Source organism: Theobroma cacao, chromosome 9, assembly GCF_053813885.1.
Source record: "Theobroma cacao isolate CCN51 chromosome 9, ASM5381388v1, whole genome shotgun sequence".
Classification (NCBI taxonomy): Eukaryota; Viridiplantae; Streptophyta; class Magnoliopsida; order Malvales; family Malvaceae; genus Theobroma; species Theobroma cacao.
Genome location: NC_142647.1, coordinates 31740792 through 31884970, shown reverse-complemented (window position 1 = coordinate 31884970; position 144179 = coordinate 31740792). Strand labels below are relative to the sequence as shown.

The following is a 144179-nucleotide window of genomic DNA, read 5'->3' as shown; positions in this document are numbered from 1 at the left end:
GATAAGCATTCAAGTTGTTCAAATTGGATTGTCCTTTGTGGAGATAGGCATTCAAGTTGTTTAAATTGGAATGCATGTTTTATTTGATTAATTAAATTGTGTACAAAAATAACAGTTTTAACATGTTTATCTTAATTTAGACAAAAAAACATGTTATGTCTTAGTTTAGACAAGAAATCATGTTTGGTCTTAATTTAGACAGGAAAATATATTTGTCTTAATTTAAGACAAGAAAAATATTTTGTCTTAATCTAGACAAAACATATTTGTCTCAATTTAAACAAGATAAAATATTTTTGTCTTAGTTAAAGATAAGAGTTGCCTTAAATTAAGATAATGCTAGAAGAATTCTTGTAAAAGAATCTAGACATCTATGTTGATAAAAGGAGACTCCATGTGTGACGATCACTCTTTTATTTATTATTAATTCTTTTAAATTAAGATGAATAATAATAAAATAAGAGTTATTATTCAACAAGGAATTTTATTTTATCAAGAACTCTAAATGATAATTAAAGAATTAAATTATTTATTCTTTAATTCTAATTTTGATAATTATAAAGCATGTTTGAAGCTTCCATAACTCTAAATGGACGATCAAGATTGATTCAAAGGTATTTGATATTGATTAAACCTGAGGCAAGAGTTTTAATAAAAAGAGAAGAGATTGGAAAAAAAAACGTACGTACTTTTCTTGAAAAAGTTTCAGCCTTCACTTCTCTCCTCCTCCTAACTTTGCCGTATCTCTTTTCCTCTCTCCCATTCTTGGTTGAATTTTTCAAAAGAAAAATAGCCATTAATTTTTAGAAAGAAAAGAGAGACAAAATTTATTACCGTCTTATAGTTTAGCATTCCACACCTTGTCCACTCAAGGTTCAAGTTGAAAGCATTCTTAAAGAGTAAGTGGTAAACTTGTTTGGTCAAGAAATCAATCGTTGGTGTAGTAGTGTCCAAAAATAAGAATCTTAAAAAAAGTACGTTTTTTTTCTTACTTAATAGATTCTTATTTTTAGGATGTGATTGTGTTACTTGCAATAAAAATGATATGTATTTCCGCTTGTGTAATTGGATTTCTTGCTTTCTTTCATAAAAGAAAATTTTTGAAATCCATGTTTTACACAATCACATCAATTCACTTGGATCCAACCCCAAAACCATTGATCATGAACGTCGGTTGAATCCAATCATGAAACAAGTGGTCAAAAAAGAGATTATCAAGTGGTTAGATGCTGGTATTGTATATCCTATCTTAGATAGTATATGAGTAAGTCTAGTCCAATGTGTGCCAAAGATAGGAAGTATGATTGTAGTTTCCAATGCCAACAATGAACTCAATCTTACTAGAACTGTGACTATATAGAGTTTGTATAGACTATCGAAAGCTCAACAAAGCTACTCGAAAGGATCACTTTCTTTTTTCATTTATTGATCAGATGCTTGACTGTAACACTCGACCCTAAATTATCTGTGATATATCATTCACATGCTTTGGATAGCATGTTTGTATATTGAATTGCCCCGGAAAACAAGTTAAATGACTGTATTGCCCCTAATAGTATGATTCAGTTAAATAAGTCTTGAACTAGTTTAAATAGAGAATCGATGATGAATTTGAGAAAACTAAAACCCATGGGTTGATTTAAAATGAGGATTCAGAGTTTGAGGTTCGATATGGAGTTAATCCGGACTTTAAGTATTCTAGGGGCAAAATGGTAATTTGCCACCTGAAGACGAATATGGAAATTTTTAATCCTGTTTAATTAAGATTGATTATATTAAACTTATTGGAGTTTAATTTGAGGGTTTGGCAGTGAAAAAGTTTAATTTCGGTGATTTCTGGAGTGTAGGGGCAAAATCGTAATTTTTCCACCCACGGACAAAATTTGAGATTTTGAGAGAATTTAGATCACATTTGACAAAATGGAGAATGATATAAGTATAAGGGATGAAAAATATGTCTATGGGCAATTTTTCAATTTTTGGGACAAAAATGTAATTTTTGACTTTTACAGGGGCAAAAGTGTAAATTTCAAAAATTACTCCACCAAGACTTTGGATAAGTCTGAGAATTTTATCTTAGCTATGGAGATGTGGGACAAGTGTATGGTGAAAATTTAGAAATAAATGGATAGCTAGAATTTAAGGAATTAATAAAACAAAAAAAATAAATAAAATAATATTATATTATTTTAGCCTTTAAAAATGTCAAAATTCCAGAATTCTCATCTTCTTCAGCTGTCCAAACCAGAAGAGAAAAAGAGGGAAAAGAAATAAGAACCCTAGCTGAAAAATTTTGGGGAAAATCAAGAGAAATCAAGAAATCAAGCATTAAAAAGGTAAATTTCATTGATTTTCCTTGTGATTTTCACTACCCATGTATCTTTTTCTCATTTCCATGCAAAATTAGAAAGTAGATATGGACACCCATGCTGGCCAAACCTCCATGGATGAGTTTTGAACTTGAGTTTTGGTTGATTTTAATTGAATTAAGTGATTTTAGTTAGGTTATATTGAAATATAGCAAAAATAAGCTAGAGAAATAATTTTCTCCCATTGAAACCCATTATGCCAAATTTTCTAGGAGAATATTGGCTGCTGATCTTGATGTTTATTTGAAGAATTATGATGAATTATGAGCCTAGAAAAATAATAGGAATTTTCGAAGCAAAAGTATGAATTTTTACCCATTAGGGGTATTTTTGTAATTTGCTATCGGGACTGATAATTTGCATCACACTGAGAAACATTAAGTCAATTTGGGTGCAGTTGAGGTATAGAAATTGAAAAAAATTAATTTGGAGTTTAAACGGACGCGTATATCGATTTATCGGGTAAAAGATCAAAATAGGCTAACACCGCGTTTAGGCAAAATTTAGACATTTTGTACTTCATATCATGCATTAGTAGTATAAATTAGTTATTTTGGTTTAGTACTAAAGTAGTAAACCTCTTAATTGTACAATTTGTCAAGGTAGCGAATCCTTTGGCAAGGGCAAAGAAATCGCACTCGAAGAGTAATAGTTGGAGTACCCGAATTTAGTTTTCGAAAACTGTGAGTAAACTTATTATCGTCTTAATTATCTAGAGTAGTTTTACACAACTGTGTGATTTTATGAAAAATAGGTTTAAATGGTAAATTGCTATGTTTTAAGAGAAATTGTGATTTTATAAAATGATTTTATAAATTTTCTGGAAAATCGAATACTGGTTTTGAAAATAGAGTAATTGGAGACTGCCTGCTTGTATTATAAATTTATGGTTTTAAATTGAATGGCTTATGACAATAAATGAGCATGAATGGCTAAACTGATTTTGGTGTTATAATTATTTGTACTATGTATTTAGCCTTGAGAGGCTAGGTTGTGATAAATTGCCATGTCATGCAAAAAAAGATTTTATAAATCAGGTGGTAGATAAAAGATTAGCTACTACAGTGGTGGGGGGTTCCGTGGGCCAGCCTATTAGAGGGGCACGGTAAACTCTTTTATATTCTCACCTCGATCGTTGAGGTGCGTAGGGTATCTCCTGAGGTGAACTTTTTGAGTGCACTTCACGTGGACCACCGCATGAGAGTGAGACTCAGCCAACGCCAAGGAACGGCTATGTTTCAAAATAAAAATATGATTTATGTGAAATATGAATTTTTAGCAGCCTTGGCGGGCTCGGTTGGATACCCTTGGTCCAAGTGTCACCGAGTACAGGATTTGGCATGAGCCAAGTTTTGAGTAATTCACGAGCCATGTTGATTATTTGGTTGAAATGAATATTCGTGATGTGAAAAATTTACTGAAGTTAATTATTTTTAATTGTCTCCATTTACTCGCCTTTAGATAGTTTAGATGGTGTCTGTTTACTCACTAAGATTTTATAATCTCACCACCCTTAATTCCTCACATTTCAGGTTCGGGATAGCCGATAGATAGTCGATTGCATCAAGGACTTCAGTTAGCCTTGCATTGACAAAATTATAGGTTCACAGACTCGCATCTTATTGGTTAGTTGGGGGCCCACGTGTCATTGTAAAAGTAATTTTATACTTTAGTTATTTGATTTAAAATATGTATGAACATATTTAGCTTTTACACCATGTTTTTGGCGGGTTTTGGTATTTTCAAAGAAAAATGATGAAAATGCCCTTGTGAGTCAGAAAATAATATTTTATTGATTTGATTTGGAAATGAATTATGATTTCTTGAAATGCAAGATTTAATAATTGTCGCTCACCGGGGATATGCGAAAGCTGATGCTAAGCCTTGCGGGGTTCCGATTGGCATTCGGGGTAATGAGTGCCTATCGAGACGTCGCGGCGGTTGTCACGGGCCCGATGGGAGTTCCAGGTCATGACAATTGAAGTGGTATCAAAGCATGGTTTAAAGATCAAAGATTTTGATTTTAGAGCTTTAGATTTTAAAGTTTTTGGTTTTAAAGTTGTTTTAAGAAATCTACACTGACAGTGCGTGGCCCGAGTTAAGTTAAGTTAGGTTTGATAGAATAGAATACGTGCATCTGCATATAGAATTTGGAGTTGTTTAGACTCGTTTTGTTTCTTCTTATAGATCTTATGGGAGCTATAGGAATTCCTATTCCCAGTAATTCACTTCCTTGTTAATGTCATGCAAAGGTCATAAGTAGGGCCGTTGTTCGGGTTTAAGATGCCACCCGTACCACGAGCCAGTGTTGGAGAGATCTTAAAACGAATGCTCCTAATGAAAGATTAATGAAATGATATATCCCTCCGATTATGGATGGAGAAATTTGGAGTTGGACAAATAGGCCGAGATAATTTACTCATTTGGTAGAGCGTATAAATTAAGTATTGAGGTAAGAGTAAATTCATACATATGTGCATCAAGATAAGAACACTATGTTAATTGAGCGTGCTATACCCATATAAAAGTGGTGTTGATTTCAATTAAATGATTGTGAGATTTTAAAAATTGATTAGATCTATTATAGTTCATGGATATAAGCACGTGAACTAACTCGAGAGTGAGTATTAATGATTACTATAATTGATGCGTGGTCATGAAGTAAGAAGTTAGTAAACAAATTTGCTCTAAGGATGAGCTTGAACTTTGTTATGCATAGTAAGGAGAAGCCAAGGGATTAAAGGACTAGATGTGGAATTGGCAGCTTGAGGTTAAATGACTTGGAAATGTCGAATCTAATCTAAGTGCCATATGAAGTTCTATAATTGAGATTGATATACGAATTACTTGAAAGATCAATTTAAAAGTTTATTCGGTTCAAAGTGTGGCCTATAATACAAATGATCAGTCTTAAAGGTGATCTCCCCAGAGCAAGGAATTTAGAAAATGTTGATGTTTGGATATACTTTAAGAGAGAGAACTTCTGCATCCTAAGTTTAGGATAACTTTGATCTTATGATTGCAAAGGCAAGGTGTAATAACTAAGTAAATTATTCACTTAATAAATGTGATTGATTATTGATGAATAAAGTCAAGATCTTGATGTTTAGTGGTATACAATCTGATAATTATGTATTTAAGGGTTATTTGGAGACAATTTCTTTATCAAATTTGCACTAAATGCTATGGTAAAGGCATATCAATGTTAATATGAAAATGTATCCAGGAATGATCTTAACATATCACCAAAGGAGAATTAAACATGTTGAAGTTAATGTTCTAATAGTGTGCATATGATAGAAAGCTAGTTTGTAAGTTGTAGTTTTCATGAAATATATAAGGATTATCAATATATGGACATACACTTGGAGTTGTAATTTACAAGTTTGGAGTATTTAAGATATGATTAAATGGAATTAGCATTAGTTAAGGTACGTGAATCTTCTAATTAAATTTTGTGGAGTATGCATGATAGTAGAATGGAGGAACAGAGTGCCGTGATACTATATGGTGAAGTTACTATACAATATGAAAAGAGTATTCTAAAGTGGGATTTATTGACTGATGATAAGTGATGTGCAATCTGAGATACATGTAGCTATGAATAAATTTGGAGATCTTTGCTTAAGCAAACTCGTACTAAATGTTATGGTAAAGATATATGAATGCTAGTGGCAAAATAAATACATTAAATCAATGTTCTGATCGCGTACTTGTGATAGAAAGTTATTATTGCTAATTGTGGTATAGACTCAGAGGGAAGCCACACGATTGTGAATAATTGAGGTAGTAGCTTTAAAGGTAGAAGAGTTGCTGGGATAAAGTGAAATCAAACAGTTGCAACGCCACAGTACTGACTATCAAACGCTTTCGCATTAAGAACCCCTAATGGCTAGCAAGCATGAGCAAATTGAGAGTGGCATGAAGATGAAACTTACGACTTAAGGAATGGTCATTGGTTTTCATGCTAAGCTTTGTTGTTTGGAATCTTAAGTGCATTGGGGAGGTATTAAGATAAAGATGATGAGTGAAATTGTAAAGTTTCTTTATTGCCTTGTATATTGGCAAGTAAGAGAAAGAAAAGTTAGAGAGTTTTTGAGATGGTTACATAAAACAAAATTAACTTGGGGAGTGTTAAGATGAATAATATGATGACTGAAGTCAAATCTTAAGAAATAAGGAAGATAAGAGATTAAGTCTTGTTAAAGACTAATGAGGAAGCGAGCGAAAGGTTAGATGAATGTATGAGATACTGATAAGAGATGTCAATACCAAGTGAGGAAAAATGTAAATAAAGATTTCAATAATGATATAGCAAATGAGTTGATATAGAATATTGTTATGAGAATATACTGATCTTGTCTTAACTTTGTTGAAAGGAAAGGATTAGTAACAACACAAGTAAACTAAGTGACATGCTAGAAACTCTTGGAGATAAATTGAAATATGAGTAGTTGGGTATACCTTTATGGAAATGATATACTTGGAGTATGAAAGAGCAAATAAGTGATTAGGTGTTTCAAGAATATTTAAATACCTTTGAGGAAGAATTATACATTATACGAGATGAGTATAAGATGTGTGATTTTGAAACTTGCTGAGGAGTCAAATAGCTAAGTCACGAGTTAAGTAATCATCTGTTGTGAGACATAAGTTTAAGATAGATATTCCCAAGGAAATACTTAAGAGAAGTTTTGCTCTGGATCTCATTAAAGCAAGCACTAAGTTATGTGATTATAAAAAGGAAGCTGTAAGCTGAAAGTGATATTCATATTAATATTGAAAAATACTTGAGGAGAATCTAGTTTCAAGTTTTACAATTTTAGGTACAATTTGTAAATTGGTTAAGGAAGTATGATGTTATATTTATATGAAAGAGTAGAACAAAGGATGATAGAAGTTAACCTTGAAAATGAAGTTAGATAATGAAATTTTCCTAATACATTATGGAAATTGGAATTCGAAAATGCTTAAGGTATACATGATTCAAATGAGTTTGAGTCTTAAGTGACAAATCAATATCGTAATGCAAGAAAGATACAAGGTAATGTAGAAGTATGACGGATAATCAAGGAAAAATGATGACTTTTAAGAATTGTGGTATTGCATATGATGCAATGATCAAGTCAAGATAAATTTTTGAAGCACTAATGGGATTATCAGGCATATACACATGTGTAGGGATTGATATTATGATCAGCTCAAGTGAAAAATGGTTCTTGGTGGTTCAAGATTTAAACTTAAGATATGATGAAAAGATAATACCCCCATTAGTTCTTTGAGATTGATAAATGAAATTTTGATGTCAAAATTTTTATTTTAAGGGGGGTAGTGCTGTAACACCCGACCCTAAATTATCTGTGATATATCATTCACATGCTTTGGATAGCATGTTTGTATATTGAATTGCCCCAGAAAACAAGTTAAATGACTATATTGCCCCTAATGGTACGGTTCAGTTAAATAAGTCTTGAACTAGTTTAAACAGAGAATCAATGATGAATTTGAGAAAACTAAAACCCATGGGTTGATTTAAAATGAGGATTCAGAGTTTGAGGTTCGATATGGAGTTAATCCGGACTTTAAGTATTCTAGGGGCAAAATGGTAATTTACCACCTGAGGACGAATATGAAAATTTTTAATCTTGTTTAATTAAGATTGATTATATTAAACTTATTGGAGTTTAATTTGAGGGTTTGGCAGTGAAAAAGTTTAATTCCGGTGATTTCTGGAGTGTAAGGGCAAAATCGTAATTTTTCCACCCACGGACAAAATTTGAGATTTTGAGAGAATTTAGATCACATTTGATAAATTGGAGAATGGTATGAGTATAAGGGATGAAAAATATGTCTATGGGCAACTTTTCAATTTTTGGGGCAAAAATGTAATTTTTGACTTTTACGGGGGTAAAAGTGTAAATTTCAAAAATTACTCCACCAAGACTTTGGATAAGTCTGAGAATTTTATCGAAGCTATGGATATGTGGGACAAGTGTATGGTGAAAATTTGAAAATAAATGGATGGCTAGAATTTAAGGAATTAATAAAACAAAAAAAATGAATAAAATAATATTATATTTTTTTAGCCTTTAAAAATGTCAAAATTCCAGAATTCTCATCTTCTTCAGCTGTCCAAACCAGGAGAGAATAAGGGGGAAAAGAAATAAGAACCCTAGCTGAAAAATTTTGGGGAAAATCAAGAGAAATCAAGAAATCAAGCATTAAAAAGGTAAATTTCATTGATTTTCCTTGTGATTTTCACTACCCATGCATTTTTTTCTCATTTCCATGCAAAATTAGAAAGTGGGTATGGACACCCATGCTGGCCAAACCTCCATGGATGAGTTTTGAACTTGAGTTTTGGTTGATTTTAATTGAATTAAGTGATTTTAGTTAGGTTATATTGAAATATAGCAAAAATAAGCTGGAGAAATAATTTTCTCCCATTGAAACCCATTATGCCGAATTTTTTAGGAGAATATTGGCTGCTGATCTTGATTTTTATTTGAAGAATTATGATGAATAATGATGAATTATGAGCCTAGAAAAATAATAGGAATTTTCGGAGCAAAAATACGAATTTTTACCCACTAGGGGTATTTTCGTAATTTGTTATCAGGACTGATAATTTGCACCACATTGAGGAACATTAAGTCAATTTGGGTGCAGTTGAGGTATAAAAATTGTAAAAAATTAATTTGGAGTTTAAACAGACGTGTATATCGATTTATCGGGTAAAAGATCGAAATAGGCTAACACCGCATTTAGGCAAAATTTAGACATTTTGCACTTCATATCATGCATTAGTAGTATAAATTAGTTTATTTTGGTTTAGTACTAAAGTAGTAAACCTCTTAATTGTACAATTTCTCAAGGTAGCGAATCCTCTGGCAAGGGCAAAAAAATCACACCCGAAGAGTGATAGTTGGAGTACCCAAATTTAGTTTTTGAAAACTGTGAGTAAACTTATTATCGTCTTAATTATCTAGAGTAGTTTTATACAACTGTGTGATTTTATGAAAAATGGGTTTAAATGGTAAATTGCTATGTTTTAAGAGAAATTGTGATTTTATAAAATGATTTTATAAATTTTCTGAAAAATCGAATACTGGTTTTGAAAATAGAGTAATTGGAGACTGCCTGCTTGTATTGTAAATTTATGGTTTTAAATTGAATGGCTTATGACAATAAATGAGCATGAATGGCTAAACTGATTTTGGTGTTATAATTATTTGTACTATGTATTTAGCCTTGAGAGGCTAGGTTGTGATAAATTGTCATGTCATGCAGAAAAAGATTTTATAAATCAGGTGGTAGATAAAAGATTAGCTACTGCAGTGGTGGGGGGTTCCGTGGGCCAGCGTATTAGAGGGGCACGGTAAACTCCTTTATATTCTCACCTCGGTCGTAGAGGCGCGTAGGGCATCTCTTGAGGTGGGCTTTTTGAGTGCACTTCACGTGGACCACCGCATGAGAGTGAGACTCAACCAACGCTAAGGAACGGCTATGTTTCAAAATAAAAATATGATTTATGCGAAATATGAATTTTTAACAACCTTAGTGGGCTCGGTTGGATACCCCTAGTCAAGGTGTCATCGAGTACAGGATTTGGCATGAGCCAAGTTTTGAGTAATTCACAAACCATATTGATTATTTGGTTGAAATGAATATTCGTGATGTGAAAAATTTGCTGAAGTTAATTATTTTTAATTGTCTCCATTTACTTGCCTTTAGATAGTTTAGATGGTCTCATTGAGATTTTATAATCTCACCACCCTTAATTCCTCACATTTCAGGTTTGGGATAGCCGATAGATAGTCGATTGCATCAAGGACTTCAGTTAGCCTTGCATTGACAAAATTATAAGTTCACAGACTCGCATCTTATTGGTTAGTTGGGGGCTCACGTGTCATTGTAAAAGTAATTTTATACTTTAGTTATTTGATTTAAAATATGTATGAACATATTTAGCTTTTACACCATGTTTTTGGCGGGTTTTGGTATTTTCAAAAAAAATGACGAAAATGCCCTTGTGAGCCAGAAAATAATATTTTATTGATTTGATTTGGAAATGAATTATGATTTCTTGAAATGCAAGATTTAATAACTGTCGCTCACCGAGGATATGCGAAAGCTTATGCTAAGCCTTGCGGGGTTCCGATTGGCATTCGGGGTAATGAGTGCCTATCGGGACGTCGCGGCGGTTGTCACAGGCCCGATGGGAGTTTCGGGTCGTGACATTGACAGACTTGCTGGTAAGGATTTCTATTGCTTTTTATATGGTTATTCTGGGTACAACCAAATTGCTGTTGCACCAGAAGATTAAGAGAAAACCACCTTCACGTGTCTTTATGGGACTTTTGCTTTTCAAAGAATGTCATTTAGATTTTGTAATACTCCAACTACTTTTAAGAGATACATGATGGTTATTTTCACTAATATGGTTGAGTAGTATTTGGAGGTATTTATGGATGATTTTTCAATTTTTGGAGATTCTTTTGATGATTGCTTACATAATCTTGCCAGAGTGCTTAAAAGATGTGAAGAAACGAACGTAGTGCTGAATTGGGAAAAATGTCACTTGATGGTGTAAGAAGGTATATTCTTTGACATAAAGTTTCTAGCAAAGGTTTAAAAATAGCTAAGGCAAAGATTGAGACATTTGACAAACTCCCACCACCAACATCAGTGAAAGGTACTCGAAGTTTTCTTGATCATGTTGGTTTTTATAGGCACTTCATCAAAGATTTTTCTAAAAACTCTAAGCCACTGTGCAACCTTTTGGAGAAAGACACACTTTTCCACTTTGATGATGCATGCCTGAAGGCATTTATAGTGTTGAAAAATAGATTAGTTTCTACACCTATTATCACAATCTCGGATTAAAGCCTTACATTTGAGCTTATGTGTGATGCAAGTGATTATGCGGTTGACACAGTCCTAGGCCAACGAAAAAGAGAAAATACTTCATCTTATTTATTATGCCAACAAAACATTGACTGATGCCCAGATGAACTACAACACCATTGAAAAGTAGATACTTAGTATAGTGTTTGCAATTGATAAATTTCGCTCCTACCTTGTTCGAACTAAAGTCATTATTTATACTGCTCATTTTGCAATCAAATATTTAATTGAAAAGAAAGATGCCAAACCAAGATTGATGAAGTGGATGCTTTTGCTACAATAATTTGACTTAGAAATTCAAGACAGAAAAGATATAGAAAATCAAATGGTAGACCATCTATCAAGGTTTGAGAATGGGACACAAGCTAGTAATTCAACTATGATTAATGAGAATTTTCCAAATGAGCTGTTGTTTCATCTGAACAAGCAAAAAAAATTACCATAATATGTTGATTTTGTGAACTACATTGTAAGTAATCTTTTTCCTCCCAATTTGAACTCTCAATAGAAGAAAAAATTCTTGCATGATGTCAAATATTAAGTTTAGGATGAGCCTTTCTTAATTAAGTAATATGGGGATCAAATTCTTAGAAAGTGTGTTTTAGAGGATGAAGTTGAGAATATACTTCACCATTGTTACTCTTTGGATTATGGAGGTTAAAGAACTGCTGCAAAGGTTCTTCAATCAGGTTTTTATTGGCCTACCCTTTTTTAAAATGCTCATTATTTTGTTGAAAGCCGTGATAGATGTCAAAGAGTTGGCAGTATCTCACGAAAACACGAGATGTCTCTCAATAACATTCTCGAGGTGGAGATTTTTTATTTTTAGGGAATTGACTTCATGGGTCCATTTATACCTTCATACAATAATCTATATATCTTGGTTGCTGTTAATTATGTGTCTAAATGGGTTGAAGTTGCAGCATTCCCAAATAATAACTCTAAGGTGGTGTTGATATTCTTTAAAAAGAATATCTTCACTCGTTTTTGCACCACTAGAGCTATTATAAATGATGAAGGTTCTTACTTTTGCAGCAAGTATTTTGAGGCACTCCTTGCTAAATACAAAGTTAAACATAAGATTGCCATAGCATACCATCAATAAACTAGTGGCCAAGCTGAAGTTTCAAATAGAGAAATTATGAGAATTTTAGAGAAAATCGTATGTTCATCTAGAAAAGATTAGTCCAAGAGATTGGATGATGCATTGTGGGCATATATAACTGCCTACAAAACTTCGTTTGGGATGTCTCCATTTAGTTTGGTTTTTGACAAAGCTTGCCATATTCCGGTTGAACTTGAGCATAATGCATATTAGGCCATCAAGAAATTGAATTTTGATCTCCAAGTAGCTAGTGAGAAACGTCTCTTGCAACTCAATGAGATGGATGAGTTTCATCTTCAAACTTATGAGAATACAAGTATCTATAAAAGGAAGACAAAGAGAAGGTATGACAAAAAGATTATCAAGCGTCATTTTGAACCAAGCCAACATATTCTCCTTTATAACTCTCAATTGAGATTATTTCCTAGTAATCTCAAGTATAAATTTGTCAGGTCCTTTCGTCGTCACGAAAGTATTCCTCATGGAGTAGTGGAATTATCAGAAGGAAGCTAGAATAGGACATTCAAAATGAATGGTTAACGTCTTAAGCACTATTAAGGAGACGAAATCGAATGCTATAAATCCTCAATCACTTTGATCGAAGCCAATTCAACTTTAAAAAGGTCACGGCAACAATTATAAATCAAAAGTTTCTTGAGAGGTAACCCAAACTTTCTACACTTAATTTTCTTATTCAATTTATTCTTCTTTATTATTTATTTATTTTATTTTTTAATTAAATTTTTTTATTTACAAGTACTATTTAAAAAATAGAATGTTCAGTGTCATGACATTAAGGGCTCAACAGAAATTCCCGCAAACAAAATGTTCAGCACTGTGGAGCCCAAGGGCCAATGTCTTGGCGTTGAAGTCCTAACCGTAACTCCTCCCAAATAGAAAATTAGTCATTGCGACACCCAAGGAGCAGTGTTGCGATGCCATTTCACCCAAAACAACCCTATAAAAACCTTTCTTTTATCTCAAGCAGCCCTAATTCCAAATTCTCTTCAATTTTCTCTCCTACTCTCCCATAAACGCTCTCCTTCTCTAGAACTCTCACGCCCACTCAAATTCCTCAACTTTTTCCTTCCAAACTCATCAAAACTTCATTCAATCTCCATTAAACCTTCAACAAACAAGTTTGTCACAAATTTCTTCAAGTAAGTTCTCTCTTTTGAAAGATTTTAAACAATATTGAAGAATTTGTGCTTGGTTCTTGATTTTAACGGTTTGTTGATTAGTTTTGATGAACATTCATGCTAGTTAAGATACTTGTGCTTAATAATATTGGGTTTTTTGGAATTTTTGAGAATTGTGATTTACGTGACTTAATTTTGGATTGAATTGTGGTTTGATTAGTAATAGATTAATTGAGTTGTTGATTGAATAGTATTATTGTTGCAATTGATCAAAAAAAATTGAGAGGTTTAAATTCGTAATTGTGATAACTGTAGTGGAGTAATTTTGGGAATTAGGTAGTTGCTGTAAATTTTGCTTTGTTGTGCTTTAATTTGGTTGTTGTTGAAATTATTGTAGAAAATTTGATAATGGCACCAAAGAGAGCAAGAAGTAGTTCGAGTGGCTCATTTGATAGATGTAAGTTTGTGTTTATGGATGCTGTGGCTAGACACAATAACTTCCTCGTCAACAAAGTTCTAATTCAAGAAAAGGGTTTTGATGACGCTCTAACATGCTACCTAGGAATACAAGCTCATATTGGCAAAAGGCAATGGTAGAAATTCTATGCCGAACTAGAGGCAACAGCCATTTTAGTGGTAAGAAAATTCTACACTAATGCTTTTGAACATATTGACAATTTAGCCTTTGTGTGAGGTAAGCAAGTACCCTTTCATAGCCACCCTATCAATGATTTCTACGAGACTTCTAACATCAAGGATGAAGGTTACAAGCAATATATGAGAAAGCAACAAGATTGGAATGAGATAATCCTAGTTCTTTGGGAGGAAAGTGCTCAATGGAAGATGTCGAAGGATGAACCAGTATCCTTCAAAGCTAGTGTTATGAAAAGGGATATAAATGAGTGGCTGTGTCACGGATCCCACATCAATAAGAGATGGGGTGGGTTTTGGGTATATAAACATGGGTCTTCCACCATTTATCAAGCATGTTTTTTGAGTTAGGAACTTGGGCCTGTGATTTATAAGCTAATTAAACTTTATTTTCAAAGTTTAAAGCTGCACAAGGTTAGGCTTAAGTTCTAGTCCGTGACATTTGGTATAAGAAAGAAACCAAATCTTCATTGATGTGGAGCCCTTATGTAAAGCCCGACCTTATAAAATACTATTTATGACATACATGTGATGATAGCATGATTGCATGCTAGGAGAGTCCCGAAAAATTTACAAAAGTCGGTATTGTACCTAGAGGTACAACAAAGTTGATTTAATCCTCGAACTAGATAAAATAGGAACTTTAAGGTGAGATTAAGAGCGTCACAGTCCAAGGATGACTCAAAATTGTAATTCGGAGTTTGAGGATCAATTTGGAGTCAAATCAGAATTTTCACTATTTAGGGGCAAAATAGTCATTTGCCACCTAGAGACAAAATGAAAATTTTAGAAAAGATTTATTTGGCCCCATTTGACTTATTGGAGTATAATTTGACTTATTGGAGTATGATTTGAGGTTTAGAAGTGAAAAATTTTAATTTCGGTATAATTTGGAGTATATGGGCAAAATGGTAATTTTACCCCCCATGGGCAAAATTGTAATTTTCCACCACCAGGATATTTTTCCAGCACATGGTCTTCCTTTATCCTCATTTTTGACCTTTGACTAATCATGTGGTAGAGATAAAATGTTTAAATTTTTAAAATTTTAAAAATAGACCAATAAGAAAATGTCATGTGTCAAGCTTAGGATACTTTAATATTTAACTTAAAAATCAGCATAAATCAGCCCATTATTCTCCAAATATTCGGCCAAGCAAGGAAGAGAGGGAAAGAAAGGAAGAACAAACCCTAGGTGAGGAATTTCAAGAGAAAAAGTGTGAAAAATCAAGGAAAACAAGTGAAAAAGGTAGGATTTTTCAACTTAAGCTTGAAATCTATTTTCCTTAAGCATTTCTCCTTATTTTCCATGCTTAAATTACCTGTTTTTATGATGAATTGTTGGCTGATCAAAATGGGTTAGGAGAGAGAAAGTTGTTAGATTAATTTGATTTTAAGTTATGTTAGTGTTTTTAGTTAGTTTAGCATATATAGAAACAAAACAACAAGAAAAGAATTTATTTTCTCCCACAACCATTAATGGCTGAATTTACCATGTATGAGTGAGGATGAGTTTGATTTTTATTCTAAGAGAATTGGTTAAGAAATGATGAATTATGAGCCTAGAAAAATAATGAGAATTTTCGAAGCAAAAATACGAATTTTTACCCACTAGGGGTATTTTTGTAATTTACTGTCGAGACTGATAATTTGCACCACACTGAGGGACATTAAGTCAATTTGGGTGAAATTGAGGTATAGAAACTGAAAAAAATTAATTTGGGATTAAATTGGACGCGTTAGTAATTTAATCGAGTGATAAGACGAATTAGGCCAATACCGAGTTTAGATAGTTACCAATGCATTTTTGCATTCCATATTATGCATTAATAGTCTAAATTAGTTTAATTTCAATTTAGTACCAATGTAGTGAATTTCTCAATTTTGTACTGTGTCAAGGTGGTGAGTCCTCCGATAAAGGCAAGGAAATTGCATCCGAGGACCAGTAGACAGAGTGCGTCGAAAGTCTGCATTCTAGACATTGTGAGTAAACTTACTGTCATTTTAATTATCTAGGGTAGTTTTTAGGGATTTCATGAATTCTATGGAAAAAGGAATTTAAAAAGGTAAATTTTCATGTTTTATGAATAAATGTGTTTCAATGAAATTAAATTATAAATTGTTTTGAAATTAATAATGATTTTGAAAAATAGAGTACTCGGAGACTATTAATTGTGGCAATTTGATTTTTTAAATTGATTGGCTTATGATAAATCGGGCATGATTGGCTAGTTGGCAATTGTATTGAAATACGAATTGTTTGGTTGTCTTGAAAGATTGCGAATTACAAAATTGCCATCTCATGTTATTGAGTTTTATTGTATGGTGGATTATATATTAATTAATCACTGCAGTAGGGGGTTTGAAATACCCCATACTTTGATATGGTGATAAATAAAGTTGATCGAATGCAAATTGAGGTCAATTAAAATGTTTAGAAGTGATAAAAGACGAAAGGAGTAGTTTAGGATAAAATATTTCGCAAGTGAGAAAATAATAATAAAATAATAATAATTTTATCGGAGGAGAATTTGTGAGATAAAAGGCGATTTGGAAGTCAAGTGAGGCATAATAAGGTATTTTGGGTACCAAGGAGACAAGATAAAAATTTTAGAATAAAATAATATTTTATTAATAAAATAATATTAAAATATTAATATTTAGCGGGATGTCGAAGTCAATCAAGAAGAAAGATCATATGGTTGATCCAAGTGGGGGAGAAGATGACAAGCCCGACTCTATAAAAATAATTTTCATGACATACATGTGATGGATAGCATGTTTGCATGCTAAGAGAGTCTCGAAAAATTTACAAAAGTCGGTATTGTACCTAGAGGTACAATAAAGTTGATTTAAGCCTCGACTAGATCAAATAGAGAATTTACGATGAAATTAAGAATTTTAAAGTCTCAGAATGGTTTAATATGGTGATTCGGAGTTCGAGGATCAATTTGGAGTCAAACCGAAATTTTCGCTATCTAGGGGCAAAATGGTCATTTGCCACTTGGGGACAAAATGAGAATTTTAGAAAAGATTTTTTTGGCCCCATTTGACTTATTGGAGTATAATTTGACTCATTGGAGTAAGATTTGAGGTTTAAAAGTGAAAAATTTTAATTACGGTATAATTTGGAGTAAAAGGGTAAAATGGTAATTTTACCACCCCAGGGGCAAAATTGTAATTTTCCACCACCAGGACATTTTCCAGCACATGGTCTTCATTTATCCTCATTTTGACCATTGACTAATTGTGTGGTGGAGATAAAAAGGATTAAAATTTTAAAATTTTAAAAACTAGCCAATGACATGATGCCATGTGTCATACCTTTATTAATTTATTATTTTCCTTTTTAAAAGGCATAAAATCAGCCCATCTTCCACCCCATGGCCGGCCAAACCAGCAAGAAGAGAGAGAAAACAAAAACAAAACCCTAGAGAGAGAAAATCAAAGAAAAAGTGTGAGTTTTCAAGGAAATTAAGTGAAAAAGGTGAGATTTTTTCTATTAAGCTTGAGTTTCCTTATTCCCAAGCATTTCTCTTTATTTTCCATGATTAAATTACATGTTTTCATGATGAATTCAATTCTGAAAAAATGGGTTAGGAGAGAGAAAGTTGTTGGATTTATTTGATTTTAATTTATGTTAGTGTTTTTAGTTAGTTTAGCATATTTAGAAACAAAACAACAAGAAAAGAATTTATTTTCTCCCCCAACCATTAATGGCTGAATTTACCATGTAGTGAGTGAGGATGAGTTTGATTTTATTCTAGGAGAATTGGTTAAGGAATAATGAATTATGAGCCTAGAAAAATAATGGGAATTTTCGGAGCAAAAATACGAATTTTTACCCACTAGGGGTATTTTCGTAATTTGTTGTTGGGACTGATAATTTGCATCACACTGAGGGACATTAAGTTAATTTGGGTGCAATTGAGGTATAGAAACTGAAAAGAATTAAATTGGAGTTTAAACGAACCCGTTAGGAATTTAATCGAGTGATAAGACGAATTAGGCTAATACCGGATTTAGATAGTTACCAGTGCATTTTTGCATTCCATATCATGCATTGGTAGTCCAAATTAGTTTAATTTTGATTTAGTACCAACTTAGTGAAATTCTCGATTTTGTACTGTGTCAAGGTGGTGAGTCCTCCAATAAAGGCAAGAAAATTGCATCCGAGGACCAGTAGACAGAGTGCTTCGAAAGTCTGCATTCTAGACATTGTGAGTAAACTTATTATCGTCTTAATTATCTAGAGTAGTTTTATACAACTATGTGATTTTATGAAAAATGGGTTTAAATGGTAAATTGTTATGTTTTAAGGGAAATTGTGATTTTATAAAATGATTTTATAAATTTTCTGAAAAATCGAATATTGGTTTTGAAAATAGAGTAATTGGAGACTGCTAGTTTGTGTTGCAAATTTATGGTTCTGAATTGAATGGCTTATGACAATAAATGAGCATGAATGGCTAAACTGATTTTGGTGTTATAATTATTTATACTGTGTATTCAGCCTTGAGAGGCTAGGTTGTGATAAATTGCCATGACATGCTAGAATGAATTTTATTGATTGGTGGATTATATATTAATTATTTACTGCAGAGGGGGTTCCGTGGATCAGCCTATTAGAGGGGCACGGTAAACTCCATTATATTATTACCTCGAACGGAGAGGCGCGTAGGGTATCTCCTGGGGTATAGCTTAGGGTTCACTTCACGCCAAACCACCACGTGAAGGGGAACTCAGCCAACGCCAAGGAACGGTTGTATTTTTTTCAAACAAAAATATATTTTAAGTGTACACAAAATTTTAACAGCCTTGGCGGACTCGGTTAGATGCCCTGCGCAAGGTATCACCGAGTATGAGTTTTGGCACGAGCCAAAGTTTTAAGAATTTCATAAGCCAAGTTGATTACTCGATTTTTATGGATTGATTTTATTTGGTTGAAATGAGTTGAATAGTAATGAAATTACAGTATGATGATTTATTTTAATTGTCTCCATTTACTCGACTTTAGATAGTTTAGATGGTATCTGTTTACTCACTGGGATTTTATAATCTCACCACCCTCATTTCCTCATATTTCAGGCTCAGGGAATTTCGTAGTTAGCTGACTTGAACAAGGACCTTCATTTGGACTCGAATCGGTAAAAGCTGTAGGTTTCCAGCTTCCGATGCATTTTGGATAGATATGGGCCCACGTGTCACTGTAAAAGAAATTTTATGCTTTGGTTATTTGCTTTATAGTATATATGAATATAATTATCTTTTATGCTATAAGAATTATGTACCGATAGTTTTATGAAAATTATTTTACAAGAAAATAGTTTATTTTATTGAATACTTTTATCATATTCAAATGGTCAAATTTTCACTTCAAATGAACGTTTTAGATACTTAATTTTTTTTTAATCATTAAATATATATTTTCAGCTTACCTACTACATTTTTAGCAAGTTTCGAGGTTTTCAATAAAAATGACGAAAATGCCCCTGTGAGCAAAAAAAAATGTTATGTTATGATTTGGAAATGATTTGTAATCCTTCGTATTTTGATTATTTGATAACTATTGCTCACCAGGGAAGTGCAAAAGCTGATACGAGAGCCTTGCGAGGTTTCGATCGACATTCAGGGTGAAGAATGTTTGTCGAGGCTTCGCGGCGGTTGTCACGGGCTCGATGGGGAGTTTCGGGTCGTGACAGGGTTTCTATGGACCAGCCTTTAGAGGGGTATAGTAAACCCCATTATATTCTTACCTCGAATGGAGAGGCGCGTAAGGTATCTCCTAGGGTAAAGTTTAGAGTTCACTTCACTCTAAACCACCACGTGAGGGGGAACTCAGCCAACGCCAAGGAACGGCTATGTTTTCAAAACAAAAACATGATTTATGTGAAATGTGAATTTTAATAGCCTTGGCGGTCTCGGTAAGATGCCTAGGCCAAGGTGTCCCTGAGAATGGATTTATGGCACAAGTCTAGTTTTTATGAAATTCATAAGCCTCTTTACATATTTTAAATGAAATGTATTCTAATGCTGTGACCCAGTTTACGATGATTTATTTTATTGTCTCCATGTACTCAACTCTAGATATTTATGATGATGTATGTTTAATCATTGGGATTTTATAATCTCACCACCCTCCTTTCCACCCATTTCAGGTTCAGTATAGGCTATAGATAGCTGATCTCATCGAGGACTACCGTTGGATCTGCATTTTCCAAACCGTAAGTTCATAGTCCTCTTTACTTTTGTTTATTCGGGGGCCCTCTTGTTATTGTAAATTAAATTAAATATTTTGGCTTACTATATTTCAGTATGTATAAATTTATTTAGCTTTTACGCTATAAAAATTATTCACGTATAACTCTATAAATATTGTTTTATAAGAAAATAGAATATTTTACTTAATATTTCTTTTATTTTCTTATTATATTCAAATAACCGTAATTTCGTTTTAAATGAAGATTTTAGACTTTTAAACTGATTTTGAATATGAATTATGTGTTTTGTACTTGTATATTACGTTTTAGCCAGTTTCGAAATTTTTGAGAAAAAAATTACTAAAATACCCCTGTGAGACGAAAATTAATATTTTATTTGTTTTTAGTTGAAAACAGTTTAAAATCTTTTAGAACACGATATTTGACAATGGTTGCTCACAAGGGAAATGAGAAACTGATAGTAAAGCCTTACGAGATTTCGGGTTGACATTTCGGGCAATGAGTATCTACCGGGATACCGCAGCGGTTGTCACGGGCTCGAGGGGAGTATCGAGTCATGACACCTTATGAGAGATATAAGGGTCAAGATAGACTTGAACTAATGCAAGAGTCCCTCTCTTCTGCAAGTAAAGAGCCAGTGCAACAGAAGTGTTGCATAATTGGGTGGGATAGAATATCACGAATCCCACATTAGTAAGAGATGAGGTGGGTTTTAAGTATATAAACATGGGTTTTTCACCACTTATCAAGCATGTCATTTGGGTTGGGAACGTGGGCTCATAATTTATAGGCTTACTTAAGCTCTATTTTCAGAGTTCAAGGTCGTACAAGGTTAGGCTTAAGTTTCGGCCCATGACAAGCCGCACTTTATAACGACAAAGATGATTTCATCCACACACATCAGTGATATTACAAAGGAGCAGACAATCCTTATCTATGCCATTGTTACTGGTAAATCAATCAACATTGGCCAGCAAATCTTTAATGTCATACTGCACAGTTCAAGTATAGAACGAGATGGTATATGGTTCCCTTCTTTGATAATTGCTTTGTGTGGGAGAGCTGGTGTACATTGGGACCAGAGTGTAGAATTGTTGCATCCAAAAGCTCCCATTGATGTAAGTATTATTCTTAGATTTTCTAACCCCTCTGCTAGTGGTGGAAGTTCTTCCTTTACACCATGACCTAGAGCTACTCGGTCTCAAGTCCAGAATTTGACATTGCCTCAAGCCCAGAACGTTTCGAGCTCCAAAACATGCAATAAATGTCATATCAAGTGGAGTGCAATCAAACGATGGAGCAAATGTTCCGTGCTTGTGCCAACTACATAGGGATGTACATGGCCAACTTTCGTACTCTACCAGATCCTCTCTTAAGCCTAGATGACAATAAGGAAGAGGAGTAGAGTCTCTCCACAATCTTACTAATGAGGTATTCTTTTACCTTTTTCTTTTAGGTAAAATACCCTCACCCCCTATGTTTTAATCGAAATTATACGGAGGTCTATTAGTTTTCAAAATAGATACTCCTCCCTAAAAAATATTTTTCACTGGACACCTAGGTCCAGCCGTTAGTCAACTGTTAGTGTCACCGTCAATTTGATAACTTGGCAAGGGTAAAAAGATAATTTTACCCTTGATTAATTTTTAAAATTACTATTATACAATTTTATTAATTTTTTATTAATTAAAAAAACTTTTTAGTTTAGGAGCACCAAACGGGCTCTCTAAGGGAGCATCAGTGCTCCCATCCCTTAGGGAGCACCCCTCACTAGCTGGTGCTCCCTTTTTTTTAATTTTTTAAAAATATATAATAATAATAATAATTTTTAAATTAATAAAAAAAGACATTTTAGTCTTTTCATAATCTCTGTTAATGGTGCTTGCATTTTTCAAACGAAGTGTCCATTTCAAAAACTAATAGACCTGCTTGAAATTTTCACCAAAACTTAAAGGTGTGGGGGTATTTTACCCTTTTTTTTTTCTAACTTTCAACATTGAGAACAATGTAAAATTTAAGTTTGGGGGAAAGCTTGAATTTTTTTTTTTAGAACCTATAGTTTCATTTTTATTGACTTATGTTTTCATTTATTTATTTGCATTTATTTTTTTAGGTTTTAAGTTATTTAGTTGTTTATCATTTACTTTTCTTTATAGTTTGGTTTAAGAATTTTAAGTTAGAGTTGGTTATGCTAATTTTTTAATGATTTTCCTATCCAATGATGAGAACTTAGTTATCTTTTTGTCTTTTGCTTTTGGTAAATATGGATATTGTTTGAGTTTGAGTGAATTCTTATATTAAGTATCATTGTTAGAATGAGATTTTCATTAATTAAGCACTTTATCTTTTTCTTAGAATTGTTGTGCATATTTAAAGACGATTTATATTTATGTGAATTTTGATTATTTCATGAATTTTAGAATTTGTTTGATTCTCTCTTGAGGCAAAATCTTAGGCAATACTTAGTTAAGGAAATGAATTAGGCCATCTTTGGACCATTTGAGCCTTTCAAGCCTACCTTGATATATTTTTATCTTTAGTATACCCCTTTGAGCTTAATATTACCTTTTGTTTATTTTGTTAAACACATATATTTATATAGCCTAGCCTATAATAAGTTTCCAATTTTGCATCCTTCATTCCTAAGTATGTTAAAAATTTTAGGAAATGTATTGAGCTAAATGTTAAATAAAAAAGAAAGTAAAGTTGATGAAAAAATTCAATTGTGCTTAGCATTCAGCCCACTTTCTATATTAAAAAGAAATAAGTTTGGAGGTATAGAATTGCGATTGAAAAAAAAAAGAAGAAGAAAAGAAAAAGAATAAAGTGTTGGACAAAAGAAAAGTTTGAAGTCAAAAAGAAAAGTGTTACTTGGAGTACGATTTGAGTTCTACACAGGTGCTAGAATAATTATATGCTTAAGATGATTTAAGCTTTATAAAAATATCCTTTATCCTACTTTGACCTTAACCATTCATTGCAAGCTAAATAAAGTCCTAAGGATCCTTGATTAAGTGTTAGTCTACATTAGTGGAGAGAGAGAGAGAGAGATGAAAAGCAAACCTATGGGATTCCTTTATTAATTTGAATTTTGCATAAGTATAAACTTATCTTAATTGCATGATATTCTTTGTAAAAGATTACACACACACACAAATCCGATTGAGAATGAGCTTGCATTTGAATTGAATCATGAATTTGAATGGTATCTCTATTTTACCTTAAGTTGAGATTTCGGGATAACTTTTGAGGAAATTATGGGATATCATTGATTTGGTGAAACTTATCTCTAATTAGTTGTTCTATTTAGTTGTTTTTTTTATTTAAATTGTTTTTTATCATTTATGTGTTTTCTTGTGTTTAAAGTTGCTTTTATGTTTTTGTTCGAGTACCAACAAAATGTTAAGTTTGGAGGTGTGATAACCCTATGTTATAGAGTTATTTTGTCACATTTTAAGTATTAAATTGGTTAAATTCTTGATATTTAGTTTAGGAATTAGGTATTTTTATTTATTTGTCTTAATTTAGTAAATCATGTCGGGTTGATTTAATTTAAGTTATTTTATTTTAGTTTGATGATAATTTGCTTTTAGTTTAGTTATTATTGAGTTAGTTGCTTTTGTAGGTGTACAAAGGAAAAGGGCTTCAATTGTTAAAGAATAATGCATAAAAGGTCCATGCTTCTTCTACACATATTCTAATATTTTGAGCATAACTCTCATTCTAGAAGTTCAATTGATGTGATTCTTAAGCCAATGAAAGCTAAGAGACAAAGCTACAACTTTCATGCTTACCATTTTATCCAATTCAGCTTGGAAGAAAGAGAAAATTGCATCACAATTTGGATTGTAAGAGGGAAAATAAGACAAGATAGAACCTTGGGCACTGCAGCCATGGATGCATGGGCGTCGTGACGCCGCGAAGAAAGGTGCACGGCAAAAACAGAGAGCAAAATTTGGAAATGTAATTCGAGTAGGATTTTGAGCCCTATTTAAAGACCCTGTCAAAGCACTTGAAAGCAACAATTAAGATAAGTTTTCTCTAAAGAAAAAGAGTCGTCAAGTAAGCAAAACAAGAGGAAAAACTCTTGAAGATTGAAGATCAAAGACTTGACAAATCTTAGTTTCTTTTCTTCTTTAGTTCTCTTTATATTTTCTTTGTTTTGTGTTGATGATTAAACTTTTTTGGATGATGTTTCTAATAATTATGAGAAACTAAATTTCTTATCTAGAATTACAATTGAATCCAACATGTAGTTTGAATTTTCAATAGCCTTTTTTGCTTATGATTGATGGTGTTTAAGTTGTTTATTTTAAGCATCTGATTACCTAATCACCAATTAGATAGATAAGGTAATCTAAACGGAACTAGAATAGAGAATTTAGTGTAAGCCTTGAATGAAATTGCATATGTTCAATATCAATTGCATGATATGATTGATTCGATTCACGTATAAGGTAAGAATACATTTACATGTTATATGTAGCTAATTTAGAGTCTAAACTTAATGAGTCTTTCTTAATTGCAATTTGTATAAGAATATAGTAAAATAGTTAAGAGATATATTTTTATAAGAACATCAGAAGAGACTTCTAAATACATTAGAATTATAAGCTAACAACTTAGATGTTTAGTTAGTAAAGAGAAAGTAGAAGAGATTCAAATGAAGTGTTGAAGAGATATTGTGGTTTTAGACTTTTGTTTGATTGAGTTTATCTAATTAATTTGTAATTCTTGTTATTAATTTTAGTTGTTTTAGTTTTCAGTAGTTTTAAAAAAAAAGTTAATTATTTGGATAAGATTGAATTGTTTTAATTTTAGAACTTAGCAAAATTTTAGTGCAATTTCTCATAAAAACAATACTCTACTTTTCATTATATTACTTGTTAACGATACGTGCATTTACGTGATAAATTCGACATCTACCATTAATTGTCCCAAATTAATGTCTCATTTGAAAATTAAAAAAAAAATCATTCTTATTTTTCTTATTATCCTTAATTATAACACAACAATTTCTTCTCTTTTCTTATTTTCAAAAGTAATTTGTAAATAAAAATTCATAATAAATGAAAGTCGACATTCTTCAAATATATGTAACAATAACAAGATAAAGCATTCTTCAAGCCCTCTAATAAAAAAAAATTTTAAAAAGAGAATAAAAAGAACAAAGTTCAAGAGAAAAGTAACTACTGAAAGTTTAAAATTGAAGGCCATGCTCCCTAGCAGAATCAGCAAGGGCTTCTATGCGTCCATGATATGGATATCCACCTCTGTCAAAGGCCACCTTTGTGATCCCTTGTTCCAAACAGGATTTTGCAATGCATTCACCAATCTTCTTTGCCACTTCCTGATGCCAGAAGATCAGAAAAATTGCACAATTTTATCAAAAAAGAGGCAAAAAAAGAATAACAGAGAGGAAGCAGAACAAGTTATGAAAGAGGCACCAAGACCTAAGCAGAAGTTGGAGATGGAAATGGGCAACTAACAGTTCAAGGTCCACACAGAAACAGAATGAAGGCTCTGGCAAAAGTAAATTCAACCATGGACACGAATGACAACGAGGAAAATCAAAAGCCAACGATCAGCATAGGTTGCCTACAAATCTCAACTATGGGCACCAAGAACAATAAAAGGAAAATTGAAAAACCAACTACTAGCATACGTTGCCTACAAATTTCATATTTATATAATCAGGCGGAAAAGGAGAAACACACACACACACACACACATACAGGCTTACACAACCAAGTGAGATTCACAAGTCGCTGGAGAGGTAATTTTAGGAGAAAACGAAAAATTAAGCCTAATTCACAACAACAACCGAAAGGACAAAATGTTTAGAGAGAGTTCCGAGGCTTGAGTACTACATCCCTTTTCCATTCCTCTTCCATGTGGGACACTACTAGCCAAGACAGCATCTATGTATTTCTTTCAACCAAGAGAAAATACAGAAAAACACACCCACAAAACCTGTATAACAGCTCAAAAAAGCAATTGGATACTTCAATTAAAAGAAGAACAAGGCCAATGAAAAACACTTTAGTTATCATTCGGAATCAGACCAATGAACTAAAGTCAAGTAGGAAAAAATGGATTTGATTCAGCTGACAGTTAATTTGTATTCACAACTCACAATGGTGGGACCAGATGAGTAGTCGAACTCCTCGCAAATTGGTTTCTGCATTGTTGAAGCAGAAGCAAGTGTGTGCATCTTTGAGTCATCAATGACTTGGACATAGAGATGCTTGTTGGAGCGGAAGACACACAGTCGCGGTCTATCTGGTGTCCCTTCAACCTGCAAAAGTAGGAAACACTTGTGGTAAAATAGGTAATACTAAAATGAGGGTAGAATCCAGTGGAATTCAATACGAGACAATAATATCATGTCCATTTGAGGAAATCAACCATTAATAACTAATAATGATAATAACAATAGAATCAGGTGATGCCCTTATCTATCCACCCATCACCGCTGTTATCACTTTTAATACATAAAAGATTACTCATCCCCCAATATTTCTTCACATATGAAGAAGAGAATAGCATGACTTTTATTTTTTTTCATTTGGGGGGGGAGGGGGGGGGGGGGGGGGGTACATAGAATAGTATGGCTCTGACAAAGTTTCAGCACAGCTTAACATCACAGGGTTCCTTAGATTTTCTATCTATTATTGTTTGGACAGAAATTCTCTAACCCAATTTGGTCCTAAAAGCATGTAGCAAAAAGAAAAATCCTTAATAAATTAGTAAATTTGAAAAGACATTCACTACTAGAAAAGAAATGGGGATAAAGGTAAAAAAGCATTTGCACTTTCTTAATGAAAGCATAGCAAAAATGATGCCTGAATTGGAATTATAAAGACATAATAAAACTGGGTGGGAAAAAACAAAGAGAATTGGGTTTGTGATGGCCATGAGATTTGACATTTATAGATAGAGTAACCTTCTTCCTAATGCGAGAATGGCGGGCCTGACAGTCTTCTCTTCTGGTGCGCGCTTTGGCTTGAACATTGAGGAGGATCGAGGGTAAGGATGGGTGTGGACATGGCAGCCTCGGGCTCAGGGAAACTCCCAAAAATGAACTGTGATTATGATTGACAGCACCAGGAAACTGTAATCTCGTAGTCATAGTCATAGTTGTAGTTGTACTTGCCATACCCATTCCGGATCGCCGGATTCCTGTTTGTGTTCTTTTCAGTTTTAAACAAAAATCAGCAGATTATATTTCCGAAAGATGAACACAACGGAAACAAGCAATCCCAATTATTATTATTCATTCTAAAACCAGCAAGAATTAGGCATACAATTATAATACCTGCTGTGCTGTCTAAGGCTTTTGAGTTGGGCTGTAGGAGAAGAGAGAAGCAACTGCTCTAAGGACTGAGGATAGAAGGATAAGGGCACTAAAACTTTGTCCTCTTTTCATCCGCTATCAGCCCAGCTCTGCTTCGTGCTGCGGACCCCACGACCGTATTTATAAATGAAAAAAAAAAATAACACTGGTTTTTTGGTAAGTTTGAAATTTTTTTTCTGAAAAAAGTTTTCAATCTTTGCTTTTGTTTGAAAGAGAAAAAATTTTTACCAATGTAAAATGGTCAATCAAAAAATTTATATTGAGCAGGGTAAAATATCTAACACCCAAATTATCGTAAAACATTTTTCATCGGTAATAAAGCAATAAAGTATCATCATTTTCTTTTTTTTATCTCTATATATTAGTCTTTTTCCAACAAAGCATTAGTAATTATTTTCACTGAATTATTTAGTAAGAAAGTGAACACACTGACGTCATTTCATAATATATTTTTCACATAATGATAAAAAAGCCTCTAAATTATTTTAAAATATTCAAATAAGTCATTATTATTTTACTAAGTTCAATTAAGCTATTTTCATTTTGAATCAAATAACTCCTTATAACTAATGATTGATTAATTGTCATTAATCAAAATACCACATGTCATTTTATATCCACACGGTACTGACATGATGCTAATATGAAAGATGAAAAATGTCATATGATCAAGTTATCATATCACATTAGTACGTCACATTATCATCAATTATTATATATTAGTATGCCATGTCAATAACACGTAACATAAAATGACAAGTGATATTTTAATTAAGTTAATAATTAGTCATATAAAAGTATAAGAACTTATTTAACTAAAAATAAAAGTGCAAGTACTTAATTAAATGCAATAAAAATATAATGGCTTATTTGAATTTTTTTTTTGAATAGTTTAAAGTTTTTCAGACATGATGCCTTTTTTTCTTTTGTTGAATTGCATAAATAGATCAATAAACAAAAGATAGCAGAGTTTCATATTGCAAACTGAAATTGAATTCAACAACAATATTTCATATTATAAGCAAAAATTACATTCAACTACAGTACTTCAAGACTTTTATGCACTTCATACACTATTATAACCCATAGGGAGGGTCAACATTCTCATATGTAATGTGAAACAAAAAATGATAAAAGAACCAAGGAAGTCCCTGTACTATAGAGTTTTGTTCAATTTAATCTTTTTATTATAGAATTTTGTTTAATCTAGTCATTGTATTCTAGTATTTTGTGTAATTTTGTCATTATGACATGACATACAAAAACTGATGTGGCAAAATTTTTTTTTCAAATTTTTTTTTTATTTGACACATTAGTGCCACATCAACATTGCCTGATGAGTCAACATAGTTAACGACTAATTTCGACGCGATTACTCATAGAGACTCAATTGCACACAATGTCAAAGTATAGCACTAGATTAACCACTTTTTGGATAAATGGACTAAATTGAAAAAAAATGCTATAGTCCAAGAACTTTCTAGGTAGTTTGACCAATTTTTTTTAGACTAAAACACCCAACATCTTTCTTTTCCACTTTCTCTCTTTCATTCATTTTCTCTACTCTCTTTATCTCACTAACCAACATCCGCTCAACACCTTTCTCTCTAAACTCTAGATCTCATATCATCGTAATTATCGGTGCCAAAAAAGTACTTTTTTTTCACTTTTCACTCCTCTCAATCTTTCCATTGTTTTAGTTTTTTTTTCTAAAACCCTATCCCTTCCTCTTTTTTTTACACTTCTTTCTTTCAAGAGAAAAAAACAGATCTAGTAGTCAAGTAGTGAAAATAATCATCACCAAAGACTCGATTTGGTAAAGTTAAAAAGTTTTCTCAAAAAATCTTTTCATTTTTTCTCATGTAAATGATTTAAATGTTAACTTTTAAATCTTTTCATTTGGTAAAGTTAACTTTTTGAGATTTAGACCTCAAGGATACACTCTAGAAAAGCATAAGATGTTTTCCATCTATCTTCCTCTCTTTTTGGGATTGACCCCATAAACCTTAGATCAAACCCAGTCAGAAAATATTACCCTCCCCCTTTATTAGAATCTATCCCAAAAAGCAATAAAACAATAAAACATCATTATTCTCTTTATTTATTATTCTTCCCTAACAATGTATCATGAATTATTTGTATTCAATTATTTCATAAGGATTATATCATATAATTATTTTTACTAAGATACTACAATCTTTAATATAATACAAAATAGTTTAGGTCAATTGAAGAAAAATTTTATATAAAATAGGAAATAAATTTTTCACACATGAAAATCTCTTATTTCTTTTAATTTTCAATTTAAGATTTATTCACTTGATAAACTAACCAGTATAACAATATCATGAGAAAAAAATAAAAAGGGTTAAATAGTATTTATAAATATACTCTTTCTATGGGTAAAATATCCCTATCTCTTTAAGTTTTGACCATAATTTACTTTGAGTCCATTAAAATTGGAAATGGATACTCCACCCTAAAACCTCAAATGTCATTGACAAATTTTATAAAATGATTAAAATATGCGTTATTAGAACAAAAGCTCAAGTAATGGTGAGCTTCCAAAAAAGCGGTGAATTGGAAATTTTTAAAACTTTTTGCAATTTCAATTTTGTAACTAAATGAGTATTTAGAAATCAAAATTTGGAGATTGATTTGCACTTAATTTTTGTAAACAATATGACATTGACAAACACAAAATTAAGGGTTAGAGAAAATAGCTTTGCAAAACAAATTTTATAGAGGTTTTCTTCTTTTCCCTTAACGTGCTAAGGAGTTTGTAAATCCGCTATTTAAAATGCCATTTCAAAGCTCGAGCACAACTTTTACTAAACCTTTTCAAGGCTAAGGTTTAATCTTTCTACCTTTTCAATAGTTAGGTCAAAATACTCATCAAGTCTCTGTACCCATGTATTTTATTCAATTTAATCCATATACTCAAAATTGAAGAAATTTAGTCCCTTAATTTTGAGAATTGAGCCCATTATAGGCCCTCCCCTTAACGATATCCAATTTCACCGTTAAAAATGATAATGTCAGTGTTAATGTGGCACACAATGCTACCATAGCAAGTAAAGGTGGGTCAAATTGTTGACGTGGTAATACCACGTCAACATCTTATTTTTTCCTTTATTTTCACTAAAAATTTGTGCCATTGCTAAGATTCAATCCCACGACTTTAAGCACACAAAAGATTTCACCACCGCACCTAAGCCTTTACTTTTAATTACTTCTTGTTTCTCTTTTTTTTTTTGTTTTTTTACTTTCTTTTCTCAAAACCATGTCATTTTAGTACTTTCTTAGACTCTTAAAAACCCTAGTTATAAAAGCATCTTCTTCTCATTTTTTTCTTTCCTAAAGAGAAACAAAAAAGGAAGTCGAGAGAGAGGGGAAAGGAAAAAAATGAGAAAAATGCTTTTATAGCTAGGGTTTTTGAGAGTCTAAGAAAACACCAAAACGACGTAGTTTTAGAGAAAGAAACAAAAAAAAATAAGAAAGTAAAAAAGAAGAAAAAAGGCAAAAGCAAGAAGTAATTTAAAGTAAAGGCTTAGGTGTAGTTGTCATGACCCAAACTGGGAAGCTGTGACCAACGCATGAGCCCAGTAGGTAAGGCCCGCGAGACTCATGCAAGCCCCAGAGATTCAAACCAAATAAAATCACATACCATTAACTGAAAGTTTCTACATCAAATATATTCTTAATATAACATAAATTTAAGTACATGTAAGTTGTCCCTTAGCACATAGTTCATACATATTACTGAACATATACATAAGCCATACATTGGCTAACAAAGCGGGTTTGTCTCAAACAACCCTTAACACAGTAACATCATATGCTAACAGTTGGTCCCGTTAATATATGCTAGAGGGGAGATGAATAGCACAATTTGGCTCTTGATTGGATGAGAAACTAATTTTCAAAACAAAAAAAGTAAAAATAGAGTAGACAATGGACAGCAATTTATAGTGGTTCGGTCCAAGACCTACATCCACTACCTTGATTATCTAACCAAGGATTTTCCCAACAATTCACTAAGAATTCGGTGAAATTCACAAGCTTCCACCAAGCTTTTATAATGGTTTTTCGTAGGCTTAGCCACAACCTTTACAGTAGTTTTTTTCGGGCTAAACTAAAACCTAAAGTGGTTTTTCAAGGCTCAACCACAACCTATAACATTCAAGCTTTCCCAAGCTTGAACAACCCCTTAGAGTGACTCCCTCACTCTAAGTATACAAGAAGAAATGGTAAAAGAAAGTACCTATGATCACTGGATGATCTGATTGGTATAGGATTGAGTGCTAATCACAAATGCAAAGAGTAGGCGTTGAGGTGCAGACAAGTGCAGTGAAGTTTTTCTGGTTTTTCAACTTTTTATAACTCAAATCTCAGTCAAAGCTTCAAAAAACTTCTTTCTCATTGTTAGAAAACCCTTTTATACTTGGAGATACAACTCTGATGGCAGTTGGGCAATTGGTGCCCGTTGGAAACAGTTGAAGATGAGTTTTAGCCGTTAATCTGTCTTGTAGTGCTCTGGTTCAAGTTGCAGACAGAAAACTTTTAGTCGACTAACTTGGTTGACTAAGTTGATTCTGTTTTCGATTTGCAGATTCTGACAAAGGACACTTAGTTGACTGACTTGGTTGACTAAGTTGGTTTTGTTTCTCAAACTCTTCAGCCCGCTATTTCTCCAATTTGAAATTTGATCAACCAATGTTCTTCTTTGTTTCACCAATAAGCTTCCTCCTTGTTGTTCAATTATATCTTGTTGAATTTATCCTTCTTTTTATTTCAAAAATACTTTTTAAAAGGTCAAGAGATTAATTTTATATAATGATTTTCTACATACTTAAATAAAGGAATTAAACACAAATGAGTGTGATTGTTTTATTATCATCAAAAACTAATGGAGCCAACAATCTCCCCCTTTTTTATGATGACAAAACAATCATTGATTAATATCATGGTGTCATTTTGACTTATTTTATTTTCAGTAGAAAATGGGAATTGCTCCCCCTTAGTGTGTGCATAATTTACTTACTTTATTCCAGCAAGTTTTGTTCATTGTTACGTGGAGGGAATGACAATATACATTTAGATTCTATATATGTGTATATACATGTTCATCAATGTAGAGTGATTTGCAGTCAGAAATTTTCAGCTGAAGTTTTGACAGATTTTCATTAATATTCCAACTGCTGTTAACATTCGAATTTTGTCCACATTATTCATGTTTCAACTTGTAGACAGTACACACCATCTATATCTATTTATAACCAGAAATTATCCACAATTGTATAACAAAAATCATCTATCAGCATGTGAATCCATATCAGCATAGAAGTAGTAAATTTTGTTCATGGTAGTCAAAATGCTCAAATAATAAGATATTAGCAGATATCAATTTTCAGTAGTTAAGTAACATAAACATGTCAGCATTCATGTTTCACATACATCCACATAAATAACAGAGTTAAAGCTAAGTGTTTAAGTGCCACCAAGGCACAAATAACAGTTAAATAAAAAGTATTTCAAAAATGCCCCTAGATTAGTTATGCTTCCTATCTCCTATTTCTCTAATTTCATGCTCCCCTGGTTTTGCTTTCTTTCCTTTTCTAGGTTCTTGGTTCCTCTACCTTAACATTTTTTGTTTTTAAACATTATTTCTAGTTCCTATTTTCTGCTCCCCTGGTCCCTGGTACCATACTTCTCCCCCATTTTGTCAACATCAAAGGAAGGGAATTCTACTCATCGGATGAGGCAAAGGGTGAGGATTCAATCCCATAGAAGGGATTAAGAGGGAATGGAGAGGTTTCTCAGAAAGGAGATGACTTTCTAAAAGAGGGTTCTAGAGTAGACTTGTCTGAAATGTGAACTGGACTGTGAGGAGAAAAGGCTGAGGCTGGTTTGGACTTTTCTACCAATCTAGAAGACTTTTTTCTTTTGAAAAAAGTTATATTGGTTGCCATAGTCTTCCTTTCTTTGGTTGGTTGTTTTGCCTCAGCTGGTGGTGCTGTGGTGGCTTCTGGTTTCCCTGTTTTGGTCTTTGGTTTAGGAGTTAAAGCAGATTTTTTTTCTTTTTCTTACATTTGCACCATCCTTCTGAGTTGTTGTCTTGACAGTGTCTTTTTCAGCTTGTTCCTTTCTAACAATTTGGTGAAAAAGGTCCATAATTGAAACTTCATCTGAATTTGGAGAAGATGCTTATTGTTTCTCAGTTTCTACACCAGCTACCTTAGTCCTTTGTTTTAAGTCATTTTTGCTTTGAGTTTCAAGAGAGGGTGATTTGGCTGGCTAATCAACTCCTTGTGGGGAGTCCTCAGTTTGCAGAACAAGATTGGCAGACTTGTAGGTAGAGCCTTCAGCTTGAGTACCAAAACTTGCAAACTTTTTTGCTGGTTTTGTTGAACCTTTAGCACCTTGCTATGCAGGTAGAGTGTTGGATGTGGCTGAACTGTCTGCAACCACAGGTTTAGATGCCATTTTTTCCTTCTTCTTCAGCTTGTTTTCCAACTCAGTGATTTTATCTTCCATTTTCTATAACTTCATTCCTTGGTCAGTCAGCTTACCATCAATCCTCATAAGCAAATTAAAAATCATCTCATTCGAAAATTTGGAAGGAGCTTCTTCAGGTTGAGCAGGCAGACTGTGATCTTTTCTTGGGCCAGTTTTGAAGGTTTTGATAAACTTCTCTCTATCGAGCACATACCCCATCTTAATTAAGCTACCATAATAAATGGCTTGGTCTTTAGTTTTCACCAAGTCCATATCATACCTTTTAGCCCATATTCCTTTCTTCTGCACCAGGGATGTAATCACATTTCCATATGGCAAATTGACCTTATCAAGTTTGCAGGCACTTCTCATTTTCTCAATCATGAATCTCCCCAGATTTAGAGACACTCCATTAAAAGCATGCTCCATCAACCAAAGATCTTGCAGGCTGATGTAGCTAAAACTTCCACTCCTCCCTTGAATGTTTGCAATAATAAAGTAATGCAATATCCTAATCTGTGGATTGATTATCAGTCCTGAATTACTTTTAGAGGAGTATTTTTCTTTTCTTCCAGTGATGATCTCTCACAGCGAGGACGGATCATATTTTTCTGGAAGTTCAAATTCACCAATTTCACCCTCTATTTCCAGCAGATTCCCTAAGTCTTCAGCAGTTACAATAAACTATTTTCCTTTCAAATATACATTCAGCTTATCTTCTACATAATCATCAGATTCTGCTAATTCCTTTTCTTTCAAAGCAATGCTCAAGTAAAGTTCCTTAACCAAACTTGGACTATATGACCTATTCTTAAAGGTGTTGTAACCTTTAAGTTTAAGTTCATCAAAGTATTCAGATAGACTGGTCTGGATTTCTACATTTTTCTTAAAACTCTTTTTGTCAATGAACTTTTCACTGGAAATTGGTGCATTTTCTATATTCTTGAATCGATACTCATGCAACTTATTTCTAAATTTCGAAGAAGAAGAGGAACTGATACGTTTCTAGAGTGAGGGTTTTGTATATTTCTTCTTGTGCATTTTCTACTTGTTTTCCCTCAGTTTTTCGGCTATTTCCTTCACCGAGGCAAGCACAATTTTCTGTTTCTTCTTCCATTGGCCTTTTTCCTTTCTTCTTTTCTTATACTTCTTTACTTTGAGAAGTTCTGGCCATTTTGGTTTTGGAAGTTTCTTAAGGTCTGAGTCGGTTTTAGAGGCAACAAGGAAGATTTAGGTTTTTTTTTTTAGAGCAACGGGTTGAAGAGGAGAGGGAAGAAGAGGTTGGTAGCAGTTATTGCTCAGAAAACTTCTCATATTCTAAAAAAAAAAACTGCCCTACTCTTATTTCTTCATATTTTTAAATCTCCCTCTAAAATTTTGATTATTTACCTTTGGTAGCTTTGCTCTATTTTTCTTTACACTCGATAAATTAAATTTTTACCACAATTTACTTTTATTTATTTAAACTCACTAAGTTTCATTATTTAAGAATGTCAGACCACTCTCAGTTGACTAAGAATTCCTTAGTCGACTGAATGCATTTTGTTTTCACTGTGAGGGCCAAAGATTTTCTTATAATTTCTTCACATTAACCATCCCCAAATTTCTTCTAATCTCACAAAATCTATCTTCACTCAGTGGTTTGGTAAAAATGTCTACTAATTGATGTAGAGTATTCACAAAATCTATTTAATATCATTTTTCACTACATGGTATCTAATAAAATGGTGTCTAACTTCAATATGCTTTGTCCTAGAATGTTGCATAGGATTTTTTGATATATTGATTGTACTTGTGTTATCATAGTATATTGGTACACTGTGCATAATTATTCCATAGTCTTTTAATTGTTGCTTGATCCAAAGGATTTGTGCACAACAACTACCTAATGAAACATATTCAGCCTCTTCTGTTGATAGTGCTACTGAGTTTTGCTTCATGCTGGACCAAGACACAAGCATCCTTCCTAAAAATTGGCATGTTCCACTAGTGCTTTTCCTATCAGTTCTGCTGCCAATAAAGTCAACATCTGAAAATCCAACTAAGTTAAAAATTGAGTTTCTAGAGTACCATATTCCTAGTTCTTGAGTGTCTATGAGGTATCTAAAAATTCTCTTAACAGCAGTTAGGTGTGATTCTTTAGGCTGTGATTGAAATCTAGCACATAAGCACACACAAAACTAAATATCTGGTCTATTTGCTATTAAGTAAAGAAGAGAGTTGATCATACCTCTATAGAGCTTTTGATCTACATCTTTACCTTTTTCATCTAAATCGAGTTTGGTGGATGGACTCATTGGTGTGGAAATTAATTTCAGTTTCAGCACATCAAATTTCTTGAGCATATCATGAGTATATCTTTCTTGATTGATGAAGATTCCTTCCTCACTTTGCTTAATTTGAAGACCAAGGAAGTACTTCAACTCTCCCATTATACTCATCTCAAATTCACCCTGCATTTCCTTTGCAAAGTTCTCGCATAAAGCTTCATTAGTTGCATCGAATATAATATCATCCACATATATTTGTATAACAATTAAATCATTTAGATATCTCTTAATGAACAATGTAGTATCAATGCTATTTCTATCATATATATTTTCAACTAGAAATTTTGAAAGCCTCTCATACCAAGCTCTAGGAGCTTGTTTCAATCCATACAATGCTTTGTGAAACTTAAAAACATGATCAGACTTTTCAAAATCTTCAAAACCAGGTGGTTGTTCTACAAAAACTTCTTCTTGAATTAGTCCATTTAAGAATGCACTTTTTACATCCATTTGGTACAAATAAAATTCATGAAGCATGCAAAAGCTAGCAACAACCTTAAGGCTTCAATCCTAGCTTCCAAAGCAAAGGTTTCGTCATAATCTATTCCTTCTTCTTGGTTATATCCTTTTGCTACCAGCCTAGCTTTGTTCCTAACTACATTTCCTTGCTCATCTACTTTATTTCTAAATACCCATTTAGTACCAACAATAGGATGATTTGAAGGTCTAGTCACCAATGACCATACTTGATTCCTAGTGAATTGATCAATTTCTTCTTGCATGGCCATTATCTAACTTTCCTCTTTTTCAGCTTCTTCAAAGTTTTTAGGTTCAATTTGAGATAAAAAGGCTAAAAACTCACAAGTTTCTCTAGTTGCTTTCTTAGTTCTAACTACTTGTGAAATGTCACCTATTATTTGGTATTGTGGGTGATCTCTTACAAATCTCCAACTCCTTGGTAGATCATCATGTTGATTTTCTACTCTTTGCAGATTTTCTAGAATTGGAGTTTCATTTTCTCTTATAGATGAGCTTTCCTCATTATTTTTATTATTTTCTAAGCTCATTTCCTCCATTTGTTTTTCTAGAATTTCTATATCATCATCAGTATCATGAACTTCTTTTTGTAAAGTGTTTGACTCATCAAAAACTACATGGACCGACTCTTCAACGGTTAGAGTCTTTTTGTTAAAAACTCTATAGGCCTTTGAGTTTAATGCATATCCTAAAAATATTGCTTCATCACTCTTTGCATCACTTCCCTAGGGGCTGTTTTTCATTGCTCAATACAAAACATTTACAGCTAAAACTCCTAAGGTGAGAAACATTTGGTTTCCTACCTTTGTAAAGTTCATATGGAGTCTTTGAAATCAAGGGTCTTATTGAGACTCTATTAAGAATATAGGCTACTGTATTTACTACCTCAGCCCAAAGATATTTAGGTAGGTTGTTGTCACGACCCAAATTCCGGGTCATGACCGGCGCATGGGTCCAATGGACGTAATCCACTAAACCCAAGCAAGCCTATTATTTATTTTACTTATGATTCTATTTATTATCACTAAGTCGTATTTCATGACTTTGAGTCAAAATAGTGATACACATTGCCAACTCGTACTGGCATTACTCTTTTAAAATTTACATTTAAGTTCATCTATACATAACAAAATAATACTCGACCTCCAGCGGAGTGACTCGGATGGATATACAGCTACCGAATGCCGAGACACCTACCAGAAGATGTACACAGATCTACAAGGACACCTCGTCCTAATTATCGGCTACCTCGTGATCTGAAAACATGAATTTGAAAATGGTGAGTATAAACCCAGTGAGTGAACAAGGAAGGGAACAAGCAACAATTAGGAAAAATTTAAAATCATGATGCACTTGTTTCAAACAATGCAATTTAGTTCATTCCTATTTAAAACCCCTCCAAACCCCAGAGTTTTTTTTTTTTTTTTTTTTCGCTACAGCGAGCATGAATTTCGATGCAGTGAAAACAAGGCAACAAGATAAACATTTTTCCTCACTCAACAAAAGCCATCCTACTAAACTAATAAAATCAACCTAACATTCATGAAAATTCTCAAAGTATAATGTGTCAAATTTTACGTACATTACAACCATAAATCATTGTCCATCAATTTGCTATATCACACACATTTACATATGTATATATATATACGTATATACCCATCATCATCATCTCACCAACCCATCATCATCATCACCAGCTCATGCGCACTCCCTACTCGCACATGGCTGGGTCATCACCGGATTATGCGCACTCCCTACTCGCACATAACCGGGTCATCCTCGGCTTATGCACACTCCCTACTCGCACATAGCCGAGTCAACATAATTACACAACATTATATTCAAGCACATATGTATATCAACATAATGCAGCCACATAGAAATCCATAATAACCACATTTCATAACATAAACCTTTTCTCAAAAGCTTGTTCCCAAGGCATTCATTTTCATGAAAAATTTCATAAAATCATTCAAACACTTTGTTCAAAACAGTCATATTCCCAAAACAATTTTGATAGGCAGTCCACTCACAGGTGTCGAAAATTCGGATTCCGGGTGAACTCTGACTAATAGTCCTCAGGCGTAATTCCTTTGCCTTTTCCGGACGTCTCACCACCTTGACAAATAACCAAGTCGAGGAATTTACTATATTGTCCCTAAATTGATATAAATTAATTTAAACTACTAATGCTTGATATGTAAATGCACAAATATACCCGATTACCGCTTAATCACGGTATCGATTAAATTCGACCGATCACCCGATTAATCGACGATTGTGTCCAAATCACCTCTAAATTAATTCATTTCTCCTCTAATACCTTAATTTACCACATACATTTAAATAAAGCCAAATTCAGCATTAGAACCCTCACAATTCCTTATAGAAAAAAAATTTGGTCATTTGGTGTACTAGCATCGAATTTTTTCTACATAACCGTTTCACCTTACTTCATCATTTTCCATGCCATTTTCCTTGAAATAAAAACAATCCCCCATTGATATTCAGCCCTCATGGTTCAGCCAACAAGGAACCCTAGAGAAATTAAATATTTCTTTAGTGTTTTTGTTCATAACCATGCTTAACTATCTCTAAACACTAACATAGTGTAAAATCAAATTATTCCAACAACAATTCCTCTTCCATACCCATTTTTCAGAATTGAATTCATCATGATAACTCAATATTCAACCATGGAAATCAAGAACAAAAGCATGGGTAAGCTAGGTATCAAGGAGAATTAAAGAAATTTTAACTTACCTAGCTTGTTTCCTTGATTTCTTCACTTTTTCTTTGAATTTCCACCTAGGTTTTCTTGTTTTTCCTTTTGTTCTTCCTTTTTTCTGGTTGCTGGATGTCTAGGCCGAATATGGTGAGGGAATTGGGGATTTAATGGGCTGATTTCTATAGAAAATAATAAAATAATCAAGCATGCCATGTGTCACATGCTTATTGGCCAAAATTTTAACTTTTTGACTTTTTCTTCTTAATTTTCCACCACAAATATTCTGGTATTTATCCAATCCTACCACAATTAAAATCCCTTGGTCTTGACAAGTGCTGGGCCGAAAATTTTACTGATTTGCCCCCGAGACAAAAAAATTACGATTTTGCCCTTATACTCCGAAATGTACCGGAATCTCATTATTTCTACTTTTCAACCTAAAATAACACTACTATTGATCAATATTAACCAAATGGGGCAAAAATTGTTTAAAAAAATTTTCGTTTAGTCCACTAGTGGCAAAATTACCATTTTGCCCTTCTACTCTATAAATACCGGGAATCACAATTTTTCACTACTAAACATCATTTTATACTCCAATAATCATAATTATATTTCATATAATTATTCTTGGTCAAATGTGATCAAATCTTGGCTAAAAATCTCCATTTAATCATCAAATGGTAAAATGACCGTTTTGTCCCTAATTGGTCAATTTTCTGATGGACTCCAAACTGGACCTTGAACTCCAAATCACTATTCTAAACCATTCTGTTGGTTTTAAAATTTTCAAATTCCTCTTAGAATTTCTATTTGAACTAGTTCAAGGCTCGATTTAACTTAGTTGTACCACTCGATACAATACCGTCTTTTAATCGAGCTTGACAGGGTCTCACAGTTGTTCTCACATAACATGGTCCTAGCCATTTCTTTTAATGTTCTATTTTTCCTCTTTACATCTCCATTTTGCTGGGGTGTTCTAGGTGCAGAAAAATAGTGATCCAACCCCTTTTCATTGCAAAGTTTTTCAAACTCATTATTCTCAAATTCTCCTCCATGGTCACTCCTTATGCTAACTATGGCTAGTCCTTTTTCATTTTCTACTTTCTTATAATAACTTAAGAATGCTTGTAGAGCATCATTCTTATAAGCAAGGAAGTATACCCAAGTACATCTAAAATAGTCATCAACTATTACAAAGCCATAAGATTTACCTCATAAGCTAGTTGTGCTTATTAGACCAAATAGATCAATGTGCAACAATTTAAGAGGTCTTGATGTTGACACTATTTTCTTAGTCTTAAAGGATGTTCTAACTTGTTTTCCTAGTTGGCAAGCATCACATATCCTATCTTTTTAAAATTTCAATTCTGGCAGTCCAACAACAAGATTTTTCTTTATTAATTTAGAGATTGTATGCATGCTCACATGTCTTAATCTCCTATGCCATAACCAACTATCATTTTCAGCATTTACAACAAAACAAACTTCACTATTCACATCAAGGTCTTCAAGAAAAATTACATACATATTCTTCAACCTTTTTCCTACAAATGAGATTTTATTTGTACTCATATCAATCACTTCACATTTAGTTGAATCAAAGAATACTTTAAATCCTTTATCACATAATTGACTAATACTTAGAAGATTATGCTTTAAGCCTTTAACTAGCAACACATGACTAATTTAAGTTTGAGAACTCTTACCAACCGTACCTATACCATGGATTTTGCCTTTTGAATCATCTCCAAAGGATACGGTTCCTCCTTTTCTCTTTTTCAACTGAGCAAACAGCTCTTCATGTCCTGTCACGTGCCGTGAACAACCATTATCCAAGTACCAAGGCTGTTTCTTCCCAAGTTGAGCTCTTGAGCATGTCTCTTTTAAGTTCAGCTCAACCTACAAAGCAAAATTTCAATTTTTCTTTATAGGTACCCATACTTTGATGAGTCCTTGAGTGTTAGTTGTAGCAAAGAATCCCTTTGGAACCCAAATTTTCTTAACTTTCTACACTTTCCTTTTCTTAAAACAGTCATATGACAAATGATCATGTTTACCACAATTATAACATGTAGATAATGTTTTAGTTGAATATTTATTGTGGTATGCATCTCTTTTTGAAGATTCATTTTTCAAACATTTAAGAGATGTCTTTTCATCAGGAGTTATTTGCAAGGTTTCAGACGTATTTTTCAGCTCTTCTTTTAAAGACTCAAAGTCTGTTTTTGAGTGTTCTAACTCAGCTTGCAAAATATTTCTTTGCTCAAAAACAGAGGTGAATTCTTGTTTGATTTGTTCCAAATCATTTTCAAAGTAATGCAGCCTTTTTCTTCAATGATTTGTATTTTGAAAAAAGTTTTTCAAATTCATCATAAAGGCATTCATATTCATCTTGTAAATCATCATAAGAATTAATGCAGGGGGATAAGAATACCTCTGTTTAATCCTCTTGTGCGATTAGACAGATGTTTGCTTTTTCCTCAGATTTTTCATCATCAGTTTCAGAGCTTGATGTGTCACTGTCCGACCATGCAACAGCCACCATTGCTTTTTTTGATCTCTTATTTTTCTTGGGGGTTTCATTTTTCAGCAATGGACACTCGAACTTGAAGTGACCAAGTTTCTTGCATTCATAGCAGATTATCTCTTCCTTTTTGTTGGAGTCATTTTTGTTCCTAATTTTTCATGAAGCACCTTGGTCTTTCCTGAAACCTCTTCCAATTAGCCTTCGATTTCTTCTGCTCATTAGTTTTCTGAATTTTCTTGCAACTAGAGCTAAATCTTCATCATCATCACAGGAAAGCTCTTCCAACTCTTCTTCAAGAATGCTGGCTTTAAGTACAATGCTCTTTTTCTAGCTCATGAGTGAGAAGAGAACCACATATCTCATTGAGAGTGATGATGTTCAAGTCTTTAGCTTCTTTAATGGCAGTGACTTTTGGTTTCTAGGATTTTGATAGGCATCTAAGCAGTCTCTTAACTAATTCATGTTCAGAGATAGGCTTGCCTAGCTGACTTAACTTATTTGTAATATTTGTAAACCTATCAAACATATTGGTGATGTCTTCACCAGGCTCCATTTTGAACATTTCATAGCTATGTGTTAAGAGAGAAATTTTGGACTCCTTTACTTGAGAAGTCCATTCATGGATTATTCTAAGTTTTTTCCACACTTGTTTAGTTGTTGTACAGCTTGAGACTTTGTAATATTCAATGGGGGTCAAGGCACAATGTAATGTGTTGATGGCCTTAAAGTTTACTTGAACTTTTTTAGTTTCAACCTCAGTCCATTTTGACATTGGCTTAGGCATCAACTCATTGGTAACTACATTTATGGTTAAGGGCATAAAGGGTCCATCAGTTATGACGTCCCACATTTCATAATCTATAGCCATAATATATATTGACATTCTAGTGCTCCAATATGGATAATTAGAGCCATCAAATAGAGGTGGTCTGTTTGTTGATTGTCCCTCAGCAACTATGATTTTTTGTTGAGCCATTTGGATCCTTCCAAAAGATGTTAAGCCTTAAAAACAGGAAACTAGCTCTGATACCAATTGTTGGTCCCGTTAATATATGCTAGAGGGGGGTGAATAGCACAATTTGGCTCTTGATTGGATAAAGAACTAATTTCCAAAACAAAGAAAGTAAAAACAGAGTAGACAATGGACAACAATTTATAGTGGTTCGGTCCAAGACCTACATCCACTACCTTGACTATCCAACCAAGGATTTTCCTAACAATTCACTAAGAATCCAGTGAAATTCACAAGCTTCCACCAAGCTTTTACAATCGCTTTTCGCAGGCTCAGCCACAACCTTTACATTAGTTTTTCTCGGGCTAAACTAAAACCCAAAGTGGTTTTTCAAGGCTCAACCACAACCTATAACATTCAAGCTTTCCCAAGCTTGAACAACCCCTTAGAGTGACTCCCTTACTCTAAGTATACAAGAAGAAGTGGTAAAAGAAAGTACCTATGATCACTGGATGATCTGATTGGTACAGGATTGAGTGTTAATCACAAATGCAAAGAGTAGGCGTTAAGGTGCAGACAAGTGCAGTGAAGCTTTTCTGGTTTTTCAACTTTCTATAGCTCAAATCTCATTCAAAGCTTCAAAAAACTTCTTTCTCATTGTTGAAAGACCATTTTATACTTGGAGATGCAAGTCTGATGGCAATTGGGCAGTTTATGCTTGTTGAAAACAGTTGAAGATGAGTTTTAGCCATTAATCTGTCTTGTAGTGCTCTGGTTCAAGTTGCAGATAGAAAGCTCTTAGTTGACTAACTTGGTTGACGAAGTTGATTCTGTTTCTGGTTTGCAGATTCTAGCAGAGGACACTTAGTCGACTGACTTGGTTGACTAAGTTGGTTCTATTTCTCAAACTCTTCAGTCCGCCATTTCTCTAATTTGAAATTTGGTCAACTAATGTTCGTCTTTGTTTCACCAATAAGCTTCCTCCTTGTTATTCAATTATATCTTGTTGAATTTATCTTTCTTTTTCTTTCAAAAATACTTTTTGAAAGGTCAAGAGATTAATTTCATATAATGATTTCTTGCACACTTAAATAAAGGAATTAGACACAAATGAGTGGGATTGTTTTATTATCATCAAAAACTAATGGAGCCAACAACAACACAGTGTGAAAAATAAATCGAAAGTAGAAAGACCTAAGTTGGACTCAACGAAGTGAACATATCAAACGAAGAATGCTTACCGGATGCCAAAATTGGTTAGTCAAAGGATGACACTAGCCATGCAAGTCCTGTGGCCTATTTATCTGCACATGGTACAAACAAATGGGTGAGTCATCTAATACTCAGTGAAGGGTGCAGATAAATCAAATATATGAGTGCTAATAAACATATTCATATATATATAGATATATATATATATATATATATATATTGCATTATCAATGCAACAAAGTATTCTAACAAATGATAATGCAACAAAGTATTCTAACAAACATCTCCAACATTAGGGGCATATCATTTATCCCTAAAATATTCCACAAATCTCACAAATCACCCATATGCCACTGCATCTCCATAAATAGTGCATATCGTATTAGACTTACCCTCAAAGCCATAACAAAGTTAATCTCCATAGGCATACCCTAGTTGCCAAAGCATTAAATCAAATTCAAATTTATCTCTACCTATCCGAGGTTATGTCATATTACTCATAGTTCAAAATCACAATCATAGAGTGGTATTCCCTAAACATAATCAAATCATGTTCGGTAGCCAACCAAAGGAGTTAAATCACGCTTAGGGCTAAAATCGCTGACAAAGAATCAAAATAGGCATGGTGCCGAAGCAATCAACAAGGAGTCAGATCATGCTCGAAGTTGAAACACCCGACAAAGAAAAATCACGCTCAGTGCTAAGGCAACTGGTGGAGAATCAAAGTCATCATTTGGAGATACTCGATAGATGGCATCAAAGCACTACATGCAGGAATTATACCACCATCCTTACTTACCACCATCCCTAGAGATACAAAACATAGTCATAAAGAATAGGACTCCACTCAACCTCAAATCAAATCAATGTTCAGAATTTTCAATCATCAAACGAAATATAAATCCACAAATGAGGCCGTCATGCCTTTGGTATCATATATTCCATATTTCATAGATTACTCTTATGAGCTTCAAGCATTATCTAGCTTACCATTGCCTCTAAGTGCCTTTATTTCTCCAAGGCATCAAATACTCATGATCCTTTGAGAGGTTAATTGTCTTAAGTAAACTACTCCTAGACATTCATCAAGTTCATTAGACCTCATAGTCTAGATTCAACATATGCCATTTTTGTGGCTTGCACAGACATTCACATCATATATATATATGTAGTTCTCTAGCCTAAACATATTCATCTAGGCATACATACATCATTCTAATATCATGGTAGCACATTCAACAATGGTTCATGCATCACACACATTTATTCAAATAAAAACCCATTCACAGTGACAATCGAAGGCATTCCCATAGTAAAATTCTAATTTCTTGCCTCCAATGATTCTTGAGCTCACCAACGTATTAACAATGTTAATTTCCCTTTGAACAAATCAAAACCAAAATTTTTTATTAGCTTTCGAAAGTTCCCAACATTGCAATCTAGGTTTAGTTCCAACTACTCTTAGATACAAAACCTAGGTTTCAAATCTTAGGTTCAAAAACTTAAATCCTTACCTTTAACGCTAGGTTGCCTAAATCTTTACTCCAAATTTCCCAACATGCTCAAGGGGGAAATCACCAAAGTTGGAACAAATGGGTTTCAAAGTTATAAATTGATTAAATTGAAAATCAATCAATGAAAAGGCATAATCTTACCTCTAGAATGGTTTCCCAAGCTTTGATCTACTTCAAATGAGCTCCAAAGGCCACTTGAAGGTTAGGATTTCAGAAAGGTAAAAAGAGGGAAAGGTTTTGCTTTTGTTTTAAAATGAATGAACTGCCTTAAGCCTTTTTTATTTTTGCAAATACCCAAGGATGTATCGATACATTTTCACAAATTTCCCTCAAATCTATTGATACATGAGGCAATATATTGATAGATTTCAAATAGAATACTCTCTGCCCAAAACCTATCTACTCAAAATCTATTGATAGATTTAGAAATCTATCAATACTTTTTCCATAGATTGTCTTCTATATTATTTTGAAGCAAAGTTTCGATTCTCATTACGAATGGATTGAAAAGTGAACTATGATCAAACCTTAAGGGTAAAGGTATTTTACCTATTTTTATTATTTAAAAACACGTTTTGGATGTCTTACAAAATTGATGAATATTAATATTTTTATGGTATATGGAAAATATTTTTTACAAGATGATCCAAACAATAGAAAATATTTTCAATAGTTTATCCAAACAACATGAAATATTATATTTTTCAATAAGATATTTTACACAAAAAAGATTTTCCTTTAACAAGTTATTTTTCAATTACCAAACGAAGTCAAAACCAATTTCTTCTTCCTTTCCCTTGCCTATTTCTTTCTATCAAATCACTTTTAAGGAAACTAAGAATAAATGAAGAGAAAGGGAGGAAATGAGAGAGTATTAAATTTGGTTGATTAGCTGAAGACTGAAGCTTGTATAAAATACTAAAGTTGAAGTCAAAGTCTGTTTAGAATGAAGAACAGAAGAAAGAGTCACTTGATAGTCACATGATTATTTATTGAAGTTATTTATGTTTACTTTTCACCTTTACCATTTACTGTAGTAGTCATTTGTTAATTAGTTAGTCTCATTAATTAGTTGGTTGTCATCTTTACTAATTCCTAAGATTTTTATAAATAGCTCTTGTAAATATTTTGTTAGTCTCAATGAGAAAATCAGTTTTTCTCTTCTAATTCTTTTTGTTCTTTTCTAGAAGCTTCATTTCTTGTTCACCAGCTATCCTGGCATTCATATTTTACAGAGAGTGGAAGAAAAAAAGAACCTTGTCATTGAAGATGGTAAAAGGAATGGGGAAAAAAAAGAAGAAAAGATAAGGAAAAAGAAGAAAAAGAAGAAACTTGTCATCGATGATTGTAAGAATTGGAAAAAGAGAAAAGGATTTGGCCAAAAAAGAAATAAAAGAAGAGAAAAAGGAAAAGGAAGAAGAGAATGAAAGTTGGCAAATCGGTTAAGTGAAAGGAGATTAAACTAATATCTATACCTATATATTAAAAGTGTCTTTTAGTTTAAGAACTATTTCAATTATATGCTTAATTTGTATGACAATTGTTATTCAATTGAAGCCTTGACCTTTTTTTTTTCTTTTATTTATTTACCTAAAGGATTTTTTATCTTTTTAAAATGTGACAAGCCTATTTCTATCTTTTATAGTTTTAGTTACTTTGAAGGGTTTCTCGAAAAATCTACTTTTCCTTTTTCTTTCCCGTTCACTCTTGCTCTCCATTGTTACATTTTCTTCTCTTTGGTTTTGTTCTTGCTTTCTTTCTTTGTGGATTTTGTATTTTTCCTTTGTGCTTTCTTCTTTGCAGTTTTCTTCATATTTCCATTCTCTTTACTTTTTCTTCTCCAACTGTGAATTTGCTTTCATTTTTTTTCTCTTTACTATCCTTGTTGGATTTTTGGTATCTTGAATGTACTAAAGGAGAATTATTTTAGGGATCTTTTATTTTTCATATAATTGATTCTTGTATATATTATAGGATATTTGTTGGGAAAGGGGTTTAATCATGCCATATCAACAGTTGAAACAAAAATAAAATAAACATAAATATAAGAACCCTACAAAATTGAAACTAAGAACCGACTCTTCTTTCAAGGTCACTTTCCTTAAATTTTGAATGATTTACAAAATAATATATCGAAGGTATGATTTGATCATTACCCTAGGGACAAAGAAAAGTAGGATTTCTTGTCATAATAACGCCGATCAGCCTTTAGAAAGTTTTCTCATTGACTTTGATTGTCTCAAACCAAAACTGTCCAAATGCACAACCTTTAATGATCGTTCACACGATAATTTTAAGAATCCCTACGTTAGGGTGGGAATGCTAAGCTATTTAATGTGCTAGCAAGGGAGTGTTTACAACACTTTTCTCTTAGAATCACCTTTGCCAAAATGTCAGAGAAGAAAACTATTTTTCTCTCTTGCACACACTTAGAGGCGACACACAAGTGACTAGGTTTCCTTTTTGTTTTTTTTTTAAGTCCAACTTAATCACCTATCTCAATATTTCGCTGAAGTGTTTATACAATACTTCTCATGGTTAGTTGTATAAATACTCTTTAGACTTAAGACATCAAGTTGTTTTATGTGTAGAGTGTTATGCTTTGATTTCATCTTGACGGTGTGTCTAACCAAGGATGCTAAAATAAGATGTTTTTGGGTATAACATGAAGCATGTGAAGGTAAATGAGTGGTCAAGAAAAGAATCATCACCCCAAGTGATTTAGGGGACATATCCTAACAGTTCTTAGTTGATATTAGCTTGTTGAAGTTCTTGGCCAAAAAGACTTGGAATTTATAAAAAAGAGTTTCATAAGTCTTTATACAACTAATGATTTAACATCACGAATGAATATAAAGATCAATAAAAGTAGACACTGCACCACGCTTTTATCATTTTCGAAATATATGATGAGGGAATGAATTATACTAATAAATTGTGCATTGGGTGGCCATGATGCATTGCTGGATGCCAATCTTGGTCTACAGAATTGAATTAATTAATTTAATAAAAATTATAATTCAATTCCATTGCCAACATGTCAGAAACATAATGGGTCACACACAATAAGTTGCATTATGAATTAAATTGAGAGTGTGATGATTTAAGCTGGACTTAAATCATACACTAGGTTTTCACTTGCTTCTGGTGGAATGGCATGAAACTCATAGATAACAATTATTATACATAGTAGAAAATAAAAATTTTAAACGTACTATGCCATACCACAACACATGGATCATCTTGGTGGTTTTAATAGAAATAAAATTTAAAAGGAGTAATAAAAAATATTACCTAGCCAAGTGATGTCGTAATCACGATGGCAAATCTTTCAAGAACGATATGGAAATCTATGAGAGTAAACACTGCACCATGGTTTTATCATTTCTGAAATATATGATGAGAGAATGAATTACACTAAGAGATTGATCATTAAAAAAGGTTGAGTCAAACCATCTTAACTTTTCTAACATTTGGATGACCATAATGCATTGTTAGATGCCAATCTTGGTCTATAAAATTAATTAATTAATTAATATTACAATTTAATTCCATTATCAACATATTAGAAGCCTAATAGGTCACACACAAAAGATGATGATTGAGATTTTTGAGACCTGTAATGTTTAGTTGATTAAAGACTGCTATATGTTAAAAAAATAGTTTTAAGCTTTTGGGGTTAAGTTTTAATATCTAAAGTATATGATAATACTGAAAACAAGAATTAAAATTTTGAGTTCATTACAGTTTTTTTTTCGTTCTTTTATATTGGAAAAGAAGTTCAAAAAAAAAAGAAAAAGAACATAATTTCTTCAATTCAATATTTCTTTGTCATTTTTTGCATTTGTTCATTCTCCACAAAAACCTTTGCTGCTATTATATATGTTTCTGAATGTTTTAATTTTTCATTCTCCACAAAACCTTTGTTGCTGTTATATGTTAGCCTAATTTCATGTTTACTTTTATTTAAATCGGTTGGTTTTGCATTTTCATTTTTGTTTATAGCTACTGCTTAATTTCCTGTTGACCACGTGGTCTCTCAAATTAAAGGTTCATCTCAGCATGGGAACTGTATCAAAGAAGGAATTGAAGAAAGTTTTATGGTCATATATTCTTCTATTTTTGGTTCTAACATTTTGAACATTATTTTTCCGTTCATTGATTGATTTATTTGTTACTTGATTCATTATGCTATGAACAATCAAACAGATTCCCTCTAATTTTTTTCGCACAAGATTTCCTGCAACACTCACATGCATATATTTCAACAACAAATGTAACCTCCAAAATACTATGGCTTACAAGTTGCGTATGGATATATTTCTGTATCATGTTTTCCACAATACTTATAAAATTTCTTACACATTGTCTATAGATATGCTTTTGTATCATGTTTCCAGCAAAACTTCCAGAATAATCCGTGTCTCCAACACAACAGGTAGGCAACACGCTAATAATCATAAAAAGCATGCAAATTTTGTCTAAATTAATTAATTAACTAATTTAGAGCTTGTTTGACCTAACTTTTTTTAACCTAAAAGCTATTATTAAGTTTTTATGAAAAATAATAACTTTTAGAGTTAAGCTAAAACTGTTTGGTAAACTGTTTAACAAAATAAATTATATAAGCTCTAATTTTGATTAAAATTACTATAAAAGGCATTCATGCCATATTCAATCACCTAATAAGTTATAATGTAATGCTTCAAATTTATATATAATTTCAAATGTTAAAATCGAAGAAATCAATAAAAAAAAGAATAACTCTCAAACTTGTATAGTAGCAATAGTATTAGATTTTTGTTGATCTAACAAGTAATCGGACCATTATGCTTCAATTTCTCAAAAAGCAGAAAAAAGAGGAAACGATGTATTTAACATTAAATATTTTTTAGTGAAAAAAAGAGAAAATCTTTAAATAGTATCTGAATGCAGTTTTGAATTTTAGATTTTTTTTCTCTTAATCTTTGTAAGAATAAAAAAATTCTAGATTTTGATATTTTATTGTTAGATTTTTTATTTTTTTATTAGTTTTTGTAGAGAAAGGTAGAGAAAAAGAAAATCGTGATTTACGTTGAAGAATGGTAATTTGTATAAAAGAGGAGAAAAGGGGTATTTTCTAAAAAATTAATGTGTTTTTAAAAGAAGAGAAGAGAAAGCTCATCTTTAGAGTTCTTTTTAAGCTCTTTTTTTAAAGATATTGTTTTTTAAAAAAATTATTTTTTTAAAAACTTATCAAAAGATCATGTTTGGCTTAACTTTGTTTTTAAGAGATAAATAAGTTGAAAAAAATTCAGAACAAACATGCACTTAATTAAAAAAAAATACAAATGTATTAAACTTAAATATTCATACATAGTCGTAATTTTACTTATGAACATAATATTCTCAATAAATTGTTTGTAAATCAAAAGTTACCATATTAATTTTTTCAAAATTTTGTATAGTACTTTTTTATATATAACGAATATTGTAATATTATCTTTTAAACAATATAATATCCAACAATTATATTTTATTAAAAAATTAAAGTGATAAAATACCAAAAATACCGTTTCTTCAGATTTTCTACCCTTTTAGCTTGGTGGCCCCATTTCTTTGCTCCTCCCTCACTCTTTCTTAAGAAAAAAAAAAAAGACGAAAATGAAGAGAATAGGATAAATGACAAAATTACCCAAACGAAACCAAATATATTACGTCTGTTGCCTCCTATCGTTTTAGTCGAATGTCTATGCCGTTTTACTCTTATACTTCCAAAGCCCTAAACCCTCCTCCATCTCCGAAGAAAAGACTTACAAAACCGGGCCATTTGTGTGTCTGTCTGTGTTTCTTTGAATTGAAAGAAAAGAAAAGAATGGGGATATTTGAGCCATATAGAGCAATAGGGTACATAACCAGCGGAGTTCCTTTCTCTGTTCAGCGATTGGGCACCGAAACTTTTCTCACTGTCAGTGTTGGCAAAGCTTTTCAGATTTACAATGTAATCTTGTTGAGCTTTCTTTCTTGTTTTTTCGCTTTCCCTGAAGTTGCACATATTGACTTTTTTCCTTCTTTTGGCTTCCTCTTGCAGTGCTCGAAACTCAATTTGGTGCTTATCGGTCAGTTGTTTTTTTTTCTTCTCAATCTAATTTGAATTTCTCGTTTCTGTTTTTTTAATGTATGAACTAAGAGTTGCTGTCCATATAGGCCCTCAGCTGCCCAAGAAGATTCGAGCTCTTGCTTCGTATCGTGATTTCACATTTGCTGCCTATGGGACTGATATTGCCGTATTTAAACGAGCTCACCAGGTTTATACTTATTCCTTATTCATTTTTTTTAACAAAATCAGCTTAGAGTCTAATGGAAAGTTCGGTTTTCAATAGGTAAGCCAATCCAAATCACTCGTTAGTCTCTAGAATCAGTTAATGCTTCACTGCCTTGTATAACATATGTGGAATCCTACTTTTTTTTTTTCTTATTTTGGAGTCTGGTGGTAAAATCAATGCTTTGGCAGGTAGCCAATTGGAGCAGACACAATGCTAAAGTCAACTTATTGCTTTTGTTTGGAGACCATGTTTTAAGTGTCGATGCTGATGGTAATGTTTTCATCTGGACGTTCAAAGGAATTGAAGACAATCTTGCTCCGATTGGACATATCATGCTAGATGCAAAATTCACTCCTACTTGTATAATGCATCCAGATACTTACTTAAACAAGGTAACAGCCACCACTTTGTTGTTAATATAGTGATGGATGGATTTCAAATGTCACTATAATATGGCCATGTAAAACTGGGAACCATGTGAACAGGTTCTTATAGGGAGCCAGGAGGGCTCTTTGCAGCTTTGGAACATCAGCACGAAGAAAAAACTTTATGAGTTTAAAGGATGGAATTCGGGAATCTGCAGTTGTGTGTCGTCACCGGCACTAGATGTAATTGCTGTTGGTTGTACTGATGGAATAATTCATGTTCATAATATACGTTATGATGAAGAAGTTATCACATATAAACATTCTGCACGAGGCACTGTCACTGCCTTATCATTTAGTACAGGTAATTCCTATTATGAAGCTTTCAAGAGCTATTTGCTTGGTTCTGGAGCTTTTTTTGTTATATAATCTATATTGCAATTTGCTTAGGCTGCAGTAGTGGTGTAATTGAGCTGACTTGATACATGCCGGGCTTGAGTTCGATTGAGCTTTATTTTGTTCTGCTTGAGTTTGGCTTGAAAAATAATCGACCTACTTGAGCTCAACTCAATTATGCTTGAATTTCATTAACTTAAGTAAAGAGCTCGTAACCTAACTTGGGCTTGAGCGCAAATTCAAAACTCAAAGAAAACTAAAAAACATGTAAATATATTGTAAATATTAAAAAAATTTGAAAGCTTGAAAGGCTCACAAACCATTTGAGCTGAATATTACAAAGCTTGAACTTGGCTTGATTCATTGCTCGAGCTCGGCTTGACAATGAAGGAGTCAAATTTGAGTATTCATTAAGCTGAGCCCAAGTAGCTTGTTTTGTTTACACCCATAGGTTGCAGCCATCATTTATCCTGGGAAGTAATTACAAGTTCATGGCTAAATTATGGAGGACATTTATTCTATCTAACCTGTTATCTTACAGTCAGATATGCAGCCTTTATTTATCTTGGGAAGTAATTAAAATTCATGGCTAAATTATGGACATTTATTTTATCTAACCTATTTTCTTACAGTCAGATATGCGGCAGTTTTCTTGGTCATTATTTAATCCCTTCACACTCAAAATTGAGAACCTTTTATGTCTCCAAGAGGTTGATCAACTTGTTAAATGATACTTTGTGCTTTTGCTCTAATCTCAAACAATCATAGAAGTTTGGGAATAGGGCTTTTGTTCAAGTTTTTCCTATTATAGAAATATATGTATTCTCTCTCTTCAAAAATGAAATATATGTTTACTCAAGTTGTGTGTTCTATATTCTTTAGATGGACAGTCTCTTCTAGCGTCTGGAGGTTCATCTGGTGTCATAAGCATATGGAATCTTGAGAAAAGAAGGCTTCAATCAGTCATCAGAGAGGCTCATGAAAGTTCTATTATTTCACTTCACTTTTTTGCTAATGAGCCTGTGCTGATGAGTTCATCAGCTGACAACTCAATTAAGGTATGATTAATTTAATATCATTCTCTTTCGTCTACCAGCCATTTGATGAAATTTCGTATGCCTACAGTTTTAAATTGTCGAAGTAAGGTGAAACAGAATCAGGATGCAGTATATGGATTTAAGTTGCTTTGTATGATAAGGATATTTGAGGTTTAATGATACACACACACAGACACATATATATTATCATATTCAATGTTTTAGACCTTAACTATGGCAATAACTATGTTATGGTTTATTTAAGAATTGACTTCTACACAGATCTATGTATGCATCCCGTTAAATCTGATTCTTCTCGTTCCTAATTAGACAAGCAGCTGGGATTTTGTAGATACCTGTAGATTATTATCACTACTTCTTACTATTTGGTGGCTAGTTGATATTTTGATGCTAAACTTTGCTAGCAGAATTAGGCTGCATGCTTGCTATTTTATTACCAAACTAGATTTTCTTTCAGATTAGTGTGGAATGTTTATCAGTGTTTGTTTTTGCATTATGGTCTCTCCCTCGCATGATCATTTTATCTTATTGGGAAATGGATTTCTGAATTATTATCTTTGGTAGATGTGGATTTTTGACACTAGTGATGGAGATCCTCGTCTTCTACGGTTTCGAAGCGGACATAGTGCTCCTCCACTTTGCATCAGGTAACAGCAGTCTGGTTAGTTTTAGGCATGTGCAACATTCTATATATTCATTTTCCCCCTTTATTTCTTTGACAAGTAAAAATATATTAGAAGCCATTTTGAATAAGGTCAATGCAATTTCAGAAGGATACAAGCTAAGCTACTTGTGGTAGTACTCGCCATATGGCCTCTGAAATTCTAATTTGTAGTTACACTGAATTTCTATCTGGCCTGCACTTTCAAGTATTTAAAAAATTCGGGAGATTTTTTTTTTACTTCATCCTTGCCTTGTTGTAAATTCTACCTGCTTATGGCAGGTTCTATGCCAATGGAAGGCATATCCTGTCTGCTGGCCAAGATCGTGCTTTTCGCCTTTTCTCTGTCATCCAGGTTTGGTGTCTATAATCAGTAAAATTTTGTTTTGCTTCATGAATATATATGATATGAATGAAACTTCTGATTGACCATTGCACTAATTTATGTACATCCAAATAAGGCCTCCTTCATCAAAAAGTTTGCAATTCCTGATTGTTGTTGGCTGCAGTTGAATCATGCATTTAAGCAGATGATGAATTTCCCCAGCTCTCTTCATAAAGTACAAGATTTGTTTAGTAAAATGTTCTGTTCCTCAATTCTTGCTTTAATGGCGGTACAATCACAATCCATGTACAGGAAGAAGATAAAATGAAATTATACCCTGTCCATGCGTTGATAAGTTATTATTGTCGTTATTTCAGATTTATCTAGATTGATAGTGTTGTTTGCTGTTTTTTCTTTTGTCTCTTGTACTGGTCATTTGTGCATTAAATTGCTTCATTTTCTTATCTGCTTTCCAAGAAAGATTTCTTTTCTTAATCTCTGTTTGTTTCCATTTTTAGTCTGTATCTTATAAAACTATGTTAACGGGTTTGTAATTAAAACATTGGACCCTAAGACATGCTGCTTGAAATTGACCATCATTTTTCTAAAATGGTTCACTAGCTGTGTATTATTTTTGGGGTAGGTTTTAGTACCTTCCTTGATTCCTAATCTTCACACTGGTCTTTTAGTTCTTTGATATGAATCTGCTCTTTGTTCCTATCGCTTAAATTGTCTGAATTAAATCTAGACTTGAATGTCATTTAATCTTTTTGTCTGATGCTAAGTATCTTTTCGCCCATGCACAACCGGATAAAATCCTTTATTTATTTAATCTGCCATTTGAAAAGAGCTTAGGTTTTGCTTCACATTACTCATTGTTTTGCTCTTACTCTTGCTTTATATCTATGAACTTCTATATTCACATGCTACTTCTCAATTCACCTAATTTTTTAATTTGTTGGTAAACAACTGTCAAATCTGTTGTGATCAGGATCAGCAAAGTAGAGAGCTTTCCCAAAGGCACATATCTAAGCGAGCCAAGAAACTCAGAATGAAGGTATGGCTGGGGTGACACATTGAACTTTTCTTACTAAGCTAGCATGAGTTATCTCAATATATATCTGCGTATACTACTAGTTTCTTCTGTTAATATTGGTACTGTTTGTCTATTTAGTAAATTCTTGTTTTCAGCTTCTTAGTTTCTTATTTTCAATTTCAGGAAGAGGAACTAAAATTAAAGCCAGTTATTGCGTTTGATTGTGGTATGATCTTCCACTATATGCTGTTTTATCATTTAGAGACATAGATGAGATTTGCAACATTTCAAAGTGATCTAATTTTGGTGTCCCCTCTTCCTCTCATATGTAAAAAAAGCTGAAATTAGGGAGCGAGATTGGTGCAATGTGGTTACATGCCATATGGATACTGAACAGGCATACGTGTGGAGACTGCAAAATTTTGTGCTTGGTGAGCATATCCTGAGACCATGTCCTGAAAATCCCACACCTGTGAAGGTTATGCTTGATCCAATTCCTATACTCAGTAATTATTGCATTTTTATTTATTAAGATCTCTAATAATATTTCTCTTGCACCAAAATATAGAATACATAGAATGCTCTTTCTGAAATTTGTGTATTTTTTAAATTATAGACAAGATGGCTGAACTATTCCACTTCATTTAAAAATCAAGCAGCAAAATACTGCTGATATTAGACTATTCAAAGATGAGCAAAAGCCTGCTTGAAATTAGCATTTCTTGAACTATATGAATTGCAACTGATGATTTGTTCTAGCTGGTTGCAGGCCTGTGCCATCAGTGCTTGTGGTAATTTTGCTGTTCTAGGGACAGCTGCTGGTTGGATTGAGAGATTCAATCTCCAATCAGGAAGCAGTCGAGGTAGTTATCTGGACATGTCAAAAAGAAGTGCTCATGATGGAGAGGTCATTGGAGTTGCTTGTGATTCTACAAATACGTTAATGATAAGCGCAGGATATCATGGAGACATTAAGGTATATTCTTTCCTAGATAATTGTTCTACTTTCCTAATCTAAACACTGACTTCAAACAGTAATATGTGGATATAGTTGTTTTAAATGAAAAAACATTTGACCTCCTTTTGTCAACTAAGAATACATTATAAAAATTAAAAAAATAAAGAAAACGGAGGGCCACTGCCTTTTCTGTGTCATTTGCCACTCAAGCTCTTTAACTTGATAAGTGTGTTCTGCCTGGAAAGGTGTGAAGTGCTGCTGCTAAATTGCACTACCCCTTATGGCCCAAGCACACTCCTTGGCGACACTGGACACCAAATTGTACCGAATTTTTGTGAGTTGGTCGAAAGTGGTTGTTTATGCCCTCTGCATAGCCCAAGGTAGAATTTGGCTAAAAATAAAATTGTACCTCGGGAATGGGCATTTATAAACCTTATAGAGGCTGTATATTGTGGTTGTTGTGAGGAAAACATTTTTACCACCTTTTGTTTTTTTGTTCCCAACAAGAAAGCATTTTTAGCACCTGATGATCCACCTTTATTTGTGTTTACTTCGAAATATTTCCCAGCTACTAGCAACAAGTTCTGATGGAAACTTATCCTAATTTATAAACTTTACTGGATATTATAATTCGTCAAATTGATACTCTCTGCAGGTATGGGATTTCAAGGGACGTGAACTAAAATCTAGATGGGAAATTGGATGTGCTGTTGTTAAGATTGTTTACAATCGTCTCAACGGTAGGTGCTTCTTTTGATCTTTCTAATTATCGGCGTTGAACCCTGGTATTTTCTATGTGTGTGTGTGTGTGTGTTTTGTGTGCATGTACTCCTGCAGCTATGTGGTTGCTCTGTCTATGCATTCCAATTTCTTAGTCTTTTCATTGTCTTTAGATCATATTTTTTTGTTTTGAAAAGTTTTAGATCATATATTTAGCAACTGCTTTTATTTTGACCTTATTTTGCAGGTCTTTTGGCCACTGTAACTGATGATTTGCTTATCCGTATATTTGACATTGTGGCATTAAGAATGGTTCGTAAATTTGAAGGCCACACAGACCGTATTACTGATTTGTGTTTCAGTGAGGATGGCAAATGGCTTCTATCATCCAGCATGGATGGGAGTCTGAGAATTTGGGATGTTGTCTTAGCCAGACAAATTGATGCTATAAATGTTGATGTGTCTATCACAGCATTGTCCTTGTCACCAAATATGGATGTTTTAGCAACTACCCATGTTGATCAGAATGGGGTTTATCTGTGGTAAGTTTTCAATTTTGTCGCCTTTATCTTTATAGGTGAAAGAAGTTGGCTATTAGTTGAAGTTATCTTCTTTGTGATCTTTCTATTCACACTGAGTAGCTGAAAAACCTGAAGAAGCTCATTGATGTGATGTGATGCATTTCTTCTAGTTAAACAACATGAATGATAATGTTTACTATTGGAAAAATGTAAAGAGGATAAATGCGATACATTTTAATCATTCAGAATGTACAGTATACAGGTGTTCCTTGTGACTATATTTTGGCCTTATATCTTAGTAAGAAGAATTAAGTGGGTGGCAATTCTGATCAGGGTTAATCAGTCAATCTTCTCTGGCGCTTCAAATGTGGATTCCTTTGCAAGTGGAAAGGAAGTTGTAAAGGTCAAGTTGCCATCCATCTCATCTATGGATGGATCTCAAACTGAGGATTCTAATGAACCTGTTGTGGACAACTCAGTTTCGAAAGACACCTCTGTTTCTGCAACTTTCATTAAGCAGATACCAGAACTAGTTACTCTCTCACTATTGCCAAAGAGTCAATGGCAAAGCTTGATCAATTTAGACATTATAAAGGTCTGTCTTTACTCTGCCTGAATGCTTTTATCTTAAGTATTTAGGTATTGAAAGTAGAGATGCTAATATATGTTCATACATCATTATTTTGCCTCTATGTATAGTTTAGGTAGGGTTCTGCAAAGATTGAGTCCATAAATTGCATTATTAAAAAAAGAAAAACCATAATTGCAGGTTCGCAACAAACCAATTGAGCCTCCCAAAAAACCTGAGAAGGCTCCTTTCTTCCTGCCTTCAATTCCATCTCTTTCTGGAGAGATACTATTCACGCCTAGTGAGCCAGCTGATGGGGATAATGAAGCAAAAGACAATGAAGTGGAAAAGAATGACGGGAAATTTGACATGCCACCGTCTCCATTTTTGCAACTTCTTCAGTCTTCCGCTGAGATGAAAAACTGTAAGTACTAGAAAATGCCATTATTTTCTGACTTTAGCTGAAAGGTTTCACTGTTGAAATTTTACCAAATATTTGTGGCAAACATATTGCAGCTCACATTTTGTGTGCTTAACTTGTTGCAGTTTCAGCATTTACTGATTATGTTAAAGGTTTATCTCCTTCGACTTTGGATATGGAGCTTAGGATGCTTCAAATTATAGATGATGAGAATCAGCAAGAACTTGATAGCCGACCTGAGATGATTTCAATCGAACTGCTATTGGACTATTTTATTCATGAGGTTTCCTGCAGAAACAACTTTGAGTTCATACAAGCACTTATCAGGTTATTTCTGAAGGTATTGGTTTCTTACCTTATTTAAAGGAATTTTGTTTTCTGGTAAAAAGATTTCAGTCATTGGCCACTTTGGTATGATGTAGGTTTTGTAAATTGTACGAGTGGCAATGAGCTCAAAATTCTGAAGTCGGAAAGTCTCAATAGTGTTTGAGCTGGCTTTCCTTGATTAATATGTTCACTGCTACTTTTGAGCAACAATTAGAGTTATGTGTAATATTCTGGCTCACTTTCTTATGTTAAAGCTAGAGGGCTTATGTTGGTTGTTCTTTGATGTAATGTCAGATACATGGCGAAACTATACGATGCCATTCAAAGTTACAAGGCAAGGCAAGGCAGCTCCTTGAAATTCAATGTGACGTATGGCAGAGAGTAGATACATTGTTTCAAGGAACAAGATGCATGGTCACTTTCCTCAGTAATTCACAATTTTGAAGTGGCAGGCAGATAATTTTTGTGAGTTGAATGAATTTTTGGGATGCAACATGATTTAACTTGACCAATAGAATGAAAGTTCCAGTTCCTGCAAATGGCCATGAATTGTCTTTAGACCCCATTTATTTCTTGTTGCAAGTGTAGAGGAGAAAAGGAGATCTGGTCCGCAGAGGAGAGGAGGATGCATGGTATTTTGCTTGTATCATCCCTAGTTTTAGTTATTAAATTACGAGTTTTTAGTAATGTATTCACCCATAACCAAAAGACACATTTCATACATTTATTTGTATTTATTATTTTGTCACGTGCTTTTTTCAATATTAACTATAGATAAATTTAAAGTATACTTTTCCAAAAAAAAATTAAAAGTATAAATGATTAAATTTTGTAATATTAATTTATAAATTATTCAGTATTATTAGAATTAAAAATATTTCATTCTCAAATTCTGTGCAACTTTTATTTTAATTGAGTTAATATTTAATTAATAGGTTGGAATAAAATTTGTCTTAGGTTTTGGTTGGTGGATTATGTAAGAAGTAAATAATTCTCTTATAAAGTAATCTAATATAATTAAATTTTGGGCATCTAAAAGATCAATTTTATTTTTTTAAAAATAATTTTAAAATAATTTGTATTCCTCAACCTAGATATACAAAAATTTTTATACACAAAAAAAATTAGTTAATTAAATAAAAATGTTAAAGTTAAAAAAAATACTTTTAAAATTTTAATTTAAATGCATGAGAATAAATATAAAAATATGTAAATCTAATGTACAATGTCCAAAAACATAGAAATCAACTTTGAAATAAATTATAATGATTTAAAATGCAATGAAAAGTAATTATAAGGATAACTTTATTATGGTTTATTGTAAATAAGTAAGATGTACGGTAAAGTAGAAATTAGTCTTTCTAAAAGTATAACATAAATGTATAAAAATAAAGAAAAAAATCATATTATTTATTTTAAAATAGAAAAATACATTATTTTTTGTAAATAACTTTTAAAGTAATTTCTATCCTTCAACTTAGCTATTAAAAATTCTTACACAAAAAATATAATTTTGAAAATTAAAGAAAATGTTAATGTTAACAAAAATATTATTTTAATTAAAACGTAAACATGGGAGCATAATGAATTTTATGTAAAATTCATAAAATGTGTTATAATTTAGTTAAAATATATTATAATTATTTTAAACATAGTAAAAGGTAACAATAAGTATAATTCGATTACAGTTTAACATAAAGAAATTAGATACATCGTAAAATTGAAATTAATCTTCCTACAATCTTAACTATATGTGTAATAATAACAGTAAAAATTCTTATAATTTATTTTATAATAGAAAAACCTAGTTTTTTTTTTTGTAACAAATAATCAAGCATCGGGGCAAATTCATGCTAATATTAATTAGAAAATAACTTTTTATTTGTTAGCAATTTCTAGAACAATAAAAAAAAATTTTATTTTTAAAAAATTATAAAAGATTAGAAAATTCATAAAATAAAAAATATATTTAGATTTTTTAAAAAATAGAAGATATTCTTTGTTATGATCACGATTTTTTAAATTATAAAAATTATTTCTTTTTTTTTTAATTTTTAATAAACTTTTAAAAATAAAAAAAATTACTTCCAATTTCTTTTAAAAAATCTCTTTTAGTTTTTTATATTTTGGTTATTTTTCTAAAAAGAATTCTTTCTATTTTTAATGTTTTAGGAATATTTCAAGATAATAATAATCACAATATATTTTAAAATTTAATAATTAAAAATTAATTTTGATAATAAAATATATAATTTATTTGTTCAAATTTTCAAATACTATGATATATTTACATGTGATAAAAAATCAAAAGTTTAATAATTATTTTGGAAAGATTCAAAGTTTGAACACAATCACACATTGTGTTTGATTTATTTACAGGACTGGGTCCGTCTAGGCCTGTTTGAGTTGTGAGGGAGAAGGAAGCAGAAGGCGGTTAAGGTAGTGCCCAAGGGCCCATATGGGAAATATATTTCTGTAGGCTGAGTAGCTGATCATGCAATTCTTATTGAACACTCCAATGATGTCCTGCTGCGGGAATTCTCCATTTTCCAACTGTGAATTCAGCAACACCTTGGCTGCCCGATGCAATGGTGTTGGATCTCTCTCCGCCTGTCCAGCTTCCATCAGAGCTAACATTGCCCATGCAGTCGTCACCAGGTGCTCTCTGTTTCCTTCCAAATTAGTGTACTCCTGTTCAAAAAACAAACCCAGTAATTCTTGTACATAGATATGCTACAGCTGTTACAAAACCCAGGACAGTAGCAAGAAAACCATAGTAAACTGCAATGCCATTGAACAAATTGAAAGGAAGTCGACCTTATTTTGGCTGGATAGATAGCTCTCTCCCCACCCACCAGATTCAAGCTGCTTCGACAGTAAGAAATCACAGGCTTTTCTGATGCTATGACAGTTGTGATAGGTCCTATCGCCAGCCACCAGCCCCTTTATCCCAAACCATGTTCCGTAGACAAAGCAAACTCCCCATGACCCATACCTAATTACACAATGTCACTAATCCTTGACAACAAACTCATATCTACATTTTTCTACAAATGTTCTTTACTCAACACGACAATGAGTTAAGAAATCAACAAAGCAAATGCTGCCAATGGGATGTGTTTTTGCTTCTTGAAATGCCTTTTTGCCTCTTGCTTCAAGGAATCACTGATAAATTTTCTCTTCTTTTTTGGGTTTTTACCCATCAAGAGATCTAGCAACCTACTGGTAAAATATGGCTTTTAGAATGTCGAATTCAAGAGAACGGTTATTGAATGTTTTGGAACTTTGGATTGGTGAAGTTGCCCAATACAATCATTATAAATTCTGTTTTTTGAATTATAATTAAGAAAAATTTTTAAGTATCTCTTCTTGTGGGTATAAACTGTCAAGAATCATGTAAATGCTTGTGTTTCTTGTTCTGCATTCCTTTCTTTTCATAAATAGATTTGCTCTATATCAAATACACTAGGATCTAATTCCCAAAATCTAGCATCAAAACACCCAATATTACCGTCTTTGCAAATATTGCAAAAGGTGATTATGCTCTTGGTGCTAGATTTTTAGTGTGCATTGTAAGGGTTTGATAAATTGCTCATGCATTTGCACAATACCTTCAGTGTATGGTGTATCAGTTTGATTTTGTTGATTCAATAGGTTTATTAGAGCATTTTGGTGCTAGGGACAAGTCATTGAAGAATTCATTGGCAAATGAAAAACCTGATGTTGGAGAAAGCTTGTAGAGTCATAAGATGTAGCAGAAAAGACTACCAAATTGGAATTGTGACTCAAGTTGGAGAGTAAATATATGCCAAATCTCTCAAAAATGATTGAGCTTCTGCACCCTCAAAATGAAGGTACACTCAATATAACACACCTTGATGATTTTGATTCTATTATTCTGAATCTAAAGAAGATATTATAAATTTGATGATGAGAACAAAGCTTGGATTGTATTTTTATTATTGCCTCCTTTTTTATAAAAATTTATTCAACATTATATTCATGAGAAAACATTTATCTTGAAAATTTGAAAATGGCCTTGAACTTTAGCGAGTTGAGAAAGAAGTTGTTCAATGAAGAAGGTAAAAGCAATCAGGAGAAAGTCTTGTCATCGGAAATCCTAGGATGATGGTTCAAATAACAATTCCATGGGCTTGAATAGGCCCCAATTGGGAGGCTTCCTTGGAAAACCCAAGCTTGAGCCCCACCCAACCAAACCATGTACATAATGGTTTATTGAAAAGTAATAAAAGTATCTTCATATTAACTTTTAATATTTGGAAAGAAAGTTAAAGTTAAAGTTAAATAGAATTTTATTTATTAGTAAAATAATGTTTTGGGTCAGGCCCATCCAGGCTCACCCAAAAAATTTAAAGTCCAAGCCTAACCTGAAGTGCATGAGTCTACAACCCGGGTGAATACTCTGGTCCTTGGACACCTATAGGTTCAAGTAAGAGGTCATTGTAGCTCTCTGAAGAAATTTTATTCTTGAGTTATATGGAGTTTGAGACGTAAAGAGTGATGTAATGGAGATTATGAATTATAGGAATAACCCAAGTAAAAACTTTATTCAGAGAAATGGACATTATAAAAAAAATTCATACAGTTTGCCATATTAAAAAGAATGAGAGATTACTAGTTTTGTATTAATTTTGAAATACTTGAAATTATGTGTTTTATTGAAAAATTTATTTCTATAAATTCAAAATTTCCACCTAAAGTTAGCTCCAAATTCTCAATTTAAGTATAAGCAAAATTCTCAATTAAGATTCATGTGAGTTTTGAAGAGCATCAGGCATGTAACACTTAAGCTCACCGTTATTAATATAGATACTACTAATTTTAGAGTCCAAACATCAAATGCTCGAATCTGAGTTTTTAGGAGTAATGATACACTTGCTAAGTGTATCGATACAACTCTTCAAAAACAAGGGAATTTGTTGACATAGAATCCTTTATTGAAATATTGATAGTGGAGTAAATATTTTACTAAAAGAAATCCAAGGAAAATGAGTGAAGCGCCTTATAAATCAACTTCAAATCATTGTATTAGATCTCTCGCTCACTAGTTTTCTATCTTGATTCAAGTTTATTGTGCATTTCTTTATATATTTTCATCATATTTTCTTCACATATTTCAGGAATTTGGAGACAATCCAATTCATCCCCTTCTTGTTTTTTTTGATCTACACTTTAGCAAGCAATATGCAGTTCATGGAGTTAATTGGTGTATGGATTATCCCAATAAAAGTCAGTAAAAGGAATTAAGTGAACTTTTAGAAACACGTGGGTATTGCAAATTTGTATTTGATTTAGGATCAAAACAGTTGTTTTGTTGTTTTGATAGAGTCATGGGTTTTATGGATTCTAATTTCGTGTGAGACTTGGTAAGTTGAGATATTTAATCAGTTATAGCTTAGTTCCCCCAAGAGAAATTTGTAGTTGGAAGGCTCTATGGTTTACATTGCCTTATCTACTACAGAATGAAAATACATAAAATTATCGAAGATGAAAGACCTATGGTCAGAGGGGCTAGTTGATCATCTTAGCTTACTATAGGATTCAATTGTTATGTTTTCTAACAGCTAAATACCATTCACATAATTAGGAATTAAATATTTTGTGAGCAGCCTACGCATAAATTAGAATGGCAAATTTTGCTTGTTTGAAATCATGTGTATCAATGAGATATAGTTGTCATGAAGGTTCCCACTATCAAGGATCTTGCAAAAGTGCATGTTGACCAAGCCTATCCCTGCTCCCAAATTCAAGCATTGTTTGGTATTTGTATTAAGTCAGTTAAATCCTTTGATTCTATCTGTGCAGAAGAATTTGGTGTTTAAGTTGTTTGTTATGGTGAGCTTGGAGGAATTTCAAGTTGTTAAAAGAAAAATCCTATATTGTGGGTTGATGTGCCCTTTCAAATTTGATTTAGGAAGGTGTTCCTTTAACTTGAGCATGAACAACTTACCACTAAGATACTAATGCTGAGATTTTTTGGACATATTATGACATAAGGGGCCTTCCTACAAGCCTTTTAGGGTGTAGAAACACGGTAGACAGACTATTAGGTGTGATGGTTAGGATTTGGTGAGGTTGAGTGCTAAAATTGTTCTCAACTCCATCGTTTATAGAGGGATCTCTTATCATCTCTTCGTAAAAGCATGCGGTGAGCTCTTGAACTAAAAAAAATCTATATCTTCCTTGTTGTGAGATTAATTTCATTCCTTCAATTGATTTGCTTTATATTAATAACCTTGAGGTCTAATGTAATAAAATGCTTCAAGAAAAAGTTCAGAAAAGTTACCATGATCCGTCAGGTAGTTGTATACTTTCAATGAAGTTGATTGCTTTTGCAACACAAGCTTCTATTTCTTTCTTTTTATAACTTGGATGCAGCTTCAGAAATAATTTAAGGCTTTGAATAGCTGCCGAAGTGCATTCCACATACCTGTAAAATCAAATTTTGAGTGATTAAAGCATAATAGACATGCATGATATATGCTTGAATTATATTAAAATTATGTGGTGTCAGTAATAGCAAAACAATCAGTTATGGCTTAAAGTATCCCCAACCAAAACGAAAATATAGCAAAAAAACGTAGAGGAAGTATTTGTCGATCTTACTGATAGTCAATGATGATATCTCGAAACAATTCTGCTGGATTGAACATCTATAATATAGGTGAAAAACAGTTAAAGCTCAAATAAAATTGTCTCTCATTTCTTTACAGTGTAAATGGATGAGAAACTATTCTTACTTCCAACCATGCGTAAGATCTTGTGAGCTCATATGATGCAAAACCACCGCTGTTGTTCTGTAATTTAAGAACAAGTGATATGCCAAATATTGCAGTTAGGAAGGATTATTACTAAATATGTTGGCAAAGAAGTTTAAAAACACCATAAAATGCGCTTATATGTTTGTTATGTGTCCATTTAATCATAAATAAGGGACTTAATATTAAATTGTTAAGCTAATATAGTTACTTAAATGGACATATGTAAAACATATAAACCTGCTTCTGAAGTTTTTAAACTCTATCGTCGATATAAGATATCATCCATCTTGTTAAGAATATGATTGAATATATACTTTAGAGATTTATTAAAATATGCCATGAGTTTAGCGAGAAACTCCAAGCCTCATTTATTTCAATAAGCATTTAAATTATAAAGTGTTGACTTATTTTTGTACTTGGGCTAATAAATCAATATATATGATCTTTTGTGAGTATTGATTTAATCCTACTAATATATAGGGCAAAATACCCTCACCTTCTAAGTTTTAATTGATATTCTAAGCGAGTTCGTTAGTTTTTAAAATGGATACTTTACTTCAAAAAATATTTTTCACTTAACACATAGGTGTAGCTGTTAGTCAACTGTTAATGTTTCCGTTAGTTTGATGACATGGTAATATCATAAGGATAATTTTATTTTTTATTAATTGTAAAAATTATTATTATATAATTTTTTTCCAAAAAAAAAAAAAACAAGTGAGCACCAGATCTAGTGCTCCCCAAGGGAGGGGAGCACATGGCAATATCAAAAGGATAATTTTATTCTTTATTATTAATAAAAATTATTATTATATAGTTTTTTTTCCAAAAAAAAAAAAAACAAGTGGGCACCAGATCTAGTGCTCCCCAAGAGAAGGGAGCACCGATCAGTGCTCCCCTCTCTTGGGGAGCATCAGTCGGTGCTTTCTATTTTTTTTTTTTCAAAAAAGAAAATAATAATAATAATTTTTAAAATTAATAACAAAGAAAGGGTATTTTAGTCTTTTTATATTTTTTGTTAACGGTGTTTACATTTTTGGAGTAGATTGTCCATTTCGAAAACTAATGAACTGCTTAGAATTATGACCAAAAGTTAGGGGAGTGAGTATTTTACCCTAATATATACAAAGGGAACATTTGCTCATAGTGGGAACAACTTGGTTGTTGTATTCACAGCTATCCAAAAGGGTCATCTTTTTATCTATTGCATATTTTCATGTTGACTTTTTCAGCCATCAAAGTGGGTTGAAAGATCACCTGTGGCATTTATTAATCTTAGAAATATGCTTATGTCTTGGTCTAAAAAGAAATAAGATTTTGTTAGACTTTTCACTCTTATAAATGAATAAATTGTTGCAAGTAGTTGTGCTCAAACTTACTACAAGAGGCAATAATTGCATGACTTTTGTATGTTCATGCATCGAATTTCTATCTTTCGTGCCAATAAATGTGCCTTTACTATCATCAAGAATTCTGTTTAGCATTCACACACTCAACATAGAAACATAAGATATCACTCTACTTGACTCATGTGCACTAAACATTTAATTGACTATTTTGGTTTGACCAAAAGAGTAAAATGGGTTATTTCTATTATATTTTCCTTTTTGGCTTTTTGTTAGCTTTAAAAGGGTAAAGACTTACTGCATACTCGGTGCAAGTTAAAAATCTAATGCTAAACCTTGAGCAGTTTATTTATTTATTTTATTATTACTATGATATTATTAAGGGGATAATGTCATATTTGATCCTTGAAGTATAGAAATTGTCTAATTTAGTACTTGTATTGAAACAATGTGCAAGTGATACTTGAACTTTTATTTTGTATATTAATGTGGCCCAACGTCTAAACATTGTTAACCAAGTGCAATGACATGTCAACAGCCAATCAAAACTCACCATCTGGCTAAAATGCCACGTCAAATATGAAATTATCCTATTATTAAATAATTATTCTTTATATATATTGGATGGGCCAGGCTTCAATATTTTAGCCGAGGCTTGGCCAATGGTCCTATAATAGTCTCCAAGCCCCTTGGACGGCATGAGCTTATTCCATGAGAATATTTTTTGGTCATGATTGTCTACTAATTAACTCTTGATTTGCCTCTCATAAAGAACATTTATTGACTTCCTACAATTATTTCAACAACTTTCTTCTTTGATTCCAGAACACATTTACCTCTCTTTCGTCTTATCTGAACAAAATTCTTACCATTTCAAATTACTTGTCAAGCATTGAGGCTCTACTCCAGTAGTTATACATTCTTGACTATCTTTTTGTGTTTAACCCTTGCTACATTGCATGTCTCAGCGACACTCTAGTTTACTAAACATCCCTGCCAATGCCACTTTTCCAACTTTTTTCATTGCATTACTGTTGCTCTAAATTTGTGCAAGCACTAGTTTCTTTCTATTTCTTGATTCTTGATGGTCATGTCAATGCTTATAACCATGAACCTTACCGGAAAACTGCTGCTTCATTACCCTTGTTATGCATCTTTGCCGCCTCAATCCTGTCATTATGGACTAACCTACCACAATAGTAACATATCGTGGATGTAAAACCTTTCATATTGAAGTATATCCACATGTCTTCATCTCTTTCCAGCTCCACAGTTAGATGCATACATAGCTTGTTCAATAGTTTTGCAATGTCTAACATCATCCCTATGCACATGTATTATAATAGATTCTAGAATGCCTATCTCAGCTAGTGTTAGCCAACACGATCCTTGCTACTTATTTATTTTAAAAAATTATTGAAGGTAAACTAGAGTTGAAAAGCAATATGGTTGAAGGAAATTTCAATCTACCTTTTAGGGTTTTTAGCATTAGAATATGATCTTCCAAATTTCATCACCTGCCTCCAATATGGTCCTCTAGCTTTCCTTCTTTGATCAAAACTAGAAAAAGAAAAGATTATCTTCTACATCTTATACATTCATCACACTCTTGAGTGATTTCATGATATAAACCTTCTGCGTAGTTCTTTGAGTAATTGTCTAACTAGACAAGAAGTATTCCACAATTTAATTAAAGACAATTGCTAGACTTGAACCATTGCTCCATCTTATTCCTTATTTTTTAATGATAAACAAGAGAGACTAGAAATTAAACCACAAAGGTGTTCTTGTGTGAACTTAACGATTAGTGATCTTGGTTTAGGATTTTTAACCATGTCTTATTTTGCATGAAGATTATGGCTACATTGTTTTACTCCCTTTGTCCCTTGGATACTATATCTTGTTTGCATACTTTTAGTTGTCTCATATTAGTGTCTCGTTTAAAAGGTTAAAGAAAAATGTTCCTAATTTCCCTTATTACCCTTAATTATAACCACTAACTTTCTTCTCTTTTTTCAAGTCAAGGGTAATACTCTAAAGAAAATTTGATATTAATGAAAGTCAAAATTCTACTTAAAATTTCTTAAACTTCGTGTAAAGTCAAAACTGGACTATTTATATGGGACAGAGGGAGTAACAGTCATGAGGTATAACCATTGCACAAGTGTCACCCTAAATTAGTAAACTAAGTAAATCAGATATTACCTGTAAAGATAAAATAACATTAACAGCATCATATAACTGATCTGGTGTAATCTTTACGTCCACAACGTCAGATGGCATTCTTGATAACAAGAGTGCTGCCTACAACCAATCAGGAATTGTTAGCCCAAATCGTCAAACAGAAACCATACTCCTTTGATTCATCATATGAAGAATATCTTTAAGGAACAGGGGCAAAGGTACCTTCAAACCTTCCGATGTGCAATCTGATACAATCCAGCCATTATCTGGTGTTGAGAAAGGCCATCCTCCCTTCGAAATGTGGCGATACCAGGAATTAAGGTTGCTGCCACTTTTTTCTTTGACCTGAATTGAAACAACATTGAATTTGAAGAATTATTCATACACTTATAATCTAAATTATAGTGCTACTAAAAATTGTGTAATGTAGCTTGATGGTTGAGAAATGATACAACTTATACTAAAAACATTTTAAATGTTGCTAATCCATACTTGTGTGTTTTTGATGAAGTTGTGAGCTTTCTTAAGCATTGGACCATATTCCTCGACAAGGTTGGTTGCCAAGATTGCTTGAACAGAAAAAGCAACATCCCATTGTTGAGATCCGTTGTATCCCTGTGATAGGTACATACTTGTTAATCTATATCAATAAATATGTTTATAATCTTCCAATTTTGACCAAGCAAAACCTCTGTTAGTGTGGTAGCCAAAAGTCTGATTCAATCTCTGCAAGAGAAGAAACCTGCATTGTAACTGAATACCTGCATTTTCATGCCATCTTCAGCCACCCAGAGGTAATCTTTAATTCTTGAAAGGTGACACTTGTATGCCTCTGAGTTTGGGTCCTCTACCCAACAACATACCATGTTTAGTACCTGATCAATAAAATATACATCACTTATTTTGTTTTAGTAAAGGCCCTAGTAGTTTTACTAAGTAGAGAAAAGGTAGGTTTTCGCATGTTGCCCAAGCCAAAATCCAATTCAATATAACCTAGACATGTAAAGCCCACCTAGCTTACATTTCGAACATAAGAAGGACCCATTTTGAAAATAATAATAATAATAATAATAATAGGAAAAGAAACTGAAAACTCGGATAAATTGAGATTAAGTTTATTCGAAACAAGTAGCTACCTTATTAACAGGGCCAAGGCAAATATAACGAGAATTTTCATCCTCGTAGTGGATATGTTGCATCACAATGTCAAGAGCCTTTTGTCTTAGCTTAGAGAAGGGCCATTTCATGAGAAAAGGTTCTCCAACCTTTTGAAGACAGCCCCATAATATGTTTTGTATCATGGGATGTGGATAGTATAGGTCTTCCTGCAAAATCATTTGTCAAAAGGCCAATTTTAATAGTCTAAGTAAAAAAAAAAAAAAAAAAAAGTTTAGGGGCATGCACTTTAACATGATGAATTACTAATACATTGAATAAAGGGGGGAATGGATCCCCAACCAAACCTGCCCTTAGTTCTTAGCAAATGATGTATTAGAATATTTACTATACGATATATGGAAATCTTTTTCTACATATCTATTTGCATGCCCAGAAGAGCCCTAATAGACCTTATATTTACATTTCAAAAGTTTGTATTGGTTTTGAGAAAATTAAGATTTTTATGTGGGAGTGCGAAAAAAGAAAAACGGAATATGATAAATGGTATCAACTCTCAATTTATAATATAAGCTAACATAAAAATGGACATTTGAAATAATTTGGAGAAATTTATTAAGGGTTTCATGGTTGTTTGTCCTAAAAATGAAAAGCTGATTTCCTAAAGTAGGATCAAATAGTCACAAAATTTTAAATTAGTGTAGATATGAATTTTCATGAGCTTATTTCCGTTTAGCAATTGCATTTAATTAAGAAAAATTGAAAGAAACCATTTATACCATTAACTAACAGTTGTCTTGTGGCCAAAACTTGGACATGCTTTATGTCCATGTGGCAAAAAATGACATGTGACAACTTGGTTTTTTATTTCCTGTCTACCTCTCTAGTGAGGGAATCTGATGCCAGCAGTGGCAACCATCAGCACGTTGGGGGCAAATGAGGTGTGATCATGTCAGTTCGACTGTTGGTCAAGCTCGTTGGGGCCAAATTAGCCTTGCGTGGCATGCTCTAATACAAGCAAATTTGATAATCAATAGCTCAGGCTGAATCAAGCCTTGCTGCGCCAAAAGTGATATTAGTAATACTAGGTCAAGTTCACTATTTGTTAGAGGTCTTCTAGATTCGGTTTTAGAATGACCTCTTCTTTGGCATTTAAGTTTGCATCTGCATGTAAAGCAACAGGAATGCTAAGTTGACCCTTGATTATTTCTGGGGATGAATATTTTATGTTGTGTCTTAATCTTCGAATGATTGAAATTATATATTCTTGATACTAGAAACTATCAGTCCTTTGTACCTCTGACTAAAATACATTGCATATTCGATTTGTTGAACTACCCCTAAATTGTTTGCTACACTCTAATTTCATGGTAGGTTTAAAAGCAAATGTGATTGAATTCATTGAAGGGTGTGTTGATCAGTTATGCTTTCATTGCCATGTTTTAAACATGTTAGCCTTTTCTCCATATAACTGATAATATGCTAAACACATGGATGAGCATGTGTGCTAAGTTGGCCCTTTAATCATTTGCAAAGATAAGCACTTTGTAAAACATGTTAGCCTTAGTTATCCAAGTTTTTCATTCCCCTCACCATTTTAGAAGACCTTAAAGCCCCTTGACACCCTAAATGAGCTCATTTTCTCTCCAATATCTAAGCAACCTGAGAACTCTTCTTTAATCTCTCCAAAGTTTTCACCATTCTTAATTACTTAAACTTCCACTAGTTCTATTTTCCTCAAAGCACAACTTGAGAGCTTTGGTTATGTTCTCTCAAAAGATGTTTTGGTGAAGTTGACAATGAATGCAAGGAAAGAATGGTGAAGGCATACAAGCCCAAAACCTGTGGCTACCTATCAAGCTTTTGAAGGAATTAAACTTCTTAGATAAAGGCTAAAAGCTTGGTAGTTTGAATATTTGGTAAGGGCTTTTTATTTAAGCTTCAAGATTAATGATTCAAGGGATTAATGGTCTTGCACCTATGTGGCAGATTTGAAAACGTTAAAGAAGCATGTTGAAAGCTAAAAGTTTGGTGGTCAAACATCCATAAGGTAAGGGTTAATTGAGAATTACATGGCAAATGGTTGTTTCACTAAGTCACAAGTTGAATGTGAAGGTTTACTAATTGGTACTTACAATGCTGCTTATATACATGTGTATGTACAAGGAATTCAAAAAATGAAAGGAGATTATATTGAGTACTTTAACAACTCGAAGCTTGAGCATAAGTGGAGGTAAGGAAACCAGACCAATAAGATAAAATCTATGGTTGAATTGAGACTGAAATTGTTCATCATGTGTTGGCCAAATGCATTAAGCACTATGACATTGAAATTATGATAACTGATTGTGATATGTATATTAGTAGGAAGCTACCAACCCGAGAATTAATTCAATATCACCTAAGTTGGCAGAAAAAAAAATTGATATTAACCAAAGTGAGTAAGGTTGAATTCAGTTTAATTTTTAACACTAATATGTTGCTGCCCCTGCACCTAAATGCCTAGTCTTAGACTCTTAGAGAATCATTAATGAGTGAATGAAATGGTTGTTAGGTGCTGTTGAATTAAGCACCTTTGTGCCAAACAAAAGTTGTGGGAAATTATTTGACCAAGTGTCGAGCCTTCAAGGACTTGGGTGGTGAAGGTATATTGAAGTTGCTAAATCCTTAGTTAAGTCAAGTGATGTAGGCGCATTTAGAATTATATTTTATTTAGTATTTTAGTTGGTTTAAGATTTTATTTTATTTATTTTATTTAGTTTGTGATTTTTTTTATTTTTATTAAGATTTTAGTACTTTAAGTCTTTATTTAGAATTAAGATTACTATTTGATTAAGACTTATCCTAGCTAGTACAAATAGGTTATCCCAAATAAAGAATTATTATTATTATTTTGTGTATTTCGAATTTTTATTTAAGAGGTTTTTTTAAAATTAAATTATCTTTTTATTATTTCAAATACAATCAACCACATTCAAGCCTAATTGTTGAATTTTAATTGACCTAAACCGTTTTACTACATCAAGTGGTATTAGAGCAAATGATCTTGTTATCCTACAAGGATTTTTAGTGAGGAGACTATGGTTGGTCAAGGCAAAAATTGAGGTAAAGGCAACCAGCCCCAACAAACTGAATTGATTGAGATGTAGAGAATGATTGATGACTTCACCCGGGCTGTGCAAGCCTTGTAGCGTTAGGAACTAGTGGGATCTTGAATGGAAAATCTAGAAAGTGACCACAACCCCCTTGAGATTCAAGATTTTGATAATGATGATGAATTTGAGAACGAGAACGTCTTTCATGAAGATGGACTCGCGAATCAAACAAAAAGATGTAGGGCCGGTTACTACACGTTCTTGATTTAAATGGTGGAGGAGTCAAGATTGAAGTAGCTAACTTTCATGGAAAGTTACATGTGGAAAATTATTTGGATTGCGAAGAGTTAGAACTAGTTTATGATGAATATGATTAGGAGATAAAGGAAATTGATGTTCATTATGCACAAAGTGAGTCCTTGGTGGTACAAAGAGGGACGACAACAACAATCACTGAAGATTTGTGAAAAAGTTTATCTTTAAGAAGCATCCAACATGCAATTGATTTGGTACCGGGTGCATTAATATCAAATCGGCTAGCACATAAAATGTCACATATGCAGTGATTTGAGGTACAAAGACAAGTCGAGGAGTTGTTGGAGAAAGGTCTAGTGTGTGAAAGTAAAAGTCCTTGTGCTTGCCCAGCTTTGTTAGTGCTTAAGAAATATGGTTCATGGAGGATATAGTGCTTAAGAAAGATGGTTCATGGAGGATATGTGTGGACAATTGTGCCACAAACAAGATTACTATAAAATATCGTTTTCCTATTCCTCGATTGGATGAGATGCTTCATTAACTAATTAGTTCTAGGGTGTTTTCAAAAATCAATTTAAAGAGCGGATATTATCAAATTAGAATGACGAGTGGAGATGAATGGAAAACTACCTTCAAAACATCAGATGGATTATTCAAATGGTTGGTGTGGACCATGACAGATGAGGGAATCCGTATAGACAATTTTGGTGATGTGGCTTGGTAAACTTGCTAATGAAAGCACTTGGATTGGTGAAAAGGTATTAAAATGAATGAATCCATACTACGAGGAGTATATTAAAGCCTACTCACCGGAGTTGAGTCTTTTTCTAACTTGAGGGGAATGATGCAAGTGCATTTAGAATTCTGTTTTATTTAGTATTTTAGTTGATTTAGGATGCTATTTTCTTTATTTTATTTAGTTTGGGATTTTTTATTTTTATTAGGATTTTAGTAATTTAAGTATTTATTTTGGATTATGATTACTATCTGATTAGGATTTATCTTAGCTAGTATAAATAGGTGGTCTTATATAAAGAATTATTATTATTATTGTTGTTTTATTTATTCTGAATCTTTTTATTGTTCCAAACACGATCAACCCCATTCAAGCTTAATTGTTGAGTTTTAATTGCTTTAAACTTTTAGGCTACATTATCAAGTTTAAGCTAAGGAAAAAGGATTGGTAATTGGTGAGAATTCCCACCAAGGAAGGTCAGTGGGCATTCTTTTTCAAATCACTATGGAATTTTGAATCATATCTGTATTTAATCTGCTATGCTCACTGTTTTGGGAATTCATTTGCTGCTTTGATTTATAAATGCCTATTATTGAGTGAATTGGGATGCATGAGTTGTAAGCAACTAAAGTTGTCTGATCGAATTGCTTCTGAATTTGATCTTTTGTGAGCATAGTAAATTACTAGCTATTTTATAAATTGGGGAAACAAGCCCTTGAAATGAGTAGCGTTTAAATCTGTTTGGTAACATTCAAAACTATTGATGTTTACACTTTTGTATAAAGGCCTTAAAGTAGTCGTTCATTAACATTTTGAATTTTGCCCTATTGGCTAATGATTACGATTATTGTGAGGAACTGATGTAGCAGAAAGGTTTAGGGCAATTAAAACTCAACAATTAGGCTTGAATAGGGTTGATTGTATTTAAAACAATAAAAAGATAATTGGGTTTTAAAGAAACCTCTTGAATAAAAATTCAAATTAAACAAAGAATAAGAATAATAATAATAATAATAAGTCTTCTATCAAAGATCACCTATTTATACTAACTATGATAAATTCTTACCAAATAGAAAGATTAGAATCCTAATCCTAATAAATAAAACTTAATGTACTAAAATCCTAACAAAGATAGGAAAAGAATCCCAAATTAAATAGAATAAAGAAAAATAAAATCCTAAACCAATTAAAATTAAGAAAACTAAATTAAATAAAATACTAAATAAAATATAATTCTAGATGTGCCTACATCATTCCTTTTAGGTAAAAAAAAGACTCGACTTCTATGAGTAAGCCTTGACATACTCCTTGTAAATGTCTGGATCCATTTGTTTCAATTCCTGTTAAGTAATCTAAGTGTTTTCATTAGCAGATTTACCAAGCCACTTCGCTAGAAATCTTTTATACGAATTCATTTGTCTAGATCGAACCTCTTTACATCTAATACTTCTTCAATAACTTCAACCTTAGCAATTAGAAGGTGCTGAACTTGATAGTCTATAGTAGATGCAGACCCATCAAATCCATCAAATGGATATAAGTCCAAAACATTGAAAATAGGATTGATTTGTAACTCAGGTAGCAGCTTAATTAAGTAGGCATTTGAACTGATTTGCTTTAACACCTTACAAAGTCAAAACTTTCTGAACTTGAGCCTGTGATAAGTACTCTTAGGAAATCTTTCTTGCCTCAAGTGCATAAGTGTTTACGACGATGTTGATTGGCAGCAAAAGAGTATGCTGCAATGTTGGCTTTTAAGGCAGCTTTTACCTCTTAATGAATCTTCTGAATGTGATATGCAAATAACTCCCCTTCATCATTTACTCTAGCTTCTTATGGTAATGGCACCAAATCAAGCACATGTTGAGGTTTTAATCCATATGCAACCTCAAATGGTGTCTTCTTTGTGTTTTGATTGACAGAATTGTTATAGGCAAATTCAGCTTGGGGTATGACTAAATCCTAAGTTTTTGGGTTGTTCCAAATAAGACATCTTTTCACCAACCTTTCCACATCTCCTAGTATTTTTTGCTAATAATAATGATCAACCACCATTGCCAAAGTCTTGTCTCTGCCAAAATGTCTTCCCTAACCATTCTTATGAAGTTTTTTTTAATAATTTGCTCCCTTAAAGATCCTTCTAGAATGCACAATTGGTTACCTTTGAGCTAATAATCTTCATGCAATTTATAAGGTAAATTTCTAGCTTGTGATGAACTTTGCAAATCAACTATTATCTTGTTGAAGTGAAGGTTAGAATTGTATTGATTTTTAAGTTTCTCAATGCCTATGACTTGAGTGCTCATAACTGATAATAACGCATATCGCCTACTTAAAGCATCAGCCACAGTATTAGACTGTCCAGATTTATATTTTAGTGAGAATTAAATTCATCAAGGAAAGAACTCCACTTGGCATGTCAATCATCAAGTTTTTTCTATGAATTCAAGTACCTTAAAGCTTGATGTTCAAAATTTACGGTAAACTCACGATAAGCCAAGTAGTGTTGCTAATGACGAATAGGCCTTACCAAAGCGTAGAACTCTAGGTCATAAGTCGAATAATGTTGTTTAGAGTCTGTCAACTTCTCACAAAAAAACTCTATAGGCCTTCCATCTTGACTAAGAATAGCTCCGATTCTTACATGTGAAGCCTCACACTCAATGACAAATAACTTCTCAAAATCAGATAATGCAAAAACTAAGGCTTCGGTCATCAAAGCTTTTACTTTTTTAAAGGCTTTTTATGTAGAATGTGACCACTCAAATCCACCTTTCTTCAAAGATTTAGTTATAGGACTCATAATATAACTAAAGTTTCGAATGAATCTTTTATAAAAAGATTCCTATCCAAGAAAACTCTTTACTTCTTTGGTAGAGGTAGGTGTTAGCCATTCGAAAATTGCACGAACCTTTTTTGGATCTAGTTTCAAACCTTCTGCTTCCTCATTGATTGTTGTTATCATCATTCTTCTTACCACCAAGGACTCATCTTGTGTAAGATGAACATCAATTTCCTCTATCTCTACATTGTATTCAGCATAAATTGGTTTTAACTGTTCCAAATCCAAATAATCCTCCGCATGTAACTTTTCATAAAAATCAGCTACTTCAATCTTGACTCCTTCATTTAAATTAACAACGTGTAGTAACTGTCCTCTAATTCAACTCTTGCCACTTGATTTACGGGTCCATCTTAATGAAAAGGATTCTTGTCTTCAAATTCATCTCATCCTCATGACTTTGAATCTCAAGGTGGCTGTGATCACCTTTCGGAGTCTTTATTCAGGCTCCCTCGGGTTCCTGACGTTGCAAGGCTTGCGCAACTCTAGTCAAGTCATCAATCATTCTTTGCATCTTAGCTAACTCAGTTTATTAGGGCTAGTTGCTTTCAACTCGACTTTTATCTTAGCCAACCATAGTTTTTTAGTTAAAAATCCTTATAGGATGTAGGATAGTAGGATCATTTGCTTTAATACCACTTTGATGTAGCAGAAAGGTTTAAGGCAATTAAAATTCAACACTCAGGCTTGAATGAGGTTGATTGTGTTTGGAACAATAAAAAAATAATTGGGTTTTAAAAAACCCTATTCAATAAAAATTTAGAATAAACTATTTCTTTTCAATTAAGTCCTTTAATCATTCTTTTGACCCCATTTATCTTTTATTATTCTTCCTTTATTCATGCACAACAAAATATTCATTTTGCATGCCATCAATGTATCACAATAATATTTAAAATATATGTCTTGACACTTTTATACTTTATTATTTTTATAATGGCACGTGAGTCCCACCAATGCTTTATTCCTTAAAATTTTTCTACTCTCCCCTACTTTAGTCAAACCTAGATCTTTGAAATCGATTTTCGATATGACACTGTCTTATTCACTCGCCATTAATAAAAAAATATTTATTATTATATTATTATTTTATTCTCCATATAATCTCATATCATTCATAACCATAATTCATCATTAGTTGGCAAAATATCTCTATTAATTAACATCTTGGGGGATGGGATGTTACATAATATATTTAGGGTAATTTCATATGCATCTCTTGTGTATTTTTTTTCTTTGAAAACCATCTCTTGTGGTTTTTACTCTTTGCAGGTGATATCTTGTGATTTTTTTTTTCAATTAGTGTATTATGGATATTTGTTTTTCCAATTAGCACTTGATTTTTGTTCTTAGGTGAAATTGGCTTGAACATTTGGGATATGATTTTACTCCACAAGCAAAAAATTCCCACCTCAACCTCGCAAATGATAGTAATTAAGGAAATTTCCAACTTAAAATATGTATAATTAAGTGTGCCAATGGGATTAAGTGTGTTTAAGTGTGATGCGCCTTTCCACATTAAAAGGTATGAAGTTTGTCTCTTTAATGTCCTCAACAAAAAAGCTTCCTCAAATGATGAGAAAAACTCATCAAAAGAAATGTCACTTTGAAGATTGTGCCACGACGAAAAGAATGCACTAAAATACGAAGCTTATTTGTCCTTTAGTATTTTGGAATCTACTTTGTTAAATTTGTGTGTAAACTTTATGAAAAGTTGTTTACTTTAGGTCTTGTCAAGTTACTTTCACCCACATAGATGAATAGTAACTAATATGTCTTTATGTGTCTCTTGGATGTCTATATAAGACAACTCTTTCTCCATGAAGGAGACATATCTTAGCTTTTTAAGTTTTCTCTTGTGAAATAGAATAGTATGTTCTTTTAAGTTTTCTTCCTTCGTGCAACAACTCAAATTTTCATTGTTGTTATAGGCTTAAAAGAATAATGATGATGATATTTTGGAGTCAATAAATTAAATTTCACCTTTAGCATACTAAATTGAAAGGAAAAGTATGCATGAGGATTGCAAGAATGAGAAAGTAGAAAATGAAAAATGGATATGGTATGGAAGGAAGAATAATGTAATTGCTAGAGTAAGGATGCAATTACATGGAATAATGATGTGATTGATTGAAAGAATGATGAAATTGCAACAAAAGGAAATTAATAAAATATTAGAGAATTAAATTGAAAAAGAAAAAGGTTGAATTGTAAAACAAAGAAAATTGAAAGATAAAAGGCAAAAAGGAATGAAATATATTGAAAGATCTAGTTGAAAGATAATAAAAAAAGGACAAGAAAAATAATAAAAAAAGGACAAGAAAAATAAAAGAAAGAAAGTTCTTGGAGATTAGATTGAAGAATCGAGAAAAGTTAAAAAAAAAAAGGGAGTAATGATTAAATTGGGTGGACAAACCAATGTTGTTTGTTGGTTTTCCACCCACCAAGGGGGAATGACCCTTCAATTAAGGTGTTGGAAACTCGAGGGAGTTGTCTATGATGCTGTATAGATAAGTCATTTCCAGCTTTACCTTAGTGAGCTTACCCTAAGAAATCCAGATTTCAACTACCTCAACTAAACTCTAACTTCTATAGCTTCGATTATATCAAATTTTCTTGGTGGCTCTAAGGCTTAGTTGATGAAATAAAAAGGAGAGAGAATGATGTCACGCTTTACTTGAGAAACAAAGTGATGAAAATGGAGAAAAAACTTTGTTTTCTCTCTATTTTGAAGACTTGGTGTCCTTTTCTTTAAAAAGGAAGAAAGAAAAAAAAATGGGAGGTCAGATGCCTTCCTCCCTTTTCTCCTTTGGGTGGACTCCCCAAGGTGTCCCTCAAAGAAATGAAATTAAAAGACATACCCCTTTGGCTGGGCGAATTGCCCAAGAGTGGATTAACAAAATGCCCATGATTTTGTCAATCCTTTAAGCAAATAAGCACTCTGATATCTCCAAGACAAAATATGAATTGGGGTTATTTCCCCTTACTAGGTAGACAACTAGCAAAACAACATTGGTTTGTCCACCCACTTTAATCATTATTTGTTTTTTTTTTTAATTTTCCTCGATTCTTCAATCTAATCCTCAATAACTTTCTTTCTTTTATTTTTACTGTCCTTCTTTTGTTTTCTTTCAATTAGGTCTTTCACTGTAACACCCCGTACCCTCGTATAGTAGTCAACATAACTGTATCGATAAGACGAAAGGCTAATTGACGTGGATTTAAGTGTCGAAGAGCGGTGACGGGTGAAAGAACTATTTTAAAGTAAAATATTTTACACCCGAGAAAATAATAATTTAATAATAATTTTTTTATTGAGGATGAATTAGCGAGATAAAAAGTGATTCGAAAGTGAATCGGGGCATAATAAAACATTTTGGGTTCCAAGAAGACAAATGGAAAATCTTGGAATAAAATAATATTTTATTAATAAAAATAATATTAAAATATTAATATTTTATTTCATATTGAAATTAGTCATGAAGGAGGAGTATATGGTCAATCTAAGTGGGGGAGAAGAAGAACAAGGAAAATTCGAAGAAAAATGATGTCAGTGGGGCTTGCGTGTCTTTATTAAATAAAGCTAGAGCGGATAAGTATATATTTAAATATTATGGTGATACCGCGTTAAAGTGTAAATTTTATATTTTATTTGCATTATTCTAATCACACTAGCAATAAATAATAACATTTTTACGACAATATAACCATCAATAATAAAACGGCCCATAGATTTAATTATTAGCTAACATTAACAAACTTAAAAATTAGCCTCAACCCATTACTCACCTTGGTGGACTCGTAGTTAATTTTTCTTGGTGAGGATTAGAATGGGAAGAATTCCTTCAAGAGTTTTCAAGCTAGTTTGATCAGTTTCTCTCTCCTAGGATTTGGTTGTGCTAAAAAATAAGGTTGAAAGTTGTGGGTTTGGTGCACAAGAAGATAAGAGAAGGAAGAAGTAAGAAAAAAAAGGAAAGGAAAAGAAAGAAAGAAAAAGAAAATGAAAAAAAAATTGATTTTCATGGTGAAGAAAGTAAAATGGCGTTGGAGGAAGAAGATGAAGAAGAAAAATGTCTTTTGGGAGATAAAGATCAGCTATGGAAAAAGAAGAAAAGAGTCAAAGCTTTTAAAGTGATTCGAAAGTGAATCGGGGCATAATAAGATATTTTGAGTTCCAAGGAGACAAGTGAAAAATCTTGAAATAAAATATTATTTTATTAATAAAATAATATTAAAATATTAATATTTTATTTGATGTCGAAATTAGTCATGTAGGAAGAGTATATGGTCAATCTAAGTGGAGGAGAAGAAAAATGAGGGAAATTTGGAGAAAAACGACGTTAGTGGGGCCTATGTGTCTTTATTAAATAAAGTTAGGCGGGTAAATATATATTTAAATATTATGGTGATACTGCGTTGAAGTGCAAACTCTATATTTTATTTGTACAAGTGTAAAGGAAGAAAAATAGAAGAAATTAGAATTAAAAGATTGTTTGGAGGACTAAATTAAAAAAGGGAGAAACATGGAGGGCTAAATGGTAATTTTTTCGTTAACTTGGTTAAAGCTTCTAAAAGAAGCCTTGACTCTTTTCTTCTTTTTCCATGGCTGATCCTTATCTCTCCAAAAGGCATTTTTCTTCTTCATCTTTTTCTTCCAACGCCATTTTCCTCTCTTCACCATGAAAATCAATTTTTTTTTCATTTTCTTTTCTTTTCCTTTCTTTTCTTACTTCTTCCTTCTCCTATCTCCTTGTGCACCAAACCCACAACTTTCAACCCCATTTTTTAGCACAACCAAATCCTAGGAGAGAGAAACTCTTCAAACTAGCTTGAAAACTCTTGAAGGAATTCTTCCTATTTTAATCCTCACCAAGGAAAATTAACTACGAGTCTACCAAGGTGAGTGATGGGTTAAGGCTAATTTTTAAGTTTGTTAATGATAACTAATAATTAGATCTATGGGCTGTTTTATTGTTGATGGTTATATTCTGGTGAAAATGTGATTATTTATTACTAGTGTGATTAGAATAGTGCAAATAAATGACTAGCTAATGACTTGAATGCTAGCTTTGTAAATTTACAAGTAAATTAATACTTGGAATGGGAATTAGAGGCTGTTTTGATGGGTTGAAATTGTTGGAGGGAGAAATGATTAATAATTATGGTAATTCATAGTTTAACTACCGGTGTGGATGACTAATTTAATAAAGGGCATTGTGTTGGTGTAAGATGTCACTAAAGGAATTAATTAAGTTTGGAATTATGAATTTTAAGGATGATATAGGTGCTGGAAAATGGAAGTAATAAATGAAATGTTATGAAATTGTTGGAGTTATTATTAGGTTGACTAGCCAAATGATAATTGAAAACTAGTTAGGAAGGACTAGTAAAGTTTAATTAAGGAAATAGAATTTGGATTTATATTCACCTGAATTAGGTTGGTTGTGATACTAATTGTGTGTGATAGGTTCCAATGAGACCCCACATTTCCACTTGAAGCGCTAGTCGAGGTTCAAAGTCTATCAAAAAAAGAAACAGGTGAGTGAACTTGCATTCAAAATGTTTTGAACAAATGCGCATGTGTTTGAATAAAGTACTTGAATATCCTTGGTTGACTCTTTTAAAAATTATGCACGGGAACAAGTCTTTCATGAGTGATATTTCTATGTTTTTAAATGTATAATGTGACAAATCACATGTTTGGAATATTATGTTGAATTGTCAATTGAATTGTAGTGCGTGATACATTGGAAATTTTGTGATGTTTTACACTAGTGGCATAACAGTTAATATTATTTTCCTTGAATGTCGGATTGTGTAACTATGTGTATGACCAATACAATAATGAACTTTGTGGAATATATTATTATGCAGAGATTCTTGTCATATGTTGTTATGTGTGCTATGTTTTAAAAGATAATATTGAATGATAATTATAATTGTGCGTGTGCGGTGTGGGAGTGCACATGACGGTGAGGGTGGTGTGCAGTGTGAGAGTGCACATGACGGTGAGGGTGTTGTGTAGTGTGAGAGTGCACATGATGATGATATTGCCATGTGCGGTGTGGGAGTGCACATGATGAGGACGTGGTGTGTGGTATGGGAGTGCACACAATGATGATGATGTATGCCATGTACGGCGTGGGAGTGCACATGATGGTATTAGTTATGTGCGGTGTAGGAGTGCACATGACATGAATTACGGATGGTGGTTGTGTGCATTAAGCCATGTTGACTAGTTGGGAATGACCTTGATGTGTTGGATGTATGTTTGAAATATCTATATATATATATATATATATACTTATATTTATGTAATAGATATATACATGAATTCTTATATGCATGTGCGCCTGTCTCGTAGAATAGAGATGATTGGAAAATGAAACGTGATTGCATTGAATGTTGAAAGTTGAATTTCCTAAATGTTTTAAAATGAGTTAAAAGTCAACATGGCATCGAGTTTGTTTATGATATACAAATTGCATTGTTTTAATACAAGTGCATCATGTTTCCTAAAAATCTTTCGTATTGTTTGCTTGTTCCCTTCCTATGTTCACTCATTGGGTTTATATTTATTCTTTTCAACTTCATGTTTTAGTTTTCAAGTCCGAAGGTAGTTGGATTGCTAGGTCGAGGGACTTCCTCATATTCATCTTTCGGTAGGTTTACTATGTCACTCGATGATAGTACTCACGTTCAGAGTCACTCCGCTGACGGTCAGGGTCTTTGTATGTGTATGTGCATACTTGATGTGAATTGCTAAGATTTATTTGGTAAAATATCTATGTATATTTTGATTGATGATGCCATTATGAGTGTATACTTGAGTTTCCTGAATTGTTCCTGAAGAAACTATCATTTGAACAATATGAATTATAGATCTTAAAGAAATATGGATGGTAGATGGACTAATGTACAGGTTCACATAGAAAAGCTTACTTGAGCCTAGTGGGTTGTGCCTATTAAGCCCTTGTGCCGGTCATGGCCCGAAAACTAGGCCGTGACATTCAGTATTTTTCTTTCTATTTTGCCTTTCATCTTTCAATTTTCTTTATTTTAGAATTCAGTCTTTTTCTTTTCCAATTTAGTCTTTTAATATTTTATTAATTTCCTTTTATTGCAATTTCATCTTTATTCTAATCAATCACATAATTATTCCATGCAATTGCATCCTTACTCTTGCAATTACATTATTCTTCATTCCATTCCATCTCCATTTATTTATTTTCTACTTTCTTGTTCTTGCAATTTGATCCTCATGCATACTTTTCCTTTCAATTTAGTACGTTAAAGGTAAAATTGAATTAATTGACTCTAAGAATATCATCATCATTATTCTTTTGAGCTTACTACAGAAGTTAGAATTCGACTTGTTACACTTTGGTTACTTCTTCCTTTCAGTTAGTAGGTTAGTATGAAACCACTACTCACATTAAGTAAGCAATGATATGAGTTATGTGCTATATAGTTGCTACTTCGATGGATCTTCCACATTAGAAACTCATGAAATTGATTACTACAACCATACCATTGTAGATCTAGTGTTGTAGCTTGGTTCATCATAGCTTGTTTCTATAGTACAACAATGTGGTACCATAAGAGTCTAGCTTTGACTAGATCTTGTTGCTAAAGAGGGTGTTTAAGGGTTAGAAATCGACTAAAATATCTTAGTCTACACTTAGTGTTATGAATTACTTGCTTATGGTTTACCCTGTTCCCAAAGCCAATTTTGTTACTTGGTAAAGCCACCTACCATTTAACACCAAGGTGTTAATGGATCCTTTAACAAAACACAAAAAGAACTTTGGTTATAATGTTAGAAATATGGGGACTAAAAGCTAGTTTTTAAACTATAGGAACTAACATGGTATGTGTTTAAAACTTTAGAAATCATCAATGTAATTTGCTTAAATAATTAAGCACAAAAGGTGGGAGAATATAAAGGAGTACTAAAACTAACATGATTGTCCAATAGTTTTAAAAAGAAATAGTTATCCTTACGTTATTAAATATCTAATATATATTGTTAACCTTCAATTAATTGATTATTTTGCAATGACAAATATTTTAAAAGTGTTTTTGAAACTAAATTGCTTAAGGTTTCTGTGTATGTTTCAAGTCAAAAGTTTACATTAAAAATAGTTTATTTTGAGGCAAAATGCAAATCCAATTGATATTCGAAGAAATATTATTTTCCTTGGACTTAATATAAGTTATATAACTTTGGCATTATTGCTTTTAAGAAAGAAAATTTTCTATGCAATTTACTTGACTAGTGCTTTTGTTCTTAAAAGGAAAAATATTTGTGAGGTCTAATACTGTTAGCTTTATATTGATTCTTATTTCGAAATGACAATAACAACAATCAAAATTGTTTTAATAAATCATATTTTGAATTTTACAAAATCACTTGAGCAAATCTTTATAAGCATTAAGAAATATTCAAAATCTTAAAATATTTAATGAAATTTATTTATTTTTGTATTTATCAAGTATATAAGGTTATATTAAAATACAAAAAATGTTTACACAATAAAAAAAGGTTCAAATTAAGAAAAATTTTCAATATTAAAGCTATAAGGATTGATCCTAAGGGTTAAGGGATCAATCCCTTTTGGACAAAAGCAAAAGAACCCTTAGCTGCTTACCAAGGATCGATCTCACCCTTTGAGTGATCGATCTATTGGTATATGCCCTTGAACCAATTAGATTGGTCAAAAAATATATATTATCATTTAATGTATATTTAATCGTATAACTATATGTGATAGAGGTTTTTCTTCATGTTAGTGCAATAATAAGGAGTTATTAAATACTACTTGGATGAAACCCATGGAACATAAAAGCCTAGCAAGAGAATTGTAAAGTTGTTACAATTAAGAGATCACTATGCATCAAAGCCATGTTCTTAAAATTGTTCTTGGTCATTATATTGTCAAGACATGGCATTGACAATGCTCAAAGATTGGTACATGTTAAGCCTCCTTACTTAGGAAGTAAACTGTAAAGCCCGACCTTATAAAATACTATTCATGACTTACATGTGATGATAGCATGATTGCATGCTAGGAGAGTCCCAAGAAATTTACAAAAGTCGGTATTGTACCTAGAGGTACAACAAAGTTTATTTAATCCTCGAACTAGATCAAATATGAATTTTAAGGTGAGATTAAGAGTTTCACAGTTCATGGATGACTTAAAATGGTAATTTGGAGTTTGAGGATCAATTTGGAGTCAAATCGAAATTTTCACTAACTAGGGGCAAAATGGTCATTTGCCACTTGGGGACAAAATGAGAATTTTAGAAAAGAATTTTTTGGCCCCATTTGACTTATTGGAGTATAATTTGACTTATTGAAGTATGATTTGAGGTTTAGAAGTGAAAAATTTTAATTTCGGTATAATTTGGAGTATATGGGTAAAATGGTAATTTTGCCACCTCAGGGGCAAAATTGTAATTTTCCACCACCAGAATATTTTTTCCAGCACATGGTCTTCCTTTGTCTTCATCTTTGACCCTTGACTAAACATGTGGTGGAGATAAAATGTTTAAATTTTTAAAATTTTAAAAACGGGCCAATGACATGATGCCATGTGTCATCCCTTTATTAATTTATTATTTTCCTTTTTAAAAGGAACAAAATCAGCCCATCTTCCACCCCACGGCCGGCCAAATCAGCAAGAAGAGAGAGAAAACAAAAACAAAACCCTAGAGAGAGAAAATCAAAGAAAAAGTGTGAATTTTCAAGGAAATTAAGTGAAAAAGGTGAGATTTTTTCTATTAAGCTTGAGTTTTCTTATTCCCAAGCATTTCTCTTTATTTTCCATGATTAAATTACATGTTTTCATGATGAATTCAATTCTGGAAAAATGGGTTAGGAGAGAGAAAGTTGTTGGATTTATTTGATTTTAATTTATGTTAGTGTTTTTAGTTAGTTTAGCATATTTAGAAACAAAACAACAAGAAAAGAATTTATTTTCTCCCCCAACCATTAATGGCTGAATTTACCATGTAGTGAGTGAGGATGAGCTTGATTTTATTCTAGGAGAATTGGTTAAGGAATAATGAATTATGAGCCTAGAAAAATAATGAAAATTTTCAGAGCAAAAATACGAATTTTTACCCATCAGGGTATTTTCATAATTTGCTGTTGGGACTGATAATTTGCACCACACAGAGGGACATTAAGTTAATTTGGGTGCAATTGAGGTATAGAAACTGAAAAGAATTAAATTGGAGTTTAAACGGACCCGTTAGGAATTTAATCGGGTGATAAGACGAATTAGGCCAATACCGGGTTTAGATAGTTACCAGTGCATTTTTGCATTCCATATCATGCATTGGTAGTCTAATTTAGTTTAATTTTGATTTAGTACCAACTTGGTGAAACTCTCGATTTTGTACTGTGTCAAGGTGGTGAGTCCTCCGATAAAGGCAAGGAAATTGCATCCGAGGACCAGTAGACAGAGTGCTTCGAAAGTCTGCATTCTAGACATTGTGAGTAAACTTACTGTCATTTGAATTATCTAGGGTGGGTTTTAGATGCTTTCATGAATTCTATGGAAAAAGGAATTTAAAAAGATAAATTTTCATGTTTTATGAATAAATGAGTTTCAATGAAATTAAATTATAAATTGTTTTGAAATTAATAGTGATTTTGAAAAATAGAGTACACGGAGACTGTTAATTGTGGCAATTTGATTGTTTAAATTAACTGGCTTATGATAAATCGAGCATGATTGGCTAGTTGGCAATTGTATTGAAATGCGAATTGTTTGGTTACCTTGAAAAACTACGAATTACAAAATTGCCATATCATGTTATTGAGTTTTATTATATGGTGGATTATATAATAATTAAGCACTGCAGTAGGGGGTTTCTGTGGACCAGCCTTTTAGAGGGGCACGGTAAACCCCATTATATTCTTACCTCTAACGGAGAGGCGCGTAGGGTATCTCCTGGGGTAAAGTTTAGGGTTCACTTCACGCTAAACCACCACGTGAGGGGGAACTCAGCCAACGCCAAGGAACGGCTATGTTTTCAAAACAAAAACATGATTTATGTGAAATGTGAATTTTAATAGGCTTGGCGGTCTCGGTAAGATGCCTCGCCCAAGGTGTCCCCGAGAATGGATTTATGGCACAAGCCTAGATTGTTATGAGATTCATAAGCCTTTTTACGTATTTTGAACGAGATGTGTTCTAATTGTATAACCCAGTTTATGATGATTTACTTTATTGTCTCCATGTACTCAACTCTAGATGTTTATGATGATGTCTGTTTACTCATTGGGATTTTATAATCTCACCACCCTCATTTCCACCAATTTCAGGTTCAGTATAGACTGTAGATAGCTGATCTCATCGAGGACTACAGTGGGATCTGCATTTTCCAAACCGTAGGTTCACAGTCCTCTTTACTTTTGTTTATTCGGGGGCACTCTTGTTATTGTAAATTAAATTAAATATTTTGGCTTACTGTATTTAAGTATGTATAAATTTATTTAGCTTTTACGCTATAAAAATTATTCACGTATAACTATATAAATATTGTTTTATAAGAAAATAGAATATTTTACTTAATATTTCTTTTATTTTCTTATTATATTCAAATAACCATAATTTCGTTTTAAATGAAGATTTTAGACTTTTAAACTCATTTTGAATATGAATTGTGTGTTTTGTACTTGTATATTACGTTTTAGGCAGTTTCAAAATTTTTGAGAAAAATGACCAAATTACCCCTGTGAGACGAAAAATTAATATTTTATTTGTTTAAAGTTGGAAACAGCTTAAAATCTTTTAGAACACGATATTTGACAATGGTTGCTCACAAGGGAACAGAGAAACTGATAGTAAAGCCTTGCGGGGTTTCGAGTTGACATTCCGGGCAATAAGTGTCTACTGGGACACCGTGGTAGTTGTCACGTGCTCGAGGGGAGTACCGGGTCCTGACAATTCGATTGGTATCAGAGCTTTTGGTTTTAAAGATCAAAGTTTTTAGTTTTAAAGTTGTTTTAAAAATTTACAATATCAGTGTGGCCCCGGATTAAGTTAAGTTAGGTTAGGTTGAATAGAATGCATGCATCTGCATATAGAGCCTAAGGTTACCTAAACTTGCTCGTATTTTTATAGATTACAATGCCTCCTCGACGCGGACGACCACTTCTCACTAGATCGGTTGGGAGGGGAAGAGGTCGTTCCCAACGTCATCAGCCAAATACAGTAGAGGAGGAATCAGCTGCATCTACCCTTCGGGCAGCACCTGCTGCTGAGCAGGTCGATAGTCCTCCACATCCTCCATCTCCTCAGCCACCTACGGGTATTCCCGCCATGCCTACTGAGGCAGCACAAGCATTGGCAGCTTTCTTTGCAGCAATGGCTGGTCAAGCTCAGACTGGTCAAGTTCCACCTGTAGTGCCTCCAACTACTCCTTTAGTTCCACCACCAGTACAGGATGTATCCATTTCCAAGAAGCTGAAGGAGGCTAGGCAATTAGGTTGTGTATCTTTCACGGGTGAGTTGGATGCCACGGTGGTAAAGGACTGGATTAATCAAGTTTCAGAGACTCTCTCTGATATGGGATTAGATGACGACATGAAGCTGATGGTGGCTACGAGATTATTAGAGAAGAGGGCTCGTACTTGGTGGAATTCGGTGAAGTCCTGTTCCGCTACTCCTCAGACATTGTCTGATTTTCTCAGGGAATTCGATGGTCAGTATTTCACTTATTTCCATCAGAAAGAAAAGAAGAGAGAATTTTTGAGTTTGAAATAGGGAAATCTAACTGTAGAGGAGTACGAGACTCGTTTTAACGAGTTGATGTTATATGTGCCGGATCTGGTGAAATCTGAGCAGGATCAGGCCAGCTATTTCGAGGAAGGGCTCCGTAATGAGATTAGAGAGCGAATGACAGTGACTGGTAGGGAGCCACATAAGGAGGTGGTACAGATGGCTTTACGGGCTGAGAAGCTCGCGACTGAGAATAGGAGGATTCGGACTGAGTTTGCAAAAAGGAGGAATCTTGGTATGTCTTCTAGTCAGCCAGTAAAAAGAGGCAAGGACTCAACGACTTCAGGGAGCACTACTTCTGTTTCCGTGACATCTCTTCGACCTCCATTTCCACCATCACAGCAGAGACTTTCGAGGTTTAGCAGATCTGCTATGACTGGTTCTGGGAAGAGTTTCGGAGGTTCTGATAGATGCAGAAATTGTGGGAATTATCATAGTGGGCTATGTAGAGGGCCAACAAGATGTTTCCAATGTGGACAGACGAGTCACATTAGGAGTAATTGCCCACAGTTAGGACGAGCCATTGTAGCTGCATCATCTCCACCAGCTCGCACTGATATACAGATGAGAGATTCTTCTGGGTTACCACCGAGACAGGGAGTAGCCATACGGTCCGGTGTGGAGAGTAATACCCCGTCACATCCACCTTCGAGACCACAGACTCATACCGCGACAAGAATTTTTGCTGTGACAGAAGATGAGGCACGGGTCCGACCTGGAGCAGTGACAGGTACTATGTCTTTATTTGATAAAGATGCTTATGTTTTGATAGATTCTGGCTCAGATAGATCTTATGTGAGTACGACATTTGCATCAATTGCTGATAGAAACCTGTCACCATTAGAGGGAGAAATTGTAGTGCATACCCCTCTAGGAGAACAGTTGATTAGAAATACTTGTTATAGAGACTGTGGGGTAAGGGTAGGTGAGGAAGAATTTAGGGGTGGCTTAATTCCTCTAGAGATCTTGGATTTTGATTTAATATTGGGTATGGACTGGTTAACTGCACATCGAGGGAACGTGGATTGTTTCCGAAAAGAAGTTGTTCTTCGGAATTCGGAGGGAGCAAAGATTGTGTGTTTGTAGGGGAACGTCGACTATTACCATCTTGTGTAATCTCAGCCATCAAAGCTTCGAAATTAGTGCAAAAAGGGTATCCGACTTATTTGGCATACGTGATCTATACTTCAAAGGGGGAACCTAAGTTAGAGGATGTCCCAATAGTAAGTGAGTTTCCTAATGTATTTCCTGATGATTTACCGGGACTACCTCCTGATCGAGAGCTTGAGTTCCCTATTGATTTACTTCCGGGTACTGCACCTATTTCTATTCCTCCATATAGAATGGCTCCAGCAGAGTTAAAGGAACTGAAAGTCCAATTGCAAGATTTGGTGGATAAAGGTTTCATTCGCCCTAGCATTTCTCCTTGGGGAGCACTAGTCCTATTTGTAAAGAAGAAGAATGGCACTCTTCGATTGTGTATCGATTACCGTCAGCTGAACCGAGTGACCATCAAGAATAAATACCCTTTACCCTGGATAGATGATCTTTTTGATCAATTACGAGGTGCTATGGTATTCACTAAGATTGATTTGAGATCTGGGTACTATCAGTTGAGGATTAAGGAGCAGGATGTACCTAAGACTGCCTTCAGGACGCGTTATGGGCATTATGAGTTTCTGGTGATGCCGTTTGGTTTGACTAATGCCCCGGCAGTTTTTATGGATCTTATGAACAGGGTGTCCCATCCATACTTGGATAAGTTTGTGATAGTATTCATCGATGACATCCTGGTTTATTCGAAGAATGATGATGAACATGCTGCCCATTTACGCATTGTGTTGCAAACTTTGCGCGAGAGACAACTTTATGCCAAGTTCTCTAAATGTGAATTCTGGTTGAAGGAAGTGGTTTTCTTGGGACATGTGGTGTCCGGAGCTGGAATTTATGTCGATCCTAAAAAGATAGAGGCGATCTTGCAATGGGAGCAACCAAGAACGGTTACAGAGATTCGTAGTTTCCTTGGCTTAGTCGGTTATTATCGGAGATTTGTTCAGGGATTTTCTTTGATAGCAGCTCCTCTGACTCGTCTGACTCGTAAAAGAGTTAAGTTTGAGTGGGATGATGTTTGTGAGAATCGATTTCAGGAGCTAAAGAACTGATTAACCTCTGCTCCCGTTTTAACACTTTCTGTTAGTGGAAAAGAATTTGTGGTATATAGCGATGCATCTAAGTTGGGAATAGGGTGTGTGTTGATGCAGGACGAGAAGGTAATAGCTTATGCTTCTCGACAGTTGAAGAAGCACGAGACGAATTACCCTACTCATGACTTGGAGTTAGCAGCAGTAGTATTCGCATTGAAGATTTGGAGACATTATTTATATGGTGAGCGTTGTCAGATTTTTTCTGATCATAAAAGTTTGAAGTATTTGCTCACCCAGAAAGAGCTTAACTTGAGACAGAGACGATGGTTGGAGTTGATTAAGGATTATGACTTAGTGATTGATTATCATCCGGGAAAAGCAATTGTTGTAGCGGATGCTTTAAGTCGTAAATCCTCATCGTCGTTAGCAACACTTCGGAGTTCTCTAGGGATCCAGTTGAATAATGGTGAGGATGGAACCCTACTTGCTAGTTTCGTCGTGAGACCTTCATTGTTGAATCAGATCAGAGAATTGCAGAAATATGATGATTGGTTGAAACAGGAAGTTCAAAAGCTGCAAGATGGAGAAGCTAGTGAGTTTAGACTCAACGATGATGGTACTTTGATGCTTAGAGACCGAATTTGTGTCCCTAAGGATGATCAGTTGAGACGAGCTATTTTGGAGGAAGCTCTCATTCTTTCGCCTACGCTTTACATCCCGGAAGCACCAAGATGTATCGGACTATTAAAGAAAGTTATTGGTGGCCGGGTATGAAACGAGACATAGCAGAGTTTGTAGCGAAATGTCTCACATGCCAACAGATCAAGGCGGAGCATAAAAAACCGTCAGGTACTCTTCAGCCTTTACCGATTCCTGAATGGAAGTGGGAACATGTGACTATGGACTTTGTATTGGGTTTACCGCGGACACAAAGTGGGAAGGATGCTATTTGGGTGATTGTGGATAGATTGACTAAGTCCGCCCATTTCTTGGCTATCCATAGCACGTATTCTATTGAGAGGCTGGCAAGACTTTATATAGATGAGATTGTGAGATTACACGGAGTCCCAATTTCTATTGTGTCAGATCGAGACCCTCGATTTACTTCTCGATTTTGGCCAAAATTTCAGGAAGCTCTTGGAACTAAATTGAGATTTAGTACTGCCTTTCATCCACAGACAGATGGTCAATCTGAGAGAACTATTCAGACATTAGAGGATATGTTACGGGCTTGTGTCTTTGACTTTATCGGGAGTTGGGACAGACACTTGCCATTGGTGGAGTTTGCTTATAATAACAGTTTTCAATCTAGTATTGGGATGGCACCATACGAGGCTTTGTATGGAAGGAAATACCGAACTCCGCTCTATTGGGATGAAGTAGGTGAGAGGAAATTGGTGAATGTGGAATTGATTGATTTGACAAACGATAAGGTCAAAGTTATCCGAGAACGATTAAAGACAGCTTAAGATAGGCAGAAGAATTATTCGGATAAACGAAGGAAAGATTTGGAGTTTGAAGTCGACGATAAAGTTTTTCTTAAGGTTTCTCCTTGGAAAGGTGTGATTCGATTCGCGAAGAGGGGAAAGCTCAATCCAAGATACATTGGACCCTTTCGTATCATTGAAAGGATTGGGCCAGTGGCTTACAGACTTGAATTACCCCCAGAGTTAGATCGGATTCATAATGTCTTCCACGTCTCGATGTTGAAAAAGTATGTTCCCGATCCCTCTCACATTTTAGAGACACCTCGCATTGAGTTGCATGAGGATTTGAAGTTCGAGGTGAAGCTTGTACGTATTCTAGATCGAAAGGATCGAGTGCTAAGGAACAAGAGCATTCCAATGGTGAAAGTATTGTGGAAGAATGCTTGAATGGAGGAGATGACGTGGGAAGTCGAGAGCCAGATGAGAAACCAATATCCACATCTTTTATTCGAATCAGGTAAGTGAAATTTTGAGGTCAAAATTTTATTTTAAGGGGGGTAGTGCTGTAAAGCCCGACCTTATAAAATACTATTCATGACTTACATGTGATGATAGCATGATTGCATGCTAGGAGAGTCCTAAAAAATTTACAAAAGTCGGTATTGTACCTAGAGGTACAACAAAGTTTATTTAATCCTCGAACTAGATCAAATAGGAATTTTAAGGTGAGATTAAGAGTTTCACAGTTCATGGATGACTTAAAATGGTAATTTGGAGTTTGAGGATCAATTTGGAGTCAAATCAGAATTTTCACTAACTAGGGGTAAAATGGTCATTTGCCACTTGGGGACAAAATGAGAATTTTAGAAAAGAATTTTTTGGCCCCATTTGACTTATTGGAGTATAATTTGACTTATTGAAGTATGATTTGAGGTTTAGAAGTGAAAAATTTTAATTTCGGTATAATTTGGAGTATATGGGTAAAATGGTAATTTTGCCACCTCAGGGGCAAAATTGTAATTTTCCACCACCAGGATATTTTTTCCAGCACATGGTCTTCCATTGTCTTCATCTTTGACCCTTGACTAAACATGTGGTGGAGATAAAATGTTTAAATTTTTAAAATTTTAAAAACGGGCCAATGACATGATGCCATGTGTCATGCCTTTATTAATTTATTATTTTCCTTTTTAAAAGGCACAAAATCAGCCCATCTTCCACCCCATGGCCGGCCAAACCAGCAAGAAGAGAGAGAAAACAAAAACAAAACCCTAGAGAGAGAAAATCAAAGAAAAAGTGTGAATTTTCAAGGAAATTAAGTGAAAAAGGTGAGATTTTTTCTATTAAGCTTGAGTTTTCTTATTCCCAAGCATTTCTCTTTATTTTCCATGATTAAATTACATGTTTTCATGATGAATTCAATTACGGAAAAATGGGTTAGGAGAGAGAAAGTTGTTGGATTTATTTGATTTTAATTTATGTTAGTGTTTTTAGTTAGTTTAGCATATTTAGAAACAAAACAACAAGAAAAGAATTTATTTTCTCCCCCAACCATTAATGGCTGAATTTACCATGTAGTGAGTGAGGATGAGTTTGATTTTATTCTAGGAGAATTGGTTAAGGAATAATGAATTATGAGCCTGGAAAAATAATGAAAATTTTCAGAGCAAAAATACGAATTTTTACCCATCAGGGGTATTTTCGTAATTTACTGTTGGGACTGATAATTTGCACCACACAGAGGGACATTAAGTTAATTTGGGTGCAATTGAGGTATAAAAACTGAAAAGAATTAAATTGGAGTTTAAACGGACCCGTTAGGAATTTAATCTGGTGATAAGACGAATTAGGCCAATACCGGGTTTAGATAGTTACCAGTGCATTTTTGCATTCCATATCATGCATTGGTAGTCTAATTTAGTTTAATTTTGATTTAGTACCAACTTGGTGAAACTCTCGATTTTGTACTGTGTCAAGGTGGTGAGTCCTCCGATAAAGGCAAGGAAATTGCATCAGAGGACCAGTAGACAGAGTGCTTCGAAAGTCTGCATTCTAGACATTGTGAGTAAACTTACTGTCAGTTTAATTATCTAGGGCGGTTTTTAGATGCTTTCATGAATTCTATGGAAAAAGGAATTTAAAAAGATAAATTTTCATGTTTTATGAATAAATGAGTTTCAATGAAATTAAATTATAAATTGTTTTGAAATTAATAGTGATTTTAAAAAATAAAGTACATGGAGACTGTTAATTGTGGCAATTTGATTGTTTAAATTAACTGGCTTATGATAAATCGAGCATGATTGGCTAGTTGGCAATTGTATTGAAATGCGAATTGTTTGGTTACCTTGAAAAACTACGAATTACAAAATTGCCATATCATGTTTTTGAGTTTTATTATATGGTGGATTATATAGTAATTAAGCACTGCAGTAGGGGGTTTCTGTGGACCAGCCTTTTAGAGGGGCACGGTAAACCCCATTATATTCTTACCTCGAACGGAGAGGCGCGTAGGGTATCTCCTGGGGTAAAGTTTAGGGTTCACTTCACGCTAAACCACCACGTGAGGGGGAACTCAACCAACGCCAAGGAACGGCTATGTTTTCAAAACAAAAACATGATTTATGTGAAATGTGAATTTTAATAGGCTTGGCGGTCTCGGTAGGATGCCTCGCCCAAGGTGTCCCCGAGAATGGATTTATGGCACAAGCCTAGATTGTTATGAGATTCATAAGCCTTTTTACGTATTTTGAACGAGATGTGTTCTAATTGTATAACCCAGTTTATGATGATTTACTTTATTGTCTCCATGTACTCAACTCTAGATGTTTATGATAATGTCTGTTTACTCATTGGGATTTTATAATCTCACCACCCTCATTTCCACCCATTTCAGGTTCAGTATAGACTGTAGATAGCTGATCTCATCGAGGACTACAGTGGGATCTGCATTTTCCAAACCGTAGGTTCACAGTCCTCTTTACTTTTGTTTTTTCGGGGGCACTCTTGTTATTGTAAATTAAATTAAATATTTTGGCTTACTGTATTTAAGTATGTATAAATTTATTTAGCTTTTACGCTATAAAAATTATTTACGTATAACTCTATAAATATTGTTTTATAAGAAAATAGAATGTTTTACTTAATATTTCTTTTATTTTCTTATTATATTCAAATAACCATAATTTCGTTTTAAATGAAGATTTTAGACTTTTAAACTCATTTTGAATATGAATTGTGTGTTTTGTACTTGTATATTACGTTTTAGTCAGTTTCAAAATTTTTGAGAAAAATGACCAAATTACCCCTGTGAGACGAAAAATTAATATTTTATTTGTTTAAAGTTGGAAACAGCTTAAAATCTTTTAGAACACGATATTTGACAATGGTTGCTCACAAGGGAACAGAGAAACTGATAGTAAAGCCTTGCGGGGTTTCGAGTTGACATTCCGGGCAATAAGTGTCTACCGGGACACCGCGACGGTTGTCACGGGCTCGAGGGGAGTACCGGGTCGTGACATAAACAATCGATATCATAGATTGAAGTATATGGGATACTTGAGGATAACATGTGGGTGCTTGTTTAAGAACAAGTTCACTGAACATGACCTGCTATGAGAACTCCATTTGGTATTTTACTCAAGTGTCTATGGAATATGTTCTCATGTGATAGTTATGAAACTAGTTCTCAGACTTGAGACATTAAGTCATCTTGTTTGGGGAATGACATACTTTGATTTCACCTTTACGGGTTAGGAAGCTACCAGATACCTAAACAGGATGTTTTTGGGTTTGCCATGAAGCATCCGAAGGTGAATGAGTGGTCAAGAAAGGATTCATCACCCCAAGTCATATGAGGGGATGTATCTCACTGGTTCTCAATTCTTGATTAACTTGTATAAAGTCTTTGGCCAAAGTATGATGAATTTGAGGAAAGTTAGTTTCCTAAATTTATAAGGTTAGTCATGAATTATAAGAACTAATATGGAATGTCATAAGTAGACATCAAGCTATGCATAATGACATATCCGGGATATTTGATGAAAGGACCGTAAGGCTTATCTTTGAAAGGTTTTGTCAAATTCTTTAATTGACTCTTTAACATTTGGGTGGTCACGATGTATTGTTAGATGCTGTTATTAATTTATAAATATAAATTAATTATCAAATTGATATTTGATTAGGATTTATATTTATTGCCAACATGTTAGAAGTCTAATGGGTCACACACATTAAGTGACATGATTGGGATTAAATAAGGATAATTAATTAAGTTGGACTTGATTAGAATAGGCCAAAATAAAGTGAAAAATTAATTAAGTTCACAGAGACTTAATTAAATTAAAATACAATTGTTGTATTTAGGGTTACAATTTAGTTTGGCTATATATATATATGTTATGTTAGCAAACTAAAATTCTAAGCCTTCAACTACTTCTCAACTGTTTCATAAAATAAGAAAAGAAAGATAGTTTTCTTTGTATCTTTTTGTTTTAGAAAAAACACTTGCTAGCACAAGTAAAAAAAAATCCTACCTTTGAAAAGGTCTTATTCGGTCACTCTGTGGAATACTGTTGGAGGCCAAATACTTGGGTAACTGAAGATTTAACAAATCCCAAAGGTGAAGAAGCAAAGATTTTGATTTAATTGGCTGTTGATTATGATATCTAAAGTAAGGTATGTAACTCTTAAACTTATAAATGTTCATAACTAATTTGAAAATTACATGAAAAACACAAATATTGATCCTGAAAGATTCAATTGTTTCTCTAATTAAATACTAGTTTATTATTCCGCTGTATTATAATTTTAATTTATTAATTATTTTTATATTTGAGTATGAGATCGAATCCCAGCGCAATCCTCGTTTCACAAAACTCAAAATTTGAGACAAGAAATGGAGGCAAGATCAATCCTTACATATTGGGATGGATCCCAAAGTAGTTGTTGACAGTGCAAAGGTGAAATTAGTAGCAAACTAATGGCTTTTTCATGCATTAAATGCTTCCTAGATGCTCCAGTAGGCTTTCTAAGTATAAATAAACCATCTTTAGCTCATTTATGATGCAGAACAAGTGAAAAACAATGAAATCCCTTTTAACTTTCATTATTACTCTTTGTAATCATCTTTGATATTCTCTCTTTGCAAATTTGTATTCGCTAAACAATATCTACGTATTAGAGTTCTTTTTGTTTATACATTTAAAAAACTTAACTCCTTGAGAGATAGGGAGGTTATATCTTAGCCTTTAAAAGGTAAAAGGACTTGTTTAGAAGTTTTATCTAAACCTTAAAAGATAAAAATGTTATATTTTAGCATTCAAAAGGTATTTATATTGAGTGAAATTCAAGTGGTTGAATCTTTATAAATTGAGTTTGCAATTCTCTCTGCACTTCACTTTTTATCTTTATTGTGTCTTCTTTCAAATAAATATCAATTGAATTGTTAATTAACTTAATTTTTGGTATATCTCTCTTGAAAATTTATTTTGTAAAAAGTAATTTTGGAAATTCAATTCATCCCCACTCTTAGATTTTTAATTTAATTTGAGCTAACAATTAATATTACAGTTTGGACTTTATTGTTGTAAGTTTAACCACCTTAAGAGTGTCCCATTAGCTCAAGAAATCATGTTCCAAAAAGGCATCAAAGTTTCTAGAAGTAAAGAAAAGTTGGAAAAGAAACACCTCAAGGAAAAACCTTCTACAAGCATAGAGAAAGTGTAAAATCAAGTACAAGGATAGAATGTAAAATGAAGTAAAGATGACCATGAAGTATGTCTCATGGCCATGGATTTAGTTGCAACAACTCTTAAAAATGGATAATCAATTATAAGGCGTCTTCTCTTTGTTGGAGAAAACTATTCTTATTAGAAGAATATAATAAAGCCATTTGTTCAAGCAAAGATTATGAAGCTTAAATGGTAATTGTAAATGGTCCTTAGATATAAGAATAGGTAAACAAGTAATCAAGGAAAAAAGTGAGTGGAATTTAAATGACACTAAGTTGGGTCAACTTACTCGCTAGGCAATGAACACCCTTTTTTCTGCACTTAGTGCTAGTAAGTACAACAGAGTATTCATGTATGAGAGTGCCAAGGAAGTCAGAGATAAATTGGAGGTTACACATGAAGGAATAAATCAAGCGAAGGAATTCAAAATTGGAATGCTTACTCTTGATTATGCGCTTTTCCAAATGAAAGATGATGAAACAATTAACGAAATGTCAGATAAATTCACCAACATCCTCAATGGCTTGAAGGCAGTTGGCAAGACATACTCAAATGTAGAATTGGTGAAAAAAATGCTACATGGCTTGCCAAAATCATGAGAACCAAGGGTGATGACCATTGAGGAAGCTAAGAATCTAAATACTCTCACACTGAATGAGCTAATTGACTTTTTTCTAACTCATGAGATTAAGCAAAACCATGGAAGTGAGAGAGAGAGAGTCTTCAAAAGGAAAAGCCTTGCATTAAAGTCAACCATATAAAAAGAAGAAAAGATGGTTGAAGGAGTGATGAAGATGCAGAAATGGCTATGTTTGCCAAAAGGTTTAACAAATTCAAGAGGATGAAGAGGTACTAAAGGAAAAGACCACAAAAGAAAGAGATAACAAGAGGAGAACCAAGAAAAGATTATGTAATTTGTTATGAATGCAAGAAGCATGGACACACCAAGTTTGAATGTTCAATATGAAAAATGAACGACACGAAGAAACTTAAGAAGAAGGCTATGGTGGTTACATGGAGTGATAGTGACACATTCGGCAATGGTCATGATGATGAAGAAATGGCCAAACCTATGTCTCATGACTCTTGAAAAGCCTAAGGTAAACTCTAACTCAATAACTCAAATTCTTATTTCTTTGATGAATTGCAAAATACTTTTGAGAAATTTGTTTTAGAATTTAAGAATATGTCCTTGAAATAAGCAAAATGATTTTCAAGATAAAAGTTGAATTTGAATCTCTAACTAAGGTTAAATGTGAGTTAGAATGCACAATTAGGAACATGGAAAGTGAGGTTGTTGACTTAAAGAAAAAGAATAAAAATCTGCATATTTCTTTTACTAAATTTTATCTTAATCAACAAAAACTAAATGACGTGTGGGACATCCAAAGAGTGTTTTTGTTAACAAAAATGATATAGGCTATAACGGAAATGAAAAAGAAGCTCATTTTAATAACTTTTTTTTGTCAAAGCTAATGACTCAAGTGAAAATTATAGCAAATGTATGTATTGTCATCAATTGGATCATTCAACATAATTTTGTCCTTGAGAATGGTTACTTGTATAAGTAAAACTCACCAAAAGTGCGTGGGTTTCGATTACAAAAATTGGTGTGGATTTCAAAATGAACAAAATCATCAATACTAACCCTCAAAGACCCAAATCATAAATATCTCTTGTAAGTACGCTAGAGAACACAGGAATAAAGTTTTTTTTTTTGCTTGGCGATTGGAATGCTCTAGACACATTTTCTAGGATGGGTAATGTCTAAGAAATAAGCAATATTTCTTTATTCTAATGAGAAGCGTGGTTGCCTGTTCTTATTTGTCTATTAGGTGCATAATTTGTTGTTAACTCTCCTTTGAGCTTTGTTGATATATCTTCATCATACAAAATTGATTTGATGGTACATGTTATAAACTGCATAATTTTGAAAGAAGTATAAGCTTAAAATTGAGTATGCACTTATTTTTGCTCTTGAATGCTGGATAACTTTGATATAAATGTATCTCTATGCTTCGTGAAATTGATTTTCTACTTAATTTATTGAATTTATTTTACTTTAGTATAGAGAAAGTATAAGCTTAAACATAGCTTTGTACATGAATAAATTTAAAAAGGGTATCTTCTACTTCATTGGTGCTTACACTCTTGTCTTTCTCTGTGAGTTTATTTTCAGCTGTATTGGTATATCCATATTTGTTAAGGGATCAGTTACACAGTTTCCAAGTTGTAATCTTGAGAAATATTAATTCACTCTGTATACTGAGTTTTGGAACTTGAAATACCTTGCCTTAAATGTTGAATAAAATATAATATAAATTATACAATATGAATTATATGGTTTTTTTTTGTTATAAAGTTATACAATATGAATTATATGTTTTTATAGACAAAAATTATTTTAATATTAAGCATTTAAATTATCATTTTATTTTGTAATTACACCATTATATTTAAAAAGAATTTACTAAGATTGACTTAATACATTTTTCAAGAATGTGAATAGTAATATCAAGTAAGATTCATGAAAATATGAATATATATATCTAAGGTCAATTAATTTCAATACACCTGTCACAATGTGGAAATACTTCAATTATATAATTTATAAATAATCATATTCAATAGATATCATTTTTTTCTTAATTTTATTTTTTAATTTCATTAATATTTAGACGTACTTAGTCAAGAAAAAAGCATAAATATTACTAAAAATTACAACAAAAAAAAATGCTTAGACTAGTTGTAGATACTAAATTATAAACAAGAAAAAATTAAAAATATATATAAAAAAAATGAAAATGATGAAAAAAGAAAGGAGAGAGGTACGCACCCTACCAGGCACCTCTCTCACCTGCCAGACGCGAAAAATTCGCGTTTGGCAGGGTAGTGGAACTTGTCCCCTGACGCCCCGGGGCAAAGCAGTGGAGCGTGCCCCCTCCAGAACCCGGGAATCGGGTATAAAGGGGAGGGGGCACTGTAGCATCCGAGAGGGGGAGGAACCTGCAACAAAAAAATCCTGGCAGCCAAGAAATCACAACAAGAAAATCCCTAAGTTCTCTAGCAGCAAAAACAAAAATCCACAATGAGTATTGAAAAAAAATCAATCAAAAAATAAGAGAAATAGGAATTGATTCTTTAGAGTGTGGATTTTTGATTTTTAGGAGAAGATCTAGATTTTTAGGAGAGAGCAAGGGTCGGTTATTACAGGTAATTAGAGAGAAGATCGGGTTCCCTGGCCTACGTCGCCGACGTGAATACCAGCTGCAGATCGGCGCCAAGGATCTGCTGCCGGCACAAGAGGAAGAAGAGCTGAGCAGAGGAATAGAGAAGGAGAGAGGCGGAGCCACGGTACCAACCGACAGAAAAGGAAGAGAGCATCGGGTTCCCTGGCTTGCGTCGCCGACGTGAATACCAGCTGAAGATCGGCGTCAAGGATCTGCTGCCGGCACAAGAGGAAGAAGAGCTGAGCAGAGGAATAGAGAAGGAGAGAGGCGGAGCCGCGGTACCAACCGACAGAAAAGGAAGAGAGCATTGGGTTCCCTGGCCTGCTTCACCGACGTGAATACCAGCTGCAGATCGACGTCAAGGATCTGCTGCCGGCACAAGAGGAAGAAGAGCTGAGCAGAGGAATAGAGAAGGAGAGAGGTGGAGCCGCGGTATCAACCAACAGAAAAGGAAGAGAGCCCGGTTTGGGTATTTGACGAGAAGAAAGAAAAGTAAGCAAAAAAAGAGAGAGAGCTTTTCTCCTCAGGGCCGAACGACGTCGTTTGGTGTCCCGTGGAAGGCTGTCAAAGCTAAACAATGTGTCTAGCAACAGCCGTGGTCAGCCTAGTTGTGTTGGGGCTCATTCAGCTTAATCAGGTAAGGAAAATTTAATTTCTTTGCATAATGGATTTGTGATTATTTAATTGTTTGGGTATTATGGTTTGATTCGTTTGAGTTCAACTCACAGTATTTAATCTAAGCTTCATAACTTGATGCTAAAAGGTTGATTCGGAAATATTTTTTTACAAAGTCCTAAAAAGAAAATTTTCTAGAGAATGTCTTTAAAGATTAAGATTAGATTACTTTATCATAATGTTCTAAAAGTTTTAGATATGATTTGCAGGTTTAAGGAGATAATATAATTAGAGGATTATAAATATGTATAAATAAGAATATAAATAGGGGCATGAGAAATATTTATGTACATTAAAATATATATATATATATGTAGTGAATAAAAATAATATTGTATCAAGTATGAAAATAATTATAATAAGGTAGGTAAGAGAATCAACCTTAGAGAATTAACTCCTAAGAAAAATATCATGACATTAAGGACAAGTGAACAATACCGATGATGGGATAATCGATCGGGATGCGAGAAGTCGCAATCCCGAGCTTATGTTCACTAGGCTCGGAATCCGAATCAAGGCTCCACCAGTACGATGGGAGGGCCTCGATTTCAAGATTCCGAAGTTCTTAATAAATAAAGAGTTTGATGATACAAAAAAAAATTACTCTATAAAAATAATAAATAAATAATAAATGATAAAAAAAGGATAAAATAATAACAATTCAAACATATAATAAATAATTAATTTGAAAATACAATATACATGACATTAAATAAATAAAAATAATAGTAAAAAATAACTAATTCAAAATTAAACATTGAGTATTAAGTGGCATAAAGAAATGTGAAAAATATAATAATAATAAAAATATAAAAATACATAAAAATAGTACAATAAAAATACATATAATTTCTATTCACTAAAATAACATAGAATTATAAACAATTTGTCTAACTATAAGTGAAAAACAAAGAACTTAAGAACAAAAAAATGTAAAGTATAAAAAAATAATAATAATAAATAAGAATAGAAAATATAATAATAAAATATATAATAAAATAAAAATAATTAATAATAACAAAAAAAAATAGATAATTGCTTAGCATATATGTATCGCATCATATATATCATTGCATATAAACATTTCTGTTTTCGAGTTTAAGCCCCGATGATGGGATCTTTCGGGGATCCTGCGACGGCGGGTATTTCTTGAAAAGTTCCTTAGGTGAAAAGATGTCCTCGGGTCCCACCAGTATGATGGGAGGGCTCGAGAACCATCTTTAATAAAAGGCTTTTGCCCGAATTGGGTTCATTATGCACAAAAATATTATTTTAAAAAGAAAACGTACGATGACCCCGATGACGGGAATTATTCGTCGAATTTGCGAAGGCGAGTTTCTCGGATAATTCCCTAGGTGAGAGAATATCCCGAGTCCCACCAGTATGATGGGCGGATTCGGAAAATATCCTTGATAAAAGGTTATTTGTCCGGTATTTTTATCTCACGCCATGCATTTCATCTCGCCACCCATTTGCATTCCATTTTAGGTTAAATAGGAGATAAAATAAAAAATAATAATTAAGGAAATCTAGTGAAATTAAAAATTAAAGCCCAATAGGATAATCTAAAAATGATACCGTTCATGGAACGGGCGTCCGAGGGGTGCTAATCCTTCCCCGGGCGTAACTGTACTCCCGAACCTAGATCCAGAAAATTGTAGACCGGTTTAAGGTTTTTTTCGGTGGGCTTAAAATTAATTTAAGTTTTCATCGATTAGAATCGAGTCAATAGGTGGCCAATCGCACCTAGTAAAAAAAAGATTGGTGGCGACTCCTAGTTTAATTTTTTTTTAGTGAGTTTTCACCTTCACGTCTAGCGGTCGGGTTCCCAGACCCGCACGTTACGACACTAGTAAAGAAATATTTAGGCTAGTTTAAATAAAATCCATTAAAAAAATGGATGCGAGTAAGTTACCTTAGCACATAGATTTCTGGCTTGATCCCAATCAATGAGGTGATAAGGAAGCGTATAGAGTTCTCTTCTAAGTGACAAAACAAGCGAATTAATTGGCCCTACAAATTTCTTCCCATATAAATATGACATTGCCAGATACACCATGCGACAGTGACACCACATCCTTCCTGCATATATTTTTTTTTATCAAGATACAAATTTGAATGACTCAAAGCCAAATTAACTTGAATTTAAGTCATCGTAAATGCTAATCTAAACTGATCTTGTCTACGGTAAGATCGACTTTAGTTTAAGGTCATAATAGAATTTGAAAAATAAAAAATGTTTAAACAGATTAACAAGTAAAATAAATATTTTTTTCTTTTTTTATCCATTTAACAAACAAACATAAATACTCTATCTTACTTTAATACTTGTTTTTATTGTTCTTTTACAAATAGGTTTTTTTTTTAAAAATTTTGAATAGTTTTTTACAAATAAGTATGTATTACAATTTAAAATTTAGTGTAATTAAGTCTAAATTAAGATATCTTGTTATTTAATGTATTATTTATATGTTTACATATCAAATTATATTATCGCAATCATATTATCATTATTAGCTCTACTTTATAGTTTAAACTGTTTTAAAAATGAAAAACGGACTTGAACAATATAATAAAAATGATAGAGGTGAATGTAAATAATAAATATTTTAACAAAAATAGGTAAGTAGTAGTAGTTTTGATTTTCTTAGTAAAATTTACCTACCACATGTAAATATATCATAATTGAAAGTTTAAATTAATAAATTAAATATTTATTATTATTATTTTTTATATTTTTATTTTGATCTAAGAAATTAATATTTGTGTGAGTTTTAGAAATTAAGTTTTTTTGAAATAGTATTGAGTTTATTTATTTATATACAAAATTAATTTATTGACAATTATATCATGCCTATTCATCAAACAAAATTGATATGAAATTAAAATTTGTGTGTAATTATGACGCATCTTACCTAATTTATGGCACTCACTGTATATTTTTATAATTTATATTATTTATCTACGTTGAATTTTACATTAATTGTTGTTCATTTATGAGAAGTATTAAGTTTATTATTTTTGTTAGCATACTCAACATTTAGGTTAAAATTTATGAAAGTTAATTTGAACTTTACGTTGACATTTTACATTTTTATGTTAAATATTTATAAGTTATGCTTATTCTTACCACCTCATTTATGTTTATAATTATCATAATTTATTTTAAAATTAGATAATTAGTGTTTTTATTCTTGTTTTCACACATTTATTAAAATTATTTTCCTAATGTTTATAATCATGATAATTTATTTTAAATTGATTTTGAAACATTTTCCCATTTTACGTCAGTTATTATGTATTTTTATCTTTATTCTCATACATTCACTTAAAAAATTTTATTTGTGAAATTATATTTTTTTTAAGAACTTTTTATATCTAGTTTGAGGAAAATAAATTATTTTACAATTTTATAAAAAATCAAATATTAGGCTTTTCTATTATACCATAAATGATATAACTTTTTACTGATACTTTTATACATTTAGGTTAAGATTTTAAGAAGACAAATTTTAACTATATGATATACGTATTTAAGTTAAGCGGTAATCATGTTACACTTATTGTTACATTCTATTAAGCTTAAAATCATTATAAATATATTTTAACTTAATTAATTATGACACTTTTTACCCATTTTATGTCACATTTTATGTATTTTTATTCTTATTCTCACATTATTATGACAAAATTAAAAATATATATTATTTTTTGACATTAACATTTTTATTTGATTATGTGAGATTCTATTTTGTGTAAGAACTTCTAGTAGCTAGTTTGAGATATTGAAATTGCTTTAAAATTATTTACAAAAAGAAACATTAAATAATATTTTTTTTTCAATTTTACAATAAACGATATAACTTTTTACCTTTTTACGTTAAGATTCTAAAAACAATATTTTCTACTTTACGATATATCTTATTTATTTACATTTAACTTTAATAAAGTTATTCTTATAATTGTCAACTTTCAGTACATTTAAAACCATTATAATATATTTTAAGTTAATTACAATATTTCCTATGCATTTAGGTATCTTGATTCTCATACGTTTACTTTAAAATTTGTAAAAAATATTTTTGAAATATTATTATTTTATTTAATTGCATGAAATTATATATTTTGTGTAATAATTTTTTATATTTAGTAAGGAAATACAAATTGTTTTAATTTAAAAAAAAAAACTAAAGAAGAATAGAAGGGAGAATCCTTCCTCTACTGGGTTCTGCCCTTTTCAATTAAAAACAAATTTTAATTAAAAAAGGTTACGTCTTACCCTATATTTACAAGTTAAAATAATAAAAATAAAACCAATGACTAGTATTCAACCTAATACATATAATGGTTGGGATTTAATAACCTTACAATAAGGTCCACTTTGATGGCCTCACTGTAAAATCAAGCCACCAACTAAACTCGATACTTAAAATTCAAATTGACTAAAGTAAATATTATTTATTAATTTATATTTCAGTTTGATTAAAAAGAATAATACACATGATGATGTAAATCATTATAAAAAGTACACAGTTTTTTTTATTTAATTTAAATTTAAATTAATTTTAAAAATTCAAAATCTACATCAAAATAAGTTAAGACCAATCACGAAAGTGATCTAAAATATTTAAATTACTCAATTGTCATAGAGTTACTAAGTAAATTGAAAGATGAAATTATAAATAATGTTTAAACTATTTGAACAAAATACGAATAGCACAACCTGGATGGATGGGAAGAAAGTAAGGAAGAAGCCAGAGCTCAGGCAGTAAAGGGTTGTTGCCACTCCACTCATATACCCCCAGCACCTATACAAACAGCAAATTAAAGCATGTAATTGATGAGATAAAGACATAATTAATTAAACAAGTGCAATTGGTGAGAAGATACATACTGAAAGCCACATCTTGCCCCATGATGGAACGAAGGTAAGTCCACCATGATGAAGAATCCATGTTCTGGCGTCGGCAATGGCACCAGCTCCTCCATCCTTTGTTTCTCCCAGCAATCTCAGAGTGACGTACGAGAGTGCGGTGCCAAACATGGTGCTCTCCCCTTCTATGTGTAATCCCCAACCTCCATCTTTGTTCTGCATTACAATTTTATTTCGATTGAACACGGGTTGATTGTTCTTCTAATAGAAAGAGAGGTAATGCTGCAATAAGTAAACTCCAATCTTCTCGTCTGTCTTCTGTTTGTACTTCATCATATTTTACTTGTTGCAATACTTTCTCTCTCCTTATTAGAACAACTATCTATAATCAATAAACAATATAATCAATAGGATAGAGAGACCTGATGGTTGTATAGATAGCGTCGTATCTCCTGTCGATGGTGGGTGGGCAAAATTATCTCTAATGCTCCTGTTACATACAACCCAATTACCTGTAAAATAATTAAAATTATTTAAATTTTGCAAAATTTATATTATTATGAGGAGAGAAAAGTTATGAATATTGTTTTTATTATCAATATAAATATAATATCAATGTTAGAAATATATAGAAGCCATTAATTTAAGATCTACGTTTAGGAATTGAAGTGACAAACCAAAATCTAAAGTGCAAGGAGTTAACTGTTGGGAGAAAAACGTTAAAAAATAAAAAAATAAAACGATAACATATATATTTTTAATAATAATAATAAAAAATATTTATTTTAAAAGATTTTTGAAATTTTAACTTTGCTCATTAGAAAAATGTGACTACGTGATTCACTAACAGTATATAATTAAGTATTATACAATGATTGACTATTATAAATGTTATATATTCTCAATGCATTAAATATAAATTTTTTTAATTCGTTTTCATTAAATATAAAATACTCGTTAAACCCTGTTTGCCAACGAACTAGACCGAGAATCTTACTTGGAAATATCCCTTCATAATGATAAATTCATTGTAAAAAGAGTTTTCCCCCATAAAATTAGCAATAATTACAATTTTTTTATTCCATGAAAAAACTTGGCATTACCTAACGATAATCTTGCAAAGAAAATAGCTAAATTAAAAATAATGGGAAATGCAATGTCTCATCAATTGGATGCTTTAATGTTTCTTTTTTTTTTTAATTTTGCCTGGTTGATTTTTTGTTATTTGTCTTTTATTTTTATTTATTTTTACTTTGTGCTTTCTATTCATTTTTAACAGAGAAAAGAAGGAGAAAAATAATAAAAAATAATCGGATACTTTTATTGAGTTGTTATTTTCCTACTAAGCTTTTATTTTAAGATGTAAAAAGTAAAAGTGTACTTGATAGAAGGATAATATTAGCAAATAATTGAAAATAAAAATAAAAATTTGTGAATGCAATATGTTTTTGATACATTTTGTAAATACAAATAATTAATTTATGAATGAATATTTCGTTTTTATAGGACATCTTAATTATTAGAATTTAAAATTTCCTTACTAAACATACTGGAATATTGAAATTGAAAGAAAAAAAAATTTGTGGGAAGAGAGAGGTTATTTTCCTTTATTTAACCATGAGCCACCATATGTACCAAAAAAAAATATTAATCTATACATATACATGAAAATTGTTCCTAAAAGGGATTTTTTTCACTATTTACTGTTTTCTTTGGTGATAAAATTTTGAAGATCAAACAAAAGGCAAATATAAAAGTAATTTTATTTATTTATAAAAAGGAAATGATGGAATTGAAAATAAATTTTGAATCTCAAATCTCAGTCATTTTAATAAAACTAGCAACCATTAAACTAATTTATGTAGAACAATTATATTAATTTAAATATACGTCATATTCCAATTATTTGTTTATTTTTAAATTAAATTGGGACCATTTGTATGAAAAGGATAGGGTATAATGCAAAATCAATTTATGCTGTCCATGAATAATGAATTAATAGTTAAAGCAGCCCCGTACTGTTTTACAAGCAAAAGCTTGGCTTCTTTGTGTTTGTAAGCGTATGATGACCGCAATCACTCTTTCTCGAAAGAGACTAAGATTTAATTAAATTAATAAATTTATGTTACATTACGTACGACGGCCATTATAATTCAATGTAGGAAACAACGAACGTCAAAGAGTGGGTGGTACTTGGACCACCGGCTGCTATCTCTCTATTTTATATATACAATAATTTAAAGAGAAATAAAAAACCCTCGATTTATTTCAAAAAATTTAAATATGTTTTAGCACTTGTCAATGATAGAAGATAGCACGGTATAATATTTAACAAAGTCTGTAAACTATTTAGAAATTTAAATACGTTTTTATTCTTTTATTATATTTAATCAAATTCATATATTTTTATTTTAAATTAAATAAATTTTTATAATTAACGGTTGACTTATTATTATTTATGAAAATATCATTTGTCATTTTATACTACGTGATACTAACATGACATGTTGACATATTATAGTAAATGAAGATATGACATGATGACATAGTTATGTAATATTTTTCACTCTTTACCTCAGTATCACATGAGTATGAAATGACAAATGACATTTTAACTAATAACAGGTAATCAACTGTTTAGTGATAAGAGTTTATTTAGTTCAAAATGAAAATATAAGGATTTGATTTGAATGTAATAAAAAAATAAAAAAATTATCTAAATTTTTTTAAATAGTTAAAGTATTTTTTAAGATATTATGTCATAGAGCAATTATAATCATGTTATCTGTAATTTTATAACATACATACATATATTGTTCATTATAAAAATGAAAGGTGGTTGTAAAATCTTACAAGGTGTCCTTAGAAAGTTGATTAATGGGTCGCATATTTTCCCTTTTGGTTTCTTTGCACAGCATTAAGCATTTATTAGGTGATGGGTAAGAACAAGATGAAGAACAAGTTACCAAGCCAGGTAGCAGGAACAAGGGGCCACCATAGTCACCAGGCCAGAACCCATCCTCGCATTGCAACGTTGAATAGAGTCTCAGAGCCCTTCTTAATGTAGTCCTCACCATTTCCTCACTTACTTCTTGGCTGGTTTTCACGTTGACCTTGTCTGGAAGCTTCCTTTCTCCTGCTGGATTATTCTCCCTTGCAAACTATTATATATGCCAAAAAGAATATATATATATATGTTTGATCAAGTATCAACGAATAAGAAAACGAATGCACACTTTGTTAGCACAATATTAGCAAATTCATTACGATACAAAGAGTTGTTTATTCAGTTCGTACCTGAAATCTCATTAGCATATCGGAGCTTTGCTTGGTTTGAAACCGATTCTTGGTGAACTCATTCCGAGCCTTTTCGACTCGAGCTCGCTCTTCTGGCGTACCAAGATTCGGATCGAACTCCCAATACTGTCTTCCGATATGATTGTTCACGCTTTTAAGCCAGGGTTCATTCCCTTGAGAAAGCTTAAGCTTCCACATTTCTTTTCTTTTCTTTTCTTCAGCTTCAAACAAATTGAAGAAACTAGGAAAGAAAAAGGAAAGGAAGACTGACCAACAAGAGTTCAATATTTGGCTGCAAAAGGTTGATTCCCTGAGAAAGACTTTGCTTTCTCAATATTTGTCATGCTAACATGTACGAAATTAACAAGGTTCATAAAAACGTTCAATTATATATACACATTCCACCTTTGAAATTACAATATTACCCTTGTTTTAGCTTATTAAATAGGGGTACTCTAGGGTCCAACATCCAGGGTTCAGGGTCTAGACTATGACCTGCCAACCTTCCAAGTTAGATGAGGCATGGCTTCATGTTGGAACGCATAATGTTTACTTATGGTGCCACATATTTTTAAATTTTCTCTATTGTACCATATATGCCACCATCTGTAACTAAACAAATAATTGAAAAGGTCCCAAATAACAAATCATCTATTGACACATGTTGAATTGATAATGCCCTCAAACAAATGATTTCACGTGTTATATTCAAAAAATTGCTCGAGCCTTGGTCAGTTAGACGTCACTTGCTAATTCAAGATTTTGTTTTTTGAAAAGCAATGTTTGAATGCATTGTATTGATACAAATCCTTAGCTTTCTCACAATTAAGTTGAAGATTTTCCATTTTCAACGTAATTATCATCCACCTTCAGTTTACATTACAATGTTGCAATCCCCCGTCAACCTTAGCTCATGACATCCATTCCACCCTTGTTTTTCAACCACGGTCACAGTGATGCTTGAGACGACTTTAACACGACGAATTACTATTAGCATTGAATAAAGGGGCGAATGTGATGTAGCAGAATATTTATTATATGATATATGGAAATCTTTTTCTACATATCTATTTGCATGCCTAGAAGCACCCTAATAGACCATATATTTACATTTCAAAAGTTTGTATTGGCTTTGACAAAATTAATATTTTTATGTGGGAGTTCGAAAAAAGACAAACAGAATATGATAAATGGTATCAACTCTCAATGTAATATATATATAAGCTAGCACAAAAATTGACATTTGAAAGAATTTGGAGAAATTTATTCAGGGTTTCATGGTTGTTTGTCCTAAAAATTAAAAGCTAATTTCCTAAAGTAGGATCCAACAGTTACAAATTTTAAGTTAGTGTAGATATGAATTTTCTCTTGGTGAAAATTGAAGCAAATAACAACTAAAATTAGTTTGAGGTGTGATATACTATTTTTAATGATAATTTTTGTTCCTTCAGAGTATGAAACTCAGTATAAAAGAAATAAAATAGTTATCTTTAGGATTCAACAGAATTCTTGAATAATTTGCACAAACTATTAGGGATATAGGAGTAGCAGGAAAAAATAAAGAAGAAAGAACCCAACAAGGCTTAGCAGAGAAGATAAATAAGAGAGAATTGAGGTGTATTGAGAATGACTGTGGAGGTTGGTATTTATAGGGAGGAACACCTGAGAGAATCAATAGAAAATTAGGAAAGAGATGTTCTAAAATATTCTGTAATCAAGAAATAAACGTTGATTCTGTAGTTGTTTGTTCTAAATCAAAGACCAAATCAAGTTTTGTAATGGTAGAATATATTTTGGTTGGCAGAATCACAAACCGATTCAAATTGTGTTTTCCACCACGGTAAACTAATAAACTGAAACTAAAATTAAATAGTAAATTTGTTTTATAAAACTCACTTAACTACCAGACTTAAGATTATTATGTCTCTCTATCTTAACTTAGTTTAATAGATTAAGTTGCTAACGTAGAGTCCTAAATTATTTACAAGCCTTTATCGAGTTTCTCATAAAAATACCTCTCCCAATTAATTTATTATATGTCTATGTAAACTAAATTGAAGAAAGATTCATTAAGTTCGTGCTTTAATTTTGGTTACGTATGGCTTATAGGTGTATGTCTACCCTATATGCAAATCAAACCACCTAATCAACTAAGTGCATTCGATCATACGTTATTCTATTCAAGGTCTATCTAAATCTCTTTCGTCAAGGTTTGGCTTAGGTTTCCAAGTCAATCTAATTGGTGATCAGGCAACTAGAAGCATTAAGAACAACATAAAACAAACAACTTAAATCCATCAAACATAAGCAAAAGAGAGATAACTAAATCGAACTACATATTGAGTTCAATCATAATCTTAGATAAAAAGTGTAGTTCCCCATCAAGTCACACATTATCATTGAATAAAATTTAAACATTAAAAATAAAACCAAGAGAATAACAAAAAGATATAAAAACTCAAGGATTGTATTCTTGATCTCCAAATCTCCTTGAATCCTTCAAATCCTTCTTAGTTTCAATGACTTTGTAACTTGACTCTCAGTTTTCAATTTGGTATTTCGTTCTCCCCTCAAAGTCTTTTGAAAGGTTGTTTTTATAGGCTTTGAAGTTAGGCCAAGGTTGGGTGAAGAAAGAAGTCAATTTCAATCAGGATTTCCTTATCAGACTACGTGTGCTATGGCCTTGCCCAATTAATTAACAGAAATGGTAATTGCTCTAGGATTGTTGCATTACGTCAACTTTGATAAGAGTTTCTGCACCTTGAAATTGCTCTTCTTCTTCCACTAAAATTCTTCTTTCATAAAACACCAACAAAAATACAAATAAATCAATAACAACCTATCTTAACCACATTAACACCAAATTAAGCATAAAATTAACTAAGATTAAATTGACTCACCTAAAATAACTAATTTAAAATAATTAAATAAAACTACTAATTTCTATGCATTACTACAAGAACTAAGCTAAATTACTATAAAAATTAAGCCCAAATAACTATATATCATAGGGTTATCACTTATGAGATATCACTATATGTCTATTAATCCCTCACATATTTCATAAGATTTCATAGTAGGAAGTTTTTGTTGGGTCTAATCTCACTCGAGTGCAACACATTGAGATTGTTGCTTTTTCAGTTATGAACCAAGCCTAGAAAAATGATATATAAATCACATAATTTTGATCAAATTTATAACTTATACTAGAGATTTTTTTGCTTGTACATCAAAAAGCCTTAAGTCCATGAGAGATAGAGAGGTTATATCTTAACCTTCAAAAGGGAAAAATATTGTTTAGAAATTTTATTTAAGCCTTAAAATATAGAAAAGTTCTACTTTAGCCTTTAAAAGGTATTTTTATTGATTGAAATTCAAGTGGATTGAACTACTTCCCAAGCTAAAAGAGAGGACGTAGTCACCTCTATATATTGTTAGTGCAAATGGGGTTTAGATGGAATTCAAGAACCGGCAAAATTGGCTTCAAGCTGAGCCTTTCAATAGAAGCTATCTTTAAGACTTATTTCGCCCCCACCACTTAGTATGCAAAGGGGAATAATGCGAATAGCCTTAGGGATACAAAGAAGTCAACGTCTAACTTCATCTTGCACTTTACGAGAATAGACCGCTAGATACACTTAAGGGTTTGCAAAGTTGCTCGGCCTTAAAGCCTACTTTTTACAGTAGGTAGATTATAAGGAATTTGGACACTTTTGTAGTTGATGGGAACTTAAGTGTTTATGTTAATAAAACACAACACTTTTCTTGCTCTTGATTTTTCTACCCTTATTTTGTTTTTGATTTGATGTGTCAAAATGGTTGGTAACAAGCCCTTTATATAGGCTTGCAAGTGTCTCTTCTTCAAGGACACAACCCTTTCATTAAGGCACCATTTTGTCTAAAAGACATCTTTACATTTTGCAAGACACAACCTTTAGATAAAGGTATTGTTTCAATAATCATCTTATAGAAGGACAACTTGTCAAGCCCAACCCTAAATTATCTACCATGTTACACATGAGACTGATAGAGTGATTGCATATTTGAATAGCCTCGGAAGAATATTTAAAAGTCGGTATTGTGCTTAGAAGTACAAGTAAGTCGATTTATACCTTGAACTAATTAAAATAGGAATTTTAAAGTGAAATTAAGAGTTTCACAGTTCAGAGATGACTCAAAATGGTAATTTGGAGTTCGAGGATAAATTTAGAGTCAAACTGAAATTTTCACTATCTAGGGGTAAAATGGTCATTTGCCACCTGGGGACAAAATGAGAATTTTAGAAAAGAGTTTTTTGGCCCCATTTGACTTATTGGAGCATGATTTAAGTATTGGAGTATGATTTGAAGTTTAGAAGTGAAAAATTTTAATTTCGGTATAATTTGGAGTATAAGGGTGAAATGGTAATTTTGCCACCCCGGGGGCAAATCGGTAAATTTTCACCCTCGACACTTGTCAAGACCAAGGGATTTTATTCATCATGGAAATGGATAAACATGAGAAATGTGTGGTGGAGAATTAAAGAATTAAAAGTCAAATATTTAAAATTTGAACCAATAAGGAAATGCTATGTGTCATGCTTTTATTATTTTATTGTTTCTTTATAAAAAAAGGCATAAAAATCAGCCCATTTCTTTCATATGGCCAGCCAAACCAAGAGCAAAGAAGAACAAAGGGAGAAAAGAAAAACAAAAACCCTAGGTGGAGAAATTCAAGGGAAAATTGGTGAAAATTCAAGGAATTAAGTGACAAAAGGTAAAATTTCTTGATTTTGACTTGTGATCTACCTTTCCCATGCATTTCTCCTCATTTTCCATGGTTAAATTACATGTTTTCATGATGAATTCATGGCTGGTTGGAATGGGTATGGAGAGAGAATGATGTTACATTGATTTGATTTTAAGTTATGTTAGTGTTTTTAGTTAGTTAAGCATGTTTAGAAACAAAACAACAAGAAAAGAATCCATTTTCCCCATGAACCTTCAATGGCCGAACCCTATGTGAAGTGTAGAAGTAATGAATTGATTTTGTGATCAAGTGAATTGGTTGAAAAATTGATGAAATGATGATTTATGGTGAGAAAATGGAATGGGGAAATTTTTAGTGAAAGTGCACCACAATGGTCGAAATTTTCAAGAAGAATTGTGAGGGTTGTTAGGCTGAATTTTAGATTATTGGAATTGTATTTAGTGAATTGAAATATTAGAAATGAAATGGAGCAATTTGGAGCCAAATCGGATACAATTGTCATTTAATCGGGTAATAGGCCGAATTAGGTCAGCACCGTATTTAAGCGGTAGTCGGATAAGTTGCATATCATATCATGCATATACATAGAGCCTGAATTGATTTTATAATGGTCAAGCATTGATGTGGTGAATTATGTATTGTACATTGTGGATAGGTGGTGAGTAAATTACACTGGTAAAAGTACAGAGATTATGCTTGGAGACTGGGATTAGGAGTACATCGACTCCTAGAACTATGAGTAAACTTATTATCATTTTAATTATCTAGAGTAGTTTTATACAATTGTGTGATTTTATGGAAAATGGGTTTAAATGGTAAATTGCTATGTTTTAGGAGAAATTATGATTTTATAAAATGATTTTATCAATTTTCTAGAAAATTGAATACTGGTTTTGAAAATAGAGTAATTGGAGATTGCCTGCTTGTGTTGTAAATTTATGGTTTTAAATTGAATGGCTTATGACAATATATGAGTATGAATGGCTAAACTGATTTTTAGTGTTAGAATTATTTGTACTGTGTATTCAGCCTTGAGAGGCTAGGTTGCGATAAATTGCCATGTCATGCAAAAAAAGATTTTATAAATCAGGTGGTAGATAAAATAATCCATAGTCACTGCAGTGGTGGGGTTTCTGTGGACTGCCTATGAGAGGGGCATGGTAACCCAATTATATATTTACCTCCTGGGGGAGATGTTGGATGAAGTATCTCCTGACGTAAAGATTTGAGTGCACTTCACGTGGACCATCGTGTGAGAGTGAGACTCAGCCAACGTCAAGGCATGGCTAAAATTTCGGATGTAAAGACATTTAATAGCCTTGGCGGACTCGGTTGGGATAACCCTCGATCAAGGTATCCTTGATAACTGAGTATGAGAATGATTTTTGGCACAAGCCAAGCTTTTCAGGAAATCATAAGCTTAGTTGTTTATTTGGTTGAAATGAGTTGAAAGGTAATGAAATTACAATATGATGACTTATTTTAATTCGTCTCCATTTACTCGCCTTTAGATAGTTTAGATGGTGTCTGTTTACTCACTGGGATTTTATAATCTCACCACCCTCATTTCCTCACATTTCAGGCTTGGGGAATTTCATAGTTAGCTGACTTTGACAAGGACCTTCATTTGGACTTGAATCGGCAAAAGCTGTAGGTTTTCAGCTTTCGATACATTTTGGTTAGATGTGGGCCCACGTGTTGTTGTAAAAGTAATTTTATGCTTTGGTTATTTGCTTTATAGTATATATGAATATAATTAACTTTTACGTTATAAGAATTATTTACCGATAGTTTTATAAAAAATTATTTTACAAGAAAATAGTTTATTTTATTGAATTTTTTTATTATATTCAAATGGTCAAATTTTCACTTCAAATGAACGTTTTAGATACTTAATTTGTTTTTAAATAACTAAATATATATTTTTTGCTTACCTACTACATTTTTAGCAAGTTTTGAGATTTTTGACGAAAAATGACGAAAATGCCCTTGTGAGCCAGAAAACAATATGTTATGTTCTGATTTGGAAATGACTCGTAATCCTTCAAATTACGATATTTGATAACTATTGCTCACCGGGGAAGTGCGAAAGCTGATACGAGAGCCTTGTGAGGTTTCGATCGGCATTCGGGGTGAAGAATGTTTGTCGAGGCTTCGCGGCGATTGTCACTGGCTCGATGGGAGTTCCGGATCGTGACACAACTATTCATTCCATAAAACATAATCTTTGAGCTATAATTTGAAACAATAACTTTTCATATTTAAACTTTGAGCTATGGTGTTTTTTCAATTTGTTTCATAACCTTTGGATGCCATTTTACCAAGAGATATAACCATTCACATGAAAACCTACCTAAAATCTAATAGTTACATTGTGTCACTTTATGTGACATAACCTTTGAGCTAAGATAGCTTTTCATTATGTGACATAACCTTTAAGCTAAAATAGCTTTTCATTATGTGACGTAATCTTTAATTTTGAAAATACACCAACAATCCCTCACTATTTGCAAATTTCCAAATACCAACAACTTTGAGAACCTTGTGCATAAATGAAGGTATCCCGCAGATTTGAACCTTCACTTAGCGAGTGTGGTTGGTTCTAGCTTGAATTGAGTGGTTGACTAAGCGTTGAACCATCGATTCTTCATTTGACTAGTCAGGCCACTAAACACACACAAGCTTCCTTGCTCACTTTGTATCTAGTTTTGCCAACACGTTTTATGACCTTGTGTTTTGCATCCATTTATGAGTGCTGTTAGAGTTAAGCCTTTAGCTCCTAGAAGCGGCCGCACTTCCACTCATATAGGTTGCTCCCATTGGAAGTATTCCGTAATTATAGTACTTCAACATATACATGTTATGGGTCTATTAAGAACTTTTGTTCAACCTTACCTTACACATTACGGGAACCAAGCACTATACACCTTGGGCTGAAAAATATAAATTAGTGCTTGCAATCATCCATATGGTAGAATGGTCAGTACCCAAGACTTGCAGGTCAGTGACAAGCGTCGAGGTGAGCTTCCACCATTAGAGATTTAGTTGATAGGCTTGACATCCATCCCTCTTAAGGTCTTTATTACCAAGTCTTTTTTTAGACCTTTGGTAAACAGATCCTCTAAATTTTCATAAGACCTTACATAACTTCTAGTGACTATTCCATCACTAATTCTTTGTCTTACAATGCTTTGTCGAAGTCCAATGTATCGACTCTTTCATTGTATGCTTGATTATATGCCTTTAATACAGTTGCTTCATTGTCACAATGTATCAAGATTTGTGCCATTGGTTTAGGCCACAATGGAATTTCATAGAGTAAATCTTTCAACCATTCTGCTTCTTGGGTGGCAAATGCTAAAGCTATAAATTTAGCCGCCATAATGAAGTCTGCTTGACAAGATTGTTTCTTAGAACCCCATGAAACAACACCCTCACTAATTGTAAAAATCCAACCAATTGTAAACTTATGATCTGTTCTATTTGAGTTCCAACTAGCATCTGTATACCTTTCTAAAACTGAAGAAAAACCTGAATAACAAATGCCATAATTCTTTGTACTCTTTAAGTATCTTAGAACTCTATGAACAACATGCCAATGTTCTTTACTTAGATTACTTGTAAAATCGACTTAGCATCCCAACTGCAAAAGCAATATCTGGCCTTGTACAAACCATGGCATACATTAGGCATTCAATCACCTTTGCATATTCATTTTGTGCTATTGGCTTGTCTCTGTTGGGTATTAACTTTAGATTAGAATCATAAGGCGTAGTCATTGGCATACAATCTGACTTACCGTACTTCATTACAATCTTTTCAATGTAATGAGATTGAGACAAGGTTAGGCCATTATTGTCTCTCATTATTCTTATACCATAAATAACATCCGCCATACCCATATCTTTCATGTCAAAATTCTTTGACAAGAACTTTTTTGTTGTCACGACCCAATTTCCCGGGCCATGACCGGCGCATGAGCTCAATGAGCATAGCTCACTAAGCCCAAGCAAGCCTATCCATTTACCTTTGCTTAACAAATTTATCATATCATGCATACAAACACACATTTTCCCAATGTGAATATAGCCAAAACACAATGGCATTATCGATAATAATATACATGCACTATACCAGTCATGTATTTAGCAATTTACATTGCATACACATATTCACATCGTTAGATTGTATTCACAATACAAAGGACCCATGACTTCCAGTGGAGACATTTACAATAAAAGGGATTACTATCGAATGCTAGACACGTACCCAGAAGATGCACTACGGAGACTCCTCGATTTAGGGTCCAATAGTCACCTGATCTGAAAACATGAATTTTTTTTATAAAACGTGAGTACAATACTCAGCGAGTGAACAAGAAGGGAACAAGCAATCTCAACCAGGAAATTTGACAATCATGATGCACCGGTTGAAAATAAAGCCATTTTCATTTAACTACTATTCCAAACCCTTTTTCCCTTACCTAGAAATTTATTACGCATTCAAGGATTAAACATCATTGAATTTACACCGATCCTTCTAGCAAAGTAGTAAAACTGACGGTTGTTTACAAATCACCACACAATAAGGGTTTCACAACCTGTACGATTCATATATGCATATGTATCACGTACAATTTCATTCACCAATTGTTCTATCAAGCAAGATAGCAAAATTAACGGTTTATCACAAACTGTCACAAACAAGGGTTTCACATACCACATAATCAAACATATATACACAAAGATCTGAACAATTACATACACCGCCAAGTCTTCACTATTCTTGGTGGTACAAAGAAATAACTATCGGAGTACTCGGTAAGGGGTATCACTCAGTATCCCTCTTTTCACACCTCTGAATTTCTAGGAAATTATGGGCGTTACGTATCGCCGTCCCCACAACCTTTATCATTAAACTGGCATTGCACTTCCCACTCCGCACATGCACGGTCGTAATTATCACATCCTTTGTCATTCAACTGGCATTGCACTTCCCACTCCGCACATGCACGGTCGTAATTATCACATCCTTTGTCATTCAACTGGCATTGCACTTCCCACTCTGCACATGCACGGTCGTAATTATCACATCCTCTGTCATTCAACTGGCATTGCACTTCCCACTCCGCACATGCACGGTTGCATCAATTTCACCATAATTTATTAATAATGCATATCAACATAATACAAGGGTACACGATTCAGTACACTTAATTTCACACAATTTCTCAATAATGCATGTAGGCATCATACAGATATACACAGATGCATCACAATCATATTTAACATCACATAAATATTTTCACTAAAGGCTTGTTCCCGAGATTCATTTTTAAATGGGAATTAGATATAATCATTCACGCATTTCATTTCAACTTAATTAGAATTCCCAAATAAATTTTGAAATGCAAATTCACTCACAGGTGTTGAAAATCTGGATTCCGGGTGCACTCGGACTAATAGTCCTTAGGCGTAATTCCTTTGCCTTTTTCGGACGTCTCACTACCTTGTCAAATAACAAAGTCGAGAAATTTACTATATTGTCCCTAAATTGATATAAACTAATTTAAATTACTAATGCTTGATATGTAAATATAAAAATACGTCCGATTACCGCTTAATCACGATATCGATTAAATTCAACCGATCACCGATTAATTGGCGATTGTGTCCAAATCACCTCCAAATTAATCCATTTCTCCTCTAATACCTTAATTTACCACATACCATTTAAATAAAACCAAATTCAGCATTAGAACCCTCACAGTTCCCTATAGAAAAATTTGATCATCTGGTGCACTAGCACCAAAATTTTTTCTACATAACTGTTTCACCTTAATTCATCATTTTCCAAGCCATTTTCCTTGAAATAAAAACAATCCCCCATTGATATTCAGCCCTCATGGTTCGACCAACAAGGAACCCTAGAGAAATTGAATATTTCTTTTGTGTTTTTGTTCATAACCATGCTTAACTATCCCTAAACACTAACATAGTCTAAAATCAAATTATTCCAACAACAATTCCTCTTCCATACCCATTTTTCAGAATTGAATTCATCATGATAACTCAATATTCAACCATGGAAATCAAGAACAAAAGCATGGGTAAGCTAGGTATCAAGGAGAATTAAAGAAATTCTAACTTACCTAGCTTGTTTCCTTGATTTCTTCACTTTTTCTTTGAATTTTCACCTAGGTTTTCTTGTTTTTCCCTTTTTTCTTCCTTTGTTCTTGTTGCTGGTTGCCTAGGCAGAATATGGTGAGAGAATTGGGGATTTAATGGGCTGATTTCTATAGAAAATAATAAAATAATCAAGCATGCCGCGTGTCACATGCTTATTGGCCCAATTTTTTAACTTTTGGACTTTTTCTTCTTAATTTTCCACCACAAATATTCTGGTACTTATCCAATCCTACCACAATTAAAATCCCTTGGTCTTGACAAGTGCTGGGGCAAAAAATTTACCAATTTACCCCCGAGATGGAAAAATTACGATTTTATCCTTATACTCCGAAATGTACTGGAATCAAATTATTTTTACTTTTCAACCTCAAATAACATGAATATTGATCAATATTAACCAAATGGGGTAAAAATCGTTTTATAAAAATTCCTGTTTAGTCCTCTAGTGGCAAAATTACCATTTTACCCTTGTGCTCCAAAAATACCGAGAATCATAATTTTTCACTGCTAAACATCATTTTATACTCCAATAATCATAATTATATCTCATATAATTATTCTTGGTCAAATGTGATCAAATTTGTCTAAAAATCTCCATTTTATCATCAAATGGTAAAATGACCGTTTGTTCCTAATCGGTCAATTTTTCTAATGGACTCCAAACTGGACCTTGAACTCCGAATCACTATTCTAAGTCATTCTGTGGGTTTTAAAATTTTCAAATTCCTCTTAGAATTTCTATTTGAACTAGTTCAAGGCTCGATTTAACTTAGTTGTATCACTCGGTACAATACCGTCTTTTAATCGAGCTTGACAGGGTCTCACATTTGTGTCCTCCACTTGTTATAATTAATACTAAAGATTAACATGTCATCTACATATAAACAAATGATGACACCTTTACCATTATGGAACATACTATAGACACATTTGTCAGATTGCTTGATCTTGTAACCGTTAAGTAGCACAACTTCATCAAACTTTTGATGCTATTGATTAGGCGCTTGTTTTAATCCATATAAGGACTTTACAAGCTTAAATACTTTCCTTTCTTGACCAGGAAAGACAAACCCTTCATGTTGTTCCATATACACCTCTTCATCTAATTCACCATTTAGGAATTCTGTTTTAACATCCATATGGTGAATTAACATCTTATATATAGATAAAAGTGCTATAAGCACTCTAATTTTAGCTATTCTTGCTACCGGTGCTTATGTATCAAAATAATCAACACCTTCCTTTTGTTTAAAGCCTTTTGCCACTAGCTTTACTTTAAACTTATCTACAATTCCATTAACTTTCATTTTCTTTTTGAAAATCCATTTACAACCTATTGGCTTGGAACCTAGTGGAAGGTCTACCAACTTTCATGTTTTGTTTCCCATTATCGAGTGCATCTCATCTTGTACTGCTTCTCTCCAAAATGAAGCATCTAGAGACTTCATTACCTCCTCATAAGTTTGAGGATCACCTTCACCTTCTACATTAAAGAATTAAGGTAAGTATTCATATGTTTCTTCTCTTGTACCTTCTACTAAGTACATGAGGAAATCGGATCCATATGTCTTTGCTTTTTTAATTCTTTTACTTTTTCAAAGCTCACTAGTTTTCTCACCATTTCTAAAAGTTTATCACTTTTTGTTACTAGTTCTTTAGGTCTTGGAATTGAATTGAACTTTTCTTCATCAAAGATAATGTCTCTTGATTCTATAACTGTATTAATGGGATACAAATCATTGGGCTCTATCACCATGAAACAATATGCTTTACTGTGTTCAGCATATCTTATAAATATACATTCAATTCCTTTTTCATCCAATTTCATTTTCTTTGGTTTCAGAACTCTTACTATGGCTCAACATCCCTAAACTCTTAAATAATTACGGTTTGGATTTTTTCCTTTCCATAGCTCATAAGGAGTAGTTTTATTCCTTTTGTTTGGGATTCTATTTAGTATATGGCAAGCCGTTAATAACGTTGCGCTCCAAAATCCTTTTCCTAAACCTGAATTAGAAAGCAAAGTATTGACCATTTTCGTAAGAACTCGATTCTTACATTCCGCTACACCATTTTGTTTTGGTGTGTATAAAGTAGTAATCTCATAAATAATACCAGTAGACTCAAAATACTTGGGATCATAATATTCACCTCCTCTATCACTTCGTAAACATTTGATAAGCAATTCACAATGCAATTCAATTTCATTTTTACAAATCCTAAATTTCTCCATTACTTCATCTTTAGTATGCAATAAGTAAACATAGCAATATCTAGAAAAGTCATTTATAAATGTTACGAAGTATTTCTTTCCACCAATAGATGGAATACTATGCAAGTCACAAACATCAAAATGTATTAATGCAAGTAATTTGGAGTTTCTTTCTACCTTAGAAAATGAGCTTCTTGTGATTTTAGTAACCATGCATGTCTTGCACATATCATTATTTACATCAATGTTGGGTATTAACTTTAATTTAGCCATATCATGCATTCTTCTATAATGAACATGACCTAATCTATTATGCCATAAATTATACAAAGTTGCATTACTATCATGAACATTAAACGAGGCATCAATATAAGTAGAACTAGTAATATTCTTATTAATATTAAGTTTGAACATGTTTTCACAAAAATATCCACTTCCCACATATTGTCCACTTTTTGTAAGGATGAACTTATCTACTTCAAATACTAATTTGAAGCCATACTTATTCAACAAACCACCTGACACAAGATTCTTTCTAACTTCTGGTACATAATAAACATTGCTTAGTACAAGTATTTTTCCAGAAGTAAACACAAGTTCCATGGTGCCTTTTCCTTTCACTTGTGTAATGGAGGAATTTCCCATGCATAGCACGGTTCGATCATTAACTACTTCTAAAGTCTTGAAGAAACTCTTGTCTTTGCATACATGATTAGTTGCACCAGTGTCAATCCATCATGCTCCATCATCTTGGAGAAGATTGACCTCAGAAACCATAGCCATAAATTTGTTATTGTTCACACCTTGTGTCTTGTTTTTCAAAAGTTTACATTCTGCCTTAAAGTGTCCAAGTTTGTTATAATGGAAACATGGCCCTTTTTTGTTCCTTTTGATCTTATGACTTTTGTCATTCCTGCCCACGAAATGTTTTCTTTTGTTGCATGAGACCGACTTGTTTGATAGTTTGTGTTCCATCACATGGACCTTCGAAGTCTCAAGATTCTTTTCATTAGAATCCTTTTCTTTTTCATCTTGCTTTACTTATTCTTGTTTGCGATAATCTTCTTCTATTCAAAGATGATCACCAAGGTCTTCGAGAGACATTTATTTTTTTTATGCTTCAGAGTTTTCTTAGTGTCTCTCCATAAAGGGGGAAGCTTATCAATTATTGAAGATACCACAATAGCTTCATCCATTTTAAAACCATATTGCTTAAAGCTTTTTAGAATTTGTTCAAGCTCATGCAATTGCTCCATAACAGAATGATTTCAACCATTTTGTAATTATTGAAATGATTAACCAGAACTTTTTTGCTACTTGCATCTTCAGCCATGTATCTTGCTTCCAATTTGTCCCAAAGTTGTTTTGCACTGGCTTCATTTTGGTACACATCGAAAAATGCATCTGACATTCCATTAAGAATGTGTACCATGCATATGTAGTCATCATTATCCCATTTTTGCCTCAAACGAGTTTGATCCACGGATTCTTCACCACCTTCTTTTTTTGGTCTAGGTGTATCTAGAACATAAGGGACATTAAGAGTTGTAAGGAGGAAGCGCATCTTTTTCTTCCATCGAATAAAGTTTCCTTTTTCAAAGTGATCTAACTTGACAATGTTGGTAGCCATCTCTTTAAGTGAAGCCATTTTGAATACCACGAAAATAAGTCTTAAAATTATTGGTGCAAATGGGGTTGAGATGAAATTTAAGAACCAGCAAAATTGGCTTCAAGGCGAGCCTTTCAATAGATGCTATCTTTAAGACTTATTTCACCCCACTACTCGGTATGCAAAGGAGAATAATGCGAATAGCCTTAGGGATACAATGAAGCCAATGTCTAACTTCATCTTGCACTTTACGAGAATAGACCGCTAGATACACCCAAGGGTTTGCAAAGTTGTTCGGCCTTAGAGCCTACTTTCTGCAGCAAGTAGATTATAAGGAATTTGGATACTTTTGTAGTTGATGGGAACTTAAGTGTTTATGTTAATAGAACACAACACCTTTCTTGCTCTTATTGTGTTTTTGATTTGATATGTCAAAATGGTTGGCAACAAGCCCTTTATATAGGCTTGCAAGTGTCTTTTCTTCAAGGACACAACCTTTTCATTAAGGCACCATTTTGTCTAAAAGACATCTTCACATTTTGCAAGACACAACCTTTAGATAAAGATATTGTTTCAATAATCATCTTATGGAAAGACAATTATTCATTCCACAAAACATGATCTTTGAGTCATAGTTTGCAACAATAACTTTTCATATTTAAACTTTTAAGCTATGGTGTTTTTTCAATTTGTCTCAAAACCTTTGGATGTGATTTTACCAAGAGATATAACCATTCACATGAAAACCTACCTACAATCTAATAGTCACACTATGTCACTTTATGTGATATAGCCTTTGAGCTAAGATAGCTTTTCATTATGTGACATAATCTTTAATTTTGAAAATACACCAACATAAATCAAGTTTGCAATTTTCTCCATCTTTCACTTTTTATCTTTATTCTATTTACTTGCAATTAAATATCAATTGAATTGTTAATGAACTTAATTTTTGTTTTTATGAAAGTTTATTTTGTGAAAAGTAATTTTGGAAATCCAATTCAACCCCACTCTTAGATTTTTAATTCTATTTGAGCTAACAATTAGTATTAGAATTTGGACTTTGTTTTTGTAGGTTTAACCACCTTAGAGTGATCTTATTAGCTCAACAAATCATGTTCCACTAAGGCATCAAAGTTTCTAAAAGTAAAGAAAATTGGAAAAGAAACACCTCAAGGAAGAACCTTTAACAAGGATAGAAAGAGTGTAAAATCAAATAAAGAAGACCATGAAGTATATCTCATCACCATGGATTTAGTTCCAATCACTATTAGAGATGGATAATCAATTATAAAGTGTCCTCTCTTTTTAGAGAAAACTATTTTTATTAGAAAAATATAATAAAGCCATTTGTTCAAGTAGGGATTATGAAGCTTAAATGTTCTTTAGATATAAGACTTAGATAAACAAGTAATCAAGGAAGAAAGTGAGTGGAATGTAAATGACATTTAGTTGGCTCAACTTAATCGCAAGGCAATGAGCACACATTTTTCTACATCTGGTGTTAGTGAGTACAATAGAGTATTCATGTATGAGAGTGCCAAGGAAGTAAGAGATAAATTGGAGGTTACAGATGAAAGAATAAATCAAGTGAAGGAATCCAAAATTGGAATGCTCACTTTTGATTATGAGCTCTTCTAAATGAAAGATGATGAAACAATTAACAAAATGCTAGATAAAGTCACCAACATTGTTAATGGCTTGAAGGTAGTTCGCAAGACGTACCCAAATGTAGAATTGGTGAAAAAAAATGCTACATAGCTTGCCAAAATCATGAGAACCAAGGGTGATGACCATTAAGGAAGCTAAGAATCTAAATACTCTCACACTGAATGAGCTAATTGGCTTTTTTCTAACTCACGAGATTAAGCAAAACCATGAAAATGAGAGAGAGAGTCTTCAAAAAGAGAAACCTTGCATTAAAGTCAACCATATAAAAAGAAAAAAAGATGGTTGAAGGAGCGATGAAGATGAAAAAATAGCTATGTTTGCCAAATAGCTTAATAAATTCATAAGAAAAGAATTTGTAATTTGTTATGAATGCAAAAAGCATGGATGCACCAAGTTTGAATGTTCAATATGAAAAAAATATGAAACAAAGAAACTTAAGAAGAAGGCTATGGTGGCTACATGGAGTGATAGTGACACATCTGACAATGGTCATGAGGAAGAGATGGCAAAACCTATGTCTCATGAATCTTTAAAAGCCTAAGGTAAGCTCTAATATCAATAACTTAAATTCTTATTCCTTTGATGAATTGCAAAATACTTTTGAGAAATTAGTTTTTTGAATTTGAGAATATATCTTTGAAATATAAGCAAAATGATTTTCAAGCTAAAAGTTGAATTTGAATCTCTAACTAAGACTAAATGTGAGTTAGAACGCACAATTAGGAACATGGAAAGTGAGGTTGTGGACTTAAAGAAAAAGAACAAAAATCTACATAGTTCTTTTACTAAATTTTCTGTTAATCAACAAAAACTAAATGACGTATTGAACATCCAAAAAGCCTTTTTTAAAAAAATGATAAAGGCTATAATGGAAATGAAAAAAAAACTCATTTTAATAACTTTTTTGTCAAAGCTAATGACTCAAACGAAAAGTATAGCAACTGTATTTATTGTCATCAATTGGACCATTCAACATAATTTCTCCTTTAAGAATGTTACTCATAAAAGTAAAACTCACCAAGAGTGTGCCGGTTTCAATTACAAAAATGATGTGGAGTCCAATATGAACAAAAAAATCATGAGTACTAACCCATAAGGACCCAAAGTGATTTGGTACCATAAATCAAAGGGTAAAAAACACTAACATACTTAAGTTTTAATCATAATTTACACGGGTCTATTAATTTTCAAAATAAACAGTATGCCCCAAAAAATATCTTCTACTGAACATATAAGTCCAATCATTAGTCAATTGTTAGTATTTTCATTTGTTTGAAGATGTGGCAATATTGAAAGGATAATTTTACCCTTCATTAATTTTCAAATTTACCAAACTATAATTTTTCAAAAAAAATATGTATCTTACCATTAGTTGGTCTGTTATCCCGTGGTCAGTCACCTTGCAATCGAATCTAGCTAGAGAATGCCAGATCCAGTTAGATCAGTGCTCCCTAAATTAGGGGAGCAACACAATTAGGTGCTCCCATAATTTGGGGAGCACGATCAGGTACACTCCTCGATCTAGGGAGCACCTATAGGGAGATGTGACTGAATTTGGTATTTTACAACCAAATCCGACCACGGGGTGACCTGCTGGTGTAATGGAGCATCACCGGTCAGTCAAAGAGAAAAGAAAAGAGTAAAAAAGGAATAAAGGTATGTTTATAATTTTATGTTTAATCATTAACACCGTTTACCCATTTAGGGCTGAGTGTTTAGTTTGAAAACTAATGAACCTGTGTGGAATTATGATTAAAACTTGAGGGTGTTAGTGTATTTTACCCTAAATCAAATGATTAATATCTCTTGTAAGTATGTTAGAGAACATAAGAATAAAGTTTTTTTTTTTCTTGGAGATTGGAATGCTTTAAACACATTTTCTAGGATGGGTAATGTCTAAGAAATAAGTTTATATTTCTTTATTCTAATGAGAAGCATGGTTGCTTGTTTTTATTTTACTATTAGGTGCATAATTTTTTGCTAACTCTCCTTTGAGCTTTGTTGATATATCTTGATCTTACAAAATTGATTTAAATGATACATGTTATAATTCGCATAATCCTAAAAGAAGTATGAGCATAAAATTGAGTATTCATTTGTTTTTGCTCTTGAATGCTTGATAACTTTGATATAAATATATCTCTATGCTTGGTGAAATTGATTTCTACTTAATTTATTGAATTTATTTTACTTTAGTATAGAGAAAGTATAAGCTTAAATAGGACTTTGTACATGAAAAAAATTTAAAAGGGTATCTTCTACTTCATTTGTGCTTACACTTTTCTCTTTCTTTGTGAGTTTATTTTGAGCTGTATTGGTATATCCACATTTATTAAGAGATTAGTTACATAGTTTCCAAGTTGTAATCTTGAGAAATATCCATTCACTCTGTAAATTCCATTTTTCAACTTGGAATACCTTGCCTTAAATGTTGAATAAAATATAATATAAATTATACAATATGAATTTTATGGTTTTTTTTGTTATAAAGTTATACAATATGAATCATATATTTGTATAGATAAAAATTATTTTAATATAAAGCATTTACATTTTTATTTTATTTTGTAATTACACCATCATAATTAATAAGAATTTATTGATATTGACTTTAATACAATTTTTAAGAGTGTGAATAGTAATATCAAGTAAGATTCATGAAACTATGAATATATATATCTATGGTCAATTAATTTCAATACACCTGTCACAATGTGGAAATACTTCAATTATATAATTTATAAATAATCATAGTCAATAGATATGATATTTTTTAATTACATTAATATTTAGATTTGCTTAGTCAAGAAAAAAGCATAAATATTTTTAAAAATTAAAAAAAATGTTTAGACTAGTAAAGAAATATTTTGACTAGTTTAAATAAAATCAATTAATAGAATTTATTCATTAAAAATGGATGAAAGTAAGTTACCCTAGCACATAGATTTCTGGCTTGATCCCAGTCAATGAGGGGATAAGGAAGCGTATAGAGTTCTCTTCTGAGTGATAAAACAAGTGAATTAATTGGCCTTAACAATTTCTTCTCGTCTAAATATGACATTGCTAGATACACCATGCGACAGTAAAATGAAAAATAAAAAATAAAAAAATACGATAGTAAGATCAACTTTAGTTTAAGGTCATAATTATTTCAAGATAATAGAATTTGAAAATAAAAAATGTTTAACCAGGTTAACAAGTAAAATGAAAGTAAAATAAATATTTTTTATTTATTTTATCCATTTAACATATAAGATAAATACTCTATCTTACTTTTATAGTTATTTTTCTTTTTTTTACAAATCAATGTATTACGATTTAAAATTTACTGTAATTAAGTCGTATCTTATCTATTATATTAAACATATTTTTATTTGATGTATTATCTATTTGTATTTGTATCAAATTATATTATAGCAATCATATTATAATTATTAGTTATACTTTATAGCGTAAACTATTTTAAAAAATAAAAATGGACTTGAACAATATAATAAAAATGATAGAGGTGAATGTATGTAATAAATATTTTAACAAAAATAGGTAAATAGTAGTAGTTTTGATTTTCTTAGTAAAATCTACCTATCACATGTAAATGTTTGATATGAATATATTTATTCGAAAGCTCTTCCGTTTTGCTTGTTCCTTTTCTTGTATTTTCTCATTTGGATTTATATCTCACTGCATGAAATATTTTGTGAGACCTTGATCTTTATAGACTCGTGGCTAGAAGTAGACGCGATATCACAAACTAGGAGTAATTTCGTCATTTCCTTAGTGAGCCCCTAGAAGTATGCTTTCAAACATTATTAAGGCCCAAGTAGGCCTAAGGCATAAAAGAATGATGAAAATAAGGATAAAATGATGAAGGAAATAGAAATAATGATGATTTCTGAGGTAGGGGCAAAACAGTCATTTTTCATCTCGGGTCAAAATTTTTAAGTTTTCGTGAACTCAAGTACTTTTAGACTATTATGGACTTTGTCTCAGTGTTAAAGGAGTAACAGAGTGCATAAAGGAAAGGAGGAAGACAAGTGGCCTTGTTAAGGGCATTATTATAAATTGTATGAAAATTGGATAGACTTTAACTATAAATATCTAATCTCCAGCAGCTTTCCTTCAGTTTTCCAGCAGCTTCTCTTCTTCTTCTTCCTCCTATCCTCCTTTCCATTCCATGTTTCTTTGCACCTTTCATGGAAGTATCCTTTGAAACCTTTAAAACTTCCCTAAATTAGCTTTATTTCTCATGTTTTTCTATACCCTTTTATAGGGTTTTTCATGCTCTTCTACTTTTACACCTCAACAGCCTTCACAAGTCTTTCTTAAGTACATTCACTCACTAGTTGGACATGTAGAGAAAGAAGGAGTGATTTCCCTTATTAGCTTAGAAGAATTTTGAAAAGAAATTTAATTACAAATCCACCAAGGTGAGTGAAGTTGCATTTAAAATATTTTGGGAAATGTATTGGTATTTGGATGAAGCATGTGAATGATTTTTATTTGATTTTTCCTTAAAGATTATGCATGGGAACAAGCCTTTATTAAAACATTTTATGTGGTGAGTGTGCAATATGATGAATCCTTGAGCTTCTATAGGATGCTGATATATATATATATATGTTGTGTATCGATAGTTAATATTGTGTAATAAATATAACCGTGTGTGTGCGCGATGTGGGGGATGCACATGCTGATGATGACGGGTGCGGGAGTGTGGATGATGTATTACCTGTGCGCGATGTAAGGGATGCACACGACAGTATTAACTGTGCACGATGTGGGGGATGCACATGATGACTCTAGCTATGTGCGCGATGTGGGGGTTGCACATGAGCTGGCTGAGGCGGTGGTGGGATTGGTGTTTATATATGTATATATATATATCTTTATGTGATAGAAAGTTCATGAATATGGTATATGGTTGTAATGTAAGTGAAATCTTGCATGTTGAACCTTGGAAATTACTAAATATTTTCAAGTTGATCTTGTCATTGTAGTAGAATGGCCTTTTCTTGATATAATGAGAATTTTTTTTCTTGGTGTTCTATTTCTCATTGCAGTGAGAAACTCTTGGGTTGGGAGGCTGGCTGCAGCGAGATGTCTACAGATGGTTTCGTTGCAACGAGAATTCATTCTTGCTGCAACGAGAAACCTTCAGTCGTGCTTGCTACCTTGTTTGATTTCTGCCATATTTTCCACTTCTTTAACATCATAGTTGATCATGGACTTCCAACATCAAGGAATTAATTAATTAAGTTTGAAATGAGGGGTTTTAGTGAGAAAACCTCGGCCAACTGATGATTTGAGCCCAAATTTTGTTACAGCAAGAATCTCTTTCCGTGCAGTGAGGATCAATCATTTCGCTTGACTTGCGTGAATGCTACTAAAGTTGTCACTCTTTAAATTCTTTGTTGTGCATGGATCATTCATCATCAAGTGATTAACCAATTAAAGGTTTAATGAGGGGTTTTAATAAGAACTAAACTAAATTGCATTGTTTTTGAAAATAAGTGCATCATGATTTCTTTAAACTTTTCTTATCGTTTGCTTGTTCCCTTCCTTTGTTCACTCACTGGATTTATTGTCACGACCTGGAACTTCCCATCGGGCCCGTGACAACCGCCGCGAGGCCTCGACAGACATTCTTCACCCCGAATGTCGATTGAAACCTCGCAAGGCTTAGCATCAACTTCCGCATCTCCCCGGTGAGCAACAGTTATTAAATCTCGCATTTCAAAAAAATCATAAGTCATTTTTAAATAAGAACAATAAAATATTATTTTCTGGCTCACAGGGGTATTTTCGTAATTTTTCGTCAAAAATCTCAAAACTTGCTAAAAATGTAGTAGGTAAGCAGAAAATATATATTTAATGATTTAAAAACAATTAAGTATTTAAAACGTTCATTTGAAAGCAAATTGTTGATAACTAGTACTATTCAAAAATAATAAATAAAATATTCTATTTTCTCATAAAATAAATTTTTATAGAAATATTCGTAAATAATTTTTTCGCACATGAAAGTAAAGTAAAAATTGTATGAATAAAAATACAGATAACCAAAATATAAGTTTTGATCTGCAATGACACGTGGGCTCCAATTGACCAAGAGGATGTAAGACTGTGAACTCTTACTTTCTATAATGCAGTTCCGAGCTTAGTTCTCGTCTTACTCGACTATCTACAAACTGTCCTGAGCCTGAAAAATGTATAGGAAGAAGGGGTGAGATTTTATAATCCCAGTGAGTAAACAGATACCATCTAAAGTATCTAAAGTCGAGTAAATGGAGACAATTAAAATAAGTCATCATACCGTAATTTCATTACCTTTCAGTTCATTTCAACCAAATAAAATCAATCCATATAAATCGAGTAATCAACTTGGCTTATGAATTTCTTAAAACTTTGGCTCGTGCCAAAACTCATACTCAGTGATACCTTGCGCAGGGCATCCAACCGAGTCCGTCAAGGCTGTTAAAATTTCATATACACTTAAAATATATTTTTAGTTTGAGAAAAATACAGCCGTTCCTTGGAGTTGGCTGAGTTCCCCTTCACGTGGTGGTTTGGCGTGAAGTGAACCCTAAGCTATACTCCAGGAGATACCCTACGCGCCTCTCCGTTCGAGGTAATAATATAATGGAGTTTACCGTGCCCCTCTAATAGGCTGGTCCACGGAACCCCCTCTGCAGTAAATAATTAATATATAATCCACCAATCAATAAAATTCATTCTAGCATGACATGACAATTTATCGCAACCTAGCCTCTCAAGGCTAAATACACAGTATAAATAATTCTAACACCAAAATCAGTTTAGCCATTCATGCTCATTTATTATCATCAGCCATTCAATTCAAAACCATAAATTTGCAACACAAGCAGGCAGTCTCCAATTACTCTATTTCAAAACCAGTATTCAATTTTTTAGAAAATTTATAAAATCATTTTATAAAATCACAATTTCTATTAAAACATAACAATTTACCATTTAAACCCATTTTTCATAAAATCACACAGTTGTATAAAACTACTATAGATAATTAAGACGATAATAAGTTTACTCACAGTATTAGGAGTAGAAATACTCTTATCTTCCGCCCTCGGGTGCAGTCTCTTACCCGAAACAATTGACTCACCACCTATCCATAATCTATGACACAAAATTCAATAAATTGTGTCAATTTATCATAAATTATTTCAGGCTCTTATCCATGCGTATGCACTAGATAGGATTTAAAATATTTAAACAATCGCTTAATTGCGGTGTCCGACCTAACTCTCCTATACACGGTGTAAAGTCCTAAAATCCCCAATTCGACTCCAATTCCATCCATTTCAATTTCAATTATCCAATTATATCCACAATACCTCAATGACTGTGAATTTGGTCCAATTTATCAGTTCGGACTATAAATTACGCTTTTACCCCTAGTGGGTAAAAATTTCAATTTATTGCACCAAAAATTCTCATTTAATTTCCAACCTCATAATTCATCATTTTTCCACCCAATTCTCTTAAAATAAAGTCAACCTCATCCTCACATATCATTGGCTAGATTCGGCCTAGGGAAATTCATGGAGAAGATAAATATTTTTCTTGTTGTTTTACTCATAAACATGCTAAACTAACACTAAACACTAACATAGCTCAAAATCAAATTTATCTAACAACTTTCTCACTCTAAACCCATATGACCAGAATTGAAATCATTCTCAAATCACATGATTCAACCATGAAAAATGATGGAAAATGCATGGGAAAGGTAAAGCACAAGACAAATTTAAGAAATGTTACCTTTTTTCACTTGATTTTTGAATTTCCACCTATTTTCCCTTTAAATTTCTTGGCTAGGGTTTTATTTTCTCCTTTCTCTCTCTTGTTTCTTTCTTGGCCGAATGTTGAAGAAGAAGTATGGGTTATGGGCTGATTTTTTTATGCCTTTTTATTGTTTAATGAAATAATATTATTTTATTCATATTTTAAATATTTTATTAATCCATTTTTTTTTCTAGCCATCCACTTGTCCTACTTTTTCCACCATGCATTCCTTTTGACTTATCCAAGTCTTAAGTGAAATTTCCAGATTTTTCCAAAGTTTTGGTGGAGCAAATTTTTCAAAATTAGACTTTTACCCCCGAACTTTTCAAAAATTACATTTTTACCCCAAAATTGAAAATTTGCCATAATGCATAATTTGCACTCCTCATACTCATTTCACAATCCAAATAATTAAATTTGATCAAAATCCTTTCAAAAATTAAATTTTCGATTATGGGTGGTAAAATTACCATTTTACCCTTTTTCTCCACATTATACCGAAATTAAAATTTTTCACTTCTAAACCTCAAATCTTACTCCAATAAGTCAAATGGGGCCAAAAATCTTTTCTAAAAATTTCCATTTTGTCCCTAGGTGGCAAATGACCATTTTTCCCCTAGATAGCAAAAATTCCAATTTGACTCCAAATTGATCCTCGAACTCCGAATCACCATATTAACCCATTCTGGGACTTTAAAATTATTAATTTCATTGTAAATTCTCTATTTGATCTAGTTCGAGGTTTAACTCAACTTTGTTGTACCTCTAGGTACAATACCGACTTTTGTAAATTTTTTTTTTCGGGACTCTCTTAGCATGCAAACATGCTATCCATCACAGTATGTCATGACAAATATTTTTATAGAGTCTGGCTTGTCATCTTCTCCCCCACTTGGATCAACCATATGATCCTTTTTCATGACTGATTTCGACATCCGGCTAAATATTAATATTTTAAAAATTTTATCTTGTCTCCTTGGTACCTGAAATACCTTATTATGCCTCACTTGACTTCTAAATCGCCTTTTATCTCACAAATTCTCCTCTGATAAAATTATTATTATTTTATTGTTATTTCCTCACTTGCGAAATGTTTTATCCTAAACTACTCTTTTCGTCTTTTATCACTTCTAAACATTTTAATTGACTTCAATTTGTATTCGATCAACTTTATTTATCACCATATCAAAGTATAGGGTATTTCAATCTCCCCCACTTAAATAGAATTCGTCCTCGAATTCCCGTCGATGTTGCGTTATCAATCTCCTTCTATGATCCTACTCCTTGTTTTTTTCTATAGGGACATTCAATTTATTTCCCTCATTCACCTTCAATTCAATTAAATGCTTTATTTATGGCACTTATCATCCTTTGGAACTGGATCAGTAATACTTTTCATAACCATGATCTCTTATATCGAGACACTAAGCATGCCTTTATCACCATTATTAAATTTGAACCATAACTTCACCTCAATTATACTGATTTCGATCACATATCATACTTACTTATGTATACTTAATCATCGTTTTATTAATTCGCTCCGTACCAAATTTCTCAACCTTGATTCATCCATCTTATACTGGTGCATACCCTTCCTTTATTAGAGTTCCATTAAGAACTTAAATAATTAAGGTTTACCTTCAAAGTCACTCATAACTTTAATCGTTCATTGCATGTCCGTTAACACTTTAGCTCACTGACCTCTTTGGACACTATTTCAAAATCTCCCTATTACTGAGAACCATTCTTCACTTTAGTTAGTAAAATTATCAATTTCATATATACATATATACATGCATTTTCAAATGTCAACATCTCTCTTTATATATAGGAATCCATGTGTTCACATGCCTTGGACTACATTCCCCCTTTATTCATCCGTATCCCAATCCTAGTTTCAATATAATAATTCTTATAGTGCATGTCAACCTTCTTATTATACTTGTGTATAACTTCATATCATTCATATCATTTCCAACCATATGTTTGAGTTTTCTTATACTATATATCATTCATCACAATGTCATCTCCATTGAATTATAATCTATTATGCGTGTATGCTTTATAATCCTATTGATGCCTCAAAGATTTATCTCAAATTGATCATTGCATCTATGCAATACCACAATTCCTAAGAGTCATCCTTTTGTCCTTAATCATCTTTCATGCCTCTATATTACCTTGTATCTTTCTTGCATTACGATATTGATTTGTCACTTAAGACTCAAACTCATTTGAATCATGTAGACCTCAAGCATTTTCGAATTCCAATTTCCATAATATATATTAGGAAAGTTTCATTATATGACTTTATTTTCATGGTCAACTTCTATCATCCTTTGTTCCACTCTTTCATATGAACATAACATCATTCTTCCTTAACCAATTTATAAATTGTACTTGAAATTGTAAAACTTAAAACTAGATTCTCCTTAAGTATTTTTCAATATTAATACTAATATCACTCTCAGCTTACAGCTTCCTTTTTATAATCACATAACTTAGTGCTTGCTTTAACGAGAGAGCAAAACTTCTCTTGAATATTTCCTTGGGAATATCTATCTTAAACTTATGTCTCACAGCATGTGATCCCTTAACTTGTGATTTAGCCGTTAGGCTTCTCAGCAAGTTTTAAAAATTTTACGTTTCATACTTGTTGTGTATGATTAGAATCTCTTCTCAAAGATGTTTATGTATTCCTAAAACACTTACTCTTAAAGATATATAAATACGTACTCATCCATTCAATCCCTAACTCATCTTCATAGGTTTCTAGGGTGCCACACAATTAGCCTCATGTTGTTACTAACCCTTGTCATTTTACTGAACAAAACAGATATTACAAATTCTTGTAATGATATTCTATGTAAACTGATTTTCTATACCAGTCTCATAATTCTTCCTTCACACTTTCATTATTTGGTATCTCATCTCAATATAGTCATTTCAAGAATCTTTCAATTTTTTTTTCTTTTAATTATATGCCTATATACAAGGCAATAAAGAAGTTTTTCAATTCATTTGGGTAAACATTCTCCAGAATATTCAACACTTCCAGATAACAAAACACAATGACCAACAACCAAAATTCAATTTGTAAGCGCATTATCGTGTCACTCCCATCTTATTCATGCATCATAGGCGTGAGGTATTCGGAGCATTACAACGTTGAACAGTCAATGTTGAAGTACTGTAGCTATTAGAAATTTTCCCATCAAAGCTATTTGTCTGCATTCAAAGTCACCACATCAATCATTCTCAACCAGTGGTTTCCCTTTTTTGATATATATCATGAGTTCTATAAGTATAGATACCTTCTATTTTCTTGTCATACACACTATGCCAGATTAATACTTTCATCTCATGTCATCTTTTAACTTTTATCAACATTCATAAAATTCCACCTCATAACATCTTTTCCATACAGTGTAATAAATTCATGATATATATACCACTCTACACATAAGTTGCTTACTATCTACAACTTTCCTCAAATTTATTGTCATCCCTATCCAATTATCTTCTTTGTCTTATACTCCAATAATCTTATTGACTTTCGGTATAATTAACTACGAAAATAGCCCACCTTCCTCCTTACTTTATTCTCGTAATCCTTACTGAATCAAAATTTTATATTCCCCATATTCCATAATTTAACTTCATTTGGTTATATTTGTGCCCAACTATTACCTCATAGTGTCATAACATCACTGAATAATTCCCTTCATGCTTAAATTACAATCATTAACGTAATCACATTATCCATTCCGAATGTCATTTATAACCTTATTGCTTCATTCTATAACCTTCCTTAATAATTATATTACCAATTTATCCCTATCATACTAAAGATTCCCATATACCTTCAGTTACTTAAACATCCATTTTATAATACATTCTAGTCCTATACTTTAAAAGCCAAACTATTTTTACTTCTTTGTACAGATAATTGTTATCTCTTTTACACAACATCTACTTAGAGTTAAGGTAGTGTAAAATCCTACGAAAATATTACATGTCCTTGGGATCATCATCTTAATCTGATCTTATCGGAAGATTATACTCCGAGTCCTCCTAAAGATCCTCTTCTGGGTTTTCTTCATCCTGAGATTTTTTTCCTTTGCTCCTCAATCCAGGCTTGTTGTATTCTCCTATATTCTTCATCACTCACCGGTGCAGCATTTCTTCCACAACCAGGAGGAAAATGTCGTACACCTGACACTTTTCTAAGGGGTTTACTTGCCACTGTTACTTTCTCCTTATCCTTTTTTGGTTGTCCCCTTACATTTCTCCCACAGCCTGGTGGAAAGTGTCGGACTACTGTCACACTCTTCCTAGAACGAATATATCCCCTTGCAATTTCTTCCCTCGTCCATTCTCTAGGGTGCTCTCCAGGTTGTTCCGAAAGGAAATCTTGTTCAATTTTCGATGTATTGGAGCTACTCTCACTTTCAAAATTCTCGCTACTCTCGAAGCTCCCTTTATTATGAACCCATTCTGATAAGTTCTTAGGAATTCTATTATCAGAAATTTGAGACAGACCACCTTCCGAATCACCTGTATCAGGGTGTCATTTGCTTCTAGCCGTAGAATCTAGAGATCCCTCACTATCACTATGAGAGGTATCGAGACTAGCACCTCTTCTAGACATGGTGTGTATGTCACTAGTGCACCTCAAAACCTATATGCAATCAAATAGTAATTGTTTAATTATTTATGCATCTCAAAAGTAGGTAGATTTCTATATGAAGATGAATACATTCTATTCAATCTAACCTAACTTAACTTATCTTAACTTAACTGGACTTGGGGCCACGCAGTGTCAGTGTAGATTCCTTAAAACAACTTTAAAATAAAAAACTTTTAAATCCAAAGCTTTAAATCAAAATATTTGATCTTTAAACCATGCTTTGATACCAATAAAATTGTCACGACCCGAAACTCCCCATCGGGCCCGTGACAACCGCCTCGAGGCCTCGACAGACATTCTTCACCCCGAATGTCGATTGAAACCTCGCAAGCCTTAGCATCAACTTCCGCATCTCCCCAGTGAGCAACAGTTATTAAATCTCGCATTTCAAAAAAATCATAAGTCATTTTTAAATAAGAACAATAAAATATTATTTTCTGGCTCACAGGGGTATTTTCGTAATTTTTCGTCAAAAATCTCAAAACTTGCTAAAAATGTAGTAGGTAAGCAGAAAATATATATTTAATGATTTAAAAACAATTAAGTATCTAAAACGTTCATTTGAAAGCAAATTGTTGACAACTAGTACTATTCAAAAATAATAAATAAAATATTCTATTTTCTCATAAAATAAATTTTTATAGAAATATTCGTAAATAATTTTTTCGCACATGAAAGTAAAGTAAAAATTGTATGAATAGAAATACAGATAACCAAAATATAAGTTTTGATCTGCAATGACACGTGGGCTCCAATTGACCAAGAGGATGTAAGACTGTGAACTCTTACTTTCTATAATGCAGTTCCGAGCTTAGTTCTCGTCTTACTCGACTATCTACAAACTGTCCTGAGCCTGAAAAATGTATAGGAAGAAGGGGTTAGATTTTATAATCCCAGTGAGTAAACAGATACCATCTAAAGTATCTAAAGTCGAGTAAATGGAGACAATTAAAATAAGTCATCATACCGTAATTTCATTACCTTTCAGTCCATTTCAACCAAATAAAATCAATCCATATAAATCGAGTAATCAAATTGGCTTATGAATTTCTTAAAACTTTGGCTCGTGCCAAAACTCATACTCAGTGATACCTTGCGCAGGGCATCCAACCGAGTCCGTCAAGGCTGTTAAAATTTCATATACACTTAAAATATATTTTTAGTTTGAGAAAAATACAGCCGTTCCTTGGCGTTGGCTGAGTTCCCCTTCACATGGTGGTTTGGCGTGAAGTGAACCCTAAGCTATACCCCAGGAGATACCCTACGCGCCTCTCCGTTCGAGGTAATAATATAATGGAGTTTACCGTGCCCCTCTAATAGGCTGGTCCACGGAACCCCCTCTGCAGTAAATAATTAATATATAATCCACCAATCAATAAAATTCATTCTAGCATGACATGACAATTTATCGCAACCTAGCCTCTCAAGGCTAAATACACAGTATAAATAATTCTAACACCAAAATCAGTTTAGCCATTCATGCTCATTTATTATCATAAGCCATTCAATTCAAAACCATAAATTTGCAACACAAGCAGGCAGTTTCCAATTACTCTATTTCAAAACCAGTATTCAATTTTTTAGAAAATTTATAAAATCATTTTATAAAATCACAATTTCTATTAAAACATAACAATTTACCATTTAAACCCATTTTTCATAAAATCACACAGTTGTATAAAACTACTATAGATAATTAAGACGATAATAAGTTTACTCACAGTATTAGGAGTAGAAATACTCCTATCTTTCGCCCTCGGGTGTAGTCTCTTACCCGAAACAATTGACTCACCACCTATCCATAATCTATGACACAAAATTCAATAAATTGTGTCAATTTATCATAAATTATTTCAGGCTCTTATCCATGCGTATGCACTAGATAGGATTTGAAATGTTTAAACAATCGCTTAATTGCGGTGTCCGACCTAACTCGCCTATACACGGTGTAAAGTCCTAAAATCCCCAATTCGACTCCAATTCCATCCATTTCAATTTCAATTATCCAATTATATCCACAATACCTCAATGACTGTGAATTTGGTCCAATTTATCAGTTCGGACTATAAATTATGCTTTTACCCCTAGTGGGTAAAAATTTCAATTTATTGCACCGAAAATTCTCATTTAATTTTCAACCTCATAATTCATCATTTTTCCACCCAATTCTCTTAAAATAAAGTCAACCTCATCCTCACATACCATTGGCTAGATTCGGCCTAGGGAAATTCATGGAGAAGATAAATATTTTTCTTGTTGTTTTACTCATAAACATGCTAAACTAACACTAAACACTAACATAGCTCAAAATCAAATTTATCTAACAACTTTCTCTCTCTAAACCCATATGACCAGAATTGAAATCATCCTCAAATCACATGATTCAACCATGAAAAATGATGGAAAATGCATGGGAAAGGTAAAGCACAAGACAAATTTAAGAAATGTTACCTTTTTTCACTTGATTTTTGAATTTCCACCTATTTTCCCTTTAAATTTCTTGGCTAGGGTTTTATTTTCTCCTTTCTCTCTCTTGTTTCTTTCTTGGCCGAATGTTGAAGAAGAAGAATGGGTTATGGGCTGATTTTTTTATGCCTTTTTATTGTTTAATAAAATAATATTATTTTATTCATATTTTAAATATTTTATTAATCAATTTTTTTTCTAGCCATCCACTTGTCCTACTTTTTCCACCATGCATTCCCTTTGACTTATCCAAGTCTTAAGTGAAATTTCCAGATTTTTCCAAAGTTTTGGTGGAGCAAATTTTTCAAAATTAGACTTTTACCCCCGAACTTTTCAAAAATTACATTTTTACCCCAAAAATTGAAAATTTTCCATAATGCATAATTTGCACTCCTCATACTCATTTCACACTCCAAATAATTAAATTTGATCAAAATCCTTTCAAAAATTAAATTTTCGATTCTGGGTGGTAAAATTACCATTTTACCCTTTTTCTCCACATTATACCGAAATTAAAATTTTTCACTTCTAAACCTCAAATCTTACTCCAATAAGTCAAATGGGGCCAAAAATATTTTTTAAAGATT

General features: G+C 32.7%; 3 protein-coding genes and 3 long non-coding RNA genes across 9 annotated transcripts; 3 read left to right on the top strand and 3 right to left on the bottom strand.

Moving 5' to 3' along the window:
- Positions 1-17526: 17526 nt before the first annotated feature.
- LOC148760855 (uncharacterized) lies at positions 17527-19453 on the top strand. The gene is made up of 3 exons (XR_016028637.1): positions 17527-17658; positions 18308-18391; positions 19260-19453. It is a non-coding gene; the product is annotated as an uncharacterized LOC148760855 (long non-coding RNA).
- A 5984-nt stretch (positions 19454-25437) lies between these two features.
- On the bottom strand, positions 25438-27833 carry LOC18589155 (large ribosomal subunit protein uL18c-like). 2 transcript variants are annotated; one of them, XM_007014011.3, is made up of 4 exons: positions 27711-27833; positions 27339-27585; positions 26529-26690; positions 25438-25742 (listed from the first exon to the last, which is right to left on the bottom strand). In XM_007014011.3, exons 2-4 carry the CDS (start codon positions 27555-27557, stop codon positions 25593-25595), a joined length of 531 nt encoding a protein of 176 aa, XP_007014073.3. In that variant the 5' UTR covers positions 27558-27585; positions 27711-27833; the 3' UTR covers positions 25438-25592. The 2 variants fall into 2 exon arrangements, with proteins under 2 accessions (XP_007014073.3, XP_088665555.1); XM_088809429.1 differs by having other exon boundaries at positions 27700-27826.
- A 23902-nt stretch (positions 27834-51735) lies between these two features.
- Positions 51736-60442, top strand: LOC18589156 (transducin family protein / WD-40 repeat family protein). 2 transcript variants are annotated; one of them, XM_018128360.2, is made up of 18 exons: positions 51736-51940; positions 52064-52091; positions 52180-52280; positions 52487-52690; positions 52784-53027; positions 53942-54117; positions 54682-54764; positions 55061-55133; positions 56095-56160; positions 56323-56365; positions 56478-56617; positions 56909-57115; positions 57753-57837; positions 58065-58359; positions 58672-58933; positions 59108-59330; positions 59453-59667; positions 59949-60442. In XM_018128360.2, the coding sequence occupies exons 1-18, from the start codon at positions 51848-51850 to the stop codon at positions 60096-60098; spliced, it is 2688 nt and encodes an 895-aa protein (XP_017983849.2). In that variant the 5' UTR covers positions 51736-51847; the 3' UTR covers positions 60099-60442. The 2 variants fall into 2 exon arrangements, with proteins under 2 accessions (XP_017983849.2, XP_017983848.2); XM_018128359.2 differs by having other exon boundaries at positions 51736-51973.
- A 1506-nt stretch (positions 60443-61948) lies between these two features.
- Positions 61949-112527, bottom strand: LOC18589157 (cycloartenol synthase 2-like). Its single transcript, XM_018128218.2, has 16 exons — positions 112184-112527; positions 111853-112047; positions 109309-109398; positions 108908-109102; positions 108737-108821; positions 105929-106095; positions 71103-71291; positions 70728-70841; positions 70459-70581; positions 70189-70311; positions 69988-70086; positions 66416-66472; positions 66282-66328; positions 65962-66105; positions 62472-62649; positions 61949-62345 (listed from the first exon to the last, which is right to left on the bottom strand). Exons 1-16 carry the CDS (start codon positions 112379-112381, stop codon positions 62046-62048), a joined length of 2304 nt encoding a protein of 767 aa, XP_017983707.2. The 5' UTR covers positions 112382-112527; the 3' UTR covers positions 61949-62045.
- LOC108663491 (uncharacterized) lies at positions 62171-72391 on the top strand. 2 transcript variants are annotated; one of them, XR_016028617.1, is made up of 5 exons: positions 62171-62312; positions 63334-63508; positions 70478-70590; positions 70665-70760; positions 71970-72391. It is a non-coding gene; the product is annotated as an uncharacterized LOC108663491 (long non-coding RNA). The 2 variants fall into 2 exon arrangements; XR_016028618.1 differs by having other exon boundaries at positions 62181-62312; positions 63309-63508.
- Positions 112528-141818: 29291 nt separating the features above from the next.
- On the bottom strand, positions 141819-143687 carry LOC148760854 (uncharacterized). Its single transcript, XR_016028148.1, has 3 exons — positions 143578-143687; positions 142848-142932; positions 141819-141979 (listed from the first exon to the last, which is right to left on the bottom strand). It is a non-coding gene; the product is annotated as an uncharacterized LOC148760854 (long non-coding RNA).
- Positions 143688-144179: the final 492 nt, after the last annotated feature.

Excerpts from the sequence above, each read along its gene's own strand:
- LOC18589157 (XM_018128218.2), bottom strand. The coding sequence starts at position 112,381 with ATGTGGAAGCTTAAGCTTTCTCAAGGGAATGAACCCTGGCTTAAAAGC. Across the intron at positions 70,842-71,102 it reads GCCTTGGCCCTGTTAATAAG|GTACTAAACATGGTATGTTG; the intron begins GTAGCTACTTGT and ends TTTATTGATCAG. Across the intron at positions 70,582-70,727 it reads AAGATGGCATGAAAATGCAG|GGATACAACGGATCTCAACA; the intron begins GTATTCAGTTAC and ends TACCTATCACAG.
- LOC18589155 (XM_007014011.3), bottom strand. The coding sequence starts at position 27,557 with ATGGGTATGGCAAGTACAACTACAACTATGACTATGACTACGAGATTA. Across the intron at positions 26,691-27,338 it reads ATTCTCGCATTAGGAAGAAG|GTTGAAGGGACACCAGATAG; the intron begins GTTACTCTATCT and ends CTACTTTTGCAG. Across the intron at positions 25,743-26,528 it reads ACTCATCTGGTCCCACCATT|GAAGTGGCAAAGAAGATTGG; the intron begins GTGAGTTGTGAA and ends TTCTGGCATCAG.
- LOC18589156 (XM_018128359.2), top strand. The coding sequence starts at position 51,848 with ATGGGGATATTTGAGCCATATAGAGCAATAGGGTACATAACCAGCGGA. Across the intron at positions 51,974-52,063 it reads AAGCTTTTCAGATTTACAAT|TGCTCGAAACTCAATTTGGT; the intron begins GTAATCTTGTTG and ends TTCCTCTTGCAG. Across the intron at positions 59,331-59,452 it reads TTCCGCTGAGATGAAAAACT|TTTCAGCATTTACTGATTAT; the intron begins GTAAGTACTAGA and ends AACTTGTTGCAG.